This window comes from Zalophus californianus, chromosome 6 (assembly GCF_009762305.2).
Source record: "Zalophus californianus isolate mZalCal1 chromosome 6, mZalCal1.pri.v2, whole genome shotgun sequence".
Taxonomy (NCBI): Eukaryota; Metazoa; Chordata; class Mammalia; order Carnivora; family Otariidae; genus Zalophus; species Zalophus californianus.
Genome location: NC_045600.1, coordinates 46,870,352 through 47,014,530, shown reverse-complemented (window position 1 = coordinate 47,014,530; position 144,179 = coordinate 46,870,352). Strand labels below are relative to the sequence as shown.

Genomic DNA, 144,179 nt, shown 5'->3' with positions numbered 1-144,179 from the left:
AGTGGAAGGGAAATTTTAATCAGTGGGAGTAGAGTTATAAAAGAAATAGCTACCCATGGATGTTGACACTATCACAGTTGGAGAGACCCCTCATATGGAGCCAGAGGAACTTAGGGAAGGCAAAACTGACAGAATTGAGGCAAGTGGTTGGGAAGAAAGGGATGGAAATGTCCTAGAGGAAGTGGTGCCGGCAAAAAACCCACTTTACCTTAAAGATACTCTCGAAGATAATTCACATCATTAAAAGTGCAAAGGATAAAATACTGGAAGCTGATCTAAACTGAGAAAAGAGTATGACAATTTGCCAAGGCATAGAAATGATTGCTCTGTATCATAACTTACACAATGCGAAATAGACAAGAGCTACTCAGACAATTTCTGTTGCCTTTTTTAATAAAATTAAATAAAACACTTTCTTTTTCAGTGTTTCTAATATTTGAAGTTACAGAGCACTAAATATGAATTTTACTATTTTTTATTTCCCTTCACATGTATTACCAACACCAAGAGAGTTTTTCATGCTTTGACAAAAAATGTAAAAGGTCACAGAACAATTGGAATTTCCCCATTGATTATTAAAATGACTTTGCACCGTTTCAGTTTGCATGGTCATTTTTATATCATGCAGTCACAACTGCCTGTACCTGTATCTCCAGAGAAACAAATGCTTAGATGAAAATATACCAAAAAGCATGGGCATTAGAATTATGACTGATTTTAATTATCTCCTCTGCAATTGTATTTTCACTGAAATACTGAAAATCAGTATTTTCAAATTGTTCTACAATTAGCACATAATGCTTTTATAATCAAAGAAGAAATTGTTATTAATAATAAAAATTGGGGGGCGCCTGGGTGGCTCAGTCGTTAAGTGTCTGCCTTCGGCTCAGGTCATGATCCCAGGGTCCAGGGATCGAGGATCGAGCCTCACATCGGGCTCCCTGCTCGGCGGGAAGCCTGCTTCTCCCTCTCCCACTCTTCCTGCTTGTGTTCCCGCTCTCGCTGTCTCTCTCTCTCTCTGTTAAAAAAATAAATAAAATCTTAAAAAATAATAATAAATATTGGTTTAAAACTCAGCTCCAGGGGCGCCTGGGTGGCTCAGTTGGTTAAGCGACTGCCTTCGGCTCGGGTCATGATCCTGGAGTCCCGGGATCGATTCCCGCATCGGGCTCCCTGCTCAGCGGGGAGTCTGCTTCTCCCTCTGACCCTGCCCCCTCTCACGCTCTCTCTCTCTCTCTCTCTCATTCTCTCTCTCAAATAAATAAATAAAATCTTTAAAAAAATAAATAAATAAAACTCAGCTCCACTGGGAGTATGGTTGGCCCTCTCTGTCCTGGGCTCAGGACCCCTCAACCAAGATATGATTAAGATGTCTTGTTGCTGATAGATAGTTCTATAAAGGCATTTGGATTATTGTCTGTGATTCCTTAATTATATATAGATAGTATATATAAAGTGTTATCCTTCCTATCCCATGGAGCCCTGACTAATGTTCTGTATATATAATAGGTGCTCAAGAAATGTTTCTAACCTGGCTCTCAAAACCCTGCTGCATCTGGGGAAAATTACCCCAGAAGCAGCAAGGAAGACATCAGATGATACTTGAACACATTTTAAGAAATGTCATATAAAATTATTTATGTGTTTCACTCATTTAATTGAAAATTAAATTTTTCTTCTTCTTCAAACAACACAGTAGTTGAGAATCTAGAGGCCTCTACATCATGATGGTTACATTTTTGGTTTCCATGGTAACTGTAATGCAGCCTCAGAATCTTGACACATTTCTTTGGATTATAGCAAATGGGATTAAATTTTTTCTTTATGTATACATATAAGAGCAAAGTTGTGAGTGTTATGGAAACCACAATTTCTGTTTCTTAAACATTATCCATTAAAAATTAACACAGTGTCTCACAAGTAATTTTTTAAATGGATGTCCTTTGTTCAAAAGATATGAGACGCAATGAAAGACAAAATCTGTGCATCCCTGGTGGCAGAAGCTGACTTCTTTACAGGTCCATCCTCAAGTCAGCTCAGGCACGGTGTCAGAGCTCGGAGAGGCAGGCCGAGGTGGCCAAGGCGGCAGGTGCATAATGCCATTTTTCTCACTCAGCTTGGTACACGGTGCATTTTGTAGTTTTAACCTAGACCACCTTCTTCTTTTTCCTGGCCTCCTGAAAAATCGTATCTCATTGCCTCGCCCTGAGCTGAGCTTAGTGGGACGGAACTGAGGCCTGCATCACCAAGCCCCCGCCTCCAAAAGGAGGTGACCTGGAGAACAGAGCTGGGGAGGGCCTCCACCATGTTGTCAGCTAACAGCACTAGATTTCCCCACCTGACGAAGAGGAGGTTTTTGTCGTTTTTGCCAAAGAAAGACTCTGTCTTCCTTCTGAGACTTTATAATTCACCTTTTCCTGACGCATGTGGACAAGTGAAAGCAAAGACAAGTAAACTGTAATTTCAAAATATATCTAGAATCTTTAGCTCTCCCTCCACCCAGCCTTTTTTTTTTTTTTTTTTTTTTTCTTTTTAACAACAACTATGGAAAGCTTTACTTTCAGTTCAGGCAGTTCACCCACATATTTGTCAAGCACAGGTTTGATTAGCATTCTGAAACCATAAGGTTGCAAATACTCAGTTTTATTCTAAGGAGAATCTTCTTATATTCTTTTTCTTCTAGGTAATTTCATCATGAAAAATAGGTGTTCATGGCAGAAAGGTTTCACAGAACAAGTTTTAAGTATTTCAGAACTACTTAAAAAATAAAATAGCTGAATTGCTTATAAAGAAATAACCTCTGAAGTCCTATTTTGAATTTAAAGGATGACCCAAACAGAATCTTTCATCTGTACTCATATTTGCCTCGAACACAGCAACTCCTATAAACATTGTCTACTCCTAACCCCTAGCACCTCTAACCTCTTCACTTTATTTGATTTTTTTATTAACATATAATGTATTATTTGTTTCAGAGGTACAGGTCTTAGACATCATCAGTCTTACACAATTCACAGCGCTCACCATAGCACCTACCCTCCCCAATGTCCATCCCCCAGCCACCCCATCCCTCCCACCCCCCCTCCACTCCAGCAACCCTCCTTGCAGGCTTACGATACTATACCTGTCACAGTTGAGAAATGAATGACTGTTTGCAGAGTTATGTCAGTCCCAGCTGACGGTTGGCCACTGCACATAAATTTCTGCGCCTCTCAATGGTTTTTCTTTGGGGCCCTCCCCTCCGGGAGACTATGGTCAGTACACAAATGGGCCGACAGAGTGAACTGTGGATTCTCTTTGCTGTGCTGGAGCTTGTGTGGCTTCATTACCAAAGAGAATAATCCATTTCAACCCTGACTCCCACTTCTGGATACCAGGACACTTTTTTGATATTTTAAGTACAAAATTGAAGATGGCAATTTGAAATATGGTTGATATACATATATGAAGCCCAGCTCTCCACTGCTACAAAATTTCCATTCCTCCTTCCCAAGAATAGAATCCCCATTCTTTCTGAACCAAAGATGGGGCCAAATGGCTTGGCATACACAGGTGTACTTTTGGGGACAGCAAAGCAGGGTGTGTGAAATGGAAATACCAGAATGAAATTATTGTTGGAACCTAGATGAACTCCGGGCATTTCTTATACTGTGTCCAGAGACTTGCTAAGAACAGGAAGCAATTGCATGTTTGAATCATCTACAGCAGGAATTCAATTCCCCATTACACTTGGAAATGGGAAATAGGGTGGGAAGGGTCTCTGCTATTTATAGGTAGCAGGACTTCTGTGAGAGCTGTTAAGCAAAAGCAGAATTGACTGCATTTTCATTCCTTCCTTTGGAGAAGGTGTTGTTAGGGAAACTGCTCAAGCTTGTGTAGAAGAGAAAGAGCTGAATGATAGACTGTTGGGTTAGCTCTGGATAATCCAGCCTCAACAGAGGAGGAGGGGAGTCCTGAACTACGCTGGAAACTGAAAGAGGGAGTTTGGGGTATTCTTAAATCTTCTGTATCCTCCATCCCCCCTCTGGATACCCAGAGTTCATATGGACCAGGGGACCAGGGTTTTTGGAATAGGCAGACTAGACACTTATAAAATATGATTTGAGAGTTTCTGAAAGACCTCAAAGCTCTATCAATCCTCTTACTCTGAAATTCTGCCTTTTCAGGTTTGAGTTTTAAGCCCAGGCATTATTGCCAGGGATCCTTTTGAACTCACATTTGTTCCCTTGAAATATATATTATTAGCTCTGATTTCTCACAACAGAGGCTGGGGAACAGGATACTCTGGAATAATGGAACATGAGACTGGTAAAGTTTGATTATATGAAAAAGGATGAGAACAAACCTGCTTCTGGGGTGAAACCAACTATGAAAGTATCCTTAACCGTGTGAAGATTCACCCCTGCACTACAGTGTCAGAAAGAAAAAGAATATTAAAGGAGGAGAACACAGGGTGAACCCTTGACAGCGCCAAATCCAGCTACATCTATCACATCAAAGAAGGCAAGAGGAGGGCCCCCTGTCTCGTGGAAAAGGCAGTCAGTCAGGGTGTGTTGAGGATAATATTGCGGATCAATTACATGCCATGGAACAGAAAACACTAACTTTTCCATTTGGTTTGGACTGTGGCTCATTAACATTTTTCAATAAATAGCTTGCCTTCCTTCAAGTCTCAGGCAAAAAAAAAGGGTCTTCAGCATTCTGATTTTCTTTGAATACTAAAATATTGCCAATAATTAGTTCATGGTATTCGAATGTGAATGGCATATGAGTTCCACAATCTCGAATTTCTAATTCCTCCTTTTTAGAGTTTGCAGGGGTTTATATGTATTTTGGTTTGGACTTGTGAAAAATGTTTTATTTCTGCTGGTGTGGAAATCATGGCTACCTGCTGTTTTCTGGAGCCGTGAAATAGAAGTCTTGCCGCTTGCAGAACTAATGTTCTTACAGATGTTCCTCTCTCGCCCTTTTGATTAAAAAGCGGCAACTGCGAGAGACAGGGCCTGGGACTGAGAGTTGCCATTATTTTTATGTCTTCTTTTGTCACAGTAATTCTCAACCAAGGCTTCACATCAGACTGAACTATGCAGCTTTTTAAACTGTGGAATGTCCAAGGGGAGAGCCCAGCGTGTGTGGTGTGTGCGTGTGTGTGTGTGTGCACGCACACACACACACACACACACACACACACACACACACACGTTTAAATTCCACAGGGAATCTGATGCATAGCCAGAATCAAGAACTCTCACTTTATTGATTTCAGTGACTATCTGCAAACAGTTTAAGTCTGGGGTTGGAAGGTGATTCAAACCTCTCTTTTAAACTAATACTTACCACGTAAGATCCTGCCAGACGATAGATCAAAATATTTGGTGTGTACTCCTCTGTCTGCCTCTGTTGCTTGCATGGAAATTAGGAGACGTCGACTCCTTCATGAATTACCATGTGGCTGAAGGTGCCAAGTGTCCTCACTAATGACTTTTTAAATACACCACGTTATACAAGAGCGGGATTGTTTTGCCGTGTGAGGGTGGTGGCCTGGGCTGGGGCTGAGCCCCAAGGTTCACGGTGAACCGGGGCCGCCTCTGTGGCCTGTGGACACGGCGTGCTGTGTGGGCGCGTCGGTGGAGGAGAGAGTCATCCTGAGCAGAGCCCCGCTGCCCTGGTTCAAAAGTTCATGGGCCCAGCAAGGGCGGTGGTGGAGTAGAGGCCAGACAGAAGTGCTTTCTTTCACACAGGAGAATGGCGGGAAGCAGCGTGGCTCCCTGTCCTGCCGGCCGAGGCGCTCCATGGTACGATGCATGTCTGATTTATCTCTGTGCTCCCACATCAGCTAGCTCATGCCTTGGCACAGAGTAGACGATATCCGTTGCAGTATTTATCACGTTAGAAAAAAAATGCCTGAATGAATATGTACACTAGAGGTTATGTCACCTCACGGATGAATGCCCTCTTTTACAAATTGCAGTTAGGCTCATTGGATATAGTAAATGCATATTTATAAAAAGAATATTTACATGTCAGTCAAATGCCATGCAATTTTTTTGTGTGTGTAGTGTCTAAGTCCGCCACAAGTTTCCTCATCTGTAAAATGGGGATAATAGTAGTACCCACTTCACAAGGCTGTGTGAAAAACAAATGAGTTAATATATGCAAAATACTTAGACTATTCTATGGTACGTAGTAAGTGTTCTGTAAGTATTAGATCTGCGTTACTATTAACGAAAGGGGTGAAGAGATTCCTAGACCAGATGAGCTCTAAGATCCTTCCAATTTTAGGGACCCAGCATGCAAACTGAGTTTTGAGTGGTCTCTGAGGGAGGAGGCCAGCTTCCCTCAAAACCTGGGGACAGTTTTGGAGAACAGTGGGGAGGAGGCAGGGGCTTGGAAACAAAGAAGGCTCTGAAAACAGAGGGTCGCTGCCCCTAACTTTTGCTGTTAATACTAATACGGAGTTTGAAGAAAGGGGAAAAAAGCCGTTTTGTGTCATTTCCTTCTCTCCCAGTGGAAAATTCCCTATTTTGAATTTCCTTCGGCTCTTCTTTTGTGTCTTCTTTGGCCCTTAAAGGATTTAAAAAGAGAGAGAGAAAGAGAGAGAGTGAGAGAAAAACAGCTTTGCTGTAGAGAGGAGAAAAAAAAGAAAAATGAAAAACAACCAAACCAAAACAAAAAGAGAAATTAAGGTTACAATCTGTAGTCACAGACACAAAGTGGCGCCAGGAGCCGAACCTTTATCCGTCGCCTTCCTGCTGACCACAGAAGCACGCGAGGTCTGAGAACTAATGAGACAGACTGTTGGGGGGCAGTGGAGGGCAGTCTCGCCGGCTTGTTGTCACATGTCATTGCGTTTCTAAGGCAGGCAAAGTTCCCTTGGTCACTCTTGGTCTTTTTTCTTCAAGGTTGGTAGTCAAGGTTCTGAATGATAGTGACCTCCCACGTAAAATTCTCTCTGTTAAATGCGGAAACAAGTGTGGCCTTGCGACCCTCCTACTTCTCTGCACCTGGTTCCCTTTGGAGTCTAGTCCCCTCTCAGAGTGACGGCCAGGTCCTCAGGCTTTGGAGAGGCAGCCAGGAGCTCCCTCTGGCCAGCCTGATCTCCAACCATCACATAGATTCCCCACTGTTCTCACCTGGGGAAAAAAAAAAAAAAGTTGTCAGAAGACCTGAAATCACAAATCTGAAAGCCCCTGCACTTTATAAAGTCAAGGTGACATTGATACTGTTCTAATCTGTAAAAATTACAGCACTATTTTTCTCCAGAAAAGGTATAAACAAGAAGACAGTTTGGTTTGTATTTTATCCCTTTTCTTAGCTCACGCTCTCCTTTGGATTGCCAAAGGGAATGAGTTACTTGAACACAGACGCAGAATTATTATAGTGGATTGCAAAAGAAGATATGCCGAAGCTCAGGGGCTTAATTTTTTGCTTCATTCAGTAACATACTTCGGAAGAGCACCAGTAATTGCGACATAATTTATTTATCAACAGGGATCCAGACTGCTCCCTAGCAGTTGATTTCTGAAATCCATTTGACTTTTGCAGAGTGCTATATCCAAGGTGAGAGAGGCTAGAAACAGATGTAGAATTACAATTACCAAAGGGAGAAGAGTTTGCCGAGAGTATTTAACCATGCTGGCAACTGGCCACCCAACCCTGGGTCTTTCTTCACGGTCCCTGACACATCCATTTGTGAAGGAGGTTACACCCACACAGTTACAGCTCAATAACAATTTCCTTGATAAGCCTTTATTTTTCTGCAATTTAGAATTTAAGACCGCAATTTTATCTATACCGTCTAAGCCCAGAATTTATTTTTGGCTTTCTCAAAGAAAGTTGCACCCATTTAACTTTGCCTGACAATAGAAGAGAAAAATGTTTTATAAAAATACAGATTTTAATTACCTAGGCAATTTGCTTCTCTGTGAACCAACAAAACCCGGCCATTGCCAAAGGCAGGGAGCCAGATGAAGTGGAGAAGTGGTCAGATACAGAAGGCAGTGCCAGGGGCTTGCAGCAGGCAGCCGTGCCGATAGCCTGGGTTAGTAATGTGCATATTATTTTAATGACCTATTAGCAGTTGTCATTGAGATGAAAATTGTGTGATTAAAAAAAAAAAGGACATTTAGGCAGCAAGTTTTAGGACATAGAGGGAAGGTATATTTTTCACCATTAACTTTCAGAAGCAGTCTGATGGCCAGATGTTGGCTTTCGAGCTGCCTCTCCTAGCCCCAGGGCTTCTCCTGGCATTTCCTGGGCAGACCCCTTTCCTGGTCTCCCCTGTGCTCTGGGTAGAGGTGAGCCCCAGCTTTTGGACCTCTGGCCTGGGTTAGGTGGATAGCAAGCCAACATGACTGCGAGGGAGAACCCGCTGGCTTCTAGCCCCTAGGTCTAAGCTTCTATTTGTTTCAGGAGGCCACCTTTTTGTTCCACTTTTCTGTGCTGCCTTTGGGGAGGCTTTTACTGCCTTGGAGTTTGAGATGCGTCTCTCAGGAGAGAAGATTCTTGTGACTTCAGTCTGGGTCACCTACCTTCCTCCACCTCCTTAGTAAGAGGAAACTTTTGCCCAAAATGTTTTCGCGTCAATACATGTTGCCTATTTCCCTTTGCTTGTCCAGTGGTTGCTCAGAGTTGGTGGTGAAACTCCCAGCCTGAGTCACTAAAAGACTAATGAAGGCATTTTGTCTGGCGCTTTACAAATTTCTAGAGATTTAGTGAAAGCCTCAAGAACTGCCTCTAAGCTTGGGTTGCTGCTTAATAAAAACAAATTTTTCTTTGCTTGCTTCTGCATGCCATAGCCCAAGTAAAACCATAAAGTAGGGACTCTTGACTGGGTAAAATCCTTGAGCCACTAAAGATACAAAGTCATTATCCATCTGCAAAAGGCAAAGAGTAAGGACCTGTGTCCACCAATATACAAGGAAATGCCCCCAAATGTCTGGGCTTGATATTACTGGGCAATTATCGTCTCCATCATAGCTTAGCAATTTGATTTATCTATCAGTTTGACAGTTAATAGCCTCTGATTTGAATTTTTAATTTTCTTCGTCCTGCCTCCCCAATTAGATTGTAGACTAGTTATCTGAACCTCCTTGGCAAGCTGCAAGCCTCATAACAACAAAATCAACTTTTTTTTTTCCAAAATCAACTTTCTGAATGAAAGAACCGAATATTCTACTACTCAAAAATGTCTCCCTCAGCATCCAATTCGCTACATCTGTACATTTTCTTTTAAATGGGAATTCCCAGGAGGAGGGTTGATCCCTGACAATCACTTCTTCATGTGAATTACTTTGGTCAGATAATCAGATGCTCCCAGAAAGAGAATTGATTGAGGAAAATGGAAGTTATTTTTAAACGGCCAACCCACAAAGGAAGGACTTTGTCTCAACCAGATACGTGTGTGTGTGCGCGCGCGTGTGGGTGTGTATGTATGTGAATATCCAGGAGAAGGAAGAGTTGGAAAGCAAATCCTCCCTGATTCTGTAACTTGGTCTGTGGATCTGGTGTCATGTTCTAATTATGAATGGATGATTTGGAGCAAGAGTGGGTAAAATATAGCCCTGCCCCATTTTTGTGTGGTTCACAGGCTAAGGGTAGTTTTTACATGTTTAAATGTTGTTTTTTTTTTTTTTAAAAAAAAAAAAGGAAGAATACTATTTTATGGCTCATGGAAATTATGCAAAATTCAGATTTCAGTTTCTATAAATAGTTTGGTCAACACACAGCCATGCTGTTTTACTTATGTATCATGTATGGATACTTTTGTGCTCTAATGACCCAGTTGACTAGTTGCAACAGAAAACATATGGTCTGCAAAGCCAAAATATTTATCACCTGCCCTGGGAAGCAAAGTCTGTCAACCCTCGACTTAGATAAAATTTTCTTGGTTTTTTGTTTTGTTTTGTTCTGTTTTTTTAGCTTTAACACTTTTAGGTGAAAAAACTTTCACCATTCATAAAATGAGTGAACACCATTTCTTCCCTTTCATGCCTAACCATTTGGTATTGGTTAAAGTGTGGTACAGCCGCACAATCGAATGCTATAGACTCTTCATTGGCGTCAAACCCTGTGTCCAGTATTAACTCTTTGTACAGCATGAACCCACAAGAACTGTTCCAATCAAAAATATCTTCAAAGATCCATTCCATAATTTAGCCATGCTGTATCTGAGTGGTGGGGTTACAAATGATGTCTTTCCTTATTTTTGCTTCTCTGTATTTCCAAAATGGTTTTCGGTAAACAAATGTTCCTTTTATAAAAAGGAAAACTATATAATAAAAAAACTCTTTTTCCTTGATAGATAGAAAAATAGAACAAAATTATGATAATACATAGGTATTTTTTCTTCTTCGCTAAGGGAAAAATGAGGAATTTCCCTGGAGATGGTGGAACAGGGGCCTTGTCATCGAACCGCTCACTGGGGTTCGGAAACTAAGCCTGCCAGTCCCTGGTTCTGCAATATCTCTCTCAGCCTGTTTTCCAAGTTCTCCAGTAGGGAAAGAAAACAACCTCTCTGGGCTTTTTCAAACATTAAATAAAATAATGCATTCAAAACAACCAGCAACCCATGTGGTGATAGGCACATAAGCAATAAAAAAACTGTCAGTATCCAGCATATTTTATGAAGAAGATTTGCTATAAAGATGTCCTACCTTCTGCAGCAATTTCTCTTGTGCAAAGAGGTCCCTGAGTGAACTGTGTGAGGTGAGGAGCAGGGGAAGGTGGGTGAGTGGACAGGAGGGCAGCGAGGGACAAGATGCCACCTGTCCTGAGGACAGGTGAAGCAGAGTGGTTCAGGAGAGGTGCAGATTTTGTCATTGGTCAGGAAGCTTCCATTACTCCCCAGAGTAGCCGGGGACAGCTAGATGGCGGGGGGGGGGGGGGTTCGTGTGGGCCAATGTGTATGTGTGTGATGGTGCGGGCTTTGGAGGAAAATTCTTCCAGCAGTTCACAGTTTAGTTCAGGAGTTCGGAGTGTCTGGGCCTCCCAAGATGTGTAAAAATGGCTCTAGAGTGAGCGTCTCATACGGGTTTTTTGGGGAGAGGCACTGGGCGCTGGGTGCTTGTGTAGCACTCTAAGGAATGCTTGCACCCTCGGGGGTAGCAGGAAGGAAGATTATTACTAAAATACTGTTAAAATAACCATGTTTTGATGAAAAAATTGGGCCAGGAGTAAAAACAGTCACTAAAAAATGGAAAGCTAAGTTAGGGGACTAGATGCTAAATACTTAAGAGAATGGGAAGAGGTGAAGAGAGGATTCTGTGGTCCATTGTGTTTCTTTCACTAAACACCAAGGAGCAAGTCTTGGGTAGGATAATGCCGAGTGGGAATTCTACAGGGGTCTTATTCTCGTCCTCCTTTCTCTTGTTTTCTGGAGAATATACTACTCTGAATGTTCATTTCCACCTTTACTCTCTCCTAGGCTGTCCCCATCTCCAAACATGCCAACATTCTAGACTATTGCTCACCATTAACACTGGTATGTGAATATGGCTCGGTCCTTGAAATTGTATCCTTGAAGTGCCAATGGCCTATAGGAACTGCCATCTCAAGATGCATGAGGGGCAAAACCAAACCAAACCAACTGAAAACACAACCCTCTCTTCATAAAGTTCACTACATCTCCATCCCTGCCTTGCCCTACCTTGCCACCATCTAGTGCATTATACAGTCATTACGTTTTCTCTGCTGTTTACTTCTCTTCAGGTTTCTTTACATGTATTTGCATCATGTTATTTATTCCAATTTTAGGGTGGGTTTGCATAAGCAGGCCTTTGCTGCCTCCAACAAGAGAAATAAACCACTCCCTCTTAATGTGTTTTTGCCTCAAGTATTTAGAGTCCGTATATTTACATTGCTCGTGTCTTACCCCGAAAGATATATGTTCTATTTAAATACATATTTTCTCTCTGAATCTTTTGAGGATGCAGAGAGAGAATATATATCATATCAATCATAAAAGACACTCTGGTGAGACACCATACCCCCGTCTGCAGGAAAGGTACTCAATAGACCAAGTCTGTACAAGATTTACTTTCTTCAAGATCTGGGAGAAGCCTCTTTCTATAGTGAGGCTCCCTCTATAGTTGGAGGTAGTATGTAGATCTTGCAAGGATTGGTAACATGATGTGGGTTATGTTACACATTTTGAGACATATTGAAAAGGAAGTCACCTAGAATCACAAAATAGTTTATTTGTCTATAAAGGGAATTAAAGTGGGTATGTTGGAAGGAGCTAGAACTTCTGAGTCCCAGAACTTGTGTCCTTCCCACTGCTGAAGCTGGCTATTCTGAGCTACTCTAGAGTAACTGTTAATTACCCAGTTTCCACACTGTTGTCTCCAGAAGGTTGGAGAAACTGGTGTCTTCATTGAAAATTAGTGATAGAGGCAGAAGTGAGATGGGTCAGTTTCCAGAGGCTAGGGAAAGCATGTGGTAAGGTAAGGACCATCCTGTACCACATCCTTGCGTCAGTGAGGTGCCTGTAAGTCCTCTGTGGGGAGTCAAGAATGCGGCATTAGGTCTTTAAGCACCTCGAAACACCTCCTTGGGCTTCTGGTTTGGGGGAAGAAACATCTTCCCATTTCCACACACATACTCATACTCACATAAACAGACTGACACACATTCAGTAATACATATAAACATTCACAGATGCTTATGCACACACATGCACACCCTTACGAACACGCATACATACACACAGGCAGTCACACATACAAACACACACATGCACACATGCACACACCGGCCGGCACTGTGCAGGTCCTTTCCAAAGAACTAGTTCTAGCCCCTAGCCCTCTCCCACCACCCCTCGTCCTAATGGTACACTGGCCTGGAGCTAATATCTAGGTGACCCTGGCTCTCCTGGCCTCAGTCCATGAATCATTCCTATCCCAGTAACTTTAAGATTGAATCTCTGAAACCAGGACTGGAAAGTGGGAAGGCTGAAGTTCTGGAGGGGTGGAGCAGGACAGAGGGGCACAACTCCCTTTCTTAATCTATGAAACCGTCAGAGCAGAGGAGCTCTTCTCTTCTGGCTCAGAACAGACTCTGAAACTATCCATGTTTGGTAGGCACCTTGTGGCGGGAAGTGTATTATGCATGCAGTTGAACACTGAGAGGGCGCCTGGGGCGTTCATCCCTCATGACAATCCGAGAAGGACTGATTTTAATCTTGACTGACCACAGGGTTCATCTCTCACTTTCTTGTTTTCCTTATAAATCTTACTATCTTTATTTATTTTACCATTTTTCATTACCCACTAATCCATGATTATCATAGTGTTGTGAACATTTCAAAAAAGACAAGTCAAGCTAACGTCTGTGCCGCATACGGCCCCTCCTCAGAGACCACCACTGTCAGCAGGTAGCCAATGGTCTTCCAGACTGCAGACTGTCTGGACTGAATCCCTTTTCCTGTCATAAATGGCCCCCATTGTCTTACAACTTGCCCTTTTCCCCCCTTACTCATATGCCTTAAAGGGCTTTTTATTAAGTGATTTTTTAATATGCAACAAGCCCGTGAACTCCAAGGGGGTGCCCTTTCCACCATTTCTGCCAAGTGCCACGCTGTGCTTGCGGTTGTGTCCCAGACTCCTGATTCCGGGCTCCTGCCTTTTCCCATCTTCCAGTGACGTCACTCACTTTGCCGTGTCCCTGGGCTCCCGCCTGTCTGCTGTGGCCGCGTGAAGGAAGCAGAGTCGTCTTACTGTAATTATTTGAGGTTCTGGGCAGTTTTCTGTGCATCAAATCCAGTAACACAAAACAGAAGAAAACCATTATGCCCCAAACCCAGCTATTTACTCTCTCCCACACAGCATTTTCTGGGAAAGGGAGACTGTAGTAATCTGGGAAAGGGATTGGCCACAATCCTCAGCTGGGTCCCAGGGCTGTGAGATGCAGCAAGCACGCTGGGCCCCCAGCAGGGCCGTCCCAGGAGAATGGGACCTCTCACCAGGAGCCCTCGCCCAGTGATGCAACGACACAGACAAGATCAGACTTTTCCCCCGCCAGTCCCAGTTCCATCGCTAGCTCTAGAAGCTTGGATCAGATACTGATTATCTGCACACCTCATCCTTTTCATCTAGAACGTGGATGTAGTAAAAATTATAGCTACTTTGTGAGGGTTTTGTGAAGCGTAAGTGGGAGAGTTCACGAAAAGTCCTTAGCACAGCGCTTGGCACGTAGTAATTCCTCACGAAATGCTGAGTGCTGAGTGAGCTTTCCTCCCCTTCCCTCTCTTCGAATTCTTCTTGGTGGTTCCACCGGTTTGGGTCTGCCCAGATAGTCACTCTTTCTCTGTTCAGGCAAGCTTACGATAGCTGGTCCCCTGCCAGCCGGTCCCGGCCTGGCCCTTCCCTGGGGGGTGCTCCCTGGGATTCGCCCTCACTCACCTTTTCCACAAACCTCAGAGCTGGCTACTCCAGTTTCCTCTCAGCCCCAAGTCCAGGGAAGCTCAGCTCCACTCATTCATGTGTTTGTTATTCATTCTTTCAGGACATGCGTATGTTAGCGCCTCCTATGTGCCAAGCACTGGGATAGATGGTAGAGGTCGAGACCCGGTCCCAGGTCTGAGGGAGGCCCAGGCTTGGGGGGGGGGGGGAGCTAGAGAGCGGGAAATTGGCTGTACGGTGCGTGATGACAAATACATGCTCTGGTGAGAAGGCTTGTCCAGGACGCCTCAAGGAGGGCCGTGCACACCGGCCTTGCAGCAGATCTCTACTTCCTGGGAGATTTCTCCCACACTCTCTCTTCCAAACCTCCCATTGAATGTTTGATGTCATCAATTATATTTTCAATGACCAAGTCTTCTTTTTTTTGTTCTGATTATTCTTGTTTCTTAGGGGTTCTTAAAAAGTGTATAGGAGTCAGCCAGACATGGACTTTGGACAAGAATAGATTCCAGCAACCGGAACAGGAACCTGGTTCTGAATGTCCCAGCCTCTCAGGGGCAGGTTCTCTGTAAGATCCAAGGAGACAGTTGGCCAGGCTGATAAAGCAGTCATTCATTCTTTTATTCGTTGCATCAAAATGAGTGTGATCTGCGGTTGCAGATTATGGTTTGGGTTGGTGAGAGGCATGGTCTGTACCTTCAAGATTTCACTAACGTGTGGAAGGAACCAGCACACTAATCAATGACAACACCAAGGGAGAGGCTCTGCATACATCAGTGTATGGGTTGCTCAGGAAACTGTTGAGGGAGAAACTGGGAAGGAGGCAGGAGAAGGGGGCACAGCAGAAGAGGTGATTTTATTGCTGAGTCTTAAAGGATAAGAGGTGATTGCCAGGCAGGGAAGTGGCAAAGGGGGAATGGCGTTCCTGGCAGAGAGAAAGGCATGTGTGAAATCCAAGGGGTATTAAAGAGCTTATGGCCTGTTTGAGACTGGTGAGAAATTCTGTGGCTGGAGCTTCGTTCACTGAGCTGGGGAGGCTGGGAAGAGGGCACGGGCCCGAGATGGGACTCCACAGAGGTCGGTCAGTCTGGGCTGTGCAGGACCTCTACTGTCACGTTAAGGATTAGGGCTTTAGTCTGGAGGTTCTTCAACACTTTTCCACGGACCCTTTGGAAAATATGATGAAAGTGATGAAACTTCTCATCCCCCAAAATGCACAGACACACAGAGGATTGAAAGGATCTGAAGCGCGTTCCCGTTCCTCGAGTTAGGCAGTGGGGAAGCCCCCAGAAAGTTTTAAGCAGGGATGTCATGTTCAGATGGAGGATTGAGTCCTGGCTTTTCCACGGGTGTAGGTGGCTATGTGGCTGTAGTGCCAGCTCTGTCCCAGCTTCAGGTCCCTGCAGCTTAGGCTTTGTCAGTCCCGGGGCAGTTCCCTAACCTACAGACCTAGGGCTGGGGGGTGTCAGTGCGTAAACGTCCCAGCCTCCCTTTTTCCGGGTTACTGTCCCTCCAACCACTTTCTGTGTTCCAAGAAATTTTGAAATCTCTCATAAACCAATAGCCCCCATCCCATGCTCTTTTTATACCTTAAAAAAATAAAAATTCATGTGTAGTGGCTATCAAGAGGAAAAAAAATAAGTGTACTCAGTTGACAATTACCAACAAGACATCTATCTGTTCAATTTTTTTTTCTTTTTGGTATTAGAGTGAAAAGTTTTCAATATAAACTTAAAGTTTAAAAATTTAGACAAATATTGATTTGGAGTTGAGCATTGAAAGAAATTAGAACCAGAATGGTTAAAATCCCTAGAACTGGGTTAAAGATTAAAGAATTTAAAAATCATTTTTAACTGACCAAATGTAATGCCATGTGCCCAGTGTTCCATTATAACATTCTCTACAAAGGTCAAGGTATTCAGAGTATGTGCTATGATCCTAGTTTATGTAAAAAGGGGAAATAATGCTGAGTCCTAGTTTTGAAAAGGTGTGTGTACTCCTCTTGGTCCCAGGGTTAAAAATGGTTAAACACTCTGCAGGACTAAGAGACCAAAGTCTTCCAAGTTAACTCAGGTGTTTGTTTTTTAAGTGGTCAGTTCATTGAAAAGAAAATTAGGAAAAACAGTTCATGGCTATGACCTTGACTTTCCCACCGACCTATGGTCGTGGCTTTGTGTAGATAGAGTCAGAGTCTCAAAACCCACTGGCTTGCTTAAATATGGGCAGGTAGGAGACGTTGGATTTGGGGCTTGAAGGTAGGAGAATGTGCCAGGACAAATACATTTATTGAGAAGAAATCAAGTGTCTTTTATTGCTTCTTGGCGTGGTGATACAGGAAATCCACATTTTGTGGTCTCTGAGCAGGGTCTCCAGAGAAAATCATGACCAGGAATCTCTTGGGAGACGCAGAAAGGGAGAAGGACTCTATCAAGGTGCAGAAAGGAAAACACAAATGGGAAATAAAGAAATTTTTAAATTTAAATTTTCCTGAAAGTATCGTGGGGTCTTGTTTTGTTTCCATTGTTGTTGGTCTGTTTTGTTTTGGTTGGTCTTGTTTTACCAGAGTTTCCCACAGAAATTTATAGAATGCCTTGTAAAAAGAACTCCTGGACTAAAGAGACAGGGCTACTTAACTATCTCATCAGTTTGTGTTAGGGGCTCAGTTCTTCCTTCTAGGGCTTTCGAGTACATTGAAATCATCAGGACAATGTTTACAAAGACTGATGCTTGCCCACCTCCCCTCTCCCAATTCAGATTCTGATTTAATCTCAAATGTGACCTGGACATCAGGATTTTGAAGATCTTCCCAAGAGATTCTAAAGTGCAGCCAAGATTGACAACCACTGTTTTTAGTCACTACCTCTTGTATATTGTGCACACAAGTCATGGGGGGATGTCGTTAAAATGCAGATTTGAATTCAGTAGGTCGGGGGAGGGGCTCCAGTCTGCATTGATAACATGCTCCCAGGTGATGCAGATGTCGCTGGTCTGAGGACCACACTTTGAGAAACAACAGACTAGAGATCTCTGAGGTCCTTTTGTGCTGTTAATGCTATCATTCTACCACGTTGCTGGACTTCATGCCTTTAAATATCACTTCATTAGGACTCAAACAAGTCTGAGAGTAATAATGAAGGAATGTTTAATATCATGATGGAAAATGAAAAACAAGCGGTGACATAAAATTTCATATGATCGAAAATATGTCAAACAAAAATGCATAGAAAAATTGGGAGGAATTATAACAAATGTTAATAGTGATCTTGATGGTGATATTTTTCTTCTATTTATTTCTTATAGTTTTTGAATATTCCATAATGAACACCAGTTACTTTCCTAGTGAACAAAATAGTTTCAAAAGAGATGCCAAAACATCAGGAAGTTGAAATACTAGGATGCATTAAACATTTTCATATATCTAATTTTATGTTTTTATCTGCCCTTATTTATATTAATTCCAAATTTATTAAAATATAATTGACATGTAACATTGTATAAGCTGAAGGTAGACAGCATGATGATTTGGTACACGTCTATATATTGCAAAATGACTACCACAATAAAGGTAGCTAACGTCTCCATCATCTCTTATAATGACCTATTTATTTATTGTAATGAGACCATTTAAGATCTACTCTCTTAAAAACTTTCAAGTATCTAGCACAGTATTATTAACAGTAGTCCCCATACTGTACATTAAATCCCCAGAACTTTTTCATTTTATAACTATGAATTTGTTTATAATTTGACCAACATCTCCCCAACTGTCAATCACCATTTTTCTATTTCTATTTGTTCAGCTTTTTTAATTCCACATATAAATGAAATCATATAGTATTTGTTCTTTTCTGTCTGACTTATCTCATATGGTATAATGCCCTCAGGGTCCATCCATATTGTTGCAAATGGCAGGATTTCCTTCCTTTTTATGGCTGAATGATATTTCGTTGTATATATCACATTTTCTTTATTTACTCATCCATCAATGAAAGCTTAGGTTGTTTCTACAATATTTTATATTAATAATAAGTACAGATGGTATAGATTTCATTAACAGATAAGAAAACTCTAGAAGAGACAGAGCTGAGTCTAAAACTAGCTTCATTGTTATAATGTGGTTCTTTTCACTAAAACTTTCTGTCTGTACAAATTATCTTTGTTGGCCAACAGACACATAAAAAGATGCTCAACAGGGTGCCTAGGTGGCTCAGTCATTAAGTGTCTGCCTTTGGCTCAGGTCATGACCCCAGGGTCCTGGTATTGAGTCCCACATCAGTCTCCCTGCTTGGTAGGAAGCCTGCTTCTCCCTCTCCCACTCCCCCTGCTTGTGTTCCTGCTCTCGCTGTGTCTCTGTCTGTCAAATAAATAAATAAAATCTTAAAAAAAAAAAAAGATGCTCAACATCACTAATCATCAGGGAAATGCATAGCAAAACCACAATGAGATGTCACTTCACACCAGTCAGAATGGTTAGTATCAAAAACATAAGAAATAAGTGTTGGTAAAGATGTGAAGAAAAAGAACCCTCATGCATTCTTTATGGGAGTGAAAATTGGTGCAGCCACTATGGAAAACAGTATGGAGGTTCTCAAAAAATTAGAAATGCTATATGACCCACTAATTCTACTTCTGGGTATTTAGCCAAAGAAAACAAAACAAATCCAAAAAGATGTATGCATCCTTATGCTTATTTCAGCATTATTTACAATAACCAAGATATAGATAAAGACAATGTGTGTGAGTGTACACACACACACACACACACACACACACACACACACACACACACACACTGGAATATTACTCAGTCATTAAAAAGAATGAAATCTTGCCATTTGCAACAATATGAATGGACCTGGAGGGTATTATGCTAAGTGAAATAAGTCAGACAGAAAAAGACAAATACCATATGATTTCACCTATATGTAGAATATTAGAAACAAAACAAATGAACAAATAAACAAAAAGCAGAATCAGACCTGTAACTACAGAAAACAAAACGGTGTTTTTGAGAGGGGAGGGGAATGAGGGGGTAGGAAAATTAGTGAAGAGGTTTAAGAGGTACAAACTTCTAGTTACAAAAATAAGTTACAGGAATGAAAAGCACAGCATAGGGAATATAGTCAATAATATTGTGATAACTTTATGTCGTGACAGATGGTGCCTACACTTACCATGGTGAGCACTGAGTAATGTGTAGAATTGTCAAATCACTGTGTTGAATACCTGAAAGTAATATAATATTGAATGTCAACTGTACTTCAATAAATAAAAATATAATCTTTGTGTCTGTTGAAGAACTCAGGCAGCACCCCAAATTTTAAATAGTCAGTGAGACAAGGGAAGGATGGCTAGCTCAAGTATAAAGAGACCTGAATTCTTGTTTCATCTTGCCAGGTAACTAACTATGTGACCTTTGGCACATTGTTTAAATTCACAGAGGTCTTATTTTTCTCTTTTGTAAAATGGGTATTAATAGAAATGCCAACTTCAGAGGTCATCATCAAGATGAAATGAGGTAGCGGGCACTCAGTAAATAATGATTCATGTAACCTCTGAAGATCTTGATGTGCTCATCAAGGAATGCGAGGGTAGACCAGAAGATCTCCAAGGATCCTTCAAACTCTACCTTGTGAGGTTAGAGAACTGTACTTTTGGAAAATCCATAGATACAAAATTACTTGGCATTTGTCTAGATGTTAAATACGTTCCTACAGTTCTTAGCATTGTATTAGGCAGCAAGGACAAAATGAGTGACTCAGAGAAGCTCACAGTGAAGTAATTCAATACAACATGAGATGTGCCATAATGGAGGTAGATATAGATAGGTATAGGTGAAGTGCTTGAGAGCCCCAAGTAGATGCAGTAGAGATGCTGATAACGTGGGTCTTGAAAGGGAAGAGGAGGAAAAGGCATTCAGGCAGAGGACACACATGGACCAATGCTTTGGGGCATGAAAGAAGATTACGTTTGGTGTGGCTGGAGCGAACGTGGGGTGGGGCATAAATCATAGATGAATCCGGGGTTCAGACAGTTTATGGAGGGCCTTTTTGGCTACAATGAGGACTTTATGATAATGATCTTTGTACCAGGGAGTAATATAATCAGATCTGTCACTTTAAAATGAACTCTAACCTGGGTGGCTCAGTTGGCCAAGTGTCTGCCTTTGGCTCAGGTCATGATCCCAGGGTCCTGGGACGGAGTCCCGCATCGGGCTCCTGCTTGGTTGTGGAGCCTCCCTCTCCCTCTACCTGCTGCTCCCCCTGCTTGTGCTTGCTCACTCTCTCTCTTTGACAAATAAATAAATAAAATCTTTTAAAAAATAAATAAAATGAACTCTAACAACAGTGGTGAGGAAGAAGATCTGGAGGAAGGGAGGCGAGGTGGAGGTTATGACAATAATCCAGGCAGTGGTGACAAAGAAACACAAAAGGGTGTATTAGAAACACTGATAGGCCCTAATGACTGTTTGTCTGTGCTGGCATGGGCAGGGAATGAGAGGAGGAATTCAGAGGTGACCATGACCCAGATAAAAAGTGCAGGAGGAGCAGGACTGGTGTGAGATGTGCTAATACATTTGGTGTTTAGGTGGAGCATCCAGGAAGACAGCACCAATGTGTGGGTATATGTCCCGCCAAGACTAGAGACAGAGAGATTCCAGACTCTGTGTACTAGTGGTGAAGCGATGGGTCAGTGTTTGTCTCTGAAAACACCAGCAGTGTTAGAAGTTTCCAAGGCAGCATGTCTCTAAATGTGGGCCAAGGAAAGCCTTGCCTGCATCAGAGCCCCTGCTGGCAGGCTCTATCCCAGGCCCACTGAGACACAGTCTGCAGGATGAATGACAAGCATGAGGATTTAGAGCTCAGCAAGTCCCTCTTTGCCCTAAGGAAGAGGGCCCTTTGATAAACTCACAAAAGCTATAGACTCAGTACCATCCAACAGAAATGTAATGTCAGCTACATCTATAGTTTTGGTTTTCTAGTAAGCATATTTTAAAAAGTAAAAAGAAACAGGTGAGACTAACTTTAATAAAGTATTTTACTTCACCCAGTGCACACAAAATATTATAACTTCCACATTAGTCACTCTAATAATTGTTGAGGTATTTCACATTCTTTGTCTTCAAAATCCAGTGGGAATTTTTACCCTTACAACATACTTCAGTTGAGGCTACTCTATATCAAGTGCTTACTAGCCACGTATGGCTATTTGATTGTGTAGCTATAGATCCGTCCTACTACCCCACCCTGAAAAATAAACACGCACACAGAATTTTCCTAGAATTCCGGGGATTCCCATAGCTCCTGAAGTGTATGTGTGCTTGGTTAAGAACTCTTGATTTTAGAGATTTTGTGTTTCTTGAGACTGATTCTGGAAGTCCATGGCTTTCTTCAATGTTGTGAGGTTTAATTTTAAATATTCTAGTTACACAGAATATAAAGTAATATACACTTCAGAGTGATAAGAAGTCATTCTTGCAAATAAAAGAAAGGATTAACCAAAATTTTTGGTTTGTAATTCTACACTGGACTGGTAGAATCTCTCAAAGATGTATTTACATTTTCATGGAACACTTTTGGTTGCAGATTTAGTGTGCTAACCCTGTGGTTATTGTTTCTAGGCCAGACAAAGTAGAGTTATATGAACATTTTCTAGGTGGATAATTTTAAACATGATTTGTAATTCTGTGCATTTTTAAAGTTGGTTTTGGTGGTTTCTTTTCCCCTTGTCGCGGTTACATACAAATTTCAAAGAAATGGCTTGAGGCACTACTTCCTTCCCAAACCCTATGCATCCTCTCTTTAAAACAACACCCTCATACAGCCTACTTCTTTCTAAATCTCAGGCAGAATTATTTTTAGATGCAGCATCATGTTCTATTTGAAAGAATGACCCTTCCTGTAAGTGGCCTGTCGGGATGATTTGGTTGTGGTCTCACATAATTATAGACCTGTGCCAACAGTCCAGGGACCATCAGCATATTTCCAAGGCCTCTAAATCAAGGGTATTTGGTTAATTGCTCACAGGTGTTTTCTTGTGCTTATGAATACATGCAGTCTATGAATTTTACAAAACTTGGCAGAAAGAAGGGCCGTAAGGCTGAGAAGTTTCTTAGATTTACTCAGCTAATTAATCAGGCAGGGTAGGGATTTGGCTCCTCTGTTGAGGGAGCTCTGCATTTGGAGTATGACTGAGGAGTAACCTATACTTCTGAAGCAGAGTTTAAGCGGAAAACAAAAGGGAACCGAGGAAAACTTCAGTAAGTTGCTGCCACTGAAAGCTCAGTGTAGTGGCCCAGCCTATTCCGGCTGCTTTGCAGAGATAGGTTAGCTCTGCCCCTGCAAAGAGACGGTGCTAGATTCTAAAATAAAGCAGACCGTGTTGGGTTATGAATTTTAATTTCTAAAACTGTACGTATAGTACAAGCCACACTGTTCATTCTTATTTCTGCTGACTACCAATGATCATTATTGTTGACTCAATGGCCTTGAAAAATGTGGAATGGTGATCAGAGGAATCCTATATTAGATTTACTTAGAAGTTTATCCTAAATAGGTAAATACGACATTATTGGCTTAACATAAAATCAAAAGAATGTCTAGATAACTGCCCTAGGTCATTTCTATGGCAGGTATTCATGGGAATAAAAGTAAGGGGGCTGGGTTGCATGAAATGTACTTAGAGCCAAGTTAGACCACATCATTCTGCCCAAGAAGTTAGGTGGAAAATGGTTCTGGAGTTCAGAAGTTCAAAAGCCAGGTGCTGATGTTAACAAAGATGAAAATCACATGGTTCCTGCCCTCAAGGAGCTTCAGTTTGAGAGAAGGGAGAAAAACAAATAGAGAATGTCCACTGAACATACTAAATGCTTATAGAAAGGTCTTGATTCAGCCATTGCATCTGGCAACCTTTCACGGAGAGAGGAAAGCAACTGAGCCCAACTATGAAAGGTTAGTAAGAGCTGGTCCAGCTGAGAAAGCTTGGTTTTCAAGGAGAATATTACCAGAAAAGAAGAAGGACGTATTTTGCCTCAACCTCAGAGACTGGGAGGAGGGACAACAGGGTGTGTGCAGAAAAGCTTGTGACAGATTTGTGTTTTACCACCTCATATTTTCTGATGAAGTAGGAGATGATGTTATCTGCTTGAAAGCAATGGGCCTAATCCTTGGCCGTACACTGGAATCACTGGAGCTTTTAAGACTCCTTATGCTTGGATCTGCTGCCAGAGAATCTAATATCATTGACCTGGGAGGCAGCTGAGGCACTGGGAGTTTTCCAAGGTCCTGGGGTGACTTCAATGTGTTGCTCAGGTTGAAAACTACTGGCTCAGACTAGAATAAGGGGGTTGAGGAAAGTAGTGAATTGGTTGGGAACGGCTGCTGAGGGGAATGAAAAAGGGAGCTGAGGACAAGCAAAGTCACTGGGAGGCAATCTTTAAAGACCAGGGGAGTCTTCAGATTATCGATTTATGAAAGCCCCAATCTGCAAAGGCTGATTTCTTTTTTTCTCCCAGCTGCAGTGCTACACCAACAAGGGAGTCTGGCTGTGGGACTGGTCCTGAGGTGGGGTTTCCACAGGCTCGAGGTACAAGAGAGGGGTCAGGTCATCTCCGTGCAGTCTAGGCTGGGCTTGGAAGAAAGAGAGACACGGAGCGGCCCAGACCTGTTCTACCTTAATCTTCCATTTCTACTAGCGGAAGTTCTTACCAACAGGAATCTGGACGATAAAAACAAACAAGTAAACAAGGCACTGGGAGAAGCAAGAGGACCAGACAGACGCTTCACCACTTCTATCGCTAATTGCTGAATAACCTATAAGTGGCTGAACATGCTTCCTATAAATATATATGTGGCATTACATGGCAAGAACACATTTCATGCCCATCCATTTTTGAAAATCCCCTTTCATGTCCATGAAATAAAAAGGCAGGACATGGTTTATGAGGTGTATGTCTTTCCCATCTGTCATAGCAGGCTTCTCCTAAATCCCAGGAGTGCTGTGGGCCTGCCCCCTTATTTTCCACAGGGACGGGCAGCATTTTTCTTGCTAAGGCAGTGGCCTCTTATTGAACCGTTTTGCATGTACACAGTGAGTCATTGTTCTGGCAGAATTCCCTGCTTTCCACACACATTTTTACCTACCTTTGGAATGTGGGAACACTGACCTTGTATATGATAGCCTGGCGGAAAAGTGGCTCTGTCAGAGGTTTCCCCACTGAATAGCCCAGGGAAGCAGGGAACAGAAGGGAAGGGAAGAGGGAGGGTAGGGAGGGTGGTGGCGGGGGATATAGAGAGAAGAAAGAGAATGATGACCAAGAGGAACAGAAATCATTCTACCTGCAGTATTCCTCATTATGGGAAACCTGGCTGGGTTAAAGCTCAATATGTCAGAACTGTATTTGAGTAAGATGACCAACATGAATCTAAACCTATTATGTAAAAACAAAAACAAAAAACCACCAACAAACATTTACTATTACGTGTGTATATGTTTGAGACCTTAGACAAGTTACCTAACTTCCATTTCCTTAAAAATAAAAAAAAAAGGATAATAATGTTACTTACCTCACAGGGTTGTTACAGGGATTAAATTAATTAATACAGTTGAAACACACTGGGGATATCATAAGAGAACAGTAAATGTTAATCATTGTTACTGTTTTTCTTTATTAGGCAACTCTGAACTCGAGGACTTTAAACCACTTTTCCCAAATTATTTTTTTTCTTTAAACCTGCTTTATCTGTGAAAGACGATACAATCATCTGGTCAATAGGTTAAATTTATGAATTTAAGGGTATATTATACTCATGCACTTTTTTTTTTAAAGATTTTATTTGTTTATTAGAGAGAGAATGAGAGATAGAGAGCACCAGAGGGAAGAGGGTCAGAGGGAGAAGCAGACTCCCTGCCGAGCAGGGAGCCCGATGTGGGACTCGATCCCGGGACTCCAGGATCATGACCCGAGCCGAAGGCAGTCGCTTAACCAACTGAGCCACCCAGGCGCCCCATACTCATGCACTTTAAACTGAAAAAAAAAAAAAAAACATGCAATGTAGAGTGCATTACCATGATGATCCATTTGTTCACAAGTATTTATTGAATACATATTAATGTATTAAATGTCTCTCTGAACTAGGACATACATGGTATCTGTCCTCATAGAGTTTATAGTCTTCAGGAGAAGTTAGACATTATATATAGTACAATAAAAATATATCATTATGATACAATATCAATACACAAATCCACAATCAATTGTGGTGAGAGCATTGAGAGAGAAAAGCCAGTTATTATGTTTAAGAATAACAATGGGAACTACATGAGCATGGGTACCAAACTTTTCTGAGGATTGACATTTAGTTAATACCTATCTGAAGATGAAAAGACACTAGCGAGTGTCTGGGGCAGGGGTGTGGGGATAATGGCATACCAAAAGAAGGCCAAAGGCAGCTAGAGTTCAGGGAGCCAACAGAAAAGGGGCAAGAGATGTAGACCTGTGTTAAGGAATTTGGAACAGTTTGCCATGGTCACTCATTTCAAGGGTTGTTCCGGTTGCTCCGAGCAGAATGGATTGGAAGAGGCAAGTGTGGAAGTAGAGAGACCAGGTGGGAGGCTATGAGATGAGTAGTCCAGCAAAGAACCGATGGTGGCTTGGGCCTACCGGAGTAGATGGAAATGGGAAGCAAAATAGGCAGAGTCAAAATACAATGTGGGCGGGAAATTGACAGGAACTGGGAATGGATTGAATGTGAAGGTAGATGGTGCAGCCGCCGACAGAAATGAGGAAGCCTGTAGGAGGAACAGGTTTGGTGGGGAAGATGATTACCTGTGATTTGTTTTCAGAATCATTTAATTGAAATGCAAATTGTTTAATCCATCGCAATCAGTAAATAATTATTATGATATAATTATAAATGTCTATTTTATGAAGAACTGACAAGGTTTCATCTGGTGCAGATATATATAAAGTCATAATATTAAGAAAGTCCAGAGGATCCTTGGACTCCCTATGTTTCAAGAGTTTCAAACGATTAATTCTGAGGCAAAAAATATGTCATCTGGTGGGTTAGTACCTGCTTGACTATTATTTTGACATCATTTAAATTTAACCGTAGAGAGTAGAGCTCTGCACACAAAACAGAAGTTTCTAAAGACAGAAGTTCTGTACTGAGGGGCGCCTGGGTGACTCAGTTCAGTTCAGCGACTGCCTTCAGCTCGGGTCATGATCTCAAGGTCCTGGGATCAAGCCCTATATTGGGCTCCCTGCTCAGTGGGGAGTCTGCTTCTCCCTCTCCCTCTGCTGCTCCTCCTGCTTGCACTCTTTGTCTCAAATAAATGAATAAAATCTTAAAAAAAAAAAAGAAGTTCTGTACTGAAATGTCTTGGTTTGACTGTAAAATGAAGAGTCTTCTTGTATTTTATATTAAAACATGAATATTTCTAGTATGTATACAAAAGCTGAGTGATATAAAGGAACACTTTTTTTTTAAGATTTTTTCTTTATTCATTTGAGACAGAGAGATAGAGAGAGCTTGAGCAGGGGGAGAGGCAGAGGGAGAGGGAGAAGCAGACTCCCCGCTGAGCCAGGAGCCCGACGCAGGACTCGATTCCAGGACCCAGAGATCACGACCCGAGCCGAAGACAGACGCCCAACCGTCTGAGCCACCCAGGCGCCCTGGAACACTCGTTTTTAATAAATGTACAGGAGGCCAGGGCCCAACAGGTGACCAACTGATAACAGTCTCCCTTCCACAAGCATTTATGTGGGTGACTATTTATTAAATGGCACCGTTGGGCTTTGAGGTGTGAATAAGGAGAAGGAGGGGAAAAAAGAATGAAAGAAACAAGAAGGACAAACAAGAGGTGGAGTTGGAAGGATAAAGGATGGAAGGAAAGAAGGGAGAGAGGGAATGCGGGAATGAAGGAGGGAAAGGAAGAACAAAAGAAAAAAAAAAACGAGAAAATCCTGACTTTTACTTCTAATACATCTGAGGCCAATACACAAAGGAAAAAAATGCCATTTGGAAGAGTTGTCATAAATACGACCAGAAAGATTTCTTCTCAAATACCCCATAAAACAAATCTTCCTAACATCATCACCTTCCCTAACTATTCGTAAAGGGCCAGAGACAGATGGGGAATCAGAGAACATTCCAGACTTGGAGCATAAAGGTTTATAGCTAATGGACAGTTTATGACTGGATCCTAGGACGCAGATCAGTCCAGATGTTTGGGAAGCTTTGTACTTTCCAACAGCTGGTCCACTGTACCTACCAAAATTACATCAGCTACTTTGTATACTTTTTGGAATATCTAAAACATCTCCTCAGTTGGATTCCATGTGTTTTCTTCGGGTATACAACATGACTCCATGGAAAAAAGTTAGAAGGTGAAGAGAAAGATGAACTTGAGAAAAACAGACCAGGCCTTTGCTTATGACAACTGTATTCAAGTTGTCTCAGAAGACAAACAGGAGTTTCCCCTGTAGTACTAGTGTCACCCATACCCTTCTCACTTTCTGAGGTGGCTAGTAAATTGCTGTGTGACAGGGCAAGTTCACTGACCTTTTTGAGCCCCAGGTCCTTCGTTGTAAGATGAAGTGACTAAACTAAAAGGTCTCCATAAGATTTCTTCCAGTCTGTCATTGGACTTTGACTTGCCTCCCTGGGAACACTGTGTTCAAACCCCATGGGAATTGGCGTGACTTGCTCTGTGGAGGTCATCCAAACCTGATTTCCACTCAGCTTGTTCTGTGATTTCTACTTTTAAGTTGGCCTGGGAACGTCTCCTCTGAAATTTACAATTGGATGAAGTAAATCCATCAAGGGCAGCTAATTAGCACGAATATAGTTGCCAGCAGTAACTTATGAAGGAAGTTCTGTAAGGATAAAGGGAAATGATTCTTCCCAGACACAAGAAAAGTTCCACTGATTTGGCACACGGTTGGGAATTGGTTTCCAAGACGTAGGGCAGAAAGGTGATTACTAGGTCTTTTTCTCTGAGAAAGGTATGATTCCAAAGTAGAAATGGATAAAAGAACCCCTGTGTCCTTCTATTTAGGATGAAGTTAGGACTATACCAGTCAGACATTTGAATAAGCCATCAGGGAGAACCATCATCTCTTTGCTCCTCAAGATGTCACCCCCGACCCCCAGGAAGCCTTGCCCCAACCCTACCAGCCTTCCTCTGGCTTGCTGAGCAGTGGCTGTCCAGCCCCAGCAGGATCTGGCAAGACAGGGTAATGCAGAGACCAAGAGCCTCAGTATTTCCAAGGGCTCTCACTGAACGTGAGTGACAGCAGCTCCTATGGGCCACGGCTCTCAGGCCATGTTGCAGACATATTGTTGGTTGTGAGCAGGTACCAGCCTTAGAGAGCTGGGCGGTGCACCCACACTGGTCCTCAAGTTCTGACTTTTCCAGAGACAGGCCCCAAGTAGGAAGTAGTAAATTCGGGGAGAAGCAGCATCCAGGCCAGCTGACTTTCCAGAGTTTGCTGATAGAATCGACTTTGTTTGCTGCAGTGGGCCTTTCTCATCACCACATTCCAGGGCTGAAGTGTAATTACTTTAAACACAGAGTGGCATTTACCCAAGCCACTGTTTATGTGCCTAAATCAGCACTCAGAGGAAACGGCCTTTTAAATCAACTTGTTGATGTTACCTCGACATTGCACGTGACTTTGGCAGGGAAAACAAGCCTGGTTATTTGTGCTTGACGTTCGACTCAAAGGCTCCGAAGTGGTGTGTTGGATCCAGTAGCCTGCCCACAGTGAAGCTGCCTTGTTGTCCCCGCTGGGCCGGCCAAGCAAAGCAGTTCCATGTGGGGGTGGGTCTTCTGCCTGCCCTTCCTGCGTGTCTTTCTCTAATAGTGATGAACTGACACAGGGGGACCCACCAAGACAAAGCTATTGCATGGGGAACACTTCCTTAGTCCACCAGCACATTCAGTCCTAGTGGATCACCCAAAGGACAGGCTCCCAGGTGATCTTTTGACCCGGGCCTTCCTGCCGCTCCACCCGGCAGGTTGTTTTGAGAAGATGGGCAGGTCTTCAGGAAAGCAGAACAGAGAGGACTAACTCTATTGGGCTAGATGGTATTACTTACAGATTCTTGTGTCTCCAAAGCCAAAGAAACCTTACACACCAATGACTAAATTTTTTTAAGTTTTAATTTATATTAAAATAATGACTTTTAAGAAGATAAAAGAGGGGCGCCTGGGTGGCTCAGTCGTTAAGCGTCTGCCTTCAGCTCAGGTCATGATCCCAGAGTCCTGGGATCGAGCCCCGCATCCGGCTCCCTGCTCGGCGGGAGGCCTGCTTCTCCCTCTCCCACTCCCCCTGCTTGTGTTCCTGCTCCCGCTATCTCTCTCTCTGTCAAATAAACAAATAAAATCTTAAAAAAAAAAAAAGATAAAAGAAAAGCCCCACACAACAAGAGCTTTCCTTGCAACCCACTCTAAGTAGGTCAATGTGATTACCCCCACTTTAAGATTGGGAAACAGAGATTCCCCCAGGTCCAGCTGGGGCAGAAAGGCAACGAAGATGCAAGAGTTCGAATGGAGAGCTTCCTACCTGGGCCCAGCTTGTGTGGTTACAGAGGTGACCAACAAAAATAGGGCGAGCATATAATTTATGGTGCAAACCAGGACTGGTTTTTTGGTTTTTGTTTTTTGTTTTCAGAATGAAAAGGGAATTATTACATTTAAGCAAGAATAACAGGCATAACCTGGGACTTTCTGGTAAACCAGGATGAGTAGCCAAGTCATCCTCCTTCAGCCTTCATCAGGGATACTATATCTGGGCGAGCCATGAAGCCAATGAAGCATAAGCTTCAGGTCCCTCACTTCCTCGGGTCCCTGAGCATGCTGGGAGCGACCAGGACGTGGAGAGTGTTGTAGGTGTGGAGTGAACACTAGAGTGTGATCAGGAAGCATTTCTGTGTAAAACTTCACTATAATTCCCCTGAAGATATTTCAGGAAAAGTTCCAAATCTCCAAGCCTTCATTTATCTGTTGTGATTTCTTTCCTTAATAATTGTTCGTTTTTGTCCCTAATTTCACATACATCATTTATTATTATTTTTTTTTAAAGAGCATCCCTCTCCTCACCCTCTAACCCCTACACAAATTGTATAAGCCTCAAGTTCCACACTTTGTGATAAGGGCACCCGCTCAGGTGGGGCTGTCTGGCGAGAGAAGTAGGGATCAGCATCATCCCAGTAGCGTGTAAATCAGGCTATTTCTTACCCTCGTCATATTTATATCAATGGGATTAGGACAAAATGATCACTAAAGGCAGCTTCAGAGAAGAAAATCAATCTCCCAGCCAGGGCTGAGGGTCACAGACAAAAGAAAGGGGTAGCAGTGGTCCTGATTTCGAGTCCTTGGTTATAAGAAGAAATGTCAGCGAAAATGGTTCATTGTCCTGTTATAGTACTCAATGGAAGGGTTATTTCCTGCCCTCAAGCTTCACTCTGAGTCAGTCCCTGACCCAGCTCTGCTGCTGCCCAATGCCCAACACTACAAACTCAGCTCAGGTTCTAGGGTATTTGCTCCTATTCACAGTACCCTAAAGATTCATCCAGACCAAGCTTTGGGAGTCCTCCAGTCTAATTCTTTGTTGGCACTGACAGTGACTCATTTTCTGGCTTTGTCATTTATCATAAGATCGTCAGTTCTCTTGGATATACAGTGAAAATGAATTAATACCTCAAGAAATAGGAGATCAAATTTTGCTCCTCAAAAAAATAGGAGATCAGATTTTAAAATCAGCTGACCTCTACACACATGTTAAAATACCTTTGCTTTATGGAATGGGAGAAAGGGATAGCTGATTGTTCAAACAGAATAACACAAAAATGATCTTGGTGGAATTCCTGATCATACCTCAAGAAATGAAATGAGATGCTCTTGTTTTATCACCCACTGGATACACTGTAGAATCTCTGCCTCAGAGTTATGCATTTTGAACCAGTCTGCCATCATGTTTCCTGACTACCAATCACGGAAATGGCTTTTAAAATGGGCTCCTGAGGGGCCCCTGCGTGGCTCAGCTGGTTGAGCGTCTGACTCTTGGTTTTAGCTCAGGTCATGATCTTAGGGTCCCGAGACTGAGCCCCGTGTTGTGCTCTGTGCTCAGTGCAGAGTCTACTTGAGATTCTTTCCCTCTACCCCTTTCCCCGTTCATGCTCTCTCACTCTCTCTAAATAAATAAATAAAATTATAAATTAAAATAAAATAAAAATAAAAATGGGCTCCTGAATTCCACAGGTCCAAACACTCAAATTCATTACATTGTGAAAACCAGAGCCCAGCTGATGACTTTGAAAGCTAAATTCTGCCAATTACTCAGCCGTCTTCCAGCTCTTATCACCTTTCCTATTTTCGTGAAGGTCATGCACATTTTCTCATGCCTCTGGGCATGCTTTTCTCCTATTAGAAAGCTGCTTTACCTCTTCTCCACCTGGACTGTACTCTTCATTATCCTGCAGAGTTTCCCCAGCTATCACCGTTTCCTGGAAGACTTCACCATTGCTGTCCTCCTCCCATTAACACCTAGTTCGTGATCATATCACATTTCTCTACACCGTCTCATCAAGTTTTATTGACTGGTCTAAGAGCAGTCTCGGTGTAGGGACTGCATTTACTGTAACTGTAGTAGACCTCCAATAAATGTTGAATAAATGAACAAATGTATGAAAGCAAGATGGCATTGTAGAGCACTTGTAAGGACTGTGGCTCAGTGGTTCTAGAAATAGATTCAAAGAATTTCTTATGAACCTTATTCTAGTGTTTTCCCAACTTAGAAACTGTAGCCCTTATTGGGAACACCATATGGACAATACTATTTGCCAGTTGGGATGAAAGAAAATTTCAAGGGTCTGGGAGACCCGGAGTGATCTATAAAAGGGTAAATTGGAATCTCCAATTTCTGAACCTTCCCCCTTGGTCCCTTTCATTCCTGGCTTTTAATATTGCTGCCTTTGTAAAAGCAAGATGAATTTGTAGGATGAGTGTATATGGGTGTGTCATCCCATTGGAGAATATATATGTCTAACCCTTAGCTCTTTCAAAAAACAGCCTCTGCTAGGCTCTGCTTAGCCAGGGACATGGGCATTGTCTAGATCTGCTTCAGGCCAGCTTCAGAAGCCCAGAGGGATGTTCTTCACTTGCCCTTCTAAACTGCAGCGCTGAGACAGCTAAACATCAGCACCAAATCTTTTAAGCTCAGCAAGTTAGTAAAATGAATTTTTAAAATCCAAATTAGTGCTGAGGGAGCTTGGGAACATTTGTCTGGAAGGCTAACTTGCCTTCATAAAACTTACTAAAATAATTGCTCACCCCAGTCTTGCACAATTAAAACTGTGTCATTAAACACATTGGAAAATTTTCAAGTTGTCCAGGTAGCAGGAAAATTATGACAGTAAAAAATTACACTGTATCTAGCAACTATGCTTGAAAACTATGAAGAGGGTTAACCCCATCTCTCCTGTTAACCTAAGAAAATCCCAACAATGTTCTAATTTTAAAACATCATTTGCCACCCAGCCTGTCTCCAGCATAGTATGTGCTGGAAGGGGATGAAACAGGATAGTTTGGGGGCACTTTCACTACCTAAATCAGTAATTTGAACACTTGGGAGTCTTACTTCCAACAATCTGCATATTTAGAATGAGATGAATTTGTGTGTGTGGTGGGGGAGATGATTATATATTTTTCCCTTTTAGCAAAAACTTATTCAGAAGAGCTTCAATAATTTCTGCTGTTGCATTTTCAGAGAATAAGTGACTGAAAATGAAAACAAAACCCAGAGATTCTGATTTCTAACCCTGTATTTTTCCCATGACCCTTCGGGGATTCCCCTTACTCTTTTTCTCTTTCTGTCTTTTTTTTCTTTTCTTCAATGCAGGCAAAAAAATCGAAATTTTTTTTAAACATTTTATTTTATATATTTTTATTTATTTATTTGACAGAGAACAGCGAGAGAGGGAACACAAGCAGGGGGAGTGGGAGAGGGAGAAGCAGGCTTCCCCCTGAGCAGGGAGCCTGACGCAGGGCTCGATCCCAGGACTCCGGGATCATGACCTGAGCCGAAGGCAGTTGCCTAACCAACTGAGCCACCCAGGCGCCCAGCACATGAGTTTTGAGTCGGAATTTCCTAATCTCCCTTGTCCTCAGGTGTTTGGGTTTTTTCCCCAGTAAGTAGCAATAAGAACACCTAACTTGCCTCGTTACCAGGATTAGAAATAATACATGTGAAATGCTAAGTACAGTGCCTTCCCTATAGTAGGTTCTCAATAAATGGGAGTCATTATTGGTTATGAAACCAAGACCTGGAAATAATGATTCTATTTTGTATTCATTTACCAAACAGTTTAAAGGGTTTTGAGATTTCTCTTACTGAGGGAGAATAAAATTATTGAGAGGAACGCATGATCAGGGAACTCTAGAGGGAAGATGGGAAAGGTTGTCCTATGTCCCAGGCTTGCCTGTGCAACTTTGTCTTACCACCATCAAAATCAGAACTGGGGTTTTTGCAGAGTTAATATAGCAGCCGCCACATCTTCCTAAGGAAAGGTTTTAAAGCATCTTCCTCTGTAAATCATTCATTCCATTCTCAGGATTTCTCTTCTCTGCTACTCTTGCCTGATGTCAGACTCTGATGAAGATGTCAGATTAAGAAGAAAAGCCTGAAACACGCCAAGGAGATATTTTCAAAGGGATTTGATACATAATGATACACCTTGAGTAAAATGACTAGTTTTTAGTTACTTAAAAGAAACGCATATATCCACCATGTGCTAATGTGATTGATCCATAACCTCATGTCTTTTCCTCAGTGGAACTGATGCCAGAATCTTTGCATTAAATATAAACTAAACAAAAGTGCTACTTAATTAGCTCTCATGATCTGGTAAGCTAAACACAAATGGCCCTTTTATTTTCAGCCACTCCAGTGATTTCCAGAAAATGAAGAGTCTGAATTATTCTGGCTGTCCTGAACCTATAGCTAGAATTCAGGTAAGTACCCTATAAGAGAGTCCTGTTCAAGAGAGTCTTGTAGCCTGGTGAACAATTTATAAAGCACTGAAGAGGAGGTCTGTATGGTTCAAGGACAGAAATCTACAGGTAACCAACCTGTTTGGCTATTCTTGGGTGAGTCATATGCCCTGTCCCCTGTGGCTTCTCCATTTTTAAAAAATGAGGATGGCAGTTTTTGCAAGACACTATCATGAGTTCTATTTAGATATACAGTGTAGTGATTGAAGACATTGGCTTTGGAGTCAGAAAGACATGGACTTGAATCCTGGTTATGTTACTTATCAACTGTCAGTTTGAGCAGAAAACCTCTTTATGTATTACTTTTCTCATTTGTAAAATGGGGGTAATTACTGTTTAGTGTGAAGATTAAATAAGGTGCCTGGACCATCACAATAAATCAGTAATTATTCGCTGTTATTTGTAAAATACTTTAAGCTTCTTATAGAAAATAAACCCATGGTAATTCAAAATCCAAATTATTCAACTGGCACATACAGGTTTGGGAGGATATTTTCAGTCTTAAAGTAGTACAGGCTTTTACTTTAAATAAGCACTATATGCCAAATTATCTGATGTTTAGTTGATTCACACATTTCTGATTATTCTTTATATGCCTGTAGAAGTGCAACCATCAGTATTAAGAGTATATCACATTTATCTGCATGATAACAGTGCTTCCTCTCTTGATAATTTTACTCTGAAATACTGGGACTGAATGAAGTGAAAGAGAGAATTATTAAATTATCAAGTTCCAAAATAGTCAAGCTTCACTATTCTTCGAGATTCTCACCCACATTCACTTTTTTCGGTAATGCAAATTGCCAGTTAATAATCCTAGCTTCTTAAGTGTATGTTTGTGAATGAGACCTAGAAAGCAGTTTTGTAAGTTTTGTCGGTATAAGAAAAATAATGAGTGAAAGATAGGGTCTTCCTTGGTTTACACTGTTGCACGTAGGGGTTAAGAGACTTTAGAAGGTCTAGCCAGATGGGACACCCTGGTGCACAAGTGACAGAAGGCAAACAGATAGAAAAGGACAGCCCAAGGAGGCTGGAAATCAAAAAAGAGGAGGAGTGGGAGAGATGGGGCAAAGAGAAACTGCTGGCCAAGAGGAGAAATGGCAGGATGGGCATATTGGGTCCAAGGTCTCAAAAGACCAGGTCATGCCGGCATCTCATCAAGTCCGTTCCTGCTGTGCATGAACAGAAGTAGCTCTGGCCTGCTCATCTCTCTGTGTCCTCTCTTCCGTGGCTGACGTCACCCAATGTTGCTTCTCCCCATGCTCACCGCCGCATGCCTCGCCCAGTTGGAAAGCTGGAGCTTTGGGGTTGTTCACAATCAGAGTCATAGAATAATGGATATTTGAGCTGAAAGACAGGTATGTGACTATTTCCAGGAAGGCAGCCTGATTGTGATATTCTCCACAATCTCTGACTGCTGCTTTTGATACAGAGACTGTCTCGTGAATTGTGTAACAATAAGCATTGTTTTTTAAACAACTTGAGGTATAATTGATAGATCATAAAATCTATTTTAGATGTGTAATGTAATGACTTTTTAATGAGTTTATAGTTATGTAATCATCATCACAATCCAGTTTGAGAACATTTCCAACATACCCCTCAAAATCTTTTATGCCTGTTTTTAGTGAATCCCTATTTCTACCCCATGCCCCCAGCGACCACCAATATGCTCTGTCTCTATAGCTTTGCCTTTTCTGGACATTTAAATGGAATCATCCAATGTCTTTTGCATCTGGCTTCTTTCATTTAGCATAATGTGTTTGAATTTTATCCTTGTTGCAGCAGGTATCAGTTGTTTGTTCCTTTTTATTGCTGAATACTATTCCATTGTCCATGTACCAACTGATAGACATTTGAATAATTTCTGGTCTTTTGCTATTATAAATCATGCTGCTATGAATAGTCGCATACATGTCTTTGTGTGCTTATATGTTTTCATTTCTCTTGGGTAGATGCCCAAGAGCAAAACTGCTGGACGAGATGGTAGGTTTAACTTCTTAAGAAACCTCCAAATTATTTTTCAAACTGAAAAATGTATTTTACCTACCTGCCAGCAATATGAGGATTCCAGGTTCTCCACATCCTTGTCGACACTTACTATAGTCAGTCTTTTTAATTATGCCCATTCAGTAGGATCACAAGCATTCCACATGGGCCAGAGGCTCCTTATAACTTGAAACAGGCCCTTTGGTGTCTATACAAGCAGAAGAGGAATGCTTAGTTTCCATTTCTTATTAAAGCAGATCTCTTTAGGGCGCCTGGGTGGCTCAGGTGGTTAAGTGTCTGCCTTCGGCTCAGGTCATGATCCCAGGGTCCTGGGATCGAGTCCCACATCGGGCTCCCTGCTCCTTGGGAGCCTGCTTCTCCCTCTGCTTCTCTCTCTCTCTCTCTCTCTCTCTCTCTCTCCCTCTCTCTCTCTCTCTCTCTCTCTCCCTCTGTCTCTCATGAATAAATACATAAAATCTTAAAAAAAAAAAAAAGCAGATCTCTTTAGGATAAACCTTTTGCAGTGTTAGATCATTGTGTTATGTCAAAGAAATGCCCACACATTCAGGGAAGTCATATATTCTGGATTTTCCTCCCGAAATGATGCGCTTAGGTGATAAATAATGCAAGCAGAGGAGAAGAAAAGAAAGCAAAAAAGCCAACATCTGCCAGCTGCCCACGTACTGGACATGAGATGAGCCTTTTCATATTTTTCATATCATGAAATTCTCATAATCCTTGAGATAATTTCATAATGAAAACTCAGAGAAGGTTAGGTAAACTGCATTAGGACACACACTTAATAAGTGAAGCTGGGTTTCAAGCCCAGGTCACCTAGTTGGAATACAATTTTATTTCACTATGCCAACTGAGAGGAAATAAACAAGGGAGGAAGATTCTGATGAGCAGGGGGGAAGAGTTAATGTAACTGCTAACTAATGAGAAAATTTAACAATGAGATTTACAGTGGTCAATTATTATACAGCCAACAATTATCTCATGGTACAGGACTTCTCGTATTTCCATAGTTGGGTGCCACGTACATAGACAAAGTTCACACCTTGGGGACAAAGAATCAAACTCACAGCTTCAGGAGGAATGGGGAGAAGTGGTATTCTTATATATTGAGTAGGCATTTTGATTTTCTCCCAGCGGAGAAAAGATGGTTCATTCAAAACCCTTGCCCAGATAGTGCAGAGAAAATCCACAGAGACATTTTTACCACCCAGGGTGAGAAACTAAGAACGTTCCAGAATTAAACTGGTACATTTTTTGAGTAGTAGTTCTGCTTCCCTCGGGTGAGTGGAATCTCTCCTGATGTCACTGCCACCCACCACCACCTGGCATCCCTGCATGGTGGCGGTCACAGAAGTGTAGAGATGGAGAGGAGCAGTTACAAGAAGCTCCAGGGTGCTTGGAGCAACTCTCCCCCCAAAAAACAAAAACAAAAACACGTACAGATTCCAGAGTGGGGGCCTCCTTAATCTCCATCATTAGGAATATTTGTGTCTCTTACTCATTTGTTTTTCATAAATGTTTGTATGATCATCATGAAAGAAAAAAGTGAGAACTCATCTTTAGAATGTCTAGTTTCAAGGGAAATGTCACTAGTTCCCTAAGTTCTTCTATTCCTTAGAGCATCAAGTTCAAGGTTGTTCATGCATAGCTTAGAAATGTGGTAAAAGGGACAGGGGATGGGGAGATGAGAATATGAGTAATATGTTGCAAAATTACTTTTTCTCTAATGACAGCCAACCCAGTCAAGTAACTGGGGATTATCTGGATTTTTACCAATTAAGTCTTCAAATGTAGGGCTTTAAGTTAAATCCTAACCCTGGCAGCATTTTGTTACTGGGCTCATATCGTGTGCTTAATGGCACTTACCTTTCTTTCTTTTTTTTTTTTTTAAGTTTTTCTGAATTTCTTTTCTTTTTTTTTTATTAACACATAATGTATTGTTCGTTTCAGGGGTATAGGTCTGTGATTCATCAGTCTTACACAATTCACAGCGCTCACCATAGCACATACCCTCTCCAGTGTCCATCACCCAGCCACCCCATCCCTCCCACCGCCCCCCCCCCCAGCACTTACCTTTCAGTGGGAATAAAAATTCCAGTTTACACCATAGGATCTAAGCGTGAGAGGAAAAACTAGCAAGTATGATTATAAGGTGCTTTTCCAGAACAAATGGTTATTGGTGTACCTAATAAAAGCAGTAATAATAGCAGCATAGATCAATGCACTTCTCAAACCATGTTCTGAAAGATGTTAATAGGTGACCTCTGGGGAAAAGAAGTCCAACTGCATACTCAGATAAGTTTGGGAAACATGGAGTAAAATTTGTGCCACACCAAAGAGCCGTGAATATATTAAATGCACCTTACGAGCCTCCAAGAGGGGGATGCTGCATGGGGGGACTGCCTGATCTGCTTGAAAGGAAAAACTTTTCGTTGTTGTTGGTATAGTTGATGCACAATGTTACATTGGTTTCAGGTGTACAACATGGTGCTTCGACAAGTTTATCCATTGAAAAGAAAAACCTAATCGCAGGAACATTCTGTGAAACATTTTGGGGAAAGACGGCACAGAAAATTTGCAGTTGCTTTAGGAGTATAGTTTCTTGTCTCCCCGAGGTTCGCACATCCAGGCAGCTCTTGCCAATTCTCCCACGTTCTGTCTAATATCTGCCATAAAGACCCTGACTGGTAAACTCCCAGAGCACAGAAGTATGTTGAAAGAGAAATGATATCTATGCCCCTTTCTAAATCTGCACTTTCTTTTTTTTTTTTTTTAAATGTTTTATTTATTTATTCATGAAAGTCAGAGAGAGAGAGAGAGAGAGGCAGAGGGAGAAGCAGGCTCCCCGCAGAGCAGGGAGCCTGATGCGGGACTCGATCCCAGGACTCTGGGATCATGACCTGAGCCGAAGGCAGACGCTTAACCATCTGAGCCACCCAGGCGCCCCTAAATCTGCACTTTCTTCCAAAAGCCTAGAGGGCCAGCCTGACTGAGCACTCCTTCATGGTAGTATCATGTGAAAGGGGAATTCTTCATTAAAACACAAAACTAACCTATCTAATAACGAAATGCAATTCATGGCACTTGTTTGGACCTGGATTTCAGCAAACCAAAATCCTTCCCAAAAAATAGATGAAGCAAATACGGCCAACTATTAATAACTGTTCAATCTAAGTAATGGGAGAGGTGGGGATTTTTTTACAATATTTTTTATTTTTTGTAGTTTTGAATTTTCTGGTGTTGATGAGTTTTTTTTTTTACATGCGGGATAATCAGCCCCAAGCTACTAAATTGGAGTCTTTGGAGATTGCGCCCAGGAGTCCGCTATTGCTTCCCTCCTCTTCTCTCACTTGCTCTTTCTTAAAATCATACTATCAGCGTTTTTTAGTTGGGAAAGCTGAGCCGCTCACTTCCTCTGGAATGTTACAGGCTTCACACCTCTCCCAGTCATTCCTAGCCTGGTGTTTTGTTTAAGCGCTTATGAAGCAATGATGTAGGTGTGTGAGAGAGACTGAATATAGCGGAAAGCCCATTGCCCAGCTATGTAGGCTGAAGCTGCAGATGCTGACTAGAAGCTCAACCAACTCATTAAACAAGTAAGTTTAACGTGGCTTGTTTTTACTAATTAGTTTTGATGTTTACTGTTTGTAATGTGAACACATCTTTGGGTTAAAAATGAAGAAGTGAATTACTTGCCATAATTACAAGGTAACCATAAAATTACAATAAAAAGTAACGTTCCGTTTCACAAATAAAACATTTTAAAGCAAACATTATAAATAATAAGAACTCTAATCAATTCTAATGTGTGTACCTAACACTAAATTGCTTAGAGAATAGCATTATGCATGAGTAACATAAAAAATTTACATATTGTGCTTCAAATACTGAATGAGAGTCAACTTCAGAAGTCACAATTTGATGTCTTTAGAAAATGCAGTGATGAACATGGAAATTCAGTACATGCAGAATCCATGCTATTAAACCATATCATCTGTACTTTTCAAAAATCCATATTGTTACAGAACATGCCTGAGTATCATGCCTGTAGTTCATATGGTCTGCATAAAATGGATCATGAGCATAATTAGCCACACCCCAAGCCATAACATCCATTAAATATGGGTTTCTGAGCTGTTTTGGTTTTTCTAAAATACACTAAAATGAACACATAACTATTTTTTGAAAATGTTTGTCTCTTACCATCTAAAATCATGTGGTATACCATAAGTAATACTCTTAATACACCTTGGGGAGACATCAACCTAATTTGACAGCATCAAGAATATATCAGATCCTTTGCTAATAGGAAAGAAAGTGAAAAAATATTCCTAAAGGGAAAGAAACATGTCGTAATTATATTTGTATGACCTGTACCTAGCACAGTGCCTAAAACATAATAGGCATGCAATACATGTCTGAGTAAATGAATGAATGCTTATCATATCTCTGAATTAGCCCTATCCCCTATTCTCAAAACCAATTATTTGTCGAGGTAAAGGTTTTAATCAGAGCTCTTAGCCCATGAAAATTAAATTGCTGAGCCGGGCCCCTTTGTAGGAAATGTAAAACTCCTGAAATTCAAGTACTCTTGGGAAATGCAAACACAGTTTCATTTACCGATGTATATAACAGAGGCAAAAATAAATTTAGATAACTTTACTTAACTACATGGCTATTAGCTTTTGACATTTCTTAAAACATCAGAAAAGGAAATGGAAAATTCTATCTCACAAATCTGGAGGCAGCTCAGAGTAACTGAGAGAATGCGAACAGAAGCCCGGGTTTGAATCCTGGGTCTGCTATTTACCTGGGTGTAACCCAGTAAAAGTCACTTAATCTGAGCTTTAGTTTTCTCATTTAAAAAAATGAAAAAGTGAGATTAAATTATAAGCTTCCTCCCAGCTCTAAAATTCTATTTTTTTTTTAATTATTCTTCTCCAGGGGCTCCAGACCAGTGCCCAGTGTTAAACTTCAGATCTTTTCCAATATTAAGTAGGCAGAGTCTGGCATGGCCCTGTGCATAGACGCAGTGCCATTCTGAGTTACACGAGCCCAGGTAGTGGCAAGCAAAACTTTCACATATAAATAAAGGCTCTTTGTTCAATTTTTTAAACAAGCATATTTAGAAAACAATTTAAAATACTCTCATTTCTTTTAATATTTGAAGTAAATTTTATCACAAGGCAGCCTATAGCTGTTAAGACCCTATTCTCTGCAGTCAGATTGTTTGGGTTGGAACCCTGGCTTTAGAATTTAGACAAGGATAGGAGCGCCCGGGTGGTTCGGTTGGTTAAGCATCTGCCTTTGGCTTAGGTCATGATCTCAGGGTCCTAGGTTGAGCCCCACATCAGTTCAGTGGGGAGTCTGATTCTCCCTCTGGCTCATGCTCTGTCTCTCTCAAGTAAATAAATAAAATCTTAAAAAAAAAAAAAAAAGAACTTAGACAAGGATAGACCTGTTAACTAATCTTATTGTGGTAATCATTTTGCTATTTATGTGTGGATCACATAATCATCACACTGTATACCCTAATCTCTCACAATGTTACATGTCAGTTACATCTCAATAAAGCCAGGGGGGAAATAGATCTTAGGACAAGAGACTTCTCTACGATTCAGTTACCTCATTTTCTTGAAGTGATTACAAAAAGAAAAAAAAAATGCTACCTACTTCACAGGTTTATTGGAGGCATAAGAATTAATGGAAACAAACAAACAAACAAAACAAAACCCACTTACCCAGCACTTGGGGGAGTGCCTGGCATGTAATCACCCAACAGAGCAGCTACCACCCGTCTTTTTCAAATATCCTTTATCTAGGGAAACACTTTTTTTTTTTACCTACTAACTAGTAGAACACAATAAAAGTGTTCATTTGCTGTGTACCTGTCTCTTCACTCTGACCTGTTTTTGTTCACATCTGCAGAATAAATGAGGAAGGCAGGTGGGGATCGTTACTCGACTGCTCCTGTCCACTCCTACCCTAGAGTCCTAGACCTCTCTGCAACTAATCAAATTGCTTTGGTCAATTTATCAAATTTGCCTACAGTTGACCATTTTTCTGTCTGGCAATGTGCTGTGGGCCATTCGGGGCAGCTAGAGAGAAGTAGCCATGTGAAATGCTGACGAGCTGAAGAGGGTTCCCAAGTCCCCTGTACTGTTTTTGTGAGGCAAATGAGATGATGCTTGAGATTTAAAAAACTGCAAAGTGCTGTTCAAATGCTACCTTTTTTTATATGTAAAGTCCAATTTGAAGATAAAATCTAGAGGGAAAAGGCCAGAATGTGGGATGTGACCTCTGGAAGGACTCTCATTGTTATGAGTTATAGTGCTCATTTCCCAAGGGTCATGGAGTAGCTGTTTTTCTGTCCTGATGCTGTACCCTGAGAGAGATCACCTGAGGGGTAGGATAGCCCCTTCCCCCAGGAGGCAGACCAAGACTGAAGCAACGTAGGGAAGAAAAGGCCAGCTTTGTTCTGAACTGTCTTCTCACATTCGTTAAACATTTTAAGTAAACAGCAATCGTATTTTACATTTAAAAAATAAAACTTTTGTTTTTCTTTAAAATAATTGGCAGGAAAGTTCATTTGTATGGATATGTCTCCTATTTAAGGAAAAGAATAACATTTTATATAACAACCATTAAATGAAAATCCTTTGAAAACTGATTTTACTCTATAATTGATGTGTCCCCATTTAGTATGTAAATGATGTTAAATATATGTGCAATTCCCTAATTTTAGGAACATTCTTTTGCGAATTTTCATTTTTATTTTTTGGAAGCATAACACATAAAAGTGATACCATTGGCTAGAAATAGTTGCTGGGGGAAAAACTGACACAAAGCAAATGGCATGTTATCAGCACTGCAGAACAGCACAATTAGCAACAACATTTTATCCTACTAGCACACAATTGCAATGCTTGGTGTATCTAAAAACAAACCTAGAGGGTATTATGCTAAGTGAAATAAGTCAGACCGAGAAAGGCAAATACCATATGATTCCACTCATAAGTGGAATCTAAAACAGAACAAAACAAAACACCAAACAAACAAATGAATAAACAAAAAGCAGAATCAGACCTAAAAATACAGAGAACAAACTGATGGTTGCCAGAGGGGAGGGGGATGGGGTTGGGCAAAATGCATGAAGGGGAGAGGGAGATACCAGCTTCCAGTTATGGAATGAATAAGTCACGAAAATAAAAGGCACAGCCTAAGGAATACAGTCAATGATACTGTAATAGTGACGTAACGGGACAGATGGTAGATAGACTCCTGGTGACCATTAGCATAATGTATAAACTTGTCAAATCACTAAGTTGTACACCTGAAACTAATGTAACATTGTGCATTCACTATACTCAAAAAAATAAAAACAAATGTAAAGGGGACGGAGAACAAGAAAAATATTTTTTCCCTGTTAATTAGCATAACAAGTCAAAACTAAAGGGATTTGTTTTGAAGTAGGACTTACAAATAGTAGGAGCAATTTTGATAAGGAGGATAAAGATGAAATTCATAATACAAGTTGATATGTTTATACCTTCATTAATGTAATCCATAAGCCCATCTAAAACAGTTTTTATTTTTTTTAAGTTTTTATTTAAATTCCAGTTAGTTAACATACAGCGTAGTATTAGTTTCAGGTGTACAATACAGTGAGTCAACACTTCCGTACAAAACCCGGTGTTCATCAAAGCAAGTGCCCTCCTTAATCCCCATCCCCTGCTTTACCCATCCCTTCACCCACCTAAAACAGTTTTTAAAAATCATCCCAATTTAAATCATCTCTCCCCAAATCCCCCAAAAGATTTTAACGGCTGGCTTTTTTTGAAACCCAAGGGCATTTTTTTTCAAGAGTTCTCCAAGTTGCGAAGAGTAATAGGGCAATCTCTGATTTAAGAAATAAAAAGTTTGCCAAGTTCTTTCCATGGATAGGGAGCTGAATGAGACAGGGATAGCACAGTGCCCAACCTTCGATGCCAGTGGGAATGGTAATTTGGTCCCTACCACCCCATTCAGACTGAGAGCCTCCAGCTGTGGGTGGTTCTGCATTGTTTGAATTCCTCCTGGAGGCTCTGGGTTGACAGCCACTGTTCTGGGAGCCACAGCTGACACAGGAGGCTCTTGTCGCAGGCTAGCTTTTACAACCTGGCTCTTGCAATGATAAAATCATGGAGACTAAAGGCAGAGGCGATACCAAGGACTACCACTTGGTTCCCCCTAGGTTACCCTGAACTGTCCACCTCTTTCCTTTGTGGCTCGAAGGAAGTAAACTGGGGGGCGCCTGGGTGGCTCAGTCGTTAAGCGTCTGCCTTAAGCTCAGGTCACGATCCCAGAGTCCTGGGATCGAGCCCCGCATCAGGCTCCCTGCTCAGCGGGAAGCCTGCTTCTCCCTCTCCCTCTGCCCACCCCCTGCTTGTGATCTCTTTCTCTCTCTCTGTCAAATAAATAAATAAAATCTTTAAAAGAAAATGAAGTAACTGGAAACTTGAAGGGACAAAGTTGAGTTGCAGATGAATGCAGAGGGGTGTAGTAACTTACCAGAGAGCTTTGGTCATTATTCCTTTAACCTGATCCATTTTAAAACACAGACAAATTTTGTTGTTGTTGTTGTTGTTATATATATATATATTTTTATTATGTTATGTTAATCACCACACATCATTAGTTTTTGATGTAGTGTTCCATGATTCATTGTTTGCGTATAACACCCAGTGCTCCATGCAGAACGTGCCCTCTTTAATACCCATCACCGGGCTAACCCATCCCCCCACCCCCCTCCCCTCTAGAACCCTCAGTTTGTTTCTCAGAGTCCATACTCTCTCATGGTTCATCTCCCCCTCCGATTCTCCCCCTTCATTCTTCCCTTCCTGCTATCTTCTTCTTCTTCTTCTTCTTTTTTTAACATATAATGTATTATTTGTTTCAGAGGTACAGGGCTGTGATTCAACAGTCTTACACAATTTACAGCTCTCACCATACATAGCACATACCCTCCCCAATGTCTATCACCAGCCACCCCATCCCTCCCACCCCCCACCGCTCCAGCAACCCTCAGTTTGTTTCCTGAGATTAAGAATTCCTCATATGATCTCACTGATATGAAAATACAGGCAAATTTAAGCTGTTGGAGTGGAAGGGTGTCATTAAGCACTGCCCTGTTGGTATCTTCTTGCCAAATGACCTCATGTAAATTTTTACAATTATTATTATTTTTTTAAAAGATTTTATTTATTTATTTGTCAGACAGAGAGAGAGAGAGAGAGAGAGAGTGTGCGCACAAGCAGGGGGAGTGGGAGACGGAGAAGCAGGCTTCCTGCTGAGCAAGGAGCCCGACATGGGACTCGATTCCAGGGCCCTGGGATCATGACCCGAGCCAAAGACAGACGCTTAACCGACTGAGCCACCCAGGTGTCCCTACAATTATTTTTAAATAGATTACCTCCTGAAAACAGGGCTGAGAATTTTGTTCCCAGCCCTTTCTGTCCCATATACAAATTTGGGCTTGAAGCCATTTGAGTGGGCACATACCTTGGGTACTTCTTAAAGTCTGATACTATAGCTTACTGTCTGAAAATCAGACACTCTGATAAAAAGGTGGACACTGTAGTGTTAGATTTTAAAATTTTTATCAAATCTAGGTGTTTCCATTATTCTCATGTGACTTTTTCTATTTTATTTTGTTTTTTAATTATTTAGAAACTCCAATACTAATGGGCTGCTTAAATTTGGGTAAGTTATCTGTGCCCTGATTGCCTTACTTGTAAAATAGGAATTGTGAGGGTACATATCTCATTGGGTGGCTGTTATGATTAGACAATAAACTTAAAACACTTGGCACTGTACCTAAAACACTGTAAATGACCAGTAAACAATCACCTGTCGTTATTTTAAATGCATTGCATTCCTGGAAACCAGTCTTCTGAAGTTACTTGTCATTCATAGAACAAAACAGTATCTATCCATGCAACCTTATATTTATCAGTGAGGTGTCACCTTCCAAAGTCCTGAGTGAGTCAGTGCCGTGGGGATGAAACATGTACATGTTTATTAGGCAGCATCGAAAAGAGCAAAGCTGTGAAATGGGAAGAAGTAGAAATTGGGATGCTTACATATCCTGTTCAGTCCATATTCCATTTTCTCAGAGCTGCCCTTTAGCATATTTCTGGAGACGTTAATTAAGACTGTGATTCATTTATATACTATTAGATTGATGTGGAAGTTTCTGGGGACTAGATGCAATTATGTTATTCAGTAAGACTGGTAGGCTCTGTTGCTTTCTCTTGAGTTGAATGGCTTCTTATTGACCAAATTAAAAAATCACAGTTTTAGTTACTCCATTCACATCATAAAGAATCAAAAAAAGGCAACCTTTCTCTAATTTGAATTGGATGCACTGACATCACTGTCATTATTGAGATAAAAGATTACTAATCACATCTTAACACATTTTCCCTCCACCTCCCCTCCCACCTAATTTTATTCATTGGAAGGGGTTGGTAGAGTTACAGTACCTAAAGCATTTTGGGGTGTCAAATTAAACATTTCCAAAGTAGTTTTAATCTGGCCTCTTCATTTAAATCTTACTTCAGCGGGGCACCTGGGTGGCTCAGTCGTTCAGCGTCTGTCGTGGGCTCAGGTCATGATCCCGGGGTCCTGGGATCGAGCCCCGCACTGGGCTCCCTGCTCTGCGGGAAGCCTGCTTCTCCCTCTTCTACTCCCCCTGCTTGTGTTTCCCTCTCTCTCTGTGTCTGTCTCTGTCAAATAAATAAATAAAATCTTTAAAAAAATAAATCTTACTTTAGCATAAGCATTAATAGTGCAATTATACACATAGTCACAAATAGGTGTCAGAATCCTTTGAAGAGTTTGTTGCCATTATATTAATTTGAGATTCCCAGCCTTGCCACTAATTCTTACATGGTTCTGACACATTTGCAGGTTTGGAAACAACGGTCTAAATCTAAAATAAATCAGCTAATAAGTCTAAGTGGCAATATATGAAAATGTGTTTAATGATATTTTTTATAGCTATTCTTGGGTTTTGCTTTCATGAGAATTTGAATATATTTGAATACATACATATTTTCTTTATTATAAATGCTAGTGATATGAAGAATAATGGAAGGAAGTATAGAGATAGGAAATAGCTTTAAGCAATAGGAATGTGAAGAATATGATTCATGCAAATCATTTTTAATAGCCCTAGTGATCCTTTAAAAGTTTATTTCTATATATTTGGCAGTAGCTATTTGTTCAAAACATACATTGTTTATTATAAGCATTTCTACTACTTAAAAATAAAATTTAGCAAATTACTTAATTAAAATTATTCATTTTAAGAGCTAATAACTGGTCAGGTCTGGTTAAATTATAAACTTCATTAATATGTCTTCAACACTGACACGCCCGGGTGGCTCAGTCAGTTAAGCATCTGCCTTCAAGCTCAGGTCATGGTCCCAGGGTCCTGGGATCAAGCCCCGAGTCGGGCTCCCTGCTCAGCGGGGAGCCTGCTTCTCCCTCTGCCTGCCGCTCACCCCTGCTTGTGCTCGCTCTCTCCCTCTCTCTCTCAGATAAAAATCTTAAAAAGTAAATATGTCTTTAACACTAATTTTAGTTCAAAAGTTGGTTCTTCGTTGATGTAAGTGAAAAGCATTAGTGTTTCCAGCTTTTTTCTTCTTTGACCTGTCATTTAATTTGGATTGAGATCAATCTTGCTATACCTCTGTTGACAAACAGAATGGTGTTCTACCACATTAGAAATTTTATAGGCAGAGGTAGAAATTATACTTATGTAAAAAAAAAATGCTTTGTCAGATACAGGGATTATCCAATTTACTTACCCCTCTCAAAGTCACCATATACTAAAATAGGTGATACAAAACATAAAATGTGTATCAGGTGTCTTGGGGCTAAGACAAACATCCAGGTAGAATTAGGGAAAGAGTAGATGGAGAAACAGCCCGAATTCCTTACTCTATAGGTCCCAAATGATTCTTCACCTCTAGTAACCCTTCAACAGGCCTTCAGCAGGCTCAGCCAGCATACCCAAAGAGACCCATCCCTCAACCCAATTTATAGGGTAGCTAAATGTTCCAGTCAAGTTCACCCTTTAGATCTATGGTTCTCAACTAGGGGCAATAATTCTGTTGTGAGGTGCCCTGCATTATAGGATGCTTAGTAGCTTCCCTCACCTCAGTCCACTAGACACTCCTCCCAACCCCCTGAGTTGCGACAACCAGTCACATCTCCAGACACTGCCAAATGTTCTTCTGGGGGCAAAGTCACCCTCCAGTTGCGAACCGCTAGATTAAAAGTGGCAAAATACAAGTTTAAAAAGTGCCTTGTCTCACAAATATCCCCCCCGCTTACAAATGCTGAAATTCCTTTAATAAGATTGTATCTTTCTTTTCACAGAGATTACAAGGTTTAAGCCGCAGGTACCCATTTGAGGCACTTTGGTGGGAATACATTTCAGCTCAATGTCAGTCAGTAATGGCAAAGGTTAGTCTTCCAGACCTTTCCAGATTTGCTGACAAAAAGGTATGAGCTAGAGGCCCACCTGAAGTGGGCTACTTTTTAGAAAGAGGACTAAGGACAAACTTCCAAACTGTAATTACTTTACCTGGAATCATTCATCTACCTGTCAGGCATGCACTGTCAGGGTCAGTGCTAGATGTACTGTGAAATGTCCAGTGATTTCAACTCTTCTGTCAGTGCAAAGAATGGTCTAGGAGCTGGCCAGACATTGAATACTTGAGAGGGAGAGTGGATAATTAGGTAATCTCCCAGGTTGGAAGATTAGGCCTTGTTTACCTCTGTCCCCAACACCTGGTACACAACAGGTACTTCATATGTATTTGCTAACTGAATGAACAAGTGATGGAGAAGGGCCCTGGACAGCTAGGAGGGCTTGGGATATGGAGCTTTGGTGGGAGATTGACTGAGAGGGCTCAGGAAAGAATGGCGTCAGAGGAAGACACACACAACTTTGGAGGTGGAGGGGACTTAAAGCCCTAGTGAGAAAACCCCTGGAGTCAGCTCTGCACCAGAAGCAAAGCAGTTTAGGGAGGGCGTGTGTGAGCTTAGAGACAGATTTCCTGAGGTCAGTTCCAACACTTACTTTCCTTAAGATCTTAGGCATCTGTAAACCAGGGATAATGATAATGCCTCCCTCAAAGGGCTGTTGTGAGGATTCCACGAGGTAATACTTATAAACCTTTCAGACCAGTGGCCAGCAGAGATGGGCTAGCTTGAGACTTGAGAGTGGCAGGGTTTTAGACTGGGATGACGGACTTGAAGAGAGCCATAAAAATCTGAACATTGTGGGGCACCTGGGTGGCGCGGTTGGTTAAGTGTCCGACTCTTGGTTTCACCTCAGGCTGTGATCTCAGGGTCATGAGGTGGAGCTCTGCGCTCAGCATGGAGTCCACTTAAGACTCTCTCTCCCTCTGCCCCCTGTCTCTCAAATAAAGAAATAGATCCTTAAAAAAAAAATCCGAACACTGTGGTGAAAGGGAAAGGGAGCCACCAGGAATGAATAAAAAGTTGACCAAGCATCTGTAAGTGCTCCACTGCTCAACTGTTGTCTCGGTGATGTGACTAATCAACACATTCATTAGATTTTCTTTGGTCTTCCTTGGTGACTTTAAAGCAAAATGCAAGAAATGGGTGACTGAGTTCACCTGATTATTAGGGTTGTTAGGAAAGCTGTATGAGAAGGTCAAGGAGATATGGGGCATAGACTACAGGGGAGAATAAATTCAAAATGGTGAACCTAGGCATTTAATTCCAAAGGAAAGAAGTGAGGCCAAAAATGGCCAATAAACTGGAAGAACCGGGAGGGTTTTGGTGACTGAAAGTCAAACAACAGCTCTGGTGGGAGAGGTAGAAGGACAGGGCGTGGTGGAGAGAGAGGTTTCCCGTGTTCAGAGATGGAGCAGCTCCAGATGGCACAAGGAAAACTTCACATGGACGTGGGGGCATTGAGCAAATGGAAGCAAGGCCACTGATTTTTCCCTTGCTCAAGCCAAATCACTCTGTTCCCAAGGGTATCTCATCAAAATGTTTTGTTGGCAAGGAATTCAATAATTGATTAAGCTCTGATAAAATCCCTCTAACATTCTTCTTAATACTTCAAGGCTGTAGGGTGAGTAAAGGTAGAGGGAAAGCTGCAAATAGAAATAAAACAATAATACATTGAGGAATATCAATAGATATAGAATATTGATGATTATATACTTATACTTTAAATATAAACATTATATGAACTGGCTGATATATGGTATCCCATTTGAATCAACCAAAAGTCTTTTTAAGGGATAGATCCTTTCTCAGATTACCTGGGATATCTGTCCAAGAAGCATCTCAAAAATGTGAAAATTTTCCCATTCTCATCTCAGTGACTTCTCTCTTTTTTCCACCCACCCTCAACATGCATGCCTGTACACACACACACACACACACACACACACACACACACACACACACACACATCCCTCCCCTACACATAATTTATGGGATTCATTCATTCAACAAATAAAAACCAGACACTGATGCTGGGACCACAGCAGTTAGTGAGATTAGGTCTGTGTTCATATGAGGCTTAAATTCTAAAGGGAGAGACAGTGACAAATAAGTGAACATATTGATAAATAATTTCAGATAATGAGAAAAGTGCTATGAAAAAAAGTGATGTGATCAAATATTTTATATTGATTTGTATATTATGTGAAGTCTATATATACATAAAATGATATGTCAAGTATATATCCCATTATCTCTTAAGAAACTGGGGTGTAAGGGACAATATAGAATCCGATATAGAACTATGGGTAGAACAGAAAATCACTGATTTGCTGATTCTATTTTTCTGCCCAAGAAATCACATAAAATGTTTAATCATATGTAAATCGTAAATACATAATAAAGTCTTTAAAGGAAAGCATGTTTAAGAAGGTCTAGCCCTACCTCTCCACCCCAACAGTCTTACCTTCAAAGCCAGATCTAGGTAAGAGTGTTATCGCCCAGCACTTTCTTCTCCAGGACTGTCAAAATTAAGTATCTGGATTTGAGGCCGTTTGAGAACAAGCTCACAATCGCTGGTTTCTAATTCAAGCTCCCTGCCAGATTACCGGTGTTCTTTCTTCAAAGAACTATAGTATAAGAATTCTGTTTAGGCTAATAGAATAATATATTAGGCTACCCTGGAAAAAAAAAATATAACCAGTGCCTTGCCTCTGGAAGAATGCCTAAAGATTTTTTTGGCATTTGGTTCCATAGCCACGCCGAACAAGAGTGACTGTAGATTTTGTTTCTAACCTAGGATCGGGTGAGAGGAAAACAGGGATCCGATGTGGGTGTTCATAAATGGTTTTTCCCTTGTATACAGCTAGGTAATATAACCAGCACAAGAGGACCAGACCCCAAGCACCACAGATGGATAGGGTGCTCCTTGGAGGCGCCACCAACAGAGACCTTTGGTTTCGGTGAACTTCCTGAGAAATTCCAGAGCTGGCACGTCTTACCCCTACTTTTATTCATCGTTCTTTTCCAAGCAGCTAAAGAGAAGCTAAACGGCACATTTGTTAGGCTTAAATTCTACACAAGATGGCCGAATTAAAACTGGTTAGATTTCATAAATCCTCTTCATAAATGAAACTTTTCTTGGTATTCACAAGAAAGCCAGTATTGACCAGGCTGTAAGCCTGTGTTCTGGAAGATGGAGGTTCACATCGCCTCCTGTTCTAGTTCGGTATGTCTCGGGCACACATTGATAAGATGTCATAAAATACTGAAGAGAATTTCAATGACATCTGTAATGTTACCATTTGTGTTTGAAAGTGACTCCTCCAGGAATATCATCTCAGATAATCAGAGTGTCCCTGGGGCATAATTTGGAGTAACCAGTCTGTCACCAGATTCCTACTTCCTTTCACCGCTCATCTGTCTCCCACCATGGGGAGTGGAGGGAGTTGCCTTCCATCTCTGGGGGTGGGAATGTTTTCTTTCCGCTCTTCAGAGAGTAATCAAGGAATGAGAGCTGAAGCATTGCTGTGGGAACGTTAAGGCCCATTGTATAAACACAAATGGCCTACGTCCTGAAGCTTTATCCTGTAGGGAGCCTACCCCTTGTCTTGTCCCTTCAACTAGACGTTTTTCTGTACCTGTCCTCAACCTTCTCTAGAATGTGAAGCCCCATGCATAATGCAGAAATGCTATTTGCACACTTAATTCCTCACTATATTTTAGTTAACAGCAGTGTCCCTCAAACAAGCACGGCCTCTGCCACTCTGTCACCTCCAAGACCTCAGGGCTGGGTTATCCTACCTTTTGCAGCTAACACCTTCACTGCCCCATTTAAAAACTGCCTCTCCTCAAGAGTGAGGGGCCTCACCTGGCTCTCCCAGTCTTATCAAACTTTTTGTCTGGAGTATTCAAGTACTTAGGCCCTCAAGGAACAGTGATGTGATGTTTTGGTGAAACTAACATCATAATAGAATGGAAAGAAAGATTGCTCTTCGAATATGTTCCTGTAAAGTTTTACATGTTGCATTAAAACCATTGTCCCAGGATAATCAAATTATCCTATTTTAATTTTTATTTATTGTTTTTTTAATTGTTATTTATTTATTTATTTATTTATTTTATAGATTTTATTTATTTGACAGAGAGAGACACAGCAAGAGAGGGAACACAAGCAGGGGCAGTGGGAGAGGGAGAAGCAGGCTCAGATGCGGGGCTAGATCCCAGGACCCAGGGATCATGACCTGAGCCGAAGGCAGACACTTAACGGCTGAGCCACCCAGGCCCCCCAAATTATCCTATTTTTAAATATTTTCTCAAAATTTGTTGGCCAAAAGGGCAGAATTCAGTTAATTTAATTTTTTCAACTTTGTGGCTCTAAATTGGATAAAGGTAAATCTTTCTGCATTAGATTGCTCCATAATATATTAATCCCTGTGCTATTCTGCCTCCGCCGAATAATTATTTGTCCTGGTTAGGGGCTCCTGCTGCATAATAATGAGACATTATTTGATAATCTATTTTCCTTACTTGAGTATTAGAATCTCTTTTGGTGTTTTTGTTTAAGAGAATACAGTGATACGCCACTGAGAATAATAAAAAGAGCATTTTAAATTTTAGGCAGTGAGAATCAGGACTACATCACTGCACTGTTAAGTTTCCACATCTGAGGGCACCTGGGTGGCTCAGTTGTTAAGCTTCTGCCCTCAGCTCAGGTCATGATCCCAGGGTCCTGGGATTGAGTCCCACATCAGGCTCCCTGCTCGGCGCGAGGTCTGCTTCTCCCTCTTCCACTCCCCCTGCTTGTGTTCCCGCTCTTGCTATCTCTCTCTCTCTCTCTGTCAAATAAATAAATAAAATCTTTAAAAAAAAAAATTAAAAAAAAAGTTTCCACATCTGATTAGTTTGTCTTTCAAAGTAATATACATTAGCTAAATGGACATTTAAGACCTTAGATTAGGACTTATTTAAATGAATTTTGATTGCTTTCAAATGTATTTTGTTTTGCTTTTTAAATGGAACTTCAGTAATGACCAAAAAAAAAAAAAAACCTAATTTTTTTATTATGACCTTCAGCCAGAATGAAGAACAGTATTTAATTTTGGGAAGGTCTTTTTTAAAAGCCAATATGTCAAATTATTGACTTTCTCTGTCTAGAACTTCTATTTCAGCATTGAAACATACTCTGAGTCTCAAATAACCCTGAATTATATATGGAAGATGAAGAAGAAGTAAAACTGAGCTGATCTTAATTCTCATAATACTATTCCAATGTTTGGAAAATATTTGTAAAGGAATGTGAATTATAGCAATTCACATCTCTTTGCTTTCTATATAATTGTGTTCTTTATGCCAAAAATGTGTAAATATCGGCCACCAAAGCTTAAGCCTCTTCAATTACAAATTGAGGCTCTGGCCATCATGCTTTAAACACACACCCCAGTGCACATGCTCACTCTGTGCCCTCTACCTGGGATACCATGACCCAAGTTTCCCACAACCCATGGTTCCCACATGTGTCTCCACTTAGAATAATCTGGGGATTTTGAAACATTTCCAACCCCAGGCCACATCCCAGACCAATTAAATCACATGCCTGGGACATAGTTTTTGAAAGTCCCCACGTGATTCCAATGTGCTGCCAAGTTTGAGAACCATCACCTCAACCAGCTCGTTCTTAGGCAAACTTTGTTCATCCTTCTCATCCAGACGGAGGATGTCTGATGCCCTCCCTGCAGGTCCTAGGCCTTCCCACTATTCCTCCTGCATAGCCCTACGCTGGCAAGCATTAAAGTTATTTTAACTGTTTACTCACATGCCTGCTTCCTCAAACTACTATAAAATTCAGGAATATATTTATCCTCAAATCCCAGAGTCTAATCCTGTGCCTGGCATTTGGAAGTACTCAATAAATTCATGGAATGAATAACTTCTTTAAAAAAAAAAGGCAAAAATATAGAGTTATGTTAATATTTTCATGCCATGGAAAAAGTAGTAATTTAAGATGTGCTTAAGGTAATGTTTCACTGATGGGCAATGTCTTATATTTAGGAAAACATCTCATCATATCAGTGAAATAGAACTATTTCTCAACATCAACAAGAATCATAATATATAACTTTACCTATGAATTTGTATTCTTTACTGTAATAAGTGCAGGAAAACATTTCCTGTATAAGAAGTATCTACAACAACCCATCCTCTCTCAGCTCCATTTCCATCTTGAGTGGATTATGTGTTGTTTTCCAAAGCAATCCTTTCAGAATTTTATGATGTTTCAGGGGGTTATAAAATGGTTTTTTAAGAGTTTTTAAGTACTTAGTTTACAAAATGTATTATGTAAGAGTCCATGTTTTTTGTGGTATTCACTGTTAATATGATCATTATGATTCAAAAAATATTCACATAGTAAATTTTGCCACAATCTAATTCTAGACCATAAACCCAATCTTAAACATATGCTTGTTTGTTTTAAGATTATTTATTTATTTATTTGACAGAGAGAGAGAGAGAAAGAGAGAGAGCACAAGCAAGCAGAGTAGCAGCAGCAGGAGAGGGAGAAGCAGGCTCCCCGCTGAGCAGGGAGCCCAACGCAGGACTCGATCCCAGAACCCTGAGATCATGACCTGAGCCGTAGGCAGTTGCTTAACCGACTGAGCCACCCACAGGCACCCCTTAAACATACGTTTTTTTTAAAAAAGCTGTTCAAAATATTTTGCTCCTTGGGTTACCTAATTATTTTATCTTGCAGCAATGTTTCACAATCTAACAATATGTTGTTCTTTATCGGCTAGATGGAGAAAGCCTGAAAAGAAATCAGATTTAGGAACTGTTTTCCAAGATAGTAAAGCATTACTCATTTATCTTTACATATGAAATGCTGGACTATCTAATTAGACATCAAATTAATTAAAGACCTTACCAACTCATGTTCACTATGCACTCACTCTGAATACATGTAAAAGATAAAAATGAGAGAAAAGTGCAGTCCTCCACTTTTAAATGCTTACATTGTCATCAACTACCATCAACCAACTTTTAATTTTAGTCTATTAATTAAATACAACTAATTTAGAAGGCACTCATTGAAACGTAGCTCTTGTTCTCTTTTCCATAATGAAGTCATGACTTAAAAATCATAAGGGCAATATCTTTAGACACTGCTGCTTTGCTTTATCAGAAAGAAACTGAGTGTATTATCAACTGTGAAAAAAGATCACAGCTTCTCATATTCAGTTCCAGGGTCATGGTTCCCAAATAGTAAAAGCTGCAAATGAGGCAACTATTCCAAGTTAGCTTCAGCCCTAATGAACACAAAACTGAGTTTCTTTTGCCAAGCAAAGGAGGCACACAAACAGGTACACTTTCAACCAGTCCCAGCCAGCTTTGCATACTGATGTTTGGATTAAAAGAGCAAAGCCGTTAAATTGGCTTCTGTAAGCATAATCTGATTTTGAGTAATGTCCTTTCTCAGGTCCTCCCCTGTTTGTCTCCTCACCCATTTGTCAGACCCGGAAACATACACCTTGTTCCTCCTTAAGTGAGGGGCCCTGTGGGGCGTTCCTGCCACCCCTGGCCAGGGGTCCCTGGGGTCGGCAGTCAGCGTTAAAAGACCTCAGAGGGCAGAAGCCCACCAGGTGGGAGCACTGTGCGTCCAGGGCCTGGGGACCAGGTGGAAGCTGGGTCTCTCCCGTGTCTCCAGTTCCCAGCAGCAGGTCCTAGCGGGCACAGGCGGACCCGCTCTTCCCCAGACCCAGCAACTAAAGGAGGCAAAGAAACCTCAATCTTCCGATTCGATTCTTAGTGCCATAAAAACAACTTCCGGGCGCCTGGGTGGCTCAGTTGGTTAAGCGACTGCCTTCGGCTCGGGTCATGATCCTGGAGTCCCGGGATCGAGTCCCGCATCGGGCTCCCTGCTCAGCGGAGAGTCTGCTTCTCCCTCTGACCCTCTTTCCTCTCGTGCTTTCTATCTCTCATTCTCTCTCTCTCTCTCTCTCAAATAAGTAAATAAAATCTTAAAAAAAAAAAAAACTTCCATCGGCGCTTTGCATCACCCGCCAAACCCTCCAGCCACCTTTGGGAGCGGGCAAATATAATTTCTGAGGGGTCACAAACGCTAAAACCACAGCAAACAGAGGCTGTGTCTACAATTGCAGAAATAAGAGTTAGCGGGGGGAGGCTTGGCTTCCGGGCGGCGCCCCCTCCATCCAGTATAAAAACCCACGAGGGCGCGGCGTCCCGAGTGGTGGGTGGGCCGGTGGGTGCGGGACAGGAGGACGGGAGGGAAGCTAGGAGTCACGAAGCCTCCTCCGCTGGGATCGCCTCCTCTTTGAGTGGCCTCCACTCCGTCGTTCCGAATTAGTAAGACGATGCTCAGGCCAAACAGCCACCCCCGCCCAGCCCGACTGGCCTCGGGAGGGAGCGTTCCAGGGGAGCGGGGGCCGAGCGTCGGAGAGGGCCATTCGGCCAGAAGGGGGAAGCTGACAGCGTGCCCTCCCGCCTCCGTCGTGGGGAAAGGCCTAGATCGCAGTGGTCCACACACAGCGCTCTTCTGCCACGCTCCTCCTTCCTCAGGACCCGGGAGGTGCGGTGCCCTGCGCTTTCTCCCATCCCCGAGTGGCGGCACCCCTCCGCGGGACGCTTGGTTGGGTCCGGGGCGGGGCCGGCAGGCTCCACGTGCGGCCGCAAGCTAGGCTCTCGGCTCCCGCTGCTCGGCGGCCACCCCCGCCACCTCGGGGCGGGCGTGTGGGCGGAGCCTCTGGGGGCGGGGCGGGAGGCGGGGCGGACGCGGAGCGCTCGTCAAGCCGCCGGGGCAGAGGGGCTGAGAGGAGCCGGGCTGGCGCGGCGCAAGCAGGAAGGGACGGGGAGCTTACGCGAGTCCGACGCCTGGTGCTCCGGGCTTTCTGCGAGGTACGAGCGGGAACTCGGCGCCTGGGGACCTCCCAGTCGGCCTCTAGCCCGGCCACCGCGCCCCGGCTGCCCACTGTGCCCCCTGCCGGCCGGGCGGCGGCGGCGGCTGGACGGGACTTTGGGAGGGTTTCTGGGAGTCGAGAGCCCCAGCTGAAGCAGTGTCCCCTTCTCTGCGTCTTTCTTCGCCTTCTTCTAGCTTCCTCGGCTCTGGGCGTCGGGCACCGGGCTGGAAGGTCGCCTCTCCACTGGCAGAGCTCGCCCACACCGGGGCGGGAGGACAGGGCCCCGGGGCAGCCGAGCCCGGCAGCGGGGGAGACGCGGAGCTCCGTGGCCGCCTGTGCGGCGAGGGCGGGAGGCCGACCGGGGCTGCGGGCTGCGCCCCGGGCTCACGGTGCCGCGCTCGGCTCCCCGGTGGTTTCCGGCGCCCTGTTCTGGGGGCGCCTGTCGGTTGCGCCCCATCGCTCGCGCCTTTGACGGGGCGCCGGGGCCAGCCCCTGAACCCTGCATTCCTGGGTGCCGTGCCGCCTGTTGTGCGCGCGCCGGGGCCCGGCAGCCGGGCTGCGGGGAAGGGACGCGAGCGCGGTGTCTGCCCCACGGTCCCTGAAGTGTCTGGTCGGGGGGCCGGAGATTGAGCTGGGGCTCGGCGGCGCCAGAAGGGGGCCTCGGTGGGATGTGAGTGGGGGGCGCGGCCTGCAGAATTTGGGTTCCTGGAGGTGCTTGCGGCGTACAGGCCGGGCCCCAGGCAGAGGAGACCACCAGCCTGTCCTCGGGGAGGGCCAGGAACTGTCAGGTATGGACCGCTGGGGGCCACCCGTATGAGATCCACGGGGCTTGTAACAGCACCTCGAGTCCTGGGACAGCATAACCTAATGGGGAGGGCGTTTTCTTTAAGGGCATGAATAAATGGAAAGCTGTCAAAACAAGCATATTTTAAAGTTGAAATGAAAGCTGGCAGATTTTTAGGCCGTGCAGTTGTGTAGTTAGTGTCCAAAGAAATATTAGCTCCTTTACACCCTTTTCGTTTTTATTTTTTGGCAAAATCTGTGTTGCCAGAATTTCCCTCAGGAGCTTTGCATTGCCCACAGCGGGGAAGGAAAACTTCAGCAAGCGTTCTCAGGTTGCTTTTGACTTCAAGCCTGTGCTCTCCAGCTTTTTTTGAGTGTGCAGGAAAAGGATCTGATTCTCTCCCTTTTTCTCTGAGATCCCACGGTGTTTGTTTATTGGTTTTATAAGCATCTATTTAAATTTAGCTTTTGCACGAAATACTCCCCGTTGCCACAGGGTGTAGTTTAGGGATTAGAAAATACTGTTGGAGAAAGCTGCTAGTGGCTTCATTTTCCAAGAATGTAAGTCATTTCCTTTCTGTGATTTCAGGGAGTTGATATTTCACAGCATCAAAACTTTGTGGGGAAAATTTTCCGTAATACATCTGTCATTAAAAAGGCTTTTGACTTTTGGAGTTTTTTCTTCTTAGGGCAGGGCATAAATTCAGGCTCAGCAATGTTAAAGGATAAGAAGTTTTTCAGAATCTACAGCATCATGAGAGTATTGTAGAAAGTAATTTTAACAACCACTAAGACTTACAAACAGCCTGCTCCGTAGAGAGTGGGGGAGGGGAGAAGACCAGAGGGGAGAGGCAGGAAAACAGATGCTTTTGCTGTTGTCCTTTGTAATAAAACTTGTAGCACTTAATCATTTTCCTTGGGTGTGGTTTTGAGAAATAAAAGTATTATGTTAAAAATGAAATTACTCCACAATATGAGATAGCTGACGTTTAAGTGCTCTTTTGGTACGTTTGTAAACAAACTGGATTTATATTTCATATTAAAATGGACCTTTGGGATCATTAGATGAGAAGGGTCCCCCAGGGGATATCTACTATCAAGTAAGTTATCTGCAGGATATCTTTCCCAGAAAGCAGACTGACTGTAATATGAACTAATTTTCCCCCTTTTGAATTGCTTGTAAAAATGCCTGAGATCTGACACTGATGGACCACAGTAATCATCAGTTCTTGCAGAACTCAAAACATCTTAAGGGAAAGGAAATCTTTCTCTATTTCCACTCCCTCCTTTCTGGGGGACAACCTGGGTAAGCTATCAGCTTCAAGAACATAATTTGAACTTGCTGATTTAAGATGCTCCTGGGTTTCCAGGAAAACAATAGGGGCTAGGATGAAGACACTGCGTTTGAAAGCAAAGTGTCCATGTGCTAGGTAATCATTTCTGGCAACCCGTTCTGTAAAAACTCATTCAGTTGGGCTAGCTGAATCCAGGGAAGTGGGGGTTGTAGAGCTTTTCTAGTTTCTGGACTTTGTTTCCACTTTTAACTACACTTAAAAAGCCTTTGGCTTTCAGAACTTATGACATAATAGAGTTGTGTAGGCTTTTTGTGGCAGATGCTTGAAATGAAAGTTTCAAACCGAATTGTTTTTGCCTGAATTGTCAAGTTCAGAGTTTAGTGTAAATGAGTCCTGTCTCACAACTTTTTTGATAAAGGAATTCTTTGTAGTTTTCAACTTGGATGGTGCACATTTTGATTTCTGAGACAGGGTTAAAAAAAAAAATAAAACCTGCAAACAATTATTTTATTACATGAAAGCCAGTACCAAGAAAAGATTAACTCAGTCCAGATGTAAAAATGTATGTGAATTTTAGATTTGGATGATCTCAACAAGTTTTCCCTTTTGTTGATGAAACTGCCTGGATCCCAGATGGCATTCACAAATTATCCCTTAGGTGGTTTTCTGAGTTCAGAACTAAATTTCGGGGGCCTTCTATGAAGTCTTAAAATTGTTTTAAGTGTTCTAAAGGATAGAAAGTTTTCTGTGTTTATGCAGAGATGGGTTTTTCCGATTTCACGTTAACACAAACCTTATAAATACCCTGGTTTGGTAAATGAAGCCTGTGTAGGAAAGCCAGAAGTATTCAGTATTGTGTATTCTTATGGGCAAAGCATAGAATCTTTGGCTTTCGTTTATGCAATTCCAATGTTGTTTTAAAGAAAATAAAGAGTTGTGTGTGTTCGCAGTCTTCAGTAGAATCCTGTTGTAATACAGTTTCTGGTTTCCTATATTAAGCAATTGGTCCTTACATGATGGTCCTCTACCCTGCTCCCTCACCAACAAGAAACAACAAACACAACCTATAAGAAAACTCCAGTAGTTTAGAAAAATCTGTACTTCCAGCACTAAAGTTATAAATGGTGTGTGTTGCACGCTTAAAATTATATACTTTCAAGAAGTCTTTGATTATATAATTACACATTGGGAGTTTAATTGCATTGTGATTGTGTATTAAACAATTGAGTGTAGGAGGGGGGAATAGAAAAGATACAATGAAGGAATTTTATGAGTGGTGAAATTTTAGTTAAAATGTGTCTTTCCTAGGGGCACCTGGGTGACTCAGTCAGTTAAGCATCTCCCTTTGAGCACCACAGAGGCCCCCCGCCATGTCCTGGGGCTCCCTGCTCAGTGGGGTGTATGCTTCTGTTTCTCCCTCTCCACCTAATCCCGCTCTTGCTATCTCTGTCTCTTTCAAATAGATAAATAAAATCTTTTAAAAAAATGTATCTTTCCTAAACCCACACAGGAAAGATAGTATTTTTGGCCTCTGTAGTTAAACTTTGACATGGAGGGTAGAAGAGGGCTTTTTGAATTGCATATTATCGTGCTCGCTTCGGGAGCACATGTACTAAAATTGAATTGCATATTATCTGGAGGAAGAGGCTTTGGGGGCCTATAAAAATAAGTAGAAACAAGTTAAAGGAATAATTTGAGAGGAAGGAGGAAGTAGAATACTGGGCGTTGAGTTGCAAGGAAAATCTGAACTTAGGATGAATATTTAAAACAAGGCTGAAGTAGGGAAAACTTTCTATTTAAAAGTGGAAATTAAAAAGTAAGATCTTTTTAGCTGAGAAAAAAAAGGATTAGTATTAAGGTGCCCTACACTATCTGTATACAACATGAAATAGTGCTGTTAAGTGCTATTTATCTTGGAAAGCTTGCCTGCATTTGTGTCGAATTGCTGCTTTGGTGTTAAATAATGTTTAGGGACTGGATGCTTATTATTGTGTTCTGCCCCCACCCCACACCACTTCTCATTTCAAAGACTGGGAACATTTTTTGTCTAAACTCTAATGATTCTACAAATATTTAATTATTAGCTCAAACGCTTGTGAGAACTAGAGCCTGCCTGCCATGCTGTGGGACCAGAGAGGCTCTACAGTAGTAGTGGCCGGAGTTATCATAAAATTTGAGTGAAAACAAGCTACCTATGCTTCCAGGTTATCTGATATGATTTGGTGGTGTAATTTCTTCTGATGCAAGTTTGTATAATACAACTTTTTTTCTGTATCAAGTGGAGCAATCATGTAGTATACCATATTGACCAAAAAGAGATTATAGAACACTGGGAAGGGGAAAGGAATCACTGATCTGACAGGAAGAATTTTCTCAGGAGGAGAAACGTGTAGTGCTGCACCAAATTCAAATAAACCAGTGATAGGCCAGAAGAGAAGGCAGTGTTGACTGGAGCTTTCTTGGACCTGTCTGAGCATAAGATTTTCCTGAATGCCTTTCCCCACCTGTGTGGCTTACCTAACAGAGTTTAACCTGTACAGGAAGAAACCAAGTAGAAATCTGGGTATTATCTAGTTTATTTCATTAATGTGATAACTGGGATAATTCTGACCAAAAATAACTATTTAGAACCTTCAGCATTCCTAATTGATTATCCAGGAATATTTTCAGAGGTTTTCTAATAACCCTGCCTTTATACATATTTATTATAGAATGTTGAGCAGTAACGTTTTTCAGGTGTATGAACACAGAAAAGCAATTATCTTATACTAACTTATAACCATAGTTTCATATGAAGGAGGAAATCATTATAAAAATCAAACAAGTTCTCGATGAAGATTTTAGGAAATTAATGAAAAGCTTTTCAGGTAGTTCTTTGTGTGGTTTATATTAAATGAGTAGTTATTTTTCTCCCCACAAGTAGCAGCACGTGTACTGTCCCAATTTCAGTAGATGGCTTTGGGGGTGGGGGTGTCCCTGTGGCTTTATTTCTTTGAACTTGTTATTGAATAATTAGATACAACCAGAAAAAGGCACAGATCAGAAGTGTATACCATGAAGTGATCATATCCAGGCAGCCAGCATCCAAATCAAAAAACCAGATCATTACCTCAACCCCCTGCCCCCTAGAAGCCTCTCCTTACATTGGTAATCCCTGCCCCAGGGATAACCGCTCTTCTGACATTCTTTGCCATGGGTTAGTTTTAATCTGTTCTCAGACTGCATTTAAGTGCAATCAAATATGAGTTCTCTTTTTTGTCTTCTTCAGCTCAACATAGTGTCATGTCCAAATTGATGCAGGTAGCAGTGCTTTTTTCTTTTACTTCTGTGGATGAATGTACCCAGTTTATTTATCCATTCTGTTGATGGACATTTTGGGGAATTTGGGGCTGATATGTAGGGTATGACCTTTTGATGGCTCAAAAAAAGTGGAGCACTTTGGAGTTGAAAGGAGAATATAGTCTTAAGATAAAAAGAGAAAAATACTTCAGAAATGTGAGAGAAAAAAATGCAACATTACAAAAACACTGAAGTCTCAACTCAGTCCACAGAATCTTAGTGTTTCAGGGACCCAGGAATATACCAGCTGGATATTGCCAGATTTTACCTGAGAATTGGGAAGAGGGAGGAGACCTCAGGTGGCAGCTAGCCTCACCATTTTTTTAGAAGTGGAGGGACTGAGGCCCTGTGAGGTTGAGGGACTCAGAGTCTCGGGGCTCACGACAGCATCAAGAGTACAAGCTGCTTCTGACCCTCAGTCTAGTCTAGATTAGTGCCGTCTGACCGCTAAAACCTACTCTGCAGCCCAAGCAGTGAGTCCACTGGCCTACGGATGGGGTGCCCTTTTCTGATTGACACCAAGGTCTTCTGTGGCTCTGTTCAGATAGACTCAGAGCTGCCCAGAGTAAACAGAGCAGTAGCCCAGTGAGGCAGCATTTTACCTCCTCAGGGCTTCCTCCCATGCAGAAGTCCCTTGAACGTCTCTTTCTCCCTTTTCTCCTTCTCCCTGTGTTCTAGGCCTTTCTAGTGAGATATTGGGTATTAAGTGCCAGGTAGGTGACATCTCGAGGTCCCTCCTGATTCATTGTTTCATTGATCTATAAATGAACTAGGTTGGACCCCAATTTCAAAGGATTGCTTTCTAAATATTTTCAGAATAGTTCACTCTTAAGAAGATACTGTGAAAAAGTCTTTATTCTTTTTTTGTTTTTTGTTTGCCTCTTCCGGCCATTATGTCCCCACCTTTTACACACGTTCCTCCTCCGCTGGACACCCTTCCCCCTCCTTCAAGTTATCTTTTTGTAAACATCCCTGGAAACATCCTGTCTCTACCCACAACAACGTGAAATTCAGATGCTGAAGTCTGTGGCAGTCTCCAGGAAGCATTTACTGTAAAACATAGGATTATGAGAAATCTAATAGATAAAACAAAATGCTTACAAAGGGAAACAAATGATATATACGTATCTTTCTTTCGTGTTTCCCTAAAGAGAAAAAGGGCATTTTTTTGTGGTTTAAGAAAAGGCTCAGAATTTTGACGTAGGCTCATAAGCAAGATGAAAAACAGGTAAAATAACAAAAGTTTTAAAAATGGGTAGTAAATATATTCTGCTCAAATGAGATACTGCTTAGAACAGCAAAAACAGCATGTGTAATCTTAGAAAATAGAAAAAAAAATGCTCACAATAGGGTCACAACTCTGACAAGTTGCTCGCTGAAATTACTGCAGAAAGAGTAGTATGTTGGAGGCGACATGGAAGAGAAGCAGGAAAGTATAATGGTAACGAGATCTTTGGGTGCCTGGGTTGCTTCGTCGTTAAGCGTCTGCCTTCTGCTCAGGTCATGATCCCAGGGTCTTGGGATCGGGCCCGCATCAGGCTCCCTGCTCAGCAGAGAGCCTGCTTCTCCCTCTCCCACTCCCCCTGCTTGGGTTCCTGCTCTCACTGTGGCTCTCTCTGTCAAATAAGTAAAATCTTAAAAACAAAGACAAAAAAACCGAGGTCTTTGCAGTCAGTCTTTTGGGGCCCAGATACAGGCTCCACTATCTTCCAGTGTGTAACCTTGAGGAAGTTACTTAATTCTCTGAATCTCTTTTTCCTTATCTGTAAAATGAGGATAATGATAGTAATTATACCGCAGTGTGGTTTTGATTATTAAATGAAATAGTACATGTAATGCAATGGCATGGTCTGACACAGTAAATTGCCAAGTAATGTTAGCTCTTATTACTGAGGACAAAAAAAACCCGATGTATAGGATTTTTAGTTTTCTTGGAAGTCCCTGAGCCTTTAATTTACAAGCAACTCATGAGATTTTATTATGTTTTGTTTTTGATGACATTCAGCAGGCAACAAAACCTAGTATTTCTCAGGTACAGATACCGGGCAATATATGTTGCTGCACTTAGAGTAGCTGCTGGCCTGTCCCACTGATCACTAATTGATTGATTTTTTCCTAATTCTCTTCTAATTTCCAGTAGTCTCACTCAGTCTCTCAGCTTCTGCTTGCTAGATAATTCTTTCCAGATGCTAAAAAATAAATCTCCAGATTAAAAAATACTCTCTATGATAATTAAGGTTGTGCAAAGTATTTTTAAATGTAAAGAGTACCAAATGGCCCATGTCTTTTGCTCTGCATAGATTTTATGTACTTTTAAAGAAAACCACGATTATTGGTATAAAGCAATTGTTGTTTATTTCTCTCATCCCTACCCCCCTCCATTGGCACAGTGTATATATTGTGGGTCAGACCCCTTTATAATTTTCTTTCATGAGGCCCAGAGCTTACAATTTTAGACCATTCATTCAACGGAAATTAATAGTCTGAAAGTTTAAAAGGAGCGTTTAAGAAAAACAAACTTAAGCACATTAGAAAGACACATTTACATCTAAACAGCATAATTATAAGCACAGTCAAAATAGGCCACAGGATCCTCCAGAATTATCATGATGTATCATTCTACTGTGTTCATTAAAAGCGGGACCTACTCTGTATAACCCCATGCCCTGTAACACATTGTGTAATATCTTGAACTTAGTGAACATTTTTTTAAAGCATTAAGTTTACTGTGTCCATCAAAAAAATGGGTTTCAGAAGTATCCAGGACCATGTTGAATACTTTGTGCAAGTCCTGCCAAAGTGCTTCCTGTCTAGGTGGCTGAATAAAATACATGTGTGTGGAAAGATATTAGATGTTTTCAGATAAGTGCTAAATGGAGTCCTAGTTTTAGGGAGCAGAATCGCTAATGGCCAAAGGTAGGATGTCCCTTGCTTCCCTGGGGCTGCAGGATTTGTGTTGGGCCATGAGGTCAGGCTGGGATCTTTCTCTTTTTCAAGTACAAAGGAGCTTTTCTGGGAACAACAACAATAAAAAGGTTAGGACCTAGTAAAAGACTCAAATATTAAAAGGAAACTATGAAATTGGAATTATTAAATGTTTATTTAACTTCATTCATTTAATATAATGTATGCCTACTGTGTTCCACGCACTGTTCTAGGCCCTAGAGATATGTCAGTGAACAAAATAAAGACAAAAGGCCTGCCTTCATGGAGTGTATATCCTATTAGAAGACAAACAGTAAACACAGCAAGGCAAATTTTACAGTATTTTAGAAAGTACTAAGTGTGGTGGGAAAAAGAAAAATAGAACAGGGTAAGGGACATTGGTAGGGCTGGAGGAGGGTAGTGGGGCCTTTGGCAATTTGAAGTGGTATGGTCCTGATAGGACTCACGGAGAAGATGACTTGGAGGAGGAAGTTGGCCATACAGAGATACTTGGTGGGGGTGGAGAGCATTCCATCAGAGATTAGCAAAGGCCTCAGGCACAAGTGTGGTTGGTGTGTTTCAGGAACAGTGAGAAGGTCACAGAGTAGTAGTAGTAGTTGAGGTCAAAGAGGTTTAGGTGGCATGTCCTGTAGGGCCTGACTGGTGGACCATTTTAAGAACTTAGGCTTTTACTCAGAGTGAAATGGGGAATCTTTGGAGAGCTTTGAGCAGGAGTAAGGGGATTTGATTTGCATTTTAATAGAATCACTGGCTGCTATGTTGAGATAGAAAAGTGGAGCAGGGTGGTCAAGGGCAGAAGCAGGGATACAAGTTAGCAGCTGTTGATAATAATCCAACTGAGAAATGTCAATAGTAGAGGAGGTGGTGAGAAATGACCAGGGTTTATTTTGTAGATCAAACCACTAAGATTTCCTGGCCAACTGTGAGAGGAGTATGAGAGAGATCAGAGTAAGGATAACGTCAAGACTTTTTGCATAATTATTGAGTTGCCATGAACCGAGATGGGATCTGATGGAGGAGTTGGTTTGCAAAAGATAACTAGGAGCTGCTTTAAACATGTAATGTTTGACTTCCAAGTGGAGAAGTTGAGTAGGTTGTAGGATATAGAAATCTGGAGTTTAGGCACCCGGGTGGCTCAGTCGTTAAGCATCTGCCTTCAGCTCAGGTGAAGATCCCAGGGTCCTGGAGTCGGGCTCCCTGCTCGGCGGGGAGCCTGCTTCTCCCTCCCCCATTCCCCCTGCCCATGTTCCTGCTCTTGCTATCTCTGTCTCTGTCAAATAAATAAATAAAATCTTTAAAAAAAAAAAAAGGAATCTGGAGTTTAAGACATCCAGGCTGGAGACTCAAATTTGGAAGGTGCCAACAGAATTTGGATGAGATCCTTTAAGGAATGTTTGTAAACAGAGAAAGCAATCCGTGGACCAAACCTTGGGTCATACCAGTGTTTACAGTTTGTTGAAGAAGAGAGGAAATCTAAGAAATTATCTTACAACATAGGAATTATGCACATATTTCCAACATAGTGGACCTAAATGTCTCCATTTCCTAAGTGTTATTATTAGAATTTCTTTATTTCTTTTGACCCACAAGATGGGAAGAGTGAACTGTGAGTAGTTTTTTTGTGATGAGGCACTTGGGCTGATCCTGAGGTGTTTCAACCCTTAGAGATTGAGTTGGTAAGAAGGAACCAGTAAAGCAGACTGAGAAGGTACAGCCAGAATGATAGGGGGGAAATTGGAAGGATATCCTTGAAGTCAAGTAAAGTGTCTGAGGCAAGAGCGAGTGAATCATTGGTGTCAGAGGCTGAGAGGTGTGAGAGAGGTCAAGTGGGATGAGGGCTTGAGTTGCTCGTTGGATTTAGCAAGGGAAGCCATCGGTGACCTTGACAAGAGCTGTGTCAGTGGAGGGGTGGGCACAAAACCTGACTGGCGTGGGCTCAAGAGGGAATAAAAAGCTTTTGAAAGAGAATTCTGATTTTCAGTTCAGTTTTTTATAAATATCCAATATTGAATGTGAGTACTATTTAATATATCTGATAGACTTTGGGGTGGGACTTCAGAATACTAGAGGCCATGAGGGTCTTCAACAGGCTCTGACAGGGATGGGGGAGCCTTTGAGCTTCTAGTTATTACTGGTAGAGATCCTAGTGTTTAGATTGTAGTCCGTTTCTTTAGAAGTAGAAAAATAGTTCTGATGCAGTTTCTTTATTCTAAATTGCATCCCTTTGATAAGAACTATATCCTGGAAGCACTGTCGCTTTGTGTTGAGACTTTGTTTTGTTCTGTTTCTAGTAAAGAGGTGTTCTTTACTTCAACCCCTTGATCCTTTCTATGAAAAGGATACAACAGAGCCCCGGGGAGACCTGTGCTTTGAGTTGGCTTCCTTTTCAGCAATGGTGATAGGTTTCAGCTGACCAGTCACATATCCTAGTGCCCCACGGACCTGGAAGCCTTCATTCACGGAATGGATGGCTCAGGTTAGGAGTTCCCAAGAGGGGAGAACAAATTAAGTAATAGAAACATTGCATGTTTTATATTTATTTTATACCTTGCCGATATCTTCCATTGTGAATATTATTTCAAAGCATGCGATTATGCAATTTTCATAGTTCTGTATTGTATATCATAATTATGCACCAAGGATTTTCTCTTCTGGGAATTACCTTTCAGTTATAATGCTGACTTTCTGTAATACTATCATCAAAATGAATCAACAAGTCTCTGATACTAATTATCTTTTCTTTCCCTAAGCTTATTAAAATGTTAACACATAGGCCTTTAATGCTTAAATATTGTTTTTGGGTAGTTAAAAGCTTAAGGTGAATGGTAGAATTAAAACTTTGTTACATGTGTTTGAATGTTTGGTAATAAAAGAAAAGTATAGTAATAGTCTTTAGAAAGTTGCTAATTATGGGAAAATGCTGGAAAGAACAAGGGCTTTTCTTTTGCAATGGATTATGGTGCGTGTTTTTTGAGAAGTGGCGCTCCAGGGGCTATATGTGTGTTTCCAGTGGGTTGTGGTGTACACATAAGGTCAGCATTCTCTTAGGTACTGCTCTGTCAACACTGCTCTATTAGTATCATTTTGAATGTTTTTTCAGCTGAAACTTATAAGTCACTCCACAGTTAGTTAAATGAGCATAATTGGCTTGTAACAGAGAAATTCTGACACAAGGCCAATGTGAAATAATTTGGCAGCCCTAGGTGTTTTACATGGTAAATACTGGAGTGTGCAGAGGTATAAAACTAAGCAAATTTTGAAATAAATGTTAAGTCTCTTAAGTCAGTGACTACAGGATGAAGTCCAGAGCTCTTAAGCATGGGAATTCAACATGCCAAACCAGAGCTGCAATCCTGTGGCCCACCGGGAAGACTGGCTGCAGACATGTTTTGGTTTCTAACATAGTATTAAAACATTTTTTTGCCAACATTTAAAAGTTGAAATTTTTAATTAAAAAAAAATTGAATTCTGCAACATCTTTTGAAAAACCAGAAGGCATGGAGATGATTTTTTGGGAGCAACATAACAGCTTCCCCTTTCTTATGGGATTTGTACTCTGCAGTCCACCATAGTACCCAGAAGAGATCCTCTTGCTCCCAACACTGAGACCAAGTGGTTGCTGGCATTTTCATCCTGCCGGCTTCCCTCCTTTCCTGCCTGCCCCAGTAGGCACATAAAGTTACTCTCCTTATTTATAGTTACTTGAATGATTTTCCAGTGTCATCTCACAGGTCCTTAAGTCTAACCAAATTTTTCTCCTCCTTGCCCCCCATGGTCTGCATTATCAGACTAATACTTAGTCTGGGTCCTCCTTGCTCTTCTGCTTCTACTGACCGGAGCTGCATAACGTCTGTATCACTTCACTGGAACTTAGCACATCCTACTTTATGTAGTCCTCTTTTTACATATATTTTCTAGTTCCCCAGCTATAAGTTTCTTGAGGGCAACAACCATATTTTATAATTTAGTAGTGCCTAGGAAGTTTATTTTAGATTTACTAGATTAATTATTGTTTAGATTTATCTCCCCTCCCAGTGGATGGTAATATATGATTATGATGATGCTTTAGAAGAATTAGAAAATACCAAAAATTGGGGCGCCTGGGTGGCTCAGATGATAAGTGTCTGCCTTCAGCTCAGGTCATGATCCCGGGGTCCTGGGATCGAGCCCCGCATCGGGCTCCCTGCTCAGCTAGGAGCCTGCTTCTCCCTCTCCTCCTGCTCCCCTTGCTTGTGCTCTCTCACTCTCTCTGTCAACTAAATAAATAAAATCTTAAAAAGAAGAAAGAAAAAAAAGAAAATACCAAAAATTTATATAAAATATATTTCCTCAAATAGGGCTTTCTTAATTTACTATGTCCGTTTCTTTGTAGCAGGATTTATGTAATTTTTTTGAGTATTCACTAAACACCTCATTTATTGCCAGTTCTGATTCTGTTATGTAGATGGATGAAGTTTCCAAGTAAGTGGATCATTATTACATAGCAGTTTATTATTTTAGATATGCTTCCTTCTAAGGCTAATACTCTTTTAAGTGTCTTATTTTTTCATTCTTTTGACAACTAGTATGTACCCTATGTGAGTTCAACAGGCATTATGGTACCTGCTCTACTGAAGCTTTAACCTGTTGGCTGGAAAGGCAGATATTAAATAATAGAGTATAGAATTGTTCAATTTTGATAAGTATTACCAAGAAGTAGGGGGTATTCTGAGACCTTATAACAGAGCACTTTGGTCAGAGGGTGGGGCTTTAATGGGCAGTTTAACACAACTGAATTCTAAACTCCCTTTCTCATAATTTCATAACAGTTTGTAAAACATTCTGAAAGTAAAAATTTAACCTTAGAAACAAATAAATTAGGCAATTGCTATAAAAAAAGAAGAGTTAAAGAAAAATTTTTCTAAAAAATTTACCATTGGCTGCAGTCATTGCATTAATGATAAAAAATGAATTATAACTTTATCATTTATTTTGTTTGGTACCTGAGTTGAACTCGATTTAAATAAGTAATGAAAGACAAAAGGGAAATTGGGCTAGAAATTTCAGATATAGCTAACTTGGAAACCAACTTTAATTTTATGAAACCATAATTATTTTGAAGATGTTTGAAGTAAGGACTTAATGGCTTCCAAAAATAGAATGTAAAAACTTGATTTTTCTCCCAAGTGGTTAGTTACCTTTGTTTTCTATTTCCAAGCCCGTGACTGAAAAATATTAATAGTTTATTGGTCTGATCTTGGGAGTGATGTAATATGGTGTCATGAAAAACCTCAGCAGTAAAGTTAGTGGCATTTGTGAGCCAAAAAATAAAGTGGAATTTTGTGGGGTGCATATATTTTATCACAGCAATCAGAAATGCCTTAGGCATTTTTTTCCCAAAGAAAATAGAATTCTATACTTAACTAAACCCATCTAAATATAGTGGTAAAGTTAATTTTTTGCATAGTTTAGTGGCACACTGAAACGAAGGTCAGCTGTGGTGGTGCCATTTCTGAAATTGCTGTTGAGAAACATGTTACTGGTAATTATAGAAGGAGATTCAGAAAATTAACATATTTAGGGAAGTTTTAGTTCAAATAAACCCAGGACTTTCAAATGTGAGCTTAAGGAAATTTAAGGAAATCAGATCAGGGCATAGTTTTTAAGAAATACAAATGTCATGTAGAATTTAAAGTGAATTCCAGATAAATCTTTTTAACCCCAAATATGCATTAACTGAGCCCACATTAATTTTAAGTTACGAAGAGGATGTTTAACTGATTATTTGTAATTTACTAAATTATTTGCTTTTCCTGGTGCCTACAGAAATATAGAGAGACATTTTCATGAATTTTAGTTGTAGAGTAAAAACTAGCGGGGAAAGCTAATGAAAGTTATCTAACTTATAAAGTTTCCTTTAATGATTGTTTGGCTTATGTATTCTTGAACTAGACTTATATTTCTGACCAATAAGTTTCAGGAAACTTGTAAGCAGCATATCATAGTTACAGGATCTAAGTTAATGCATTTTAATGTATAAACTATTTTCAGTTGAGGAGACTGAAATAAATACTCAATTGCCAAGGGGATGGGAAAGGCTATGAAACGTTGTTTGGGGGCCTGGTAGGCTGGTTAGTGGTCACTGAATTCCATTTTCTAGTGCTTGAATCCTGACTAGACTTGTTGTAGTGGTGACTCGTGTTTGTGTATCTTTTTCTTGTATGATGTTATTGTCTGTACTGTGGATGTTAGTCATGTCTTCCCAGGTAGGCAGTAAGATGTTTTGAGGACACATGAAATGCTATATTTCTACTCTCTTGAATTCTTCCATAGCTCCTAGAAAACTGTTGGCTCTTGAGGTAAGCCCAACAGTTATTACGGCTTTTTTCTTTCTGATACGTACGATATGAGAGTACTGTCATCTAGATGTAAACCTTCAGCAAGTGAGGGAAGCAAGCATTTGACCCATTAAAAAAAAAGGTAATAGAATTGTGTTTATGCTTACCTCCCAAGACTGACGTTTAAATGATATGTATGTATAAATCGTACAATACTGATAGGTATTCCTATTTCAGGTTGGCATTGGAAGTATAGATTTTGTTGCTTAAATATTCAAAAGATTATGAAAAATAAAAATTCTGTTCCATAAACTTTCAAACGACCATAAGTAAATACTGGGTTTTAAAAATTAGCAATCGAGTGCAGTGATAGAAATGATCTCTAATTTCTCAGTGCAAGAAGACAAAGTCTCTTTTGAAATACCTTAGTTTGGCATTTCTTCCCAGCCTGCATCAGAACAGGTTTCTTGTTTCCTCATGCCATGAGTTTTCTCGGATGACAGTACAATATGCACAGCGTTCCTCTGCTTTCCTGGGGCTGACCGAGACTCAAGCTTAATCCATTGGAAACGCCCATTTAACCATTCCTGCAATTTTTTCTCCTTGGTTTGGCAAGTGGTGTTGTCCAACTCTTGTTCTGGTGATCAAGTTTTCCATGAGGGGATAGTCTTAAAATGACATGGGCCTCTGACCATTTGAGTTGATGTGCTTGGCCCAGTGGCCTAGGAGTGAGATGATAATGGAAGTTATTTTGTAAGTATCTTTCTGACTTTGAACCTTCCACAGGCCAGGAGCAGTTGACCCATAACACAAACTAAAAACTATGTTTATGAAAATCCATGTTATGTATTTCCAAGTCTGACATATGAATAAAACATAACTTTCATAACAATATGTAGTTAGATTTAATACAGCATTGAAAAATACAAATTTTAAGTTTTCAAAAACTATAAAGATTGAATTTTGATTACCAATAAAATGTAGCTATATCATAGAACATTTTCCTCAAAGAAACAAATCAAGATGTCATTGATTTGCTTCCTGTGATAATTTAAAAAAATAATATATACACAATATATGAATATATACATATATTTAATGTTTGGTTATGGGAATAATTATGTAATTGTAAGAATAATTCCAAATGGTGTTCTTTCAGTTCTCTGAGATGCCAAAATGTAAAATAAAATAATAGGTCTTCAGAATGGTATATGCATCTTTTTTTTTTTTTTTTTTTAAAGATTTTATTTATTTATTTGACAGAGAGAGACAGCGAGAGCAGGAACACAAGCAGGGGGAGTGGGAGAGGGAGAAGCAGGCTTCCCGCTGAGCAGGGAGCCCTATGTGGGACTCGATCCCAGGACCCTGGGATCATGACCTGAGCCGAAGGCAGACGCCCAACGACTGAGCCACCCAGGCGCCCTGGTATATGCATCTTAATTGATGAGGTTTTTCTACCTAAATGCAGATAGAAATATAGCCATATAGCACGATTAAGAATTCTGTCATTAGAGTTCGGTATTATAATAGATCACTCTGATCTATTATCTATCACATCTGATTTTGAGAGAGGTCACAGATCTTAAAGTATTGTTAGATAATGGAAGATGCTACTAAGATAACACAGTGTATTTGCAAGTGCTTTGTAAACATGATACCCTGTACAGACACACCTCAGGGTCTTGTATAGTTATCTGGATGGTCATGTACTACCAATAGGTGTCTACAAGAGAAAGCAGAGTGTAGAAGTTGCTACAGTGTTTACCCTGGGCTGCAGGTCATGAGAGAGGGAGACTGGCACTCTAAAATGAAGCACAAATGTTGTATGTGTGTGCATGGACACATACTCGTAGAGCGAGGATGTAGAGTATTCATCAGAGTGAGAACCATGATTCATATATATTACCTCTTAAAAATTGAAGGTGAGCGTGTATTTCCTTCAACTAGATATTCTGGCATCATCATAATTACATAATAAATATCTGTGTGCCATTTTGTAGTTTTAAAAGGAATTTTTACTTTGGTTACTTTATTTGATCTTCAGAGTAGTAGTCCCTCTATTTTACAGATGAGGAGGTTAAATAATTTGTACGACTTTACAACTTTACCTGATACGGTTTGTGACAAAACCAGAACATGGTATTGTTCTTCTAACTCGGCAGCCTGTGCTTTTTTACCAGTCACAGTCATCCTGTTGATAAAACATTTCTAGAGTATTTGCAAAATAAGATGTGACATTTTGATTTCTTTTTTTTTTTTTAGTACCTTTTTAAGTCAATTTTAGTTTCTGCCAGATACTAAATCAACTTGTGTTCCTTAATTAGCTTACATTGATTTTGCCACAGAGAATTTTTGTGTCAGGCTGAACTAGATAGGGTAGTCCTTTCAAATATACTGTACTTCCTTTGGTAATGCATTTAACGTGGCACAAAATTCCTGATCATTGGATTTTATTAGAAGACATCAAGGTTTACATAAAATTTCACACTGTTAATCCTTTGTTCAGAGCAGCTATTACCTTGAAAAATATCTCTAGTAGTTTGTAGGATTGGTTAGTAAAGGAAGATCAGAATAAAGATGTTTTGAAATGATTGCACATCGTACACTTAAAGGTGAAACACTAAATATATTTGCTTGACTTCTCTTTAGAACATTGTAATCTTTAAGTGCTAATGTTTTATGGAAACATACCACAGGCCTTTCTGTAGGAAGTTTTACTTACATGTGGACTTTGCGGATGAACCCAAATTTAGCATGAGAACATCTGCAGTTCTTTCTTTCATTCAGCTATCCATTTATATGCCAAGCGTTTTGTTGGAAATCCAGTGATGAACAAAGCATGGACCTATCCTCTGGAAGTTAGAGCCTGGATGATAAGGGGAGATGGACAAACCAGTGAACGCTTATCCCACAAGACAAATCCAATGCTACCTGTTTAAAACTCTGCTGTGCACTTTTTGTTTAAGAAGAAATTTTCTTTTATCTCCAGAATTCTTATTAGGTGATACCATTGGTATACATAAAAGGCCAACCTCTGTTTTTACTTAGTAAAACATTTAAAATTATACTCTTTTTCCAAATCACCGTGAATTCTGTGTTTTAATTTTTAAGGTCTGGTTTAAACTTTCTGAAGCCATGGGTTTAGCCACGTTAGCTAATACTGTATTATATCACTTTTTTTATACCCTGTGTCATGCAGCAGAGGGTTTGAGGTAATGTGTGGTATTACTTCACACATACAGCACTTTAATGAACACGTAGATTCATTAAATTTTTTAAAATCAGCTTTTTTGTGATATAAATTACACACAATAAAAATAAAGCTCACACATTTTAAGTAGCTAATTTGGTGACTTTTGAGAAATGTATATAATCGCGTAACCAGCGTCACAATCAAGATCTAGAACATTTTTGTCATGCCAAAATGTTTTCTGCGCTTCTTCTTAGTCGGTCCTCTTCTCTTCCACCACTTCCTCCTTTTCCTCCTTCCTCCCTCACCCTCGTTATCCACAACAACTGCTGATTTTTAGTTTTGCCTTTTATAGAATTTCATGTAAATTGAATCTTCTGACTGGTAGCTTTTTTGTGCCTTTCTTTTGTATCTGGCTTTTCTCACGTAGCATAATAATGCTTTTTTGATTCATTCATTTTGCTGCATAGATCTATGGTTCTTTTTGATTATTGGGTAATAGTTGTCACAATTCGTTTATTTGTTCACCTGTTATTAATGGATATTTGGGTTGTTTCCAGTTTGGAGTGGAACTTTATTATGAATGAAGTTACTCTGAACATTCATGTGTAAATTTTTTTAAAATGTGAGGCACACCAATCAATGCATTTATGTTTTCAATCTTTTTATTCAAGTATGTTCGTTTCAGGTGTACAATATAATGATACAACAATTCTATCCATTTCCCAGTGCCCATCAAGATAAGTGCACTCTTAATCCCCTTTATGTATTTCACCCATCCCCCCACCCACCTCCCCTCTGGCAACCACCACTTCGTTTTCTGTATTTAAAAGTCTGGTTTTTGTTTTTCTCTTTTGTTTATTCCTTTGTTTTGTTTCTTAAATTCCATATGAGTGAAATTCTGTATGAGTGAAATCATACAATATTTGTCTTCCTCAGTCTGACTTACTTCATTTAGCATTATACACTCTAGGTCTATCCATATTTTTGCAGATGGCAAGATTTCATTCTTTTTTTATGGCTAATACTCCATTGTGCATATATACCACACCTTCTTTATCCATTCATTTATCAGTGGACACTTGGGTTGCTTCCGTATCTTGGCTGTTGTAAATAATGCTACAAGAAACATAGGGATGCATATATCTTTTTGAATTGCTGTTTTTGTTTTCTTTGAGTAAATACCCAGTAGTGGAATTACTGGGTCATATGGTAATTCTATTTTTAATTTTTTGAGGAAGCTCCATACTGTTTTCCACAGTGGCTGTACCAGTTTGTATTCCCACCAGCAATGAATGAGGGTTCCTTTTTCTCTATGCCTTTACCAACACTTATTTCTTGTCTTTTGAATCTAGACATTCTGACTGGTGTAAGGTGATATCTGATTGTGGTTTTGATGTACATTCCCCTGATGATGAGTGACGTTGAGCATCTTTTCATGTGTCTGTTGGCCATCTGTATGTCTTTGGAAAAATGGCTATTCATGTCTTCTACCCATTCTTGATTGGATTATTTGGGTTTTTTGGTGTTGAGTCGTATGAGTTCTTTATATATTTTGGATAGAAATCCTCAGATATATCATTTGCAGATAGCTTTTCCCATTCATTAGGTTGACCTTTTGTTTTGTTGATGGTTTCCTCCACTGTGCAAAAGCTTTTGATATGGTGTAGTCCTAGTAGTTTACTTTTGCTTTTGTTTCCCTTGCCTTAGTAGACATATCTAGAAAAATGTTGCTAAAGCTGATGTCGAAGAAATTAGTGCCTATATTTTCTTACAGGAGTTTTATGGTTTCAGGTTCACATTTAGGTCCTTAATCCTGTGGTGTATAGTGTAAAGAAGTGGCCCAATTTCATTCTCTGGCATGTAACTGTCTAGCTTTCTCAGCACTGTTTATTGAAGAGACTGTCTTTTTCTCACTGTATATTCTTGCCTCCTTTGTCATAGATTAATAGACCATATGAGCATGTGTTTATTTCTGGACTCTCTTCTGTTATATTGATCTGTGTATCTGTTTTTTGTTCTGGTACCATCCTGTTTTGATTACTGTAGCTTTGTAGTGTATCTTGAAATCTGGGAGTGTGATGCCTCTTGCTTTGTTCTTTTTTAAGATTGCTTTGCTATTTGGAGTCTTTTGTGGTTCCAGTTAGTATTATTTGTTTTAGTTCTATGAAAAATGTTACTGGTATTTTGATAAGGATTGCAAGTGTAAGTCTTTGGTGGATGTATCTTTTCATTTATCTTGGGCAGATACCTAGCAATGAGATATCTTGAGTTCTATGATAAATGAATGTTAGACCTTATAAGAAGCTGTCAGTTGTTTTCCAAAGTAGTTAATATCATTTAACATTCTCACCAGCAGTGTCTGAGAGTTCTCACTGTTGCAAATTCTCACCAAGGCTTGGTATTATCAGTCTTTTCAACTTTAAACATTCTAGGGGTATGCATTGTGGTATATCACTGTAGTTTTTAATTGCATTTTCCTAATTACTAATGATGTTGAGCATTGTTTCAAATGCTTACTTGCCATTTGTATGTCTTTTTCAGTGAAGTGACTGTTTAAATTATGTTTAAGTGAATTGTCTTCTGATACTAGTGAGCTATTTAAGTATTCTGGATTTAAGTCTTTAATTAGATAAATGTTTTTAAAATATTTTTTTTCCCGGTCTGGGGTTTGCATTGCCATTTTTTAAGTGACTTTCAAAGAGCAGAATTTTTAATTGTAAAGAAGTTCAGTTTGTCCTTTAAAAAATGTTTTTGATCACAAAGAACTCCTAGTTTTCTGTAAGTTTTACAGTTTTAGTTTTTATATTTAGATCTATAATTCATTTCAAGTTAATCTTTGTATTTAGGCTGAGGTCAGTTCTTTTCCGTATGAATATCTGATTGTTCCAGCACCTTTTGTTAAAAAAGTTTATTCCCTCACTAACGTACCTTAACACCTTTATCAAAAATCAAATGACTTTTTAGGAGGCCTCTATTTCTGGACTCTCTGTTCCACTGACCAATATCTCTTTAGGCCAGTATTATACTGCTTTGATTAATGTATGTATTCTTTGTAATAAGTCTGAAAATCAGGTAGTAAGCCTTCCAACTGTGAATATGAATAGGGGAAAACCAGTCTTTCACCATTAAGTATAATACTAGCTGTAGATTTTTCATAAACTGTCATCACTTCTCTTAGGGCAAGCATTTTCCAAATTCAAGACAGATTATTGCAATTGGAAGATGTTTTTGAAAGACTCCTTAGAGGGAATTTTAGGACTTGTCTCTTCATTATCGAGAACTGTATCGAAGGTTACCAGTAGATAACTTACAACTTTCCAAATCTTACCTGAAAAAGAATTTTCATCCAGCTTTCCCTGGAGAGCCCATGATTAGTACCAACACCGTATTTTCTTAATTCACTTTTCCAAATGTGAAGGTCATGAAGGAAAATAGGCACTCCTCTCTCAATGAGTACTTTTTGAACACTTGAATAGTTTTGCCCCTGGATCTGAGATGATAAGACTCCAAGGCATTTGTTGGCATTATATAACATTTTCTTGGCTATGATTAAGGTAGTAAGATGACAGTGATGCCGCATTGGTAGTGGGCAGTGGTCCTGCCTTGAGGAATGGTTGACCTTGGAATAGGCTGCTCATCTGGTTTTTTTCAGGATCAAAGTCTATAGGTCAGCCTCAGGACTCATTGCCTTTCCAGGATGATGAGAGACATATAAAAAAAGCAGTGCTGAACAGAGATAGGTTGGTTTCTGTTTTTTGTTTGTTTGCTTGGTTTATTTTTAAGTTCAAGGTTGAGTTATGATTCCATTTTTCATGGAGGATTAACCCTGTCATTGTAGGGTAAAGTGTAATTCTGATTTCCTTCCTCCACACCCTTTAAAAACCAGACTTTTAAGTCTCTCTCAAAGTATTAGAGGATGATTACTATAAGAAGGAATGTTGTCTTTTGGCGGTGTGCCAGGGGGATGCACATCACAGAACCAGAAAATAATGAACAGGTAGGTCAAATGGAGACAGCTTGACTGGGCTATTCAGTGAAGCGCTGTTGGACTGTGTAGACTTTATACACCCGGGAGCCCGGAGGTTCACTGACAAATGGCTTTTACTTCTACTCTCTTTGGAGTATACGGGTAATAACTGAGTTGGCTTTGTTTTTTTATATTACTTCAAAACGCCGGTTGAGAAGAGTTCTAGAAACGAGGCCTGTGATTGGTGTATGGGAAATAGAATATTACTATGTAGGTAACTACTACTTGAAAATGAGATTTCATACTTGATGGAACTGGCAAATTTATGGTAGTTATCTTCTAAAAGTAAGCTAATGGAATTTAATGCTGGATGACGGGTAAAGAGAGCCAGCTTCTGACTGAAGATTACCTTGGGGAAAACCTAAGGGATGCAGCCTCAGCTCCCCGTGATGTTCCTTATAGCCGCCTTAATAGTCTTGGATTTATGTTTCTCCAGAATAACACAAATCACCTCAGTCTTCTTAGAGTAGATTGGCTAATGATTGGATGATGCTCCTGGGAAATGGGGTAGCCATAAATAACAGGGAAGCCCTATATAAGATAAACATTTTTATCAGTTTTCTTAAGTAAGGGCTTTTAAAACTATAAATCAAGAGTTTCAGGCTTTTTTTTAATGATTAAAATAATCATTGTTTTCTCTGACTTTTGAAATTGATATTTTCAGATGTCTTTATAAGTTTATGTGACAACTTTGTCTTTAACTTACTTCTTCATAGCCAAACCCCCAATGGGATGTTAAGTAAGAACTTTTGTAGCAGTATAAAGCCTTGTCAGAATGTCCAGAGGAATCTTTGACTTTGGATTCTATAGATTGTGATTTTGATCTTCTTTTACCGTAAAGAGTACCTGGACGCGTGAGTTTTACTTCACACCATTCTGCACATTTGGCACACACACGGTATGTGTGCATGTATGAGGGTGTGTCCTGCTGCAAATGATACTCTTTTGGGTGTGCCTGGTTAACAAAATAATTGCAGCCCATAATTTATGTGTATAAGGGTAAAATTTGGATTCCTAGCATCTCATACTCTTTTTCTGGCTTTGTAAACTATTTTACATATAGTTCTACAACTTTATTAGCATTTGAATACTTTTACCTTAGTAAGTCATTTTAGCATGTTTCTTAACTTTATATAAAAGATGAACTTTTTGAAGAGACTAGATTAAATTAAATTGTTCCCAACTCATGGGAGAGTTTGAACAGAATTTAGAGAAGAAAAATCCTGAAAAGAAAAGCACACTGGGTACCTAAGACTAACTGGTATTATCTTGGCAGGTCAGTGTCTCACAGCATCAGTTTCATTGCCAATAAAATTAAGGGGTTGTTGTAGATCATCTGTAAAATCTGATACAGTGGTGAAGTTTTCATTTGGTTGTTATTTTATTGCATTATTTTTCCATTTAGTAGTAGATAGAATCCCAGAAATTAATACATATGCATACTACCAAATTGTAAGTATGCCTATAAGAATTCATTAACAACACCAGAATATCTAAAGTTTTTCCCCATTTCTGGGCCATGGAAACAATTGTGTAGTAAGCACAATAATATTTTGCAAAGATTATTTTAGTTTGCTGTAGTTAAGTATTTGTACAGGATCCTCAGTGGATTTATTTTATGTTAAAAGTAGCAGGCCATTATAACAGGATTGTGTACTTCTACTTTATGTATCTTTTTCAAGTCTAATCACCAGTATATATTCACAGCATTTTCAACAACACCTCTGATAAATTTTGTTTTTTTAATTATGAAATACACAGAAAAGTGCTTATAACGTCTGTGTACATTTTAAACGACAGTAGTAATCAACATCATTGTATCCACTACCAAGCATAAGAAAAATAATATTTCTCTAGCTCCTTTGTAGCTCCCGCCCCTTTCTGAAGACATCATATTCCCAGACTACCCCATCCAGCGCCATTTTGAGGTTAATCATTACATTGCCTTTCTTTATAGTCTTACCAATATACATTATGTATCTCTGAATTATTTATTGGTTAGTCACCTGTTTTTGAACTTTGTATTCATAGGAAGGAATTGTATATATTCTTCTATAACTTCTATAACTTTTTTTGTCTGAGATTCATAGCTGTTATCTTCGTATGGCTGTGGTTCATTAATGTTCACTGAATTGTTTTAACATACCATATTTTATTTCTTCTACTATTTTGCCATTCCAGTTTGTACATTTATTTTGTTGTTGTCAAGAACCATTTAATATTACGGAAAATCCTTGCAATGTTAAAATAAAGTTAGCAACTTCCCAAATGCTTTATTCAATCTTCTTTAAAGGCATTATAGTCTCAGGAAAAAAAAATATTTCAGGGGAAAAATAAGTAAAGTTAATGTTAAGATTCCTATGTAATATAAGAATTTCTATATTACTACCAGATAATGAGAATTATTAGCAAAATCACTATCTAGAAAGCTGAAGTTCCAGTGTCAGGGAATTGTGTGCAAGTCCCATGAATGAAGGAATCAAAGATTTCATTGTGGAAATTAGAAGCAGATGCTTCTAAGTTGGAGGATTTTTCCTGAGAACAGCACTTTTTGTTGGCGACGTCGTGCTAGAAATTCATCTTGGTTGAAAGGAATTCTTGTGCCTGGTTGCTATGATATGATATGACTTTTGAATACAGATGGCTATGAAAAACTAAAGTTTGTCTGGTTGAAAATTCATGAATTTTACCATTGCCTTTGTTCTTTTTGTTGGTTGCCTCTCTAGCATCTCCCCTCATCTCTGAGCTTCCCATAGGTGCACAGATTTTTGTTTTGATGTCCATGTACTTCAGGGGAAGTTGATCCTACCTCTAGCTCTAGAGGTGGGCCTCGGGTGGCCTCAGCTAGTCTAACTATTCCTTGCCCCTGCCCTGTGATGGGAATGCTGGTGACCTAAGACATCCAGTTAAGCCGAGTATCATTACTCTTGTGTGCTTCCTCATTCTGGTTTATTTGACCACTCTTGGAGATGCAAGCCTTGAAGCGGAGTGGTTCCAAGGTACCAGGAAGAAACTAGGTTTTGCATGACATCTGAAACTGCCGCATCAAACGACCCACAAACCCTTTCATCCTACTTGTAGTCTTTAAGTTACTTTGATTTTCATGAATTTCCCTTATAGCATTTAACTAGTTTACTAATAGTTAAGATTTCTGTAGTATCTACCATATGCTTTATTGTCATCCTTTAAAGTAGACGCCGTTGCTATTTCCATTTTACCGACATTGAAGCAGAGATGTAGAGAGGTGATAGGACTTGTCCAGTGTCATATAGCTAGGAAATAGCTGGCTAATAGTCAAACCCAGGCAATTGGGCTAACAGAGTTCAAGTTTGAGTTGGATAATTTTGGTACTTGTGATTTAGTGCCTCTCAACCAATAAATCTTTTTATATATTTGTTTTCACATAGCTGGCTTAATTTGATACATAGGGAAACTTTCCTAGAAACTGTATTTTGTTGACAGTTTGGAGATTGGTATTCTTTCATGTTTGTCCTCTCCATTTAAAGACAAGGAAAAATATGCACTTTTCCCCCTGTAATTAATATGCAGAAAATATTTAAGAAGCTGTGACCAATACTGACTCCCATTTCTGGAGTGAGGATGGGGGAGTGCTTCTTAAAAAACATAATTTTAATCTTTTTTTTTTTTAAGATCTTATTTATTTGTCAGAGAGAGAGAGAACACAAGCAAGGGGAGTGGCAGGCAGAGGGAGAAGCAAGCTCCCCACTGAGCAAGGAGCCTGATGGGGGACTTGATCTCAGGACCCTGGGCTCATGACCTGAGCCAAAGGCAGACACTTAACTGACTGAGCCACCCAGGCATCCTCATAACTTTAATCTTAATTACTAGAGAATTCACATGTCCAGTGAATTTATAAATAATTTACTCCTTGTATACTGCTGTGGGCCTATTACAGACCCAATACTACTGCAGACATTAGAGACATAAAGATGCTGATGGATCCTGTCCTGGAGGAGATTCCAGTTCTCCATGGGGAGACAGACTTGCCAACAAGTACATGGGTGACAAGAGTGCAAGGGAAATGACCCTCAGTTGCCTACCAATGTGGAAGCATGCTTACCAGACAAGTATCTTTGAGTTTTTGGGGGAGAACAAAGATATTTTGTTCTTGTTCTTTTGGAGGTGGGCGGATAATATGCAAGGGAGGATATCTGGGCAAAGGGAACAACACAGTCAAAAGCACAGACATAGGACAGCAAGACTTGCTCAAAGAACTACAAGGAAAACAACTGTAGTAAATGTACGACATGAGTTAGAGAGTGGCCACACAGAGGCTAGATGGAACCCGATGGTGAAAGATTGTGCCTTAGAGTTTAGGTGTTCTCCCCTGGAAGTGCTATAGCATGAAAGAGCGTGTGAGCTGGGATGTGAGAGATTGGGTGTGCCCTTTCATGAGGTCACCCTGGCAGTACTGGGGGGGTGGGGTGGCAGACTTAAGGAGTGAAACAAGACAGAACATTTAGAAATCCAGGTGAGAATACAGTGAAGATGTATGGTAGAGGGGAAAGGCACTAGAATGATGGACTAGACAAAAGGAAGGATTTTTTTTTTTTTTACTAAGATTATTTTTTAAGTGGTTGTATAGCAACTAAATCCCAACCTTTCGACCACTGAGAATCACTTATCCTCCTTCTCCCCCATCTTCCTTGGGCCTCATGTCTGAAAAGATTGTCTATCAAAATAAATTGTTTTCATTTTTTAAATCGGACACGTAAAACTAAATGTGCTATCAAAATAAGCGCTTGGAAAATGGTATTAAAATTAAGTGAATGATCTCTTAGTTTTCCTTGAAATACTACCATGGATAAATGCACCAGTTGTTGTTTTTAATATGCCAGTTTTATCAGGGTGTTTGAAATATTTAAAATAATTGTAAAGATCTCATTACTTTTTTTTTTAATTAAAGTATGATTGACACAAAGTGGTACATCAGTTTCAGGTGTACAACATAGTGGTGTGACAAGTTTCTGTGTTATGCTCTGCTCACCACAGGTGTAGCTATCATCTATCACTATATAATGCTATTACAGTGTTGTTGACTATTCCTTGTGTTGTCCCTTTTATACCCATGACCTCTTCATTCCATAACTAGAAGCCTGTGTCTCCCACTCCCCTTCACCCATTTTGCTCATCCCTCAGCCGCCCTTTCCTCTAGCAACCACCAATTCTTTGTGTTTTGGGATCTCTTTCTGCTTTTTGTTTTGTTTCTTAGATTCTACGTGCAAGTGAATTCGTATGGTATTTGTCTTTCTCTGTCTGACTTATTTCACCTAGTATAATACCCTCTAGGTCCATCCATTTTTTTTGCAAATGGCAAGATCTCATCCTTCTTTGCGGCTGTAAGTAATACTCCATTGTATATGTATGCACCACATCTTCTTTATCCATTCATCTCTCAGTGGACACTTGGGATGCTTCCATATCTTGGCTATTGTAAATAATGTTGCAACAAACATAGGGGTGCATATATCTTTTCAAATTAGTGTTTTTGTTTTCTTTGGGTAAATACCTAGTAGTGGAATTACACGGTCATATGGTAATTCTATTTTTAAATTTTTGAGGAACCTCCATAGTGTTTTCCACAGTTGGCTGTACTAGTTTGCATTCCCACCAACAGCACATGAGAATTCCTTTTTCTCCACATCCTTGTCAACACTTGTTATTTCTTGTCTTTTTGCTTTTACCCATTCTAACGGGTATTAAGGTGATATTATGGTTTTGATTTGTATTTCCTTGATGATTGGTGGTGTTGGGCATCACCGTATGCCTTCTTTGAGAAAATGTCCATTCAGGTCCTCCTCCCATTTTTTAATTGGGTTATTTGGGTTTTTTTGGTGTTGAGTTGTGTAAGTTCTTTATATATGATAGTAACCCCTTACTGAATACATCATTTGCAAATATCTTCTCCTGTTCATTAGGTTGCCTTTTTGTTTTGTTGATGGTTTCCTTCACTGTGCAAAAGCTTTTTATTTTGCTGTAGTTCCAATAGTTTAATTTTGTTTTTGTTTTCCTTGCCTTAGGAGACATCTAGAAAAATGTTGCTAAAGTCAGTGTTGAAGAAATTACTGTCTATGTTTTTCTTCCAGGAGTTTTATGGTTTCAGGCCTTACGTTTAGGTCTTTAATCCATTTTGAGTTTATTTTTCTGTATAGTGTGATAAAATGGTCCAGTTTCATTCTTTTGCATGTAGCCATCCAGTTTTCCCAGCACCATTTATTGAAGAGACTGTCTTTTCCTTATTGTATATTCTTGCCTCCTTTGTCATAGATTAATTGACCATATAAGTTATGTATTTATTTCTGGGTTCTCTAGTCTGTCCTGTTGATCTATGAATCTGTTTTTGTGCTGGTACCATAGTGTTTTGATTACTGCAGCTTTGTAGTGTATGTTGAAATCTGGGATTCTGATACCTCCAGCTTTGTTCGTCTTTTTCAAGATTGCTTTGACTATTTGGAGCCTTCTGTGGTACCATACAAATTTTAGTATTATTTGTTCTAGTTTTGTGAAAAATGTTGGTATTTTGATAGGGATCACATTGAATCTGTAGATTACTTTGGATAGTATGGACATTTTAACGGTATTAATTCTTCCAGTCTGTGAGCATGGAATATCTTTCCATTTGTTTGTGTCTTCAATTTCTTTCTTTAATGTTTTACAGTTTTTAGAGTTCTTGGTCTTTCATCTCCTTGGTTAAGTTTATTCCTCGGTATTTTATTCTTTTCCATGCAATTGTAAATGGAATCTTTTTTTTTTTTTTAAGTTTTTATTTTAATCACCCTGTGCTCATCACAAGTGCACTCCTTAATCCCCATCACTTATTTAACCCACCCCTCCCCACCCCTCTGGTAACCATCAATTTGTCCTCTGTAGTTAAGAGTCTATTTCTTGGTTTCTCTGTCTCTTTCTCTTTCCTTTAGCTCATTTGTTTTGTTTCTTAAATTCCACATATGAGTGAAATGATATGGTCTTTGTCTTCCTCTGACTGACTTATGTCACTTAGCGTTATGCCCTCTAGCTCCATCCCTGTCATTGCAAATGACAAGATTTCATTCTTTTTATGGCTGAATTATATTCCATTGCATATTTATACCACATCTTCTTTATCCATTCATCTATCAGTAGACACTTGTGCTACTTCCATTTCTTGACTATTGTAAATAATGCTGCAATGAACAGAGGGGTGCATATATCCCTTTGGATTAGTGTTTTTGTATTTTTGGGGTAGATACCCAGTAGTGTTATTACTGGATCATTTATATAGTTCTATTTTTCACTTTTCAAGGAGCCTCCATACTGTTTTCCACAATGGCTGCAGTAGTTTGCATTCTTACCAACAGTGCAAGAGGGTTCCTCTTTCTCCACACCCTCACCAACACCTGTTATTTCTTATGTTGTTGATTTTAGTCATTCTTACAGGTGTGAAGTGATATCTTACTGTAGTTTTAATTTGCATTTCCCTGATAAGTGATGATGAGCATCTTTTCATGTGTCTGTTAGCCATCTGAATGGCCATATATAAGTTCTTTATATATTTTGGATACTAATCCTTTATTGGATATGTCTGGGATTGTTTTCTTAATTTCTCTTTTTGCTACTTCATGATTAGTGTATAGAAAAATGCAACTGATTTCTGTGTATTAATTTTGTATCTTGCAACTTAATTCATTTATTCTAATAGTTTTTTTGGTCTTTCAAGTATTCTGTGTATAGTATCATGTCATCTGTAGATAGAGATAGTGTAACTTTCTCCTGAATAGTTTGGGATGCCTTTTATTTCTTTTTCTTGTCTGATTGTTGTACCCATTACTTCTTTTATGAACTCCAGGTTAGAAACCATTATAATTGTTGGTCAACAGAATTATGCTTATTACTATTCTGTCTAGAGAGTATACCAGAATCATGCTTTGTAGAAATATATTTTTGATCTCAAGTGTAAAAAAAAAAAGTGATGGTTTCATTTTCCTGCATACCACTATTATCATTACCCTGTGCTTGGCCTCTGTAATCAAGTGCATAAAGTGAGTATGGTCCTGGCAGAAAATAATGACAAAGAAGGGCAAATTTTGAAAGGCTAGGAGTCAGAATACCACAGGATGCAAAACTGTTGCCAAAGCTTAGAGAATGTGATAGGTTGAATTGGCATAGAACAAAACTTGAAAAATGACCCACTCTGTACAATACCATTGTGATGTCCAATGAGTCTCCTTGGAAGCCTAGTCAGGGTACTGAAGGAGATTCCTTGTAATTCAGGGGAACACTCCAGAGCCTGATTTCTCATCTATCCAGTCTGGGTTTGCATCAAGGGACAGCAACACAGATTCTTTGATGGACTCAGGCCTCTCTCCTGCCTCCCTACCAGGGGCCCTTATCTGTATGACATCATACCCTTGTCATTTGTTTTCTCCCCACTGCTTACAAACCATTTCACCTCCCTCCATGATATCTTTCTTCAGTAGCTGCACTTCCCTCTGTTCTCAGCCTTTCCACAAATCCATGGACGGCCTTCTTTTTACCACACAATTTAACATTTAACTTAAAATATAATTGTATTGCTTCCTTTGTTTCTACTGTGTCAGTTTTAACTCTTCAAAGAGGTTACAAGGTCTCTGAGGGCCAGAATTCAGAAATGATGTGAGAGACAAAAAGGAGTATACTTTAAGGAAGTGCTGGAGGACTCAGGTACCAGCTAGCTTACATGCTTGCTCGTTGACTGACAGAATATTCGTAATCTTTTTCTTTCTTTCTTTCTCTCTTTCTCTCTCTCTCTCTCTCTCTCTCTTTTCTCTCCCTCTTTCTGTTTCTCCCTGACTTGTTATCTTACTTTCTTTCTACCTATTTAATTTAGGGGCTTTCTTTATTCCTGCTAGTTCTATTCTAAAAACATAGTTGAACAGAGTAAGTTTGGGCTACATGGGACATTTGTGATTTGGGGAGAACAGGCTCAATAAATGGTGTTTTTTTTATTGATGTACTACAATTTACTAATCCATTCCTCTTAAACTATTCAGGTTTTTTTTTTTCCCAATTTTTACTCTGATGGATAATAGTTTAGTGAGTACTTATGATCAAAAGCGTGACGTACTTTGGTTGAATTATTTCCTTTTTATACATTCCTGGGAAGTCAGGTTATTGAGTCAAAGGGTGCAAACATTTGTAGGACTAGCCTCATAATTTTATTCCTTAGAGTATGATAAGCATTAGTTGGCACCAATTCAAGTCCACTTTGATTGGAAGGTGCTTTGCCATTCCCAGCTCCAAGGTGTGTGTAGCAAATCTCATTAATAGAGAAAATAATCTATTAGCTACAAACAAGAGAAAAACGCTATTTCTTTTAGAACTCAAGATAGGATTAATGACAGAATAGATTGATTTAACCACCACATACCACCAAAAAGCAGTTCTTCCCCTTACTTTCTATAACATGACATCAATAATGTTACTTGGTCTTAAAGAGTAGCTAATTTAATAATCTTCACAACAGTTTGATTTCAGAGGTGAGAAAAATGGACACAAAGAAGTAAAGAGCCTTGCCCTAGGGTACCCAGGTTTCAAGCATTTCAGCTGGGTTCCACATCCAGGCAGTCTGAATCCATGCTCTTAAGCAGCACATTATATTGCCTCTCACCATATTCCCACTTTCCAAACTTAACATTTCTTTTGATTCAATAACTACTTTCAAGTGTAGTTATTACTTGTATTATATGTTTGTACTTATATGCATGTAAAATATATAAATATACTCAGATGAAATACGTATATTGGCATAATACTGTACATATGTTAACTATATATAAAAGCTTCATTTCAGATAACATACACAACCACTTTTAGCTGTATAGTGTAAAAATGCTGTAGTCAGGTTATAGTCTACTAGATTGCATTTGGTAGTTAGCAAATTGTCCCCTTATCAAGTTTATAAAATAGACCCCAAGTTAAAGATACTTTTACTTGAAAAATAATTTTAAAAAATGCTTTTACAGTTCTCAAATTGCTGTGTGTAGTACTCTTCCAGAATAGTAGTGTCTGAAGTGTAGCTCAACCACCTAAACTTTTCAGTTGCTCAGATTTTTTTTTTTTTTTTTTTTTGGCCTTCCAGGTCTTCTTTGCTAATGATGAATATTCATCAGAGAGCATATTATCCTTTGTCCAAAGAGAGGAGCAGCTCTCTCCATCCCAGCATTTATATAACAAATTTCTGGGAGGAATTCTGGCTTTACTTGGATTATACATTTACCCTTCAGACCAAGCACTGTGACTGGAGATAGGGGCACCTGTTGGGCCGGCTTTGGGTCACATTCATACCCTATGTCATCTCTTCACCCTTCTAAAGTGGAGAATACGCTGATTGATAGCCCCACTGGAAACATGTGGAATTGGAGAGGGGCACTGCCAGTGGAAAGATGGTGCCAAACAGAATTACACGGATGTCTTTTACATTCCATCTTTTGGTCAGCCAGCATGCATTTGAACCTATGCACTCATATACACTTTCTCTTTTTCCCAATATATAACATTTCGAAGGAGCCACCACCTAATATAGTGCAACTGCCCCATTTATAATCAACACTATACTTAACTTCCCCACCCCAAAGGAGACCTCCCAAAGTTTAGCCCAGTTGTTGCATCTGGCTCTAAATTCCAGATCTCTAGGTGATAATGTATTCTTGTTCATCAGTTACTGATGTGCCTTTTTATGACATGGCAGTGCATGACTGTTGTTTCAGTGAACCATCCCCCCAACAACCTGATACCTAATGCTTTATATTCATTATCTCATTTAATCTTTGTAATAGTTCTAGAAGGCCAAAATTACATATTTTACAGGTGAAGAATCAAGCTCAGAGATTAGGTACTTGCCCATGGTCATTGTAGAACCCAGACTAGAGTTCAGGTTGGACTCTGGAGAGGTTCAGTCCATCTTTTTAATCAGTATTCTGTCCTGTTGTCTCTAAACAGCTGAGGTTCAACCGTATGAAAGGTGGTCGTAAGGTCTTCACAGTTCCTCGTTTATCTTTGAGAGCAATGGTTGGAACATGGGAAGGAGCAACAAAGAGTGATGTTCTTTCTAGAGGGTTTGGCTCCAGCGAGTTGATAGATATCAACTACTTTCCTTTTCAGATAAAACAGTAACTGCAAGAAAAGGACATGAAATGGAAAGTGTTCAATTTAGTTACTCTTCAAATTAAACTTTTTTTTTTTTTGATTCATTTGAGACACAGAGACACAGAGAGAGAGAGAAAGCATGAGCAGGGAGAGAGGCAGAGGGAGAGGGAGAAGCAGGCTCCCCGCCGAGCCAGGAGCCCGATGTGGGGCCCAATCCCAGGACCCCGGGATCACGACCCGAGCTGAAGGCAGACGCCCAACCATCTGAGCCACCCAGGCGCCCCAGTTACTCTTCAAAATAAGTGTGAAAAACATTTCTGTAGTCCTAAAATGACTCTTAGGAGCAAATTACCCTTACTTAAGAAAAAAGTATCTTCATAATGCAGAGCATACAGACAAACTGAAAATCAGGTATTATTTGTTTCCAGGTCTGTTTTGATAATTCCAGGGATAAAATCAAAATGTAAGACTCCCCAGGAATAAGTACCTGATAATAATGGAAGTGTACTTATGTGAGAATTTTGGCAGTACACTCCATTAAAAATTTAAGTTTCAGGAAGGCTAAACATCAAAGCAGCCCCTGAAGCCAGAGGCCAATAAGACATTCAAAAGGTTAAAAAAGTTGACTTCAAGATGCAAGCCAGATTTCTGAGTTTTGACTCAGTTGCTGACCTTTTAGTTGGAAAATATGTGTGTAGTAAATGTTGTACTATTACATACCCCAAGACGTTGCAAGTTAGGTTTCAGACCACGGCAGAAAAGGGAGTATTGTAATAAAGCGAGTCAAATGAACTTTTTGGTTTCCCCGTGCGTATAAAGGTTAATTTTCACTGTACTGTTGTCTATTAAGTACACAATAGTATTATGTCTAAAAAAATGTATATACCTTAATTCAAAATACTATAGTGCTAAAACAATGCTAACCATCATCTAATTTTTTATCAGGTCATAATTCTTTTGCAGGAAGGTCTTGACTCTGCGTTGATGACTGTTAACTGATCAGGGTGGTGGCTGCTGAAGGTTGGGGTGGCTGTGGCAATTTCTTAAAATAAGACAGTAGTGAAGTTTGCCGCATCAGTTGACTCTGCCTTTCATGAACAGTTTCTCTGTCTCATGTGTTGCTGTTTGATAGCATTTTACCTGCAGTAGAACTTCCTTCAAAAGTAGCTTCAATACTCAAACCCTTCTGCTGCTTCATCGGCTAAACTTATGATGTATTCTAAATACTTTGTTGTCATTTCCACAGTCTTCATGACATCTTCACCAGGAGTAGGTTACATCTCAAGAAATCACTTTCTTCGCTCATCTATAAGAGAAGCGACTCCTCATTCATTCAGGTTTTATCCTGAGATTGTAGCAATTCAGTCCCATCTTCAGGCTCCACTTCTAATTCTAGTTCTCTCACTGTTTCCACCACATCTGCAGTTACTTCCTCCTCTGAAGTCTTGAACCCTCAAAGTCATCCATGAGGGTTGGAATCCATGACTTCCAAACTCCTGTTCATGTTGATATGTTGACCTTTTCCCATGAATCATGATGTTCTTAATGGCATCTAGAATGGTAACTCTAGGTTTTCAATTGACTTTGCCCGGATCCATCAGAGGAATCGCTACCCATGGCAGCTATAGCCTTATGGAAAGTATTTCTTAAATAAAACTAGAAGGTCAAGATGACTCCTTGATCCATCGGCTTCAGGAAGGATGTTGTGTTAGCAGGCTTGAAAACGACATTAATCTCAGTGTCCATCTCCATCAGAACTCTTGGGTGACCAGGTGCATTGTCAATAAGCAGTCCTATTTTGAAAGGAATCTTTTCCTGAGTGGTAGGTCTCCATAGTGGACCGAAAATACCCAATAAACCATGTTGTAAACAGATGGGCTGTCGTCCAGGCTTTGTTGTTCCATTTACAGAGCACAGGCAGAGTAGAGTTAGCATTATTCTTAAGGGCCCTAGGAGTCTCAGAATGGTAAATGAGTATTAGCTTCAACTTCCAAGTCACCAGCTGCCTTAGCACCTAGCAAGACAGTCAGCCTGTCCTTTAAAGACTTCTCCTCTCTAGTCATGAAATTTTTAGATGGCATCTTCTGACAGAAGGCTGTTTCACCTACATTGAAAATCTGTTGTTTATAATCTTCATTTATTATCTCATCTACATCTTCTGGATAACTTGCTGCAGCTTCTACATCAGCACTTGCTGCTTCATCTTGCACTCTTATGTTATTGGGATGGCTTCTTTCTTTAAACCTCATGAACCAACCTCTACTAGCTTCATACATTTCTTCTGAAGCTTCCTCAACTCTTTCAGCCTTCCTAGAATTGAAGAGAGTTAGGGCCTTGCTCTGGATTACTCTGGCTTAAGCGAATGCTGTGGCTGATTTGATCTATCCAGACTGCTAAGTAAAGCTGTTCTGCTTTTTTATCATTTGTGTGTTCACTGAAATGGCACTTTTCCTTCAAGAATTTTTCCTTTGCATTCACAATTTGGCTGAGTGGTGCAAGAGGCCTAGCTTTTGGCCCATCTTGGCTTTTGCATTGCCTTCCTTACTAAGCTTAATCATTTCTAGCTTTTGATTTAAAGTGGAAGACATGCAACTCTTCCTTTCACATGAATGCTTAGAGACCTTAGGGTTATTAATTGTTCTTATTCCAATATCATTGTTTCGCAGAGAATAGGGAGGCAAGGGAGACAGGGAACGGCTGGTTGGTGGAGCAGTCAGAGCACCCACATTGATTAAGTTCATTCTCTTACATGGGCACCTCAAAACAATTATAATAGTAACATTAAAGGTCACTGATCATAGATCACCATTACAAATATAATAATAATGAAAAAGTTGAAATATTGTGAGAATTACCAAATGTGAAACAGAGAACACAAAGTTAGCAAATGCTGTTGGAAAATGTTGCCAGCAGGCTTTCCACAAACCTTAAATTTGTAAAAAAACAACAGACAGGGAGGGGGGTAGGGGGATGGGTTAGCCTGGTGATGGGTATTGAGGAGGGCACGTTCTGCATGGAGCACTGGGTGTTATGAACAGACAATGAATCATGGAACACTGCACCAAAAACTAATGATGTAATATATGGTGATTAACATAACAATAAAAAAATTTAAAAAAAAAAAACAACAGACAAATAACCCCCCCCCTTCACATTATCTGTGAAGTGCAATAAAGCAAAGTTCAATAAAACAAGATATGCCTATATTTTAAAAAAACAGGTGGATTGTAAAAAGTAATGACTCTAAGGAAACTTGTTCTCAATAGTTGGTTCTCAGCAGTGGGTGATTTTACCCCAAGGGGGCATTTGACAATATCCAAAGAAATTTTGGGTTGTCACAACTGGGACATGGGGGGATTCTCCTGGCATCTAGTAGGTAGAGGCCAGGAATACTGCTGAACATCCCACAATGCACAGGATGTCCCACACTGCAAAGGATATTTAACCCATAATGTCAGGAATGCCAAGGTTAAGAAACCCTGCTGTAGGATCTTCCTTGTCCAAAGACATGTATGTAGTAAGTGAAACAACCCACACTTCATGAACAAGCCTGCCACTGGAGATGAAAAGAAATGTGAGTTGGGGAAATAGACAAGAAAGATAACTATAAGCTACTGAACTGTTAGAGATAGTGCTTTGAAATAACAGACAAAGAGCATTTACACAAATGAGTTATCCATGAGGCAGAACTTCTAACCGAACATGAGTTAGTCACGGGGCAAGCCCAGATTCAAGGGAAGGGGAAATAGATCCCATCTCTTAAGGGGAAGCATGGCAAAGAGTTTACAGTTTTCTTTAATACACTGTAAGTGCTTAACAGTAGCACCTGGCACATAGTAAGTATGTACTAAATGTTAGCTATAATTAGTCCTCTTATTCTGCCTTTTCTTAACAGTAGGTAAACCTTAGCATTTTCTGTTCCCTCTATTTGGAAAACTTCCCTGGGATGGATGGATCAATGGAAGGAAGGAAGGGAGGGGGAGGGAGGGAGGAAAGGAAATGACATCCCTCTCTTAATTCTGTTATCAGCTCAAATAGCAACTTATAAGAGATGCTTCCTCTGATTACCCTGTATGAAATAGCATCTACACCACCACTTTATCTCCATCAACTCTCTCATCTACTCTGGGTTTATTTTTCTTCACAGTACATATCACCATCTACATTATATATTTATTGTCTCTCTGTGCTTTGTTCAGTGTTATATGCTCCATGCCTACAACAACACTTAGTACATTGTAGGTGTTTAATGTATATACATGGAATGAATGAATGAATGAATGAGGAAAAAAAAACCAAGGCATTTTACCAAAGGCATTTTGATACCACTTTTAGGAATACCATACATTAAAAGACTATATACTGTTTATTCCATAATGATATAAGCCACAGTATTCATCTGTTTCATGCTGTCAGCTGTTAAGTCTTCCCATGAGAGTCGCCCATCAGAATACATGTGTTCTTGGGAAGCAGGGACAATATCATTATCTTAAGTTTCTTGGCAAAGGTATGTCCCTAACTAGATTCTGAGCTCAAGGGTGTAGGAGCACATCTTTTATTGCTTTTGTATCCTGCTTTTTAGCAAATAAATATAATAGTACTGTGTGTATAGCACAAGCTTCCTACATGTATAATTAAATTAAAAGTTAGGCTCTCTGTGATCCAGTTTTCCAAGATAAATTTTGATCTTGTTTTTGTTAGGTAATAAAGACACCTTGTTGACTGTTGAAATACGGCTATTAACCATGATTGCCTTATAGAATTCATCATATCGCAGCACCACCTTTTCATTTTAAGGGTGACAATCTCAGAATTGAGACTCCTTTGCCTCCATTCAAAATGAGATTATATCATGTGTTGGAGATTTCTGGCAACCTCGTTCTTTTTTTTTTATATAAACTTTTTTATTTTAGAATATGTTCAGATATATAGGACTTGCAAAGAGAATAGGAGTTCCTAGATACCCCACATGTACCCACTTTCCCCTATTGTTAACATCTTACATGAGGGTGCTACATTTGTCACAACAGATAACCAGTATTGATACGTTACAATAAACTGAAGTTCATACTTTCATTCAGGGGTGACCCAGTTTAAAGGTTAATTCCAATAATTTCTAAAAAATGAAAACTGATATTCAGTGTACACACATCAGATGGTGGCTTCCTGATTCTTAAAAGAAACAAATTAACTTTTTTTAAACAGATTTTTTTTTAAAGATTTTATTTATTTATTAGAGAGAGAGAGAGAGACAGCTAGAGAGGGAACACAAGCAGGCAGAGTGGGAGAGGGAGAAGCAGGCTCCTGGCTGAGCAGGGAGCCCGATGCGGGGCTTGATCCCAGGACTCTGGGATCATGACCTGAGCCGAAGGCAGACGCTTAACGACTGAGCCACCCAGGCACCCCAAGAAACAAAGTAACTTTTAACCAATGGGGCTTATCAGGAAAAAAGCAGGGACAATATCATTATCTTAAGTTATATTATAAGACTTATAATAATGTAGGTTTAAAATTCAATTAGGGGGAGGGACACCTGGGTGACTCAGTCGTTGAGCGTCTGCCTTCTGCTCAGGTCATGATCCCAGGGTCCTGGGATCGAGTCCCGCGTCGGGCTCCCTGCTCTGTGGGAAGCCTGCTTCTCCCTCTCCCACTCCCCCTGCTTGTGTCCCTTTCTCGCTGTATCTCTCTCTGTCAAATAAATAAATAAAATCTTTAAAAAAAATTTTCAAGCGGGGGAATCTTATATTTTATTTGTAAGTTGGATATTAATAAAGATGACAGGATAGAGTTTGATCATTATTAAAGCTGTTTTGTTGTTTGCCCAGAAAATATTCTACAGCATGGTGTGTTCTTCATAAATATCCTAAAAGCAATAATCTATCCCAAGATCCCTAGACAGAAAAGGGCTGCCGTGGAGTAGGAAACGTGCTCTCCTGCGGCTGAGTCGGGACTCAGCTAAGGACACAGCATAGGTGGCCAGTAGCTCAGAGGTGAATTTCTACAATTCAGATTGGTATAAATTTAGTCTGATTCTTTTCCCCAGGACTGTCCAGTGTATGATTAAATTTTATACTGGAGCATTTTAGAGATCATAGGCATTTTGTTATTTCGCCAGAACCTTTTAATCAGCTTTCATGCAGTCCTGGGTGAAGTAAAAACTTCATCCTCTCTCTCCCTCAGGACTTTTTAGTTTGCCATCCTCAAATCAGAAAAGGCAGCAAAGGGGCAGCACTGCTTCTTAAAGACTCTGCTTTTTATGAAATTTTCTTTAATAATCTTACTCCAGTCTTCTGCATTATCTGAATCATAAAATAAGTAAAAATTGTACTCAAATGAAATTTGAAAATTATCTTAATGAAGCTCTGGAAACATCTCAAACCTCAGAAGGTATTTTTTCCTTAGTTTATTTTTTTTAATTATAGAAAGTAGGTCAGTAGAAATACCCCCCTTTAATTGGTTTAATTAGGAATGGAAAATTATAGGAGTAACTCAGTTTGAAGTGTATATTTAAATAAGAATTACACTGGGATTAATATCATTTTAGGTTTTGAATTTAAATAAGATGCATTTAATTGTAGCTTGTAATTTATTCTTGAAAAGATTTTAATAGAGAGGAGGCCTAAGTGTTGGAATAGAGCAATACATAGGAAAAAAATCTGCCATTAAAGATTTGACAAGGAAATTGCTTTACAACCATAATTCTCAAATGGTATGTTTAAGAATTTATTCTACAGGACCTTGATAGATAGGGCTTAGAGGAGAGGGAAACTATTCAGTGACCAAGTAAGTTTGAGAAATACTAAGTTAAACAAATTTAAGAAATTGCCTGCAGGACTCTTCAGAGCCTTTAATATTGAGGATTTTTTTTTTCAGTTATAGTGATGATGCCTTTTACATATGTTGCTTATTCCCCATTCTATACCTCATGATGTTTTCTCAGTATATACTATGAAGGTATTACAACCAGCTGTCTGCTCAGTACCTTCCTTCTGTTAATTCAAGTGTGGTTTTTATACATGCCTATATGTCAGAAATACCTGGGAACTTTTTTAAAAGTTATTAAGATTCCTGAGCCCTGAGTTGGGCTCAGTGAGTAGAAATGCCACTGAAATGGCACAGTAGAAATGTGCTCGGGATTCTGTATTTATCACAGACACCCAGGTGATTCTGAGGCAGCCAACATCAGTCTTACAATTGGTGCTTTGGAACTGTTGAACTAAAAGTGGATTGGATATGGGGTGCACTTAGTTTGTGCTCATAGAAACATGGGCTAACCATCCCATACTGAAGATAAACTGCAGTGCTGAACTTCACTGATCCTATAGGGTGATGTGCTGGCTACTAATGTGAAACAATTGCTATGATCCTTTAAGAAAAGCAGAATGCTTCTAAGGGGCCTTTTGGCCCCCTATACTGTATATAAGATTACCATTTGTTTTTACTCAGTTTGAGTAGCTGCCTTGTGGATGGTATTTTATTCATACTTTAAAAAGAAATAATAGTTTATATATACCCCTAGTGCCATAGAAGATTATATTCTCTCCCATCTTCCTGCTGATAACAGGTGGACATTTAACCATAAGCAGATTATATCTCACTTATGCTTTGGTCTATGTGAACGCTGACGATAGCTTTTCTATTAAAACTGTGTTGTTATACTCTCTGCTTGGTAAAATCTTCTGCTCCTACAAATATAGCTGGAAAGAGACAATATAAATGCTACTGGAGAAAAATAATTACTGTTGATTTGAGAGGCAACTAGCCTTAACACATCTTGGTTGAATAGTGTTATATTAGCAATAATATATGAAACAGTAGGCACACTCATTCAAGGTAGAAAATATCCCCCATTGTTTTAAAATTATTCTCCAAAGGTTTGCCAATGCAATAAGACATGAAACAAAGGATGTGAGTATTGAAGATTGGAGATGAAAATCTTCATTACTTGCAAAAAAAAATTGTATACATTGAAAACCTGAGAGAAGTTAAAAAATAATGTGTTTAATAAACTGATTAGATATCCACAAAATCCACAGTTCTTTTGTATACAAACATGGTTGATATATACAGTTTTGTTATTTCTATGTGTTGGTTGGTGAAGTACATAGAGGTATTGTTTGCGTTGTCAGGTTAAAGGATCAGGAGAGAGAGCAGAGCCATAAAAACTCAAGAGAGAAAAAAAGTTGTAAGGAGGGCTTAACCTTGGTGAGAGAGGGAGATCAATTGAAGTGAATCCTAGAGATGCTGCTGATGGTCTAGAGATCCCTGGCTTCCTTTGGCAGAGCCATGTTGGTGAAGCAAAGGAAGTAAAAGCCAAACCACAGTGGTTGAAGAAGGAATGTAATGGAAGAGCCAAGACACTTATTTGAGTTTGTAATGGAAAAAAAGAGCAAGAGTTTGAGAATTTGTTGTTGCTGCTGTTTTGTCATTTTGTTTGTTTATTTGTGGAACCCTTCGTTATCTCCCGTGTGAGCTTGGAAACTTCCCAAAGGCAGGCTCTCTGTTTCTGTGAGCTCTGCAGTGCATAGTACTGCCTTGAATGTATGAGGCACTCCCTGGCTTTATGTTTAGTTCATGACTGTGAATGAAAGTTTGAAAACAGTTGATAGTGGGCAAAATACAGAATAAATTTCAGTGAATTCTCCTTTATTAAAACAGGCAACCCTAGCTCTGAGATGTGCTGACCCTGTGCCAACAAGAGCAGTTGTGCTGCTCATCACCCTGTCTCTCTCACCAGTCTCGCTGCCTTTATTTATGGCTGGGTTTGGGGCTTTTTTTTACAGCTATGAACCCTACGTAGGGGAACATCCTGCTGCTCTCCTGTAGGGCGAGTGATGAGGAGTGGAGTCTGGCTTTGGAGTGCTCGGAACCAGAGGAATTGCCGAGGACTCAGAGCCCAGCCCTGACCACTCGAGAGCCCACAACACAATGAACAAATTGAACTTCCATAACAATAGAGTCATGCAAGACCGCCGGAGTGTGTGTATTTTCCTTCCCAATGATGAATCTCTGAACATCATCATAAATGTAAGTAGGTACAACTTGAGAAATGTTGGAATATTCTGTTCCCAGCAGTGACCACATTCAAGTTATTACCTGGTGAAGGGTGAAAGCCTTACAGAATGAGACCATGAGTAATGTAGCAGAATTGGGGTGTTTTAAAGTTGTTCAGCACAAGTATAAACTTTGAATTATGGCTTAAGTGCAGCTGCCTTCAACATTTCTTCCCTGGGGGTAAAATTACAGAATTTTGGTTACCATATTACAGAAAAACTAACACTTTGCTATTTTATAACTTTTTACTGAAATATAAATGTTTATTAATATATAATATGAATTTGCTTTTTAAATGCTTTTGAGTTGTCACACACATGAAATGGTAATAATTGCTAGCCTCTTACTATGCATCTTGATCATTAATAGTAGCCTGAGTCTAGCCAATTTCAAGAATAGGCTGTGCACTTGAGCACTAAGCTGTGGCTTTTGGTTCTTGAGTCAGAGTTAACTGTCTTAGTCATCCGGACATTGAGGAATATGGTACTATTTTTCTTAACTTCTAAAATTGAGTTATAATCTACATACAGCAAAGTGTAGGAATCTTAAGTGTGCAGCTCAGAGAATTTTTACAAGTGTATATACCCGTGTAATCATCATCCAGCTTGAGATATGCTATATTTTCAACACCATGGAACGATCTGTTGTGACTCCGCCTAGACAGTAATCTCCACCCAAAGAGGGGTCCAGTCACTGTTTCCTCCTGTATAATTTGTTTCTGAACTTCACACAGCTGAAATTATGTGGTGTGTTCTCTTTTGTATCTGGCTTCTTTCAGTCAACATTTGGCCTGTGAAGTTCATTTATTGCTATTACATGTAACACTAATTCCTTTTCATTGTTGTGTAATATTCTGTTGTGTGCAATTTGTTTATCCATTCACTTTTGATGGATATTAGGTTGTTGTAAGTATTGGACTATTATGAACAAAACTATTTTGAGCATTTTATGTGTATACCCATGTGTATACATTTGTGGGGTTTGTTCAAGAGTGGAGTTGGGAATCATAAAGTATATCTGTGTTTAGCTTTGGTAGAGACCGCCAAACAGGTTTATGGTAATCAGAATCATGCCTGGCATTTTTCAACCCCTCTCCCTATTATCAGCTTTCATATTCTTCCTCTCACTGATTGTATTCAGATGGAATTAGGGAGAAACTTGCCTTAGTGCATGCCTTGAATTGGGTTTTTTTGCTGTATGCTACTGTATTTTTAACCCCACTGCTATATAAAAGAATATTTCTAAATATTATACTGAGTATATATGACATTTAAGTAGCGTCATTAAAAAAATTTAGACAGGAAAAGGTTCTGCTTATTACCATAATTATTTTGGTTTTATTCTGACAATCACCACAGTTTCAGTTTCTTGATTTACTAATGTAACCTCATTTTTGCTCATAGGGATTGTCTGAGCATGAAACTTACCTCTTGGATGAATTTTATCATCTGTTGGGCAGAATTTCTTTTGATTAACAAATTGTTATTCAGGGTACCCAAAGTTGTTTTTGAATATGTGAACTGATAGGCTATTATTTTTTACATTTGGTTTTTAAAAATCTAATAAAACTCAGCAGCTTTTTCAGTGTGGTCATGGGCAAAATACATTAAACTATAATTCTACTTATATAGGTGAATATGCTATTTCAGTTGTTATATACAGTTATTTTATAAAAAGATACCCACTGAATTTTTTAAAAAAATCAAAATCAAGACATACAGCCTAAGCACTTTAAGAAACTTCTCTCAGTTCCATTTATGTATTTAAACATAATCCACTGGTTGGATTGTATATCTGTGTGTTCATGTGTGCACTTATGCACACATACAAGATATGGAACAAAACCTTCCTGACCTCAGATAAGTGGAAGGAAGGACTAATCTGTCTTCATGAGGAACACTAAGAGCTGACTACAATTTTCAAAGAAATTAATTTGTACTAAAATCTCAGCTGAGGAAGATGATTAGGAATAACACCTCTGCTACAACCATACTATGTGATTATGAGAATTGAGGATTAGCACACAGCGTCATTCCTGACACATAACATGGTAGCTGCTATTATTACTTTAATTCTTCATCAGAAATTAATTTTACATGTCTTCACTTTCCTTATTTTGCAAAATTAGTGTAACATCCCCACAGGATGGTCAGGACTAGATCATGGATTGTATAGCCATATATCATCATGATTAAGGAGGGTTTAGAGTCCCAGGGACCTCACTTGAAATCCCTACTCCTCGACATACTCTGTAGCCTTGGGCAAGTTAGGTTTTTTTTGCTTCCGTTTCCTCATGTATAAAGTAGAGATAATCTTCCTCTCCTCATTAGGGTCATTGTGAGGATTTAAAGATAAAACATGAGTAAACTGCTAATTGTAGTGCCTGGCAGCTGGGAATTGCTCGGTAAGTGAGCACTTAATAGAGTAACACTCGTTTTAATTTCTTTGACCTGTTTGTTCATTTCATTAGGGAGCTCTGTTAATGAAGCTCAAATGGAGAATCTGAACTCCCTCTAGGCCTATAAGATTTTCTTATTCCAGGGCACATAGACTCCCCTGCCATGTCCACACTCCTCTCTAGCAAGCTCTTGAACAAAGGAGGGAGAAGGGACCGAGTTAAGTAGTATGGAGACCCCTCATTGCTAGAAAACCGATTCAGGGCTGCCAAAGGTCTTTTTTCTACAGTGTTACCTTTGTATTCATAAAATTGCAATTGATGTTTGTAGTGTTGTAGTCTAACAAATTAATGGTAGCAAAAACAGTTTTATTAATGGTCTCATTTTTTCATCATTTCTAAATATTTTTTAAACAAAGATAGTTTATTCCTTGACATGTGTAGTTGATATGATAGAATGTTGTCTTTCTGCATGTGGGGTAAACTTAGTGTTTTGATCATCCTCGTTTCTCCATAAGTTTGAACTAGTAGGGGATGTTTTAAATGATTTTAATCATCAGGTAAATATTAAATGTGGAAACTTGGTAAATTTTGACAATAAAATTATGGTAAATGTACACAAAACTTTTGAGTAATATAAATGGTGGCCAAGAGTTTATACCTGTTCACTAAGACCAAAGTGAACAATTCTTTTTTTTGGAATATATTTTAAGCACACTTAATCAAAAACAATGACATTTATTTATTTATTTTAAAGATTTATTTATTTATTTTAGAGAGGGCATGAGCAGGGTGAGGGGCAGAAGGAGAGGGAGAGAATCTCAAGCAGGCTTCCCACTGAGTGTGGAGCCTGACATAGGACTCGAACTCAGGACCCAGGATCATGATGTGAGCTGAAACCAAGAGTCAGACACTGAACCGACTGAGCCACCCAGGCGCCCCAACCATGACATTTAGGATCAAATGATGTTTTTATTAGAAAGTTCCATATGAAGTATATTTTTAGATAATACTTTAATTCTTAATACCTCATACTCTATAGCACTTTTTATTTTTTTTTTATTTTTTTATTTTTTTTTTTTTAAAGATTTTATTTATTTATTTGACAGAGAGAGACAGGGAGAGCAGGAACACAAGCAGGGGGAGTGGGAGAGGGAGAAGCAGGCTTCCCGCTGAGCGGGGAGCCCGATGTGGGACTCGATCCCAGGACCCTGGGATCATGACCTGAGCCGAAGGCAGATGCTTAACGACTGAGCCACCCAGGCGCCCTCTATAGCACTTTTTAAAGCTCCATTGCTCCTGAAGATTAAAGAACTTGAAAAATTTCACAATTAGCTAAAATGCAGCCTTAAAGACTCATAATATGCAAATACAAATAACTCAAGCTTCTTTTCACAGCAGGTTAAGACTTCAGAGCCACAGCCTTACTTAATTACGGTTTTATTTTTTATTTATGTTTTTAAAGGCAACTTCTTTTTTTTTAAGATTTTATTTATTTATTTGACAGAGAGTGTGCACACACAAGCAGGGGGAGGGGCAGAGGGAGAAGCAGACCCCCTGCTGAGCAGGGAGCCCTTAATTACAGTTTTAAATAAGAACACTGCTTACTTGATAGTTGTTACAGAGTTTTATCAGTAGGCTCCAAATACTTGATTTAAACTAGCAGAACAATAATAAGTATGGAGGAAATGTACAGCATTATATGATTAGCAGTTAGACAAAGTTACAACATGCTTTGCTTTATATATAGTTTGTGGTTTGGAATTTTTCTGTTAACTTTTTATCACATTTTATCCCAAGAGCTTTGTTTATGACATTTAAAAATACAGTCAAAACTAAGGATTAAAGGTGCTGTAGCTGGTATGACATTTTAAGTCTCAAATTTGTAGTATATTAGCATATTAGGCCATCAAGAAGAAAACCTTCCTTGTAAAGATACTTGCCTAATTCAGGCTTTTGATAATCTGAGTAGCCTGTTTTGGATATCTTCTGAAATATTTATCATGCACCATGGTTTTAAAATAAGGCCTTGTTCATGTATTATAAGATTTATGAGTCTTGTACAAGATAGTATTGGTACCTTATTACCATTTCGTAAACATTTATATTTTGATAATCATTATTGAAACACAACACAGATTAAAGCAATTTCCATGAACCAACAGTTGTTTTGCTAGTATTGCTTGTCATTTTAAGGCGTATATTTAGGGTGCATTAAATTGCTTGTTTGTGGGGGTGCCTGAGTGGCTCAGTCAGTTAAGCGTCTGACTCTTCGTTTCCACTCGGGTCATGATCTCAGGGTCATGGGATCGAGCCCTGTGTCACACTCCCGAGTTCAGGGTGGAGTCTGCTGGAGATTCTTTCCCCATCCCTCTCCCTCCCACTCTGCTACTCCCCCCCACTTGCATATTCGATCTCTTTAAAATAAATAAAATCTTTTTAAAAATTTAAAAAAATAAATTGCCTGGTTGTGCCTCAGCGTGTGGGCTTGGTTTATTTGCTATCACAAGTTGTGTTGTTTTGTTTTTTTTCTCTACAGGTTAAAATTCTGTGTCACCAGTTGCTGGTCCAGGTGTGTGACCTACTCAGGCTAAAGGACTGTCACCTGTTTGGACTCAGTGTTATACAAAGTAGGTGTTAGTTCCGTCTCTGATAGATTTAGCCAACTATCCCTGAGGAAGTGATATTTTATAGCTGTAACTTAATTTGGGCAAATTGTGATAAGATTGTGATTATCAAAATACCCATAAGTTGGTCATTATTTTTAGTCTAGTATTCATTTTTTAATCTTAACTGATGTGTATTTCTTTTAAGATTTAGAATTTTAGGCCACATATTATAGTTTGAACTTAAAAATGGGTTCCTTTTTAGGAATCTAGATTTTGTGTTTGTTCTTTTCTGTTTTAATGAACCAAGCTTGGTTTTTGTTTCCTTGCACTCAGGGAGCAGCTGGAGCTGGGAGGAAATTATCTTGAATGTTTTTATAATTTCTTTTATAATTTTTGACATTAAAAAATTTAGGCATAAGAAAAATAACTGTTCAAGTTCTCTTACTGTTGACTATATAGTATAACAAAGTGATCTACTAATTTGCTCCCATTTTCTGTTTTTCCCTCTGCACACCTTCTCTTTTTTCCAATTAGACTATATGACATGAAGATGAGGGATCAGTTTCTTCTGTATATTTTATGTGAAGGTTTTCTGCACATAAAGGGCTCAGTATAAGTCTCTTCCCCACCTCACCCCCATAATATCTTAGAGTTAAGTTACTAGGATTTACCTGCAACCATTCCTTATAAGCTTTTTCTTTCACATCATGTTTTTAAATTTCTCTAGTCTTATGTCAAAAGATCTTTTATATCTGTGTTCAGTTTTTCAGGAATACTTTTTTTGTGAAATGTATTTATATTTTATACTTCTTTATGGATCATATTCTACTACTGGAATTGGTTTAAATTTAAAGGCTTACGACATCTTGAGAATCTGGTTAGTACCATAAAATGCTTAGATCTGCCAGGTTGGAAGGTGTATCATGATGAGCTGATAAACAAGGCCCTTTGCCACCAAAATGTGAACCATTTTCAGTTATCTTCTTAGGAGAGGCCAGAAAGCACGGAGCAGGGAGCACCTCAAGAATCAGTGAATCAACCATTTGCTCTTCAGTCTCTTCCTGTAATAGTTAAAAGCAGTAAAAACACAAATGCTTTGCTCCATCCTTCTATCAGTGCATCCCTCAGTCATTCTTTCAAGGAAGGGTCCGGGAGAAATAAATGCCCTATAGATTCTAAAAAATTTTTCTTTTATTCTAAACACAAAGTTAATTCTTTTAATTCTACAACTACAGCCAGACTGTTGATCTGTGTTCAACAAGTCAGTCTGATAAAACCAGTTTACAGCTTCCTTAAATTTCAAAATGAGAGTTTTTAAGATACCTTTTTTAAAAGAGAGATTGTAGGGTGGCAAAAGACCATTGGAAAAGGAATCAGATGACCCACTTCTAATTCTGGTTCTACCACCAGCTAGCTGTGTGGCTTTAGAAATATCACCTGACTTCTCTCGATTTCATTTTTCTCACATGTCAACTGGAAATTACTGCTTCACCTGCTTTGTCAGATTTTGATACATGCTTTTGAATTCTTAAAATATAAAGCCACGATCAAACTGTCAGATAGTAGAGATACGGTGGTAGTTTAAAAATATGTGCTATTACGCAGTGAACAGTCTCAGTTCTGTTTATTATATGGCTTCCTCAGATGGCAGCTCAAGCCAAACACAAATCATATTCAACAGGAAGGGTGTGTGGTCTTGTTCATTTCATGTTAATTGGCAGCATATGAGAGATGGGAGATAATTTAGTTGATCTGATAAGTAGATTTAAGTAGCACCCTTTTTTTGTCCCTGGGACCTCTTCCCTATCCCTTTTCAAATTGGTTGGCTTAATATGTCATTTATAAACAGAGTAGCTCTACCCTTCCTATTCTCTTACTGCTCTTTTTCAGTCAAACCCCACCCCCACCCCCAGCATTAAGTCAGGAGTGACAGTGTGGTCAGGCATGTTACCCTGGGAGTAGTCAGAGAGACACACTGCCCTTCCAGAGTGAGTACATTTTTATGCAGAGCTTTCCACGAGCATACTCCCTTAGTGATGGTTAGAGAAAAAGGAATAAACTTTAAAAAAAAAAAGGCTTAAAACTTTGGGGGCACCTAGGTGGCTCAGTCAGTTAAGCCACTGACTCTTAGTTTCAGCTCAGGTCATGATCTCATGGTTGTGGGATTGAGCCCTGTGTTGGACTGCTGCACACTCAGCAGAGAGTCTGCTTCAGATTCTCTCTCCCACCCTCCCCTTTCTGTCCGTCCGACCCTCCCCCCCCCGCTTACGCACCCTTGTGCTCTCTCTCTAAAATAAATGAATGAAATCTTTAAAAAAGAAGAAGACTTAAAACTTAGTATGGGATAGGAATGCTGAAGGCTTTTGTTGTGAAATATCTCTCTTAAAAGACTCTCTTCGGGAAATCTGAAAATTTAATATTTTTTTACCAACTTGTCTTCACATGTTTAGATAATTTTTACATGGGTTTTAACAATCATAGTTTCTGCTCATCTTAAGAACATCATCCCTTTGAGGAAACACTTTGGCATTCTTTTGTTGCGTGAGATTCTTCTCCTCATTCCACAGGATCAGTCCCAAATGCAGTGAGAGTAATGGCTTGCTATTTTATCAGGCTGTGTTATATGTGGAGAACACAGAGAAGAAATAGTCTTAAAGGCCATTGTTCACAGAGCATAGGTCAGGTGCCTCACTTGAAAACAGGCAGTTATCCTCAATGTCCCCTAATGTCTTACATAGCAGTTAGGATGCTGTTTCTTCTCTGTTTCATTATTCTGCACCTATGATGAGAGTTCTCTGTGAACTCAAGAAAAGCATGTTTCTTCTAAGAGCAAGGAAGCCCACAGTGTTGGAAGTTTGTGCACTAGGATGACCATAGAAACTAAGTAAAAACAGGAGGTGGAAGCTTAAGATTTTTTCTAAATATTACAGATTTTTAATAGTGTGTGTTCTGTATTGCAAATGCAAAATAATTCATAAAAAGTCTCATTAATGTCTAGCCAACCTTTTGTCTTTTAGTATCTTGTTGAGTTTTTGTGGTACTTTGTGAATTCAGAACACATTCACAAATCTTGAGGCTTTTTAAAAAAATCTGTTTTTGTGTATATTCTTTTCTTTTAAATCTTTTCTTATTATCTTGTCTCCTTTTTTTAATGTGCAGATAATGAACATGTCTATATGGAGTTGTCACAAAAGCTGTATAAATATTGTCCAAAAGAATGGAAGAAAGAAGCCAGCAAGGTACGACAATACGAAGTCACTTGGGTGAGATTACATTTATAAGCAAAATTATTTTGATTTTTTAAAAGGTTTATTTTAGCTATTATACATTAGAAAAATATTAAATTTTTAATTTTTAATTCACAAAAATATGAAGTAGAGCATGGGAAAGGGAAATGAATTATAAGTTCCAAAATGCCATGTTGATGAAGTGTTAATAGTTTATTGCATATAACAGTAGATTTTAGGTATCTGCTTAAATAGGGGTACCTGGGTGGCTCAGTTGGTTGAGTGTATGTCTTAGGCTCAGGTCTTGATCCCAGGGTCCAGGGAGCAGGGAGCCTGCTTCTCCCTCTGCCTGCCACTCCCTCTGCTTGTGCTCTCACCCTGTCAAATAAATAAATAAAATCTTAAAAAAAAAAAGATAATCTGCTTAAATAATGTTTGATAATAACTTTTTAGTAATTTGGAGATAATGCTTTGAAATGAAAACCATGGAAAAAATATTCCTTTTGTGGTTATATTAGCTGTCAAAACTGATGTTCTAGAAGTTATTAGTAATTTTTGAATCTACTTTTACTATACTTACCTTTGATAGTTTGTTACTTTATTGTACTGGTGGTGCTTTTATTTAGTAAACATTAATTCCATTTACATGGGAGATCATTCACAGGGAATTTACCTAGTGTTTCCAGGATCACCGTAGTAAATCAGGAATAAATCCCTAGTGTCTAATCCTAGATCCTCCAGTTTGTGTTTTAAGAATTCTTGGAATAAACGGAAGGCTACTTGAAAGCCAACTACAAAGTAAGGCACATTAAAGTCTAAATAAACAAACAGCATATTAGAATTTGGTATGTGGAATGTCAGAGGAACAAGAGAACATTTGTAATGAGGAGCAAATGGTCACCACAGGGGATAGAGCTGAGAGAGGAGCTGGATCTCAACTAGAAATTTCCACTGGTATTTATTTTTATCTTCCCTTATGTTGTCATTGGCCTTACAGTGAATGAGTATATGCTGATGCTTTATAACTTCCCAGTTTTGCATGAACTTGGTATCTATATGGGACAGTTGTCTGCCCTCTGCCAGTCACCACCGCCCCCCCCCATTAGAAATAGATAAAACCTTTCAAGATTTAAAAACTATCTTGTAAATAATGGTATTTTGTTGCTTTTGAAACCCCTTTTTGTAGTAACTAAAAATAGCTTGCTTTTTATATGTGTCTTTGTTTTAGGGTATTGATCAATTTGGACCTCCTATGATCATTCACTTCCGCGTGCAGTACTATGTGGAAAATGGCAGATTGATCAGGTATGAGAACAGGGATTCTAAACTTTTACTTTCCCGTAGCACTCACCTTCTAACATGCCAAATAAAGTCCTCATGTTTGTTTGTTTCCACCTGCTATGATATAAATTCCAAAAGAACAAGGATTAAAAAAAAAAAAAATCTTTCTGTATGCTCATGTATCCTCAGTTCCTAGAACAGAGGTTCAGTAGACAATAAATATTTGTTGAATGAATGAATGATAATGTTAGACTATTAATGAAAATGTTAACAATATCACTGCCTCTCATTTTCTATACTCCACGTTTTTGATAACAAATCAGTCAACAAAAAGGTGTTTCATTCAAGAAGGAACTAGCATTTTTGTGAAGAATAGAGAAACTAAAGGATTATATTCTTTGGTAGGGTGGGAGGTAGTAGGGCAAGCAAGCAAGAACTCTCTCCTATAAAAATGCATGGTGTTTATACAGCCTGGTTTTCTTTTCACCTTCGGGGTCATGCTTCTGTTCTTGGCAGTAGTTTTAAAGCTGAGATTACACCCAATGGAGGTATCCTGTGAGAATCTTAGATGGAGTTTGGCAAGGGCAGGTAATTGATTCTTTTTCTGGAGGTTGGTGCATGAACAGTACTATGCTCGTGATACAAACTCAGAATTTACCATCTCAGAAGCTAAGTTTATCATTTGTATAGGAGGATTCAGTGCCAGGAAACTCAGAGGTGGTTTTGTTGGCTGATAGAGAAAATGGTGAACTCTCTTTTACTTATTTACTTTTAAACTCTGAGAAACCCCATGTAAAAGAGACAAAGATACATTTGGCTAATGAGTTATATGTGAGGTTTGCTCTTAATACTTGTATTTTTGCCATATGTAATTTTAAAAGTAAAAAATATTAGCGCATAATTTTTTTAAAGGCTAAGAAACTTTTTTAGTTTTTCCGAGTTTATGTAAAATTTTTACTCAATTTACCTACTAAGTATGGAATGTGCTGAAAAGAAGCAAAATATATTATTTAGCCACTAATTAACCCCCTGGGACTAATGAATGTTTCATTCATCCATGTACTTCTTTTCCCCAGGGATGAACTAGTCCAAACACTGTGTGGTCAGCATTATAAAAAGAAGTGCTCTGAAAAATATTCTGTCCCGAGGGGGGAAAAATTACATAAATGCCTTATTTTTAAACTCTTCATACTTAAACACCATCTTAGTAGAAATCAACTCATGTTTTTATTGTCATCAGCTAATAAGCTATGAATTTCAGATAAACATTCGATCTAAAATAATAGGAAGGCAAATAAATTCCTTAAACACACACACACACACACACACACACACCCTTTTTTTTTTCTTGCATTTTTACTTTGATCACAAAGGCGTCTCATTTGCCTGTGACATTTTTTGGAACTTGACCATGTTTTCCCCCAGTCAGCACTTCTTATTCAACGTATTTAATGGGAACTATATTTATTTCTGACCTCAACAGATTGTAATGAGTGCATTATTAGTATTTCCATTTGTGAGGAGTATCATGATTGTCATAACATGTGCATATAAAACCACACCCATAAAGTAACATCCACTTAAAAAAAAGAGAGAGAGACTTAAGGCAAGCTTTTTTATTTCATTCATTCTGAGAAAGAAAAAAACAAAACTCTATAATTTTTTTTTAAATGGACATATAAACAGAAATATTTTTAAAAAGGGCCTTAGAGTATTTGTAAACAAACCAAAACAGAACGGCAAAACACGAGAGCCGGGATTGTCGCCTCAGATTTGTCCTTGCTTATGGTGTACGTGCAGCATTATTGCAGCAAAATAATTTTAATGCAGACAACAAATGCCTAGGCTTCTATACTAATCCTTGTTCAATGCAAGGTTTACCATATTGCTGTGGAATGATTCAGACCTTGTTTCCATTCTCTGAATGAATCAAATGGTATAGGCCTCAGGAAATGGTAAGTGTGCTGTTGGGTAGTCTGACTTAGAGTTCTGCCTCCCTGTGACCTGGGCAAGGCGGCAATCAGGTATTAGATACAGCCCTCCCCCCTTTTCTCCAAGGAGTTGGGGCGGGGAGGGAGGAAGAAGGAGCAGAAACAGAGGAGCTCTTGTCAGCAGATGGATAGCAGGATTTGGGTTCTGTTTACATGCCATCGGATTGTCCCATCAAATGTGAGTTCGGTTTTCTTTTCTTTTCCTAGTGACAGAGCGGCAAGATACTATTATTACTGGCACCTGAGAAAACAAGTGCTTCATTCTCAGTGTGTGCTCCGAGAAGAGGCCTATTTCCTGCTGGCCGCCTTTGCCCTGCAGGCTGATCTTGGGAACTTCAAAAGGAATAAGCACTATGGAAAGTACTTTGAGCCAGAGGCTTACTTCCCGTCCTGGGTAGGCACTGTTTTCAAATTTTAAAGTGTTTTCTCTAGCACATTTCTGGTTCATTATGCTGCTACTCGTGTTGCTTCAAGAAACGGGAACCCAGATGTTTGTGGCCAGTAAAACCTTTCATGATGCCCAAATACAAATTTAACACTTGAGAGCTCTGTACACATGGATCTCTTGATATATTTGATCTGCTCCTTCTAGTTAATGGGGAAGAGGATTGCTGTCCGTCCTAATATGGTGCATCTTGGAAGTTGACAGCCTTGTTTTGGCATTTGCATTGTCTTTACTTTCTCCTATGTTAGTCAAGCTTCATTTTCTTTCCTTTGGAGGGAGAAAAAACATGACTCTTTAAAAAGTGAGATCACTGACAACTTTTCCTGTGTTGAGAAAACAAATATAAGTAAACTCCTTGCTCTGACCTCCATCTCCTCCACTCCCAAGGGAGAAACCACGCCATGACGTCAGCAAGAAAATTTAGGTTATTCCAGCATGAACTGTCTCAGCTGTTCTTTCTCCACACAACCCTGCCCCTGTCTGTGCCCACCCTTCCTCCAGGTCTCTGCTGTCACTTGTCTCTCTCCCACATCTCCACATCGCAAGCCTCTATTCTAACTTCTTCAGTCAGAACAGACAAAGCACATTTGGCTTGCCCCACTCATCCTCAGGAAGAAAGGAAAAAGGGAAAGAAGAGCTCCCACTCTCGCCATCCCTTCTCAGTAAAGCCTCTTGAAAAAATAATGTGTATTTGATTTTTTACCTTGTTTATTTCCCAAATGAACCCCTCAGCATGCTTCCATCTTGCCTTCCTTGCCTACCACTCCACTCGTGGCACTTTCCCTAAGGTCACTGGGATTGCCAGGTCCAGTGGACACTTTCCGCTTCTTTTCTCGGCTGCATCTGACATGTAACCGCTCTCATCCTGGAGATCTCATCCAAATGAACACTTTTTGACAACCACTTACGTGCTGGCAACTCCCAAATCTGTTTCTCTCCCTCTTGACCATTAGATAGCTGTTTACCCATAGGCACCTCAAACTCAGGATGCCCCAAATCAAATTCACGTTTTCCCCACCTCCACTCTGTGTACTCTTTCCGCTGTGTTCCTGTCTCAGCTAGTGGCGCTGCCATCCCCCAGTCACCCAGAAGCTTGAGAGTCTTAGAGATCTCTCCCCATCACCCTTCTTTTTCCCTGCCCTATCCAGGCAACTGGAGCATCCTCTAACATAAAACACTTGATCACCCATCACCCAGCTTAAGAAATAAAATTCTCTTGAACTTTTTCTGTGGTTGACTTGCTAAATGTTTATCGTGTGCCGGACCCATCATCCCATCTCCCAGGTTTCAGCTCTTGTCAGGGCTCAGCAGCACTCCTGTGGGGCTTGTCTTTGCTTCAGTCTTTACAGCTTGCAGATGAGTTGATTTTGCTTCTGACTTAAACCTTCAGGGCCTCCCCTGTCACCTGCAGAGTGAAAGCCAGGCTCTCAGACATGACCGAGGAACTTCCCAGGATCTGATCTCTGCCAGTCTTTCCAGCTTCCTCTCTGGTTGTCCTGCACCTTGAATTTGATTCTCTGACAACATCCAGCAATTCCTGTGTCTCCACACGTCCTGTCGTGGTTCACACTTCTGGCCTTCCTTCTGAAGTTCCTTTAGCCAGTGAAACCCCTCTCCTTGTTTGACCTGGCGGACTCCTGTTCATCCTCCAAGACTGCTCAGCTGTAGTTCTCTCTGGGCAGACTGTCTAGCCCCCGCCTCTGGGTTCTGTCAGACCCTCGACATAGTGTTTTACATCTCCTTTTCGAATGATCTGTTTATCTTTTGCCTGCAGTAAGCTGTTTTTTTAGTATATTCTAAAGGACAGGCACAAATGTCACCTTTTCTGTTTCTTCAACATTTCACATTGAGGTGCTCCACCAAGTTTTTGTGGACTGATTGTCAGTGCTTCAGTTGTTAAAGAGAAACCACAGAAGGTGTCAAGCTTTTACATATCAGTGTTGGTGGAACCCAAATTAGCCCGTATTTCATTCCCTAGTTGTTGTCAGGTACTCACTGAATCTTAGTCCTTTAAATCCGAGCTCTCCGCCAGGGTGCCACAGCCTCCAGAGTGCTGAGATCCGAGTTTCTTTAGTGTTTGGGATCACCAAAGCCACCTACTTCAGTGCCCTTACAAATACTATTTTCTGTGTGCTCTTTGACCTGAGGAAGTTTGACAGTTGCTCACTTAGGTGATCTCCATGTAAAAGGAGTCTAGAAGGAAAAATTTAACTTTGAGTTCTCAGCAGAACATCTTAAATGGCCAGTAATTGATCACGTTTCCTTCAGTAGGAAGAAACACAATGTCAGTATCTATAAAAACATTTTTGAACTAAAAATTCTTTAATTTTTTTTATTCTGATGATTTTAAGCACTACTCTTTTTGCTCTCGCATAATTCTTTCCTTATTTTATAATCCTCATGAAATCAGCTGAGACTTTGAACTAATCAGCACCTTTCTCTTAGCCTGCAGCTAGGTGATGGCTACTATATATTTTGGGCATTGAAAGGCTCAGGCTACTGTCCCATGAAAACCTGAGCCATGGTGAATTGCAATAAATGCTTGAATGAAATTGTTTTCTCACAAGTATTCAGATAGACTGTTCATATCAGCCTTTTATGCAAAAACCAAAAATGTTTCAGAGAATTCCTCCCAGTCCCCTGCCTTCTTTGGATTAACATTTAGAACCTCCCACTCTGTGGCTGTAATTTTAGAAGAGTTAAGTAGGATCCAGAACCTGAAGATGTGTTGACAGTCAGTGTATTGCATGGTACCAATCATTTTGCAAGTATAAACAGTGATGTGTACAAAATTTTGCAAGTTCGCATGGTTTTTTTTTTTTTCTTGGTGAGTTTAAAGCCAAGAGAACATATTTTTCTCATTTCTTGTGATTTTTCTTCTCACATATGCAGTACTACAGCTAAATTGATTTTGTAGCTTATAGTATTAGCTGATTCAGCCTAGTAACATACCAGATGGTGAAAACAGAATAAAAGTGGGAAATTTCCTACTGGAAATTAGCCAGTTTACGTGGCCTCTTTCAGGTTCTTGTCCTTTCATCATTTTGGGGATGAGGGTAGAACTTCCATCCCTCCAACAAATGTTGCATTGCATACCCATTGTGTCCCAACAGGTTGTTTCCAAGAGAGGGAAGGACTACATCCTGAAGCACATTCCAAACATGCACAAAGATCAGTTTGCACTGACAGCTTCCGAGGCTCATCTTAAATACATCAAAGAGGCCGTCCGGCTGGATGATGTTGCCGTGCATTACTACAGATTGTATAAGGTACAAAACTGTAGTGTGTCTGCAGCTTCTGAGGAAAAAATACCTTCTCAATTACAAGAAGCTTTTATTAAAATTTGTCATTTCATTTTTTAATGGGATTTTTATTTTTAATTTTTTTTTTAAGATCTTTTTGAGAGAGAGCAAGAGCGCACAGGTGCACAGGCATGGTGGGGAGGGGCAGAGGGAGAGGGGGAGAGAGAATCCTGAACAGATTCCACCCTGAGCGTGGAGCCCTACACGGGGCTCAGTTTCATGACCCTGAGATCACAGCCTGAGCTGAAACCAAGAGTCGGACACTTAAGCGACTGTGCCACCCAGGTGCCCCATTAAAGGGCTTTAAAAAAAGAAAAAAAAAGTTTCATGTGAACTGTTATCATAGGTTAGTCTTGGAGTTGTTGATGCTTTTCCTCAGGCCTGGGAACACGATGGAATCTTTCTGTAATGGTTCTAATATTGAGATAACAAGTGGCTTCAGATTGTGAATCTAGCTTTTCAGTGATTATAAAATAGTTATTTTTCTCTTTTCCAAATCTGCATGTCTGTCTTGGGGACTAACATTTGCAATTTGTTTGATCAGTAATTTTTAATATTCCTCAAAGTGAAGCCATACGTGCATTGTATCCATTAATAAGAAGAACCACCACAACAGCTAATGATTATTGAGTATTATTTCCATGGGGCACACTTGATTTTCTTTTTTAAATTCTCACAATTCTGTAAGATAGAAACTGTGATATTCATTTTACAGATGAGGAAACAGACCAAAGAGCATGAAACTAGCAAGTGGCAGAGCCAGAATTCAACCCAGGTCTGCCTGACTATATGGATAAAAAGTGTTTAAAACAGTGCCCAGCACATGTTAGGCATGATGTTCGGCTGTTAGCGTTATCACTGTTACTGTTATGCTCCTTATTACTATAATACACTTTGTGGTAAGATTAACATAACTGGACCATTGGAGGCTGGACTATAGTTTGGCTGTGTTACTAGGAAATCTTCCTGGCTGGTTCAGAAAACTTAATAAGGTACCAAAGAATGGTATTTTTTTTTTTCTCACTTCCATGTGCAAGAGATGCATTGTTAATGTCCTGTCATCCTTGAGAGGCATACTTGAGTTCCATAGGAGCTCTTTGGCCAAATTCCTGAAGGACTGAATTGTTATTTCTTTTTTTCCTTAAGAGATTTCATTTGTGACACCTCAGTTTATATGAGAAAATGCAAGTAAATGACATTTGACGATCGTTTGTATTTTAAAAATGTACTGGAAGCATGAATGGTGTATAAGAAAGAGTGTGGCTTTAGAGTCAGATATTAGAAACCCTGCATCACCACTATTATGGGATCCTGGGCAAATATAACTATAATCCTGGACCATCTATGAAGTGGGAAGGATTTTTTTTTTTTTTTTTAAAGATTTTATTTATTTGACAGAGCACAAGCAGAGGGAGAGAGAGGGAGAAGCAGGCTCCCTGCTGAGCAAGGAGCCCGATGTGGGACTCGATCCCAGGACCTTGGGATCATGACCCGGGCCGAAGGCAGCCACTTAACTGACTGAGCCACCCAGGCATCCCAGAAGTGGGAAGGATTCTATACAATTCACAAGTTTGGGAAAATTCTGTGAGATGGTGAATCCGAAATGACCAGGTGGAATGTCTGGCACATTAATCGGTGCTTAGTAAATATCAGCTGCTTCTTATTTGATAGTAAAACAGTATTTTAAAGAATCCTGTTAAGAATCTTTTAGTAAATTATCCCCAGTTTATCTTTCGTGTACAAATTAATCTTTTATTTGCTTACAGTGTCGTACTTCTGCATGGCATAGAAAATGACCCTCTTACCTGCTTAAAACAAGATAATAATAATGTAACTGAATGAAGTGAGGAAACAGATACTGGGCAGAGTTTTCATTCTTTACAGAAATAAAGTGGCCATTAAAACATGGGCAGAGTTTTCATTCTTTAGAGAAATCAAGAAGTCATTAAAACTGCTTCATTTAAGACCTGCTTGTAAAGTGGAAATAGAGTAGAGAGAGGACAGGAAACATTCTGGGAAAAGAAACTTCTGAGTCCCTTTCTCAGTAAAGCACACCTTGTGCCTGCCCAGCCAGCATTTTTATGAGCACAGTCTTATTTCCAAAAGCAATCAGAGTAGCCTTGAGGAGGAAATTGACCTAAACTCACAGTGATAGATTGGTTTCTTCCATTAAACCTATACTGTATGTGCCTTTCTTGATGTAAAAACATATTCGTTGGAAAAAAACAGCCCAAATAGTGAAAATAGGCCTTGAGGATGCATTTTCTAAACACATATCTTCCCATGTTCGTGGGAAAACTGGCACTAAATATACTCATTTATTTTTATTGAGGAAACTCATAATGAAAATATTTTAGTTACTTAGTAATTTTATTTATCTTCTGTTTTGAACTTCATACCTTATATCCCGTTTTTACAGGTAAGCACTTAAAAGACGTGGCCCAATTTCAGAGTACATTTAAAATTCAGAGAACATTTCAGGAATTTTTTTTCCCATATGCTCATTGTAATTTATTTTTTTATAGTTTATGGTTTAGCTAGTAGAATGGATATTGTATTATATGCAAATGATGAATCACTGAACTCTGCCTCTGAAACTAATAATACAATATATGTTAATTAATTGAATTTAAGTAAAATAAAATTTTAAAAAAGGTATATCGTATTGGCAAGTGATAATTGAATTTCTTAGAAATAAGTATTTTCTTTCCAAACTGAATATAAAGCCTTTCAGCCTTTTATCCTCACGAGATGACAACCTTAAATATTTAGGCTTGCCTATGATTTTGGCTTCAGAGCTGGAGAGTTACACGGTTTGAAACCTATAAAATCTAGTGCATTTCAGAATATAACTATGACATTATATTCAAAATTCTAACCTCTGAGAAAAGGTAGAAAGCTAAAAAAAAAATAAGCAGCAAACATAGTCTTGTTTATCAGAGTTTTCAATAATGTCATTTAGAATATTGTCAGATATGAGAGTGTATATAATATAGTGAAAATGCTTTGAAATCTCAGTGGTTTAAAAAGTAGAATATACCATTATTGATTTAATATGTACTCATGATTTTCTTAAAGCTTATAGTAAAGTAGAGATGCATAAAGATGAGTGAAGTTATTTTAAGTCACAAACTTTCTAATCCTGGGATTTCTCCTTCTGTTTTTCTTCTTTGGTGCTTAATTGTCCATTATACAAGAAAAACATACTTTTTCATACGATTTTATTTCTATAGGATAAAAGGGAAATTGAAGCTTCTCTGACCCTTGGATTGACCATGCGGGGAATACAGATTTTTCAGGTTAGTAAATGAGAAATAAGTGTCAAATGGTATCTACTATGTCTTAACATTGGCATTGCACCTGCCTGGTCCTTTGATAGGTTCACTGGTTCATTTCTGGCCATTGATTGATCATTACTTCATGTTTGTCCAGTACAGATGTGAATGATGTAGGATAGATGAAGCGATACAGTCCAAACCTCAACAGTAGTAAGTCCTCCAGAACAGAAAATAATAAGCCAAAGATTGGCCCAGGTTCATCACTAATAGATCCTTAATATCCAGACATTCTTCTTTGTGGGTATTAATTTTATTTTTTTTTAAAGATTTTATTTATTTATTTGACAGAGAGAGACACAGTGAGAGAGGGAACACAAGCAGGGGGAGTGGGAGAGGGAGAAGCAGGCTTCCCGCCGAGCAGGGAGCCCAATGCGGGGCTCGATCCCAGGACCCTGGGATCATGACCTGAGCTGAAGGCAGACGCTTAACGACTGAGCCACCCAAGTGCCCCATGTGGGTATTAATTTTAAATATTCTCTTTTATCCTCTGGAGCATTATAACTGTGCAAAGAAAAAAATATTTTAATACAGTGCCAGACCAGACATTTTAATTTCCATTACACTTTTCTGATAAAGTCTGTCCCTTGAATAAGTAATAACTGTCACACTTTTGCAGGCAGGATAGTATTATCCTACAGCCATCAACAGGGGAGAGAGAATGCCTCTTTCTGTGAGACCAAGGAGAATATAAGGATCTCTTTATCTTTGGTTTAGGCAGATATCCAGTTATGAAAGTCTAAATGCCTTTTCTCATCTCTTGAATGCCTGAGTCTTGGACTTTTTATTTAAATTTAGGGATAGGCTCAAAGGGAAAAGATTACCTTGAAAGACCAGTTAATGCAGTCACTCAGGAACCCAGAGCTACAGTTTGGTATCACTAATCTTTTAATTACTGTCTGAACATCTCCAAAGAGAGTTGAGGACCCCTTTCAGATTTTAATTACCACATTTTAGTTTTCCAGGAGAGAAGTTACAGCCATTGTAGAGTGTCTGGCATTTTCCTCCATAACTCTGTATGCATTATAACTTTTTCCACAGAATTTAGATGAAGAGAAACAGTTACTTTATGATTTCCCCTGGACAAATGTTGGAAAGTTGGTGTTTGTGGTAAGTTTAAAATAAATGACTAAAGAAAAATAGTGCAGTTGTTCGTTTTGTGGATTTTTGTTGTTCCCTCTTTTGTTTTGTTTTTAAAAATAATATTGTCCCAGGCACAAAAGTTGGTATTTTTTTTAAGAAGTTGACAAAGAAGACAACTAGCTTTCTTATATTCTTATTATATGTGTTCTAATCCTTGCCACTCATCAGTAGTGAACCTAAAATTAAAGAATCTTATAGCAAAAAAGATCACTAATTTTAATTTGTGGGTCTGGGCCCCACTGCACTATCCTACGTTACTCTAGTTGCAGAAGAAATGTAAGTGGGGGGATGTGTAAGATGAGTTTATCAAACAGAATTATTTTTAAAAGCAAAGGGATCAGAAAACAGCCATAATCACAGGATAAATTATTCGTAGCATGGGGCTTGGCCAGTTCTTTTGGAAGTTACTTCTTTTGAGCAGAGAATAAAGACTGATATAACAAGATGTTTCTATTAATATCTAACTCTTTGAAACTCATCATTATAAAGAAAGGTCTGTAGTTCTTAATAGGAAAAATGCTGTTATTTTTAGAATATTGAGAATAGTATCTTTTTTTTATTGTAAGAGCAATTTCATGATTTTTCCCAGCTGTTTCTCTACCTTGCCAGCTATATCTGGGTTTTGGTAGGGTTCAAAAAATTACAGTTAATAATATGTATATCTAGTGGTCATTAAAATCCATGTTTTTTTCTTTGTTCAGAAATTGTTGGAAAACATGCACAAAGAAAGGAGGAAAATAAGGATTTGTACACATGTGCCTCTCTCCCATAAGGAAGATGGCCCATATAAATAAAGGGCTGTATTGCCAAACAGCATTTGGGCACTGACTCCACACTGCCCTGTGAAGTCAAAAGACCTGTTCCTGACTTTACATTATTTTAAGTACTTGGGCACAGTTCAATCTGATTCCACTTTACTGATACATTGAATGGGGCCTGACCTGCCTCCTCTTCACTTGTTCTCTCTCATGCAGGCCCTTTGTGAAAGAATCTGAGTGATATGAAAATGAGCAAATTATTACCCCACTTGTCCCTGTCGTGTCCCAAATTGAATAGTAATAAAATGCATTTATGAAATTCAGTGTTTTCGGGGTCCTGGACTCAGTGGTTCCTGAATTGAGTTGTGCATCAGCCTCATCTGAGGAGCTTAGGATAAACATTTCTGAGCCTCATCGTCCTCCCCTAAGAGATTTTTGATTCAGTGGGTGTGGGTTGGGGACCAGGCATCTATTCTGATGAATTTCCCGGATGATTCTTCTCATGGCCAGCCCAGTCCTGCCCAAGTTCTAGGACCTTGAGCAAGTTACTTAACCTGTGTGCCTTGGTTTCTTTGTTCCCAACTGGGGATAATTGGTCCTCCCCCATAGGCTTATTGTGAGGATTAAATGAGTTAATACCTGCCGAGTGCTCATTAAGTGGCAGTTCTTACCGTCCTGGCATTGGGATCCACTGGTGGTTCCTTTAAAATGAAAAGTCGAAGGGTGAGAACTCCATCCCCAACTGATATACACAAAGCCATATTGTTTTGTATTGACTTTAAGTGTGTAGTTAGAAGATGCCTCCCTCTTTGCTTTACTTCCCCCCTCTAGCTGAGAATTATGATGTCTGGAATATTCCTTTTGCAGTCCTGCTGCCATATTCATTAATAGGAGAGGTGAAGGAATTTATACTATCCCATAACTATAAGAAACTTTGCCAAACTCTCACCCTCAACTTATATTAAAGAACTTTATGTTAATGATCCCAGGCTTAAAGAATGAGATTCCTTATATCTCCACTGATAGAGATAGAGATAGTTTTATCTCTTCCTTTCTCATCCCTCCAACTGTCCCTCTAGCTTCCAGCTCCCTCTTTTTTTTTTTTTTTTTTTTTTTTTTTAAGACACTGTATGCCCATCGTGGGGCTTGAACTCACCATCCTGAGATCAAGAGTTCTTACTGACTGAGTCAGCCAGGTACTCACCCCCCCACCCCACCCCACCCCGCCCATCCTCCCTCTTTGATCCAGCTAAAGAAGTTTTTCCATTTCTTTTCTTAACCCTAAATAGGAATTTGTAGTGTTTTCTATCAAAACTCCTTATTTCCTCCCCAGAGTTTATCACAAGCAATAGTTATTTTATGTGTTTATGTACCATCTCTCCCACCAGAATATCTCTCTGTGAAGATAGGGACCTTCTCTGTCCTAGTCACTGTGATTTTCTCAGTGACTAGCACAGTGTTTGGTACATAGTGTTTAACAAATATTTGAATGCATTATGCTTCTAGAATCTGTCATCTTGTTTGCTGAATTTGGGTGTTGGAATTGCATTTGAAGATGCTTTCATGATGGACCCTTCTCTTCTCTATTGTGTAAATGGCCCCACTAGCCAGAGAAACCGAAGATACTCCTCGACTGTCATACCCAGTCATTGTTTACCAGAAGACCCTGGCTAGACACTTCCCTGAATTTTTGGTAAACCTTGTCCTGTGACATTTTTGAATGGAAAACCAATTTATCTCTCAGTGAATTTTGAATGGAGCTTTCTACATCTAGTTCTGAGCCTGTAGTTTTCCTTACTAAAAAGACAGTGAAGGGGACCTTGGCTGATGGAGAGACTTCTCTTCCCAAATCCGACTTGTGCTTTCGCTCCACAGGGTAAGAAATTTGAGATTTTGCCAGATGGCTTGCCCTCGGCCAGGAAGCTCATCTACTATACAGGGTGCCCCATGCGCTCCCGACACCTCCTGCAGCTCCTCAGCAACAGCCACCGTCTCTACATGAATCTGCAGCCTGTGCTGCGCCACATCCGGAAGCTGGAGGAAAACGAAGGTATGGCGCAGCCTGGGGGGCGGGGGCGCAAATGGTGCCTTTGCCGCCTGTGGCCCCTTACTCTTGAGAGCCCTGAAGAAGAGGCCCTGAGGGTTGGGCCTCTCCAGATTCAGAACAGCGTTCCTGTTCACATCTCATCACTGTCCTGGAAGACCAGGGTTAGCCTTGAGGCCCACCAGCCTTAGCACCTTTCCAGAATACCTGAGGTTATCCCTGTCATTTAGCTATCCCTGAGTACAGTCTCTTTAAAGTTTCCCCACACTTGCCTTGAACACCCTTACAGAAAGCCACCGCATGAAGGTGCACGGCCAAGGTTTATCTGCGACTCAGAGCACCTTGGAATCTGGAATTTTTTTCCAGTGCAATTATTGCTTAGATTAGAGTGACAGTAAAGGTGGGTGACAGAAATGTCTCCAGTCTCTCTTACAGACTGCCAGGAGGCCCCCAAGTCGAGGTGAGCAGAATGACAAAGGAGAAAGAAGTTTTCACTCGAGGATTTTATAAGCCAGTCCTATGAGGGCTTTGCTGAGACACAGAAAAGAGCAATCCATTTGGGGCCCCTGAAAAGGGGGACGAGTCATGGTAAGGAAGAGGAAGGCAGCAGACTTCAGCTCTGCAATATTAACCTGACAGCCCTTTATCTTGAGCTGTGGCACCCCAGGGTGACTCCATTTAACACAATCCAGCTTCTAATCCCCCCAAATGCTACTTTGCATATTTGCCTATTTTAATGCCTTCAATTTGTTTTGCAAATTCACGTTGTAGTAATTCTTATAATTCAGTTAGATTAGGTTAGGATATCTGCATGAACATTTGGATGCAGATTCATATCTTGGGTCCATGTCTGAAACAAATATTGACCTCTCAGACCCCACCTTTCCCACAGAAACCAGGCAAATACCTGTCCTCTTAACAAAAAACCTTACAGAGGTTTGCACATCTGATTGATTTCTCTCAAAAGCTATCTCTAACTGAGACACAGTTTGGAGATGCCATTGCATTTTAAGCAGCCATCAGAACATGAATCATCCCCCACTGTCTGCCACCAAACTGCTTCTGTCTTTGGAGAGAATTGGCATAACTGCCAGGTGTATTGGCTTCCTCTGCTGCCACACAGCCAGTTCCTCCCCACGGTGACTCATCGGTAGAACAGATACATCTCTCCAATGCTGACATGAATATCAGGAGGAATGAAGATGGGACAGGAGCACCAAGGAAACTTGTAAGAATAGGTGACCTCAGTATAGAGCCCATCATTTTTGCCAAATTGGCCACATTCCTAAGTGGCCAGCTTATAGGGCCTTGAGAAGTTTATTCCATGACCTTTGCCATCAGCATTTTAGTAAATTCTTATTTAGATGACCTTAAGGGGAGCGCTTTAGAGCCTGAGAGAATTCATGAACCTCCCTTACAGGTTCTAAGGTAAAATTACAAGGAATTTTCAGTTCTTCGAGGGCAGGGTTTTGTCTCTTACCATACACAGTACTACATGCATATTTGGGGGCTTACATGAGGAGGGCAATGAAGGAGTGATAAAGGTGTAAATTGGATTTTTTATTTGGATAAATGTAGATAGATTTGAGGGGACATCTCTTTTTCTTCTAAAGAAAACATACTTAGTTTCTTCTACTTAGAGATTCTTCTAGGTCTAAAAACCTGAACTAAGTTTTTCTGGGCCAGCCTTGACCTGACTCCATTTATCTCATCCACACTTAAGGGCTTCATTTTTACAAGAAAACTCTTTTCCCAGTGTTGGTTTAGCAAAACAAACAAACAAAAAACCCAGCACAAAAAGAGACTGTATTTTCCTTTAATTTAGAGTCACCTTGTCTGAAATACTCTTTTAGCATTTTATAGTAGAAAATGATCACAAGAATTCTTCCATAGCATTAAAAGCTTTTGTCATGAGAAAGATTTTTTTAACCCAACTTGATTCAACAGTTGGAGCTTATTCTTAGGTCTTATATCAAGAGGTCACACTGACTGCATTCTGTTCCAAAATCATATATAAAAAGCCTTGTGGTCTCTGGGCTTCTACAACAAAGGGAGTACAAGGAACACGAACATATCGATGATTTGTGCTGTTGACACCACTGATTACTAGGGAGGTGTGAGGGGTTGCATTTTGAAGGTCTTAGAATAAATTTCAGAATTACGCAAACATTTCCTTCAGTTTGTAACAGAGGAGTGTGACACTTCTTAACTGTTTGCACTGGGTCTAAGTGATTCAGCCCTAAGAAGGGAACACTGGCCAGCCACATAGAACACCGAGGCTGCTCTGACACGTTGAGAGGAAGTAGATTTAGGCTAGGCTTCTGTGAGGTAGAGAATAGGTTGGTGAGTGCTTATCTTCTGGTATACTAATAAATAGAGAGTAACTCTAATTGACTCTGAACCTCTGGGAAGTGCTGGGAGTAAAAGGGCTATTTGTAAAAAGGTAGAAAAGCTTTTAAGTTATTAGATCCATAATTCCCAATTGTCTTAGAATTTCCAGCACCCTAAAGAATTTTTTAGAAAACTATTTTCTCTTTGCTTTCCACCTTCCAAGTGCCCCATGGCTATTATTTTGAAACTACCGTGAATAGAAATTGTATGAGAATTTTGCAAACCCCTTTAGCTCTCCATCTTCATCTCAGCCACTGTAGCCTTCAGAAAATAGGAATCTTTAGAACCCAGTCTCACTCGAAAAGATGGATTGTAGATGATGCACGTGAGACTTGTCTCAGATGTGTGTGTGCTGGGCTGTGGTATCCAACCCCAGTCTGCTTTCCGTGTGGGCTATGCATACTCTCTGCTGTGGTGCAGCCTGATTCCTTAAAATTGATAGGAATGGCCGGGGCGCAAAAATGTACATTGCTTCCTGGAAAGCACATCTCTTTCTGCTGATGCTCCTTCCCTCTCTAGGGCCCGTGGTGATTATCCTTCAGAGTTGGATTTAGATATCAGGAGTGCAAGTGTTTTCACTTACCCAAGAAACAAGACAATTAAATCCATCAGTAGGCCCCCGAGAACCCAATTAGTCTACAAGTTAGCAATTTCTGAAATAATATCAATTTAACCTTCCCCAAGTGCATTCTCCATCTTTAACATTGTTCTAATGTGTTATTTCTCATCAGTGTTAAGAAAACAAAGAATCTGAACTACTTCTCTCTGTTTTAAAATTTGGACCTGTAACGCAAAGGTATTATTGTATACCTGCAACTCAGTTGTGATTGGTGCTTTAATGTAATGGTTAGTTAAGCATTTGATAAAAGGGACTTTCTAATATGTCTTTGTGTTAAAGAATGGCACTGACCTATGAAAGAACAGTTTTATCAGTCAGGGGCCACACAGGTATAAATCACCAAATAGGTATCTATTATCTAAATAGATAATAAAGCCTCAGTAGTTCACCCCAGATGGAGAAAAGGAGTCTTCATTAACGAGAAACCGAATTTTAGAACTCTTTGGAAGAAATTTGCAGAAGAATAGTTCTATTTTAAATTATATTCAACAGTCAGAACTAAACTAATTACAGGCCAAATTGAATAAATAAAATCAATGGCAATTAGTATAATTATATTTCTTAAACAGTCTTCTATAGCAGTGCTTCTGAAATTATTTTAAAATTTCCAATCCATTGTGGACTGATCTTCGGCATAATGCAAAATCACAACAGTGGCTGGCTTGGCGATGTCCCATCGCTCTAAAAACTTCTAAGTATTTATTCCCACTTACTGAAGCCATGTCACTGCGGACCCATAGCAGTTTGCAGACAAGAGGTGGCCTGGCGACTCTACATGGAAGAGCACTTTTCTCCAGTTTTGAAGCTTTAAAACTCTTGGAGTAGTTCAAATACTCCCTCCGATCTGTTGTTCTGGCCGATACTCATTTGCAGTCTTCTTGAGTTGAGCTCCTGTTCCAATCCTCACCACCCCCCAGCCCCTAGATTCTGGGTGTGCAGTCCCCTGCTGCTTAGCCGGGTGACTCCCTTCAGCTCCCCGGCCGTCCGCTCTGTGTTGGTTGATTGTAAGGGCGTGCTGTGCTCCTCACCACGCAGAGAAGAAGCAGTACCGGGAGTCTTACATCAGTGACAGCCTGGACCTCGACGTGGACCAGCTGGAAAAGCGGTCCCGGGCCAGCGGGAGCAGCGCGGGCAGCGGGAAGCACAGGCGCCTGTCCCGGCACTCCACCGCCAGCCATAGCAGTTCCCACACCTCGGGCATCGAGGCGGACCCCAAGCCCCGGGACGCGGGCCCGGAGGACAGCTACTCCGGCAGCGCTGTCCACCGCAAGCTGAGAACCTGCAGCTCCATGACCAGCCACGGCAGCTCTCACACCTCCGGAGTGGAGAGCAGCGGCAAGGACCGGCTCGAGGAGGACTCGCAGGATGACGGTAAGCCGCTCACCCGGGCTCCCCCGCTCGCAGCGCTGCCCCGCCCTCTCCGGCCGGCCTCGTATTGTTTTCGCATACCGGTTCTGGAGAATTGATGTGTGGGGCGCCGCCAGGAAGTACTAGTAGACGAGAAGAGGGGTCTTGCATCCCCCACCCCGTGATCTGGTGGAGTTGCTTGTGTGGAGAAGAAAGCGTTCCTCTAGTGGTGATCCGTCGCGGCCACAGGCTTGGATGCTGGTGGATTCCGAGGCCTAGCGGTTTCTGTGAAGCAGAGTAGAGGTCAGTCAGCCCTGCGGCGCTCATGTCTGCGTTTCTGATTCCCAGATTAAAGAGGCATCGGTTAGGACAGCAGAGTAGATGCAGTGATAGTGACAGAAATGTCTTCGACTTTTTGCAGGGGAAAAAAATAAAAAAAAAAAGATTTGAGCCCAGGCCATTGGTTATTTAGTATTTCTTAAATTCCTCCTATGCAACTGGAAGTCTGGGAATATAAGAGAAATTAGCACCTGGCTGCTTAACTCTGTGTTAAGGAGATAAAACGAGACCTCCAGCCAAACTTAGCCTATGTGTGCATCCTTTTTATTATTTTTCTGCCTCAAGTGCTGTAGCATTCAGGTTTGGGAAGAAGATACTGACATTATTAAGGACAAATGCAGCACATTTGCTTGGTTTGGTTACTATAGAATTCATGTGGACCTCAGATGAAGTCCCTGAAATGCCTTGTGAGTAGGCAGCAATGGGAAATGGGGAGCTTCGCAAACTACTCATTATGCTCTGGCCTTAGGCAAACAGCTTGTCAGTCTCAGTTTACCCTTTGTCATCTCAGCAAGGTGCTATAGCTCTTTTCCTTCTTTCTTTTTAAATTTTTTTTAGGATTTAATTTATTATGTATTTTAGAGAGCACGTGGGAGTGTGAGCATGTACAAAGGGTGGAGCAGAGCGAGAGGGACAAACAGACTGTGCTGAGTGAGGACCCTGATTCAGGACTCGCTCTCACAAGCCTGAGATCAGGACCTGAGCAGAAATCAAGAGCCAGACAGTTAACTGACTGAGCCACCCAGGCGCCCCTTTCTCTTTCCCTCTTTCTTAAAGAGTAAAGAATAATTGACAATCAAATTGTAGCAGGAGAAGACATGTAGATAACACAGCGATCCTGTGAAAAAAGAGAACAAATTCATCTAGTTGAGAATTGTCCCTAGAGTTTCCTATTGTAGATTCTCATTAGCAGATATGTTTTAGAATATGGATAATCACATAGCCTCCCTCAAAGTATGGCTATGAATTCTGGTGCCCATTTTCCTTCATATCCCCAAATGTCTTTTCCTTCTTCTGTGTCAGAAATAGAGATGCTGGTCGATGACCCCAGGGACCTGGAGCAGATGAATGAAGAGTCTCTGGAAGTCAGCCCAGACATGTGCATCTATATCACTGAGGACATGCTCATGTCACGGAAGCTGAATGGACACTCTGGTGAGCTTTTACGGGAAGTTCTTCTTAAGTAGTGGACTGTCCCAGGCTGAGAAGCAGGTGCCTCAGAAAATAGAAGGGTTGGGTAGGGCTCTAGGTCTGACAGGACTGGAGTCAGAACCTTTCCAAGTCAGCACCATAGACTGCAGGATTGAGTATCTTCTGAGGAAGAAAGGGAAAGGAAGGGGAAGAAGCACCTTGGATTGGGAATTAGCATCCTCTACCCCAAGCGCTGGGCAAAGTGGTAAAATATAGTTTTCTCTTGTTGTTGATTTGTTTTGCTGTTTTAAACGATAATCAGAGAATCCTATAATACATCTAGAAGGGGTCTCAGAGACCTTTTTACAGATGAGAAATCCTGTAGGTTAGGGGGACAAATGCTATGTGTCTAGAAATAGAAGTCAGGTCTCCAGGTTTGTTTAGTGTTGTTTTCCCCACTATATCATACTAAGTGTAGGAGTCTGGAGAAAAAAGGTGTCAAAAAAGTTTGACATAAAAAGACATTTTTACTAAATCCCATATTCAATTAACTCTATTAGAAAACATGCATTCACTGGAACCCTAGTAAAAGGTTATATAATATGTAATATCTCTTTCTACCAAATAAAAGATGTTACCCTAAAAAAAAAAAAAAAAAAAAACAGCACTATGGGTTTTGTTTTTAAGCCTCAGTCACTCCTAACGGCTCTTGTCACATTTCATGACTTGGTCTCTGTTCTGTACAAAAACACGCGTTAGGAATCAGCAGTGTGGACATGGCGCAGGTGCTTATTGTTCAGCCATGTTGAGCTTTGAGTGAAAGACCCTGTTTACAGCTGGGGTGACCTGTGATTGCTCTGTCAAGACCCACGGTCCCCGATAGTGAGCGTCACCCCTGCAACAGGTGCTGGGAATCAGAGATGAACAAGGCCAGCACACATGGTCCCCTCATCCTGGCATTTAATCTGTAATTTCACTTGCTGACCTAGCAGAACCATGGCCTCCAGATGCTCCACCAGGAGCCGACCTGCCAGTGGTTACAGAGATTCTTCTGCCGAACCAACACAGATTCGTCAGGCTGCTTGCTCTGGTCATGCTTAGAGTTCTATACCGAACTTGGCCCCTTTTGTTTTTTGCCCATTTGCTTTATTACATAGACATTTTTCCTTATAAATACATTTTAATGTATATTAAATATAAACGTACAATTATATGCACATTATAGGTGCATGGATGTCATGCTCTCAATGCGTGCATGTGTATTTTTGTGGAAAGAAAATGGTATAAACAATACATACCAAAGTGTCTATGGGAAGAGGAGGTGTAAGGGAAGCAGACTTTTGCTTTTTATTTATATATTTCTACGTTTAATTTTTATGATAAGATTTTGTAATTTTGAATAAAGTATAAATAAGGTAGTGGTTTAAAAGGTTTATATACAAAAAATACTTCTTGAAATGTTATTTATAATAGCAGAGAAAAGGAAAAAGAACTTAAACAGTTAACAATGAAAAGTTGTATTCTGTCCATATATGGAATATTGTACAGCCATTAAGTAATGAGATTTTCAAAAGATGTTTAATAATATGAAAAAGATAGGCAGGAAAAACACAAATTGTGTCAACAGTAGGATCTCAAATTATAAAAACGTATATATGTATATGGAAAAATACATAAAAATATTAATAGCCTTTTCTCTGGATGATGGGGTTATAGATGATCTTATTTTCTTTCTTACATCATCCTACTTTTCCAAATTCTTTACAATTTGAGCATCTAAACATTGTTTTTTAAAAATGTGGAACTGAGATTGAGTAGTGATAAGAGTTTGGTAGGTGTCGGTTTAGTATTCTGACCACCAGACTTGATGCTGATTTATCTAATGCAGAGTCTGGGTTTGGGAGCAGATTATTTACAGGTGTAGTGGCCAAGAGCACAATTACCAGGAAATCCAGAAGGACCCATCCCAGGTCCTAGTGCACTAGTCCACATCTTTCTGTGAGGATTTGTTAAGAGTTTAAAGCTTTTTAAAATATAAGGATTTTCTTTTTTTTTTTTTTTTAAGATTTTATTTATTTATTCATGAGAGACAGAGAGAGGCAGAGGGAGAAGCAGGCTCCCAAGGAGCAGGGAGCCCGATGCGGGACTCGATCCCAGGACCCTGGGATCATGACCTGAGCCGAAGGCAGACGCTTAACCATCTGAGCCACCCAGGTGCCCCAAAATATAAGGATATTCTAGAGAAAGACCCCCTACTAAAGCAGTCCGTACCACCCCCAAAACATAAATATCCACCTGAGAGTTTTTAAACTGTCTACATGTAAACCAAGAATGTCTTCCTTTTGTGTTTCAGTTGAATTAATTATCAAACACTTAATATATGCAAGGCCTATATTAGTCACTTGAATCATGATTCATTTCTAAAGAGTTAAGAGATAGAATACAGAAGGCCATTTCTGAGGTTATTAGCAGTAGCTAAATAAAAATCCCATTACTCAGGGTTCTTTTTTTATAAGGTGAGAACATACTTTACCTGAGAAGACATTTGGCCTTGAGGCTCTGGGGTTTGACCGATGTGCTTCATCTGCCTGCAAGAAAAGTGTCAGTGGTCATCTCCAGAACTCGTGTCTCCAGTTCTTGTTAGTGGTTTTATCGCTGGAAACATCGGTTTCTGGTGCTTCATTCACGTGTCACAGATGCAGAGGGAGGTTTCAGCCCTGGATTTCTGTTGCCAAAGTATTAGCGGATTGCCCCTGAGCACTGGGGCGATGAGGGGCCCTGTTGCTCTCAGAGGTCCAGAACCGAATGTTCAGGGCGACCTCCCATTTGTGGCCTCTCCCCGGTAGGATCTGCTGCAGGAGGCGAGTGCCACAGGGCCCCTGTCAGCCCGAGGCGTTCCTGGGAGCTGAGTGTGTCCCACAGGCAGGCCCGACACCTTGCCCTTGCCATGCATTTGCTCTTCAGTCATCCTTAAATTCTGTGGGATGAATGCTGCTTTCAGCCCCACTTTATAGGAGGAGACTTAAGACACAGGGAGGCACAGTCACTGGCCAGCAGACACAGCTAATTACTCGTCTGGGCCCAGTTGCATCCCAGATCCGTGTGACTCCGGAGGTCAGAGCCCCCCAGTAAACCACCGCACACCTAAGGGCAAGCAAACGTAGAAGGCCGTGTCATGGTTCAGCTGGGATTAAGTTCAGACTTTGTGCTCTGTGGAACGTGGGGAAACTTGAGGGGATAAACTGCTTTACACTTATAGTCTTTCTTTTTGTTACTTCATAAATAGCTTAATGAGAAGTTGTCGTTTAGAAAAATCAGACTCTAAACTCCTTCCTGTCCTCTCACCCCACATTTACTCCTCTCCCTCTCCTCCCTATTTACTGTAAGACCAGAGACAGAATGTGTACCATCCTGGCTGTCCACCATGGAAGACTAACAGATTTTTCAGTAACGGTTAATATTTGATGTCTCAATCTTGGTGGTCGTATTTGTCAGATAGGTGGCCAGAGGTATGACTAATAGGAAATCTTCTCTGTTTTTTTTTCTTCTTCTTCTTCTATGCTTTACTTTAGGGTTGATTGTGAAAGAAATCGGTTCTTCTAGTTCCAGCTCCTCAGAAACCGTTGTCAAGCTTCGTGGCCAGAGCACTGATTCTCTTCCGCAGGTACAGAAGGGATTGGAAAATTTAAATTGGGTACTGAAGCTATAGAAAATTAAATAGAACTTATAGTTATATTTATATAAATGAGCAAAAAATTAAAAAAACCCTAAGGAAATGATTCTTACTAGGGACATTCCAGTTTTGTTCTGAATTTATGTCCCATTTTATTTGCTGGTTGCATTCATCTTTAAGTTGATTTCTATTTGGATAAATTGTATACTTTGTTTAACACTTTGTATAGCTGGGAAGCCTCTAGACCTCAAACTTCAGGTTAAGTGTGTGTGTGTGTGTGTGTGTGTGACAACTGGGAGGATAATTTTCTTGTCAGGCGTGTCATGGCAGAAATGTTTCCACAATCTGATCTTTCCATTCAGATTGAATTTTCTAAGCATGCTGAGTGAGGCTGTTTGATAACCTGTGATCGCTGGCTAGACTATTAAAATATCAAAAGATAAAACACTCTGAAACTCATGGTTGTAGCATCTGGATTTATTCTGCAACTGATTCTCACCTCTGCTTCCTGAGCATTCTCTTGCTCTCTCCTTTTATGCCTCTCTCTTGGAACGTCTCTGTCTTTTTTGTTTTTTGTCTTCGGTGTGTGCTTCTCTCCTCCCTTTCCCTGTCTCTCTCATTTAAGTAGCCTTAATGTGCACCTGATGTTTTATTAAATATTTTTTTGAGTGCTCCAATGAGTCATTGCTAAAGCAGTATGTGTAGCATGATGATTACGAGCTCCAGGGTCATACTGCTTGGGTTTGCGCCCCCCCCCCCCCGGGTTCTGCCCCTCCCCCCCCGGCGGTGTTAAGTCTAACAGTACAGAAGTGTCCGTGGGGCACGGCTCAGGATCAGGTTCCACAGCGGCAAGGCAGGAAGCACCGTTGTATGGCCTGCCCCGTGGATTTGCGGTGAGGACCTAGTGCATTCTGTGTGGGAGACCCCGGTGGCCCCCCCGGGAGCCTGCCTGAGTACAGGCGATCAGCATCTTCAGGGAGTGCTCAGATGGGTTACTTCCTAATAAAATGTTTTTGGGCTCAGACCCTGTTCTCTCCTCCTGGCACTTTTGCCTTTAGCAACACTTGGTCACTTAACTCTAACAAGGGTTGGCTTTTGTGGTGTTCAGCAGCACAAGCTGAGAGGGTCATGCCTTGTTTCCTTAAATCACCCATTAAGTATCTTTCATTCATGTAATTGTCTGAGCCACTTTTTAACCTATTTATATTTTCAGCCAGTAGCACTTCTTGGGATAATGAGTTCTAGAAGTCTGCTGCCTGCTGTGTGAAGTATTTGGCAGAATACCACTTAGAGTGTTCGGGAGCTGCCTCTTGCCTCCCAGCCTTTTCTGTACTTTGTATTATTTTTCGATCCAAGAATTCTAGCTTTTTAAAAAAAACAATTCTTCAGATTGTGTTTCTTGAATAATAATTGGTTTGTTTCCCCACTTATTAAAATAATCACAGACCTCAGCATGAGAGTGTTACCATGCTAAATTGTCATATTCTAGTGGGAAAAAAAAATTGGGCCCTATCTTTACCTATTCAGCCCTATTTTAAAACTGTTTCTTGACAGTTGGGGTTCCTGATGTATTCACTTCCTTTGCCTTAGATTATTCATCTGTAAAATGGGGAGAATAATGGCACTGGCCTCGTAGGGCTGACTGGAAGATTGAACGGTCAGGGCCTGCACGTAAGGGTTCAGTGAATGTTCGCCGCTGTTACTGGTGGTGGTGGTGACATTTTACCCCCAGGCCCTCAGGAGCCCAGAAACCTCAGATCGGAAATCACTTTCCAACATACAAAGATTCCATAGCCTTCTGTGATTTTGCAGCCTCTCTCTTAACAAGGGCAAATACTGCTAACCTTTCACTTTGGTCTATACTCTTAAGGTTGTTTTATGTTTTACCCTTCCCTTATTTTGCAGACTATATGTCGGAAACCAAAGACCTCCACCGATCGACACAGCTTGAGCCTTGATGACATCAGACTTTACCAGAAAGACTTCTTGCGCATTGCGGGTCTATGTCAAGACACTGCTCAGAGCTACACTTTTGGGTGTGGCCACGAACTGGATGAGGAGGGCCTCTACTGCAACAGCTGCTTGGCTCAGCAGTGTGTCAACATCCAAGATGCTTTTCCAGTCAAAAGAACCAGCAAGTACTTTTCTCTGGATCTCACTCACGATGAAGTTCCAGAGTTTGTTGTGTAAAGTACGTCTGCGCCCAGCTAGCTCTACATAGCCCTACAGGCAGCCTGCTGTTGGCTGGAGGCTGGAAAGCTATGGTTCATTCTTTAATTATTGTGCCATATTCTCTTCACCCCAGAACATAGCTCTTTCTTGATGATAACTTGCGATGGAAATAAAAGCCTTGGGACAATTGCACTTTAAGTATTACACAGAGATAAAAGAACTGCGGAGAATGTACAGCAAGACACGTGCCCGGAAGTTCATGATCCTTTGGAAGGAAATGTGCTTTACTGGTTACCAAACCTTCAAATATTGAATTGTGGTGTGTGTGTTCCTTGTTTTGTATTTTTCGTTTGATTACATGACATCACATTTTTTTTTATCATGTGAAAGATGTTGTTAGGTTTATTTGTTTGCTTGTAATTTTGTTGTTGTTGTTGTTACTCCCTCACGCACGTGGTTTGAGGGAGGAGAGAAGAGTCTCTCCTTTTAACGGAGAGACCGGTGCCCACTACATAGCCATTGCTGCCTCACTGGGGCTGTCCCAAAGTGAACACTAATGAAGTGGTCAAAATCCTGTAGCTCTAGCAAGCCAAAGATACGGACATACCAGAAGCGCAGCCCAGGTCCAGAAAACGTGAGTGAAGCAATAACCAGAAGACTCTGTGTGCTACGATGCCTTTTGACTCCTTCACGCCCAGTCAGTGCCATGTCCTCTTCCTGCTCGCCCGAAGGCTCTAGGACCCTGGGGAGTGTCTCATCCGAGTAACGGATCAGTGGTGTTCATGTCATCCTGCGTTTTGTGGCGTTTGCAAAACCAGTTTCTGTTAAAACTGTGGAAATGTCTTAGAAAATGTTTGTGCTTGGTGTTTTGTTTTAATCAAGAACCAATTACGGTAATGCTAGTTTCTGCTTAACCAAAATACCCTTACTGTACGTGTATGTTATACATATATAAATACCCGAGATTGCGTGTGTTTATATGGGTTTAAAGCTTACTAACTCTTCATCTTGGCTCCCATGACTGTTTTTGTGTATGTGGTCTTTCTTGTTGAATATGGAAGATGTGTCACTGAATGAATGATACCTACAGACAATCAGTTAATATATGTAGAGTTAAGAATGACTGTTTTCTCGTGGGCCTTTTGCCGTGATTCTCAACCCTGGTTGCTTTAAAAACAGTAACCATGTCTGGGTCCCACTTTAGGCCAATAAACTCAAGCCTGTTGCAGTGAGGTCCAGGTGGACCTGCCTTTTCCTTTAAAGCTCCAAATGGAGCTAATATGAAACAGGTTTTAAAACCACAGCTCCAGAGGGTGTCTTTCTGTTAATTTCGAAGTTGAAAGTGTACAGAAAATGTTAGCGTTTGAGAGAAGGCCATTTTTAAGACAGTTACTGCCACTGCTGTTAGGATATAGAATGAAAGCACGTCAGGAGAGTGAATCTATTAACCTTTAGATGTACAGTAACAATGTTGTTCGCACTTCAGGAGAGAACTTTAGCACAATGTCTTTCTAGGAGATGTTTGTAATGATTTCATATTTTATAACATTTGTTTACCATATTTTGATATACCATTTTTTCTATCTGCCAGGTTTTCTTAAAAAAAAAAACTATATATTATTTTCTAAAGAAACAGTCATATTTTTATACAAAATTCAGTTTTCAGGTCACAAAGAAATAGATTTCGGGTACAGCAGAACATGCGGTGTTCCCCGTGGGTGGGAGTTGGTGTGATAAACGCATGGAGAACACGGACCCGCCCCGCCTGTGCCGCCATCGCACGCCCGCATGCACGTGTGCACCCGCAGGGCAGTTTGTGCACTCCAAGCTGGTCAGATCAGTTTCACCCGACACTGGTAAAGGAACAAAAGTTCTGTAGAGTTCTGTAGTCATGAAATTATTTTGCTTTTATCAAAAGTTCTAAAAGAACCAAAGTTTCAGATACCAGAATGTACAAAAGTGTCTCAGTCTTCTGTACGAAAGGGTAGAAGGATCAGCCAATGACTGCTTCACTCACAAGTAAGTCGTTAAATAATCCACCATTTCGTATGGATCCTTCAGAGATGAATCCTGGGAGGTTTAACTGTAAAGAGCCCAGATCATAATGTGGTGCATTTCCTTAGCTCTTAGTGTTTCTTGCAAACATCAAGACAAAAGCATATTTAATTAAGTATGTAGTGCTTTATTTTCTCTGTACTTCAACCAGAATCAGGTCTTCAGGGTTTTGCCAGCATTGTTGGTGGTTTTGCACACCCTCTTTCTAATTGGATTTATGAATGTCTTGTAGGTTTTCAAAAATGAAACACGCTGAGGAACATTTTTGCTTTGTGATCCAGTTTGCAGCAGAATTATATATATGTATATGAAAATCCATTTTGGTTATCGACATTTTGTATTTGGAAATTGTTTTAAACAATAAAAAAGGAAAAGAAACGTATGAAGCTGTAATTTATTCTGCATTTGTTAATATCGTTGCTAGTCGGTATACCCATTTGGTATATATGGCCTCTCTACATCTACACTTGTATTTGCAACAATGAGCTTTATATCGACATAAACTGTAAATAATCCTTTCTGTGAAAGGATCATCATATCAGGATGATACCAAAAGTGTGTAAAAGAAAACTGCATTATTTTGTAATGATTTCTTACAGGCATTTCATGGTAAGATTAACAGTCAATAAAGTTACTTTTTATTTGTCTTTAAAGTGCCTTTTTTTTTTTAATTAGAGTTCTCAATGAAGCAAGAGGCATTAAGAAGTGAATGTTTTCTGTGTGTTCTTCTTTCTTATAACAGAGCACCTGGAGGGACGTCCTAAAGGTCCAGTGTGGTAGAGCTCCCAGCCGGAGGGCCCTGTGGCAGGGATGCTCTGGAGGATGGAGACTGAGCCCTGCCACGTGCTGTGCTGTCCCATGTGTGTTAGGAGTTCATGGATTAACTCCTTTCATCCTCATATGCACATAAGGCAGGTGCTAATCTTATTCTCAAGTTAGAGATGAAGGAACCAAGGCTCCAAGAGGCCGTGGCAGCCAGCCATTATGCGTGCCCAAGTTGAGGGGCTGAAAGCACTCAGTAAAGCAGAACATTTTTCATTTTTTTCAATTAAAATAACCACTTTAATTTTGCCCACAAAATAATCATCTTTGGCGTGTTAAGTTTTCAGTTTTAAAAAGTAAATGATTACATCTACAAGCATGCAATCCCCAGGCTGAAGGTGAGGGCAACGGGCCATCGAGGATGGAGCCTGGACCTCCACTTTGGGTCAGCAGACAGGAGTCTGGAGAGCCCGGTCAGCCTTGTGAAAGGGCGGCCATTACCGTCCCGTTATCCGGTTTTCTTACCTATGGTGGATTAATAATTCAGAGGGCCATACGGGGTTTCAGTCAGGTAAGAGTTAGAATACGGCCCTGAGGACGAAGGTAGCAGAGGAGGGTTTTCCTTGTATAGGAATTTACCTATGTATAGACATTTACCTTGCATAGAATTGTGGCCATTTGGAAGCATACAATCCAAAACCTCACTAGAGGTGTTACTCCTGAATTTTGCAGTGTATCTGGTAAATTGTGAGTAAAGTGTCTGGTCACCTGCTGTGTATCCGACACGACGACACATGTCATGTCTAATCTTCACAACCCTTCGGGGAGTCAACTCATTGTACAGCCGAGGAAACAGACTTCCCCAAGATCCTACAGCTCAGAAGTCTAGAGCAGCGTTTGAGACCCAAATCCACCTCCAAAAGCTTTGCTTTTTCTACTACATATACCACATTATCCACCGCACTCAGAGAAAGTTCACAATCTAATACAGAAGACAGATTTAGGATTTTGATACCGCGAGAAATGAAATTATTTGTTGGCACAGTTTTTTTGGCCACTCCTGTGACAGACCTATGGGAGGATTATTTGGGTATTGCTCTGGCGCAGAGGCAGTGAAGACCTTGGGGGTAGGTAGAGAGTGGGAAGTGGGAAGAATGGAGGTTTTACTCGGAGGAAGAGCCTTGAAGGGTGACTTCTGGCAGATGGGGGTGAGGTAAAAACTGTCCGCGCAAAGATGAGAAGCCGGAGACAACAGTGTTCATTCAGGGACCTTTGGGCTTGAGGAACGACTCTCTCAGACTAGTCGTGAAAGGCCCTGGATGCCCAGAGGAGGACGCTGAGTTTTTCTCTGGACAGGGAGCCACTGAAGGACTATAAAAGGAAGGAGACATTTTGAGAGACATTATTTGAGGAATAATGGGATCAGTGCTACTGGAAGACAGGGAGAAGGGGCAGGACTGGAGAGATGGTGACCTGCACGAGGGTGCGGCCACAGGGAGAAGAAAAGTTCAAAAATAACGTAGCTATGCCTCTGTCCCCCTCTCTCTCATTCTCTCCCCTCTCCTCCTCTCCGCCCCCCCGTCTCTCTCTCTCTCTCTCTCTCACACACACACACACACGTCACCTTCTAAGCTAAATACTAGAGAAATAGGCAAGTTTTCTGTATTTGGCAACATACTTGGGAAACCAAAAAGTTCACTACTGCTTTATATATAGTGAATTAAAATCTCTGCACGAATGCTTTGAATGTTAAATATTGGCACCATGGCCACACGCACCGTAATGTGGAGGTAGTGGTTCTCAAGCTGGGCTGCACATAAGAATGACCTGCAGAATTTAAAACAGCAAAGCCTGGGGTCCAGACCAGAGCTGCTGATTTATTCGGTCCTGGTGGGCACGGTACTACGAAAAGTTTGGCCAGTGATGCCAGTGTGCATCAGGGGGTAGACTCGTTCTACAGGGGAGCCCAAGCAGTGTAGACCAACCAGGCAACCTGCTCCTGAGCTGGCTTGATCCACACTTGGGCTGAGTTGCATTGCCAGAGTGTCCCAGTTTATTGCATTTTGTGAGAATGACATTTTCTTTTTACCAATACAGAGGTCAGAGCGTGGACCTATGCTCAAGTCCAATGAACTCACCATTTCAGGAAGTCTGAATACACCCACATTCTGGAGAGCTGGGTGATACATACATATAATTGTTTTGCCAAGTATGAGAGGGGAGGTTATGGGAGTTCAGTAAAATACTCAAACATCTCCTCCCTGTCACTTTTATTTGCTTCGTCATTTCTCTGATGCTTTATATAAGTTGGAGAATAATGAATAAAAGTAAGCTAACTTCCACTTAGCCCTTTGATTCTTAAGATATTTATTTGAGTTAATGGAGGAGCCTGACCTCTGAAAAGTCCTGCTCAGATGCCATGAGACATTGTGGGTGATGGAGTTATATACTCTCGAGATTAATCGAAGGTCTACAAACAGGGCACAGCTATGATTAACCAACTCATTACTTAAGATGGGTGTTTACCCATCTGGTGTCAACGGTAGTCAGTTAAGGTCTCCTTATGTTATTACTGTCATTATGGCAAGAGATGGATTTCATAAACACAGTTCCCAACTTAGAAAGGAATTATGTTCCAAGTTTGCTTTTAAATTTGTTGCTTGGTATTTACAACACAACCTCCCCAGCTTCCCTAACTAGCCCACAAATACCTATTCATCCCAGAGATACTATTGGAGACGATTTTTTTCTACGAATTAGTAACCCTCAACAAAGAGGCCCAGAGTATAAATAAGGTAGACAGAGTGACCCCACAACCAGATACAGAAGACCAGTAATTCAATCTTCAGGTTTTACTTCTCAGAGTATATCCATGCCCAAGTGTAGATAGAAAAAGCAGTTTGCCTGGGTGGCTCAGTCGGTTAAGCGGCCAACTCTTGATTTCAGCTCAGGTCTTGATCTCAGGGTCGTAAGTTCAAGCCCCAAGTTGGGCTCCACTCTGGGTGTGGAGCCTATTTAAAAAAAAAAAAAAAAAGTAGAAAAAAGCTTCAGGCAAGCCATGTCAAAATAAAGCCGCTCTCAGTCAGTTTCGACCTTGGGGTTCCATGAGGGATGCTTCTAGGGTTTTCCCAATCACATGCCCAGGCCCCAGTCCGGAGCTGCCCAGCCCTGCTCTGCCATCATGAAAGAGTCAGCAAGAACGAAGCCAGCCCCAAAGGTCAAGTCACAGGCCCTCTTCTGATCCACAGGTGGGAGGGAGAGGATGGGTCGAGGAGCTACTTGCAGAAGCAGAAGCCCCAGGGGCTTATTTAGACTCTATCCCTGTGTTGTTATAGAGTATAAATAAGATGCGAAGAAAAAAGTGAAGGAGGCTCTACAGGGGCCTTTAAATGCAACAGCTAAGTGAATGTGGAAGACCACAAAAGCCGCTGGAGAAATTAAAAGGCGGCCTAAATTAATACCCCCATGTTCCTAAAAGGAAAGACTCAATAAGATCAATTTTTCCCCATCAATTTCAATCAAAATCCCAACAGTGAAACATCTTAACCAGGATGGAGTAAGAGGACAAGTTTTACCCTCTCACCTTACTTCAATAATAGACAGTGCAGTAGAGTCAGCCCCCCACCCCCACCCCCCGCCCCAGCACCAAAGACAAATAAGGTGAGCCTTGCCATTGTCCCAGTTTACTGCCTGGAGAGTTTCCAGGCCACCAAGGGAGGAGGGACCCAGGCAGATCCCAGTGGTCTCCCAGAACTGAGGAAGCAGGGTGGGTAATTGGGGAGGCCAACGTAGCTAGAGTTCACAGGACTGAGTACCGGACAAGAGAGCGCTGCCCCGAGCAGTGAGGAGAAGCGGGAGAGGGCGAGCGATGGAGAGCGCGCGCATGCGCTCTGGGGGTCTGCAGGAGTTTCTCCCCGTCCTGGGCTGAGCGCTCAGTACACAGACTGCTCCATTCTTCGCCTGTCATCTGGGCCGCTTTCCAGCTGCGGAGTGGACTAGTCACAACAGAGCCATAGGGCCTGCAGAGCCCAGTCTATTTATTCTTTGGCCCTTTATAGAAAAAAAAGCGCCAATTCTTCATCACTGTCCTTAATAACAGGAATTCTATGGTGTTTTTTTTTTTTGCCTCTGGAAAAAATGTTCTTACTGGGTCTGTATTTCAAAAAATGCTGGGCTATTCCTTGTAAATAAATGTCTTCGGTGAATTCTTCACTGAATTGATTATTGATATGAGTGGGTTTAAATGTACCAACATCCTGTTTGATTTTACTTGTCCTCTTTTCTGTTCCTTTTTTCCTCTTTGTCTTCTTTGGGCTTAATGATTTTTATTTCATTTTCTCTCTTATGCTTCTTTGTTTTGTTTATTTATAGTGGTTGCTTTAAAGTTTATAGTATACATCTTTAAGCTCTCATAATCCACCTTCAAATAATATTACACCACTTTAAATATAGTATAAGAAACTTACAACAGAATACTTATATTTCCCTTTCCTGGTCTTTTTGCAGTTGCAGTACATTTGACTTTTTACATATGTTATAAACTTCAAAACACACTGCTTTTATTCTTGCTTTAAACAGTTATTTTTAAAAAGAGATTTAAAATATGAAAAAATGTGTTTTATATTTACCCACATATTTGCCACTTCTGGAACTCTTCCTTCTTTGTGCAAATACAGTGTTTCATTTGGTATTTTCTTTTTGCCTGAAAGATTTCCATTGACATTTCTTATACAGATCTCCTGGTGTTGAATTGTTTCAGCTTTTGTAGGCCTACAAAAGTTTTTATTTCAGTTCTAATGCTGAAACCTCATTTTGGAAAGGAACGCAAATGTGTAATTTACATGTTGAAACATAGGTGTATGGTTATCTGTTTAATTTCAAAGTTTAGTTTACTTTCACTCCTGCCACAGGAATATTCTGGTGTCCATAAATCTAAAAATAAAATTATTGCCAAGCTTTTAAAAAAAAGTTTTCATTTCATTTTTGTTTTTGAAAGAGGTCTTTGCTGGGTATAGTACTGAACAGCACTTCTCTTTCAATATTTAAAAGACTTGCTAAAATTAAGCTCTGTTAGGACCAGAGAACCTTTAGTCCTAGAAGAGAGAGAATGAATGCATGTACCAAGTGGTTATCTTATCTTCCATAATAGGAAGCTGGCAGATAATATTGCAAATTGAAAAAGCACTATACAAATATTATGAGACTGTTACTTGAAAATATGAGGCAAATACTTTTCTTCTAGAACCACCTCAAGAACTGAAAGTGTTAGCATCTGGGGAGGGAAGAGGAAAGTGCTCTTTTTTTTTTTTTTTTTTTTTGTTAGAGGCTTTATAGATCTATTGCTTTAAAAATTTAAAAATTCTTTTTAAGAAAATAAAACTGATTTCAGTCACTAGCAAAGAACCCTGGGTCCCCAGAGACCATAAAGAGAAAATGATCAGCACATGGAAGCAAGTGGGGTAGGGAGTCAGGCTTCCTTTTGAGGAGTGGGCTGTTAAGTTTGCCTCCAATGAACACAGTGTGGGCATAAGCCCAGGAGGTAGAAGGGAAGAGGGAGGCTGTTCCTTTGGGCTTGGACTCTTCCTGACAATGCCTGCAGGCTATTCTGGGAGGTGTTGGGCTATTAATGAAAAAGACTTCCCACGGCCACATGGGAGTTTGTAGTGAAAGCACCAGAAGGCGGGATGAATCTCCCTTTCTCCCTGCACATTGGGACATGTGGGGTTGATGCCCAGTGAAAGTGATCTGGCTCCCGTTTCCTTGGTGAGAACAGTCAGCAGATGGGTGTCTGGTAACTCAAAGCCTTTATTGAACCGGCGCAAGTCAATTGCTCCACCTGGCATGGGGTTGGGGCTTACTCAGGTTTCAGCCGCCCGCCTTGGTAGGGGGCGGCTAAGACAAAAAAAGTCGGGCAGAAGACAGAACCTGAGGCAGGGCATGCAGAGGGAGTGGGTGGAGACACAGACGAGGCCAGCATCGGAGATGACTATAAGTAGGAGACTGTTGATCAGTCTATGCCCTCGGTTAAGTGTTCACAAACCTGAATGAGTCTCAGGAGCTCCCAAGAAGCTTTTTTTAAAACATAGATTTATTTCCAGGCCTCACAGCCCACCAGCGCATCAGAACCTGCAGGGGTGAGGCCCAGGATTCGGCTGTGCCTGCTCATTCCTCTACCGCCGCCCCCTGGAAGCCCTGCTCTGTGGGTTCCAGACAATTCCAGACCACTCCTGCCTGGGGCCCCAAGGCAGTCCTCTCCTACTTTAGCTTTCTCTTCTTCCTTCTTTAGTAGCAATTCAGATGCAGTAGGAACTTTCTGAAACCCAGGGGTTAAACTCTGCTTTTTGCCAGGGGGGTGGACAGCATCTGGCAGTTACAAATTCGTGCTATAGGAGAAGCGGGGGCTTCCTGGGAAGGGTGGGAGCAAAGCTCTCCTATAGATTGTTGCCACTTCTGTATCATCGTTCATCTTCAGTGAGAAACTCAGAAAGGCCCCTGAGGGGTTCAAACACAAACCGTTCTTTCCCCTTTGACAGCCTCCAAGGTTGGGCAGGCCCGGCCATTGCGCTTCTGCTCAGCACCAATAGAGGGCGCCCAAAATGACAAGGCCGGAATGGGCTGGATTCAGTTATGGAAGATAGGAGCTCTGCTTTGGCAACCCAATTCGTCTTCTTACCCAGAACTGGCGAGATGGGATGGTATGAAGAGTATGCTAGAGAGCAAAGGAAAGCTTCCTTCCCTCCAGAATGGGCAGGCTGTGATGGCTGGATTTTTTTTTTTTTTTAATCTGTGCCACCAGACATCACATTTAGGTTCTTGGGACTTCCACAGATGATTCCCCCGCTGGATTTTGGTGTTTGTAGTCACAAAGGCCTCCCCAGCAGAGCCACACTAATCCAAAAGCTAAAATAAATCTTCTATGATGAAGGTTAATGGTAAACTTAGAAACTGAGCATCAGCAGAGACTTATCTTTAAGAATTGCACCAGGTTATCAATTTTAGGAGGGCAGAAACCATGTCATTCTTGCTCACACCTGCATCCTCACCAACTAGTGTCACGTGACTCAAAAAAGTTGTTTGAAAATGTTGAGTTAAGCAACAAGAGGAAGTTTGGTCGCCGTGGGCCAAGGTGCGGGATGGACTTGGTTGAAACTACAAGAAAATACTCTCTACCT

General features: G+C 40.3%; 1 protein-coding gene across 3 annotated transcripts; it reads left to right on the top strand.

Annotated features, from left to right (window-relative positions):
• The first annotated feature begins 57,791 nt into the window (after positions 1-57,791).
• Positions 57,792-136,892, top strand: FRMD6 (FERM domain containing 6). 3 transcript variants are annotated; one of them, XM_027571263.2, is made up of 14 exons: positions 57,792-57,908; positions 99,718-99,961; positions 104,923-105,013; positions 108,152-108,231; positions 109,448-109,524; positions 111,699-111,885; positions 115,050-115,205; positions 118,472-118,537; positions 119,615-119,683; positions 122,350-122,524; positions 126,564-126,899; positions 128,238-128,369; positions 131,918-132,009; positions 133,924-136,892. In XM_027571263.2, the coding sequence occupies exons 2-14, from the start codon at positions 99,863-99,865 to the stop codon at positions 134,206-134,208; spliced, it is 1,845 nt and encodes a 614-aa protein (XP_027427064.1). In that variant the 5' UTR covers positions 57,792-57,908; positions 99,718-99,862; the 3' UTR covers positions 134,209-136,892. The 3 variants fall into 3 exon arrangements, with proteins under 3 accessions (XP_027427064.1, XP_027427063.1, XP_027427065.1); XM_027571262.2 differs by having other exon boundaries at positions 108,152-108,255; XM_027571264.2 differs by lacking the exon at positions 99,718-99,961 and having other exon boundaries at positions 57,816-57,908; positions 108,152-108,255.
• The last annotated feature ends 7,287 nt before the right edge of the window (positions 136,893-144,179 follow it).

Bases quoted from the DNA above. Each gene is read 5' to 3' on its own strand.
- FRMD6 (XM_027571262.2), top strand. From the start codon at position 99,863: ATGAACAAATTGAACTTCCATAACAATAGAGTCATGCAAGACCGCCGG. The intron at 105,014-108,151 runs GTAGGTGTTAGT...TTTAATGTGCAG, and splicing joins TGGACTCAGTGTTATACAAA to ATAATGAACATGTCTATATG. The intron at 122,525-126,563 runs GTATGGCGCAGC...CTCACCACGCAG, and splicing joins GAAGCTGGAGGAAAACGAAG to AGAAGAAGCAGTACCGGGAG.